Source organism: Myotis nattereri (assembly GCF_964212035.1).
Source record: "Myotis nattereri genome assembly, chromosome: X".
Classification (NCBI taxonomy): domain Eukaryota; kingdom Metazoa; phylum Chordata; class Mammalia; order Chiroptera; family Vespertilionidae; genus Myotis; species Myotis nattereri.
Window position 1 is genome coordinate 149645452 of NC_138078.1, and position 144179 is coordinate 149789630.

Here is a 144179-nt window from a genome sequence, read left to right on the forward strand (position 1 = left end):
GCTCTGCTGACTAATGAGTTTGCCGACCACGGATCTAGTGCATTAGTATGATCTAATATCAATACCTGGAGAATCTCAAAAGACCAAGACTCAGTTCTTAGCCTCAAGGAGCTCACCTTCTCATAAGTAGACACATTTCTAAATAAATAAATAAAGAGCAGCTTGGTTTGTGTTTCTGGCTGACACAAACAAATTGAGTAATTAGGGAGCGGGCCAACTAACTAGTAGCCTGCAACTAACTTTCTGAAGGACTCCAGGAAGGTCCCTTAGAATTCTAGGAAAGGTTCTTTGAGCTGGGCCCAGCAGAGGAAGAAGAAGGCTGGGGTGAGCAGTGTGCAGAGGCCAAATATTTGCCCCTCTTTCAGTCTATCTGAGCTGAGTGAAACTTGATGGCAAGAGCCAAGGGGGAGACCAAATGAATTTTGTACCATGAGAACATTGAATGTTGAGGATTCTGTACAGTGGCAAATGCAGTCTTGGTGGAGATTTGATTATAAATGAAACTGTCAATATCATGTGTATGTAATGTTGATGCCTTTAGAACATAGCCCAAGGCTTGGAAATGAGAACAAATTTAAAAAAACTCCAGTAATAGTAAAGAATAGTAATGGATTGTGATTTAAATAAAAGTTTAAGTCAGGAATTCTTGGGGGAACCAACTAGTTTTTCTATTACTTAAAGGTTCAGAAAACAGTCACCTTATTTTGATTTTTTTTTTTACTTATCATTGATAGAATGCAAATTATTTTACTTTTTTCAATTATAGGAATTCCTCACCAGTATTGCACACTGCAGACATCGTATGAAGAAAATGCCTTAGGGGTTTCTTTCAGAGAGATATTTGCAAGTGGATTTAGTGCAATTAATTTCTGGAACTTGTCCATAAAAAGGTTGTTACTTTGGTAAAAACTATCCTTTTTCTTGGCATGTTTTTAATGAGTAAAATTATTCATTTTTTTATCCAATGCCTGTTTTAAAAAAATTTTGGTTTTTATTAAGAAGGATTGCTAAATACTATTTTTAAAAACTAGTCTGAGTCCGTCTTTATGGGCTGTGAGTGGTTTCACCTTTAGAAGCTTGTTTTAGTATCTTATGCCAACCCCATCCCTTCCCAGGCCTGTTCAGACTAGAATTATTTGGCAAGGAATGTCTTTTTGTAAAAAAAAACTCTTGAGCAGGAACATCTCAGAAATGTTCACCTCAAATCTTCAAGTTGACTTGTGGAGCAATTTACTAAACAGAGTGATGTGAGAATCAAGTGACCATCAGCTGGTGTAAATGTTTTGGGTCAGTGTAGTCACAGGATCTCAGGTATGCAACAGTTGGATGGATTGCAACCATGTGCTAGTTATGGAGAGACCCTGGCTCAAATACTCTGACGTAACACAATAGGAATTAAAGTCCATGAGAACATACTTTAATTAGACACCTGTATCTGAAAGATTGGTTTGTCCTCTGGCATAATTTCATCCTGTGACACAGTGTGTGTATATGTGTGCATTTCTTTCCCAGCTATAGAGTTCATTGAACTTTTCTTCCTAACCACATGGGAGGCAGTTTGTTTTTTGTAAACGACTTTATTGGGGTAAAATTGATACACAAAGAACTGTGCGCACTATGCACAATTTGATTAATTTGAATATAGGCAAACACCCATGACACCGTCACCACAATCAAGGTAATAGACATATCCAACACCTTTCAGTGTCCGTGTGTGTGTGTGTGTGTGTGTGTGTGTGTGTATAAAAGAACACTTAACATGAGATTACCTCATGAGAGGCAGTTTTAGTTCATTTCTAAAGTAAACACTGACTTTGTTAGAAGAGCATAGTGCTGTATGTGTTCTGTCAAGTCATAAATATGTTTGAGAAGCTGACGATGTTTGTATTTAGTTATATAAGGCTCCTGGTACATGCACTCAACTATGAAATATCATGGGTAGGGGTTGCAGGGGACATCTAGACTTAAACTTTACAATTCTGACCTAGAAAAATTAACATTCTGACAATGCTATCAAATTGCTCATTCCTCTTTATTTACTTCCACATATAGTGATGGGGTCATAATTTCTTTTAAAAAACTATGTTTTCTAAAGTTTTATATACTTATAGGGGGCAAAATAGAATTAGATAATCTGTTCAAAAGACAGGGCAAGTCTACTCTTCCTTTCATTGAATGCCTCACGATGCAGCATTTCTTTTCTTTTTAGTGAAAGTTTGAGAATATTTTATATCTGTCACCTTATGTTTAAACATCAATGGGTTTCTTTACTTCTTGGTTTGGTTTATAGGGTACCCCTGTTCTAATTCTGGATGGTAAACTCTTCAACTTCTTCATAACATTTTAAGAAATGGTCTTTACTCTGGTTCCAAGTAGTTTTCCAACAGCAGGTGGCAGGCTTAACTTTTAATCAATGTTTTCCTCCCTTTAAACTGTCTTTCCCATTATGTGTACCTCAAATAAATGGTCTTAAACCAGAACGGATGGAGGTTCTTTATTATTTTTCTTTTGACTGTTTACACTGTGAATAGAAATTGAGTTATGAGTACCTTGGCTACAGTTTTATCACCCATCCCTGTGGCTTAGTTGTATTCTTGTTAGATAATGGAATTATATAATGTGACATTTTTACTTAGACCCTATTTCTTTGGCTTTTATTCATAATCTTTGAAAACGTATTATTGGTTAGTGTTCTATGCTATAGTATATTCCTTTTATATTCTATTGTTTGTATTTTAATAAACATTAAGATATGTATTATTAGCTAGTTGACACTGATCTGTAGAGTAAGTAGCCTTAAATAAAATTTTATTTATACTTTTTCCTTTTTGTATTACATAGAAAATTTAAAAGTGGGAGGAATAACCGTCTTAACTTTATAGTTCTTCAGATTTAGTAAGATTTATGGATAGATAGGGCAAGCTTTGAGCGTTAAAAATATCATTATTCTAATATAAATATGAACCCAAATTTACAAAAGATAATGATTTGGATTTTGGCATTAAAACTAACCAAACTAAATCTTTGCTTCATTTTAATTGTGAGTCTAATTTGTAAGAGTTATGAGCATTTAACACTAGTGGTTTATGAAACATAAATTTGTGTTCTATGAATGTTTGATTTCTACATTGAGGATAAGATTCAGTTAAACATGTATAAACAGGGTGTTACTGTTTTGTTATGCCTTTGGTGTATATGCCCTGGGTTTTAGGCAATGCCAGTATATACTTCATAGATAGAGTTGCTTTCAATTTCTTTAAAAAAGAAAAAGAATTAGCAATCAAACAAAAACCTACTTCACCTTGTGAATTCCACCATTCTCTTCCTCTAAGAGCTAACTGCCTGGTGAAACAGTATTACTAGAACTTGGCAAGTGGGTTCCTTCTTAAAATTAGACATCTGTGATTAAATAATTAAAGCATTCCCTTGAAATCTGTATATTGAGAGCTCTCATTCAGAAGTCCAGCTGCATGCCAAATTATACTAATTTAAAGTTCTAAGTATGGTCTTTCTTTCAATTGAGGATAACTTTCCTAACCTTTTCTGACAGCCAAAACATTTAAAATTCATAAAAAAGTGGGATTCTAAAACATGTATACTTGACGCAAAGTTGCATAGTCATTTACTATCTAGAATAATTTTAAAAGTCAAACAATAATGGGCCACAGTGATCATATACTAATATAAGAATGCCTTCTTTTTAATTTTTTTTATTGTTTAAGGTATTACAAATAGTAGTACATATGTCTCCTTCCCCCCCATTGACTTCCCCCAGCCTCCCCTACCCGCCCCAGACTTGCCCTCACAACCCGCCCCCCCCAGTATCTTGCGTCTATTTGTTGTGTTCATTTGCATGCATATAAGTCCTTCGGTTGATCTCTTACCCCGCCCCCAACCCTCCCCTACCTTCCCCCTGTAGTTTGGCAGTCTGTTAAGAATGCCTTCTTCATTACTCCCGGTTTTTTCCTAATTCAGGGCTTTGCTCTGACTCTTGCCTTATTCAGCCATGCTCTTTCTCACCCCTGGTTTATGCATAGTTTTTCACCTTCAAGAGATCTGCTCAAATGTCACAGTTGTAAGGAGGCTTTCCCTGACTACCTTATAGAAAATAAAATTCCTCTTCGCTGTTGCATTACTCAGTGAAATGACCATACATATCTATGGAAAGCAGGAGTGAGAGGGTAAGAGATCAACCAAAGGACTTGTATGCATACATATGAGCATAATCAATGGACACAGATGGGGGGGGGGGTGAGGGCATGTGCTGGGGGTTAGGGGTGGCCAGGGAGAGGTCAATGGGGGAAAAAGGAGGCGTATGTAATACATTAAATAATAAAGAATTTAAATTTTAAAAAAAGAATTTTTTTTCTGTCTTTCCCTAACCGCACCTTAAATCTTAAGACTCTTAGTTCCATGAGTGGAGGGATTTCATGCCAAGGACTGGCATAACATACAGAGAAGTCACTTGGTATATGCATTTTTGGGGCGGCTGAGTGAATAAATGAATAAATCAAGGAGTGGGCAACTATCTTTCAATTTTTTTAACTTACATTGTATTATGGGAGGAAAATTTAGAACTGACATTTGAGTAATTTGCTGCTTTGATTACTTTGTAAACACCTTTTTTCAGTTTTTTGTTGTTGTTATTTTAGACATTTGGTGAAAATAAGTGTATCATTCTCAACTTATAGCAGAAAACAATATTTTACTGCAATTTATTTTACATATGTGTATCATTGCTAGATTACCCAAGTTAAATGGACATAAAGCAAACAAAGATGCTCCCAGGCCACAATAAAATGGTAGATTGGTGGTTTGGTTGTGTTTTTTTGTTGTTGTTGTTCTTGTGGGGTTTTTTTTTTCTTGTTTGTTTTTCACATATAAGATATTTTACTGCAAAACATTCCAAGTAATTATTTTTGAATTTTCTCACAAATAATAATGAATGCTAAAAGGGCAGGGATATTAATCTTTTTTATTCGTTTTTGGATCTCTAGGACCTGAGAGAGTATCTGGCACTTCACTCAATATAATCATCAATACATGTTGCATAAGTAAATAAATCTAGAGGTTGTTTTAAACTGTATACATAAGATTATTGTTAGAATGTCAATAAATAAAATATGCAGTTGAATTTCTTGATACATTTTTCAGATAAGTTTCCAAGATTGATATGTTCTCTTTCCTTCCACAGAGCTCCTGCCCAGAAGTTCTGCTGATCATCTAACTGCTGGTATTTGTAGGTGCCCTCAATGGCTCAGTAGTCAGTGTAGATCCTGTCTTTTATAATCAGTAGCTACATCTGGCTACTGGGTCTCTGATGGCATCTTTGAGCTTCTATCATACTGTCCTGAGCCAAAGTTATTGGAAAACTTTACCTTTATTTATACACACAGAACTAAGTTATGGGGTGGTAAGTCTTCCATAATTAGCCAGAATGTGTGGACCATTAAGGTTTTATAAATGATGTCGTGTATTTGATTTCAACACCAGAAGTGGGAGAAATCTAGATATTTCATCCATGGATTGATTTTCTCTCTTCCCCCTGTGGAAGGATTCATATTCTCTCTCTCTCTCTCTCTCTCTCTCTCTCTCTCTCTCTCTCTCTCTCTCTCTCCCTCCCTCTCTCTCTCTCTCTCTCTCTCCCCATTTCTCCCTCCCTCTCTCCCTCTCAATCATTTGATCACAAAACTACCTACCTGCCGAAACCGGTTTGGCTCAGTGGATAGAGCGTCGGCCTGCGGACTGAGAGGTCCCAGGTTCGATTCCGGTGAAGGGCATGTACCTGGGTTGTGGGCACACCCCCAGAGGGAGATGTGCAGGAGGCAGCTGGTCGATGTTTCTCTCTCATTGATGTTTCTAACTCTCTATCTCTCTCCCTTCCTCTCTGTAAAAAATCAATAAAATATATTAAAAAAAAAACAAAAAACTACCTACCTATTTACCTGTCTGTCTTATCCACCCATCCACCTTTTTTATCTCTGGACCTTTAAATGGCATTCTCATAATAATGTGATGATTAAATAATGACAACTGGATGTTATGACAATATAAGGAAATTTCACTGGCAGTATGTAAGTCCTAGCAGTGCAATCTGACTTGCGGTTGTCTCTTCCCTGTGGTAGAGAGAATAAGTATCAGAAACAGCAGGCAACTGTGTGAGGACTTGCAGGCCCAACATCCAGGTCTGGGGCTTGAACCTGGCATACAATGTAGATTTCTGTGTTTGTTAAGCAACAGCTACATTGTCTGCTGGGTTTCAGGCTACCTGGAGACATGTTCTTCATGCCTGCCTTACCAGTGTTTCTTCACCTGTGCTGTTTTGGAATAACTGTTTTCCAGGAAGCATAAACCAGTGGGCTTTATCATTGGACAGTGCAGAGAAAGGACGCCATGAACGCTGATCACCATAGCAAAGAATGACCTTAATTTTATCCAAGATGGTCTTACGCACCAGCCTAGAAAACAGAATGAGCCAGAGACAAGATGTAATGCTATCCTTCCTTCTCTCTGCCTCAACTCTTATCATTGACCATTCTGTTTCTATTCATAAGTCATAGCACAGCCCTGTAACTTTTGTGAATGATTCTCAGTTTCACCAGAATCTATCTCTCTCACTCTGCCCCAACATTCCACCCTGTCATTTTTCCCTGAAGTGAACTTTGGAATTTAAGTAAACTGGATTTTTTTTAACTACTGTTCACCATCTCTTCTGAAACTGGAAGACAAGCAACTTTCCTATGGAATGACAGATAACTTGTAAAGATAAAACATCAGTTTGCAGAAGAGAATGAAAATATCTTTTGGAAAACCATTTTTACATTGTACTTTGTTTTTCCGCTGCTGGTAAATATATTTAATCCTCTAAGTATTAAAAAAAACTAACAATTTAAACTATTAAATTCGCCATCATAAAGGAACGTAACTTTAAGAAGTTATAAACCCTTGTTTTTATATGAACTAGGGATTTTTAGTAAGAAATTATATGTATTTTAATTAATATGAAATAACATTTAGGGTAGAAAATGAATATAAGAAATGCAAGGATAAATGTCTGTATGTACAAACAAGACAAACGAACAAAAATTCATAGACACAGACAACAGTATGGGGCTTACCAGAGGGAAAGGGAGGTGGAGGAATAGTGAAGGGTAGAGAGGGTTGACTCTATGGTGATGGAAGGAGATTTGACTTTGGGTGCTGGGCACACAATGCAATATGCAGATGATGTATCACAGAAATGTATATTTGAAACCTATTGTTATTAACGAATGTCATCCAAATACATTTAAGAAAAATTGAAATGCCTGGATGTAATAGTCAATTATAATGATGTAATACATTTTTGTCACCCCATGCTGAATTCAGTAAAAATAAAGTTAATGTCTTGGAGCTTTTAAAAGATTGTGCTTCTCTGTGTGTGTGTGTTGGGAAGAGGAAGCCATTCCACTTGATATATTTGACAGCCTTTGAAGAATGATACAGGTCTCTGTGCAACATGGTTATGTTTCATAAATCATAATTCTCAAAAGGACACTTCCTGCCTCCCATCTCCACTCGCACATTTGTAATGTTCTTTGAGTCCCTTTGTCATTAAACAACACGGTGTTGAAAATAGGGCCTGGTGTGAAGAACTCCCTAATTACACGGTCAGGTTTCTATTCCTAGTCACACAGTAAGCTTTATATTTCCCTTTCAAGTTCAACGAACCAGTAAAGTTCCCATTTTGAAACAATTTCAGGCTTTGAAAAAGTTACCATAAGGCACTGCTGATGGAAGTCTAAAATGGTGCAGATGTTTTGAAAAAGTTTGGCAGTTCCTCAAAACGTTAGAGTTCTCATATGACTGAGCACTCTCACTCCTAGGTATACACCCAAAAGAATTAAAAACAGGTACTTAAACAAATACATATACACTCATGTTCACAGCAGCACTATTCCTATTCATAATAGCCCATCAACCAATGAATGAATAAAGAAAGGTGGTATATCATACAATGGAATATTCAGCTATATAAAGGAATGAAGTACCAATACAGTGGGGCCTTGACTTATGAGTGTCCCGACTAACGAGTTTTTTGAGATACCAGCTGTCTCTCGGCCGATTTTTTGCATTGAGTTGATAGAGTAATTTGAGTTAACGAGCTCCTTAAACTCGTAAGTCAAGGCCCCACTGTACATGCTATAATTTGGATGAACCTTGAAAGCATTACACGAAGTTAAAGAAGCCAAACACAACACATATTGTATAATTCCATTTGTATGAAATGTCCAGAACAGGCAAGTCTAGAGACACAGTAGTTGAATGGGGATGCCATGAGCTATGGGAAGGAGGGAGTGGGAAGTGACTGCCAATGGGTGTAGGGCTTCTCTTGATGAAAAATTTCTGGAATTAATATTCTGGTGGTAGTTGCACAACTTTGTGAATATACTGAAGACCACTAAATTGTAGCCTTTAAAATGGTGTATATTATGGTGTGTGAATTATATGCCAAAATTAATATAGAGTTCTCACATATTCTGTCAATTCCCCAGGTGTTATTTTAAGAAACATCGCTATAAAAATTAGGAAATTAGCATTGATATGATATTAGACACCTTACTCAGATTTCACTACTTGTCTCACTGTTGTCCTATTTCTGGCTCAAAAATCCCATGTCTCTAGTCTCCTTTAACCCAGAACAGTTCCTCAGCCTCCCTTTGTTTTTCTTGACCTTGTCACTTTTGAAGAGTACAAGCCAGTTATTTTGTAGAATATCCCTCAATTTGGGTATTTCTAATGGTTTGTTTTACTTAAATTTAGGTTACACATGACTGGTAAAACAGTACCCAAGTGATACATATTAGTGCACCATATCAGAAAGCGCTCTATGTTGGTTTGTCCCGCTACAGGTGAAGTCAACTTTGATCATTTGGTTAAATTGGTGTCCTGTCTTGGCTACTTGTATTTTTTCTTTTTTTTCCCTTTATTGAATGAAATATTACAAATGTGTCCTTATCCACCCAATGTCCCCTCATCCCCCCAATCCTGCCCTCACCCTCACCCCCGGTTGTCCACATCCATCGCTTATGCTTATTTGCATGCATACAAGTCCTTTGGTTGATCTCTCCCCCTCACCCCCACCCTTCCCTGCTTTCCCTCTGAGTTTTGAGCATCTGATACCACCCTGTACTCCCATTTGTCCTCGTTTTTCACACAAAATTACCTATTTAATATATATCATTTAACTTTTATATGTTCTTGAGAAATACATCTTGTTTTGGCATTCGGGTATTTTTAATTTATGTAATTGGTATTGTAACTCAATTCTGTCTCCTTTTTAAAAATTATGTAGTATGTTTTTAAGGTCAGTCTATGTTGATGTCTAGTTTTCTGCTTCTAATTTTTATGGTATTCCATGGAGTGCAACTACCACATTTCATCTATGCCATTTCCAGTGATGGACCCCAAATGGAAACCAATTCCTTGCCATGATAAATACTATTGTACTAAGACATTCTAATACACATCTCTTTTGGGATCTGTATAGGAAATTACTTTTAATGTATAATGAGGAGTGGGGTTGTTGGGTCATAGGACACACACACAGCATACCTGTTAGAATGGCCTGATCAGACTATACTCCCAACATCAGTGAATGAGACCTATGCACATCTTTGCCAATTGATATAATGAAACATTTTGCCAGTCTAAAAGGTATAAAGTGATGTCTTACTGTTTTAATACATTTCTCTGTTTACTATTGATTATGAGCATCTTTTCATACATTTGAGCTTTGAGGGTTTTCTGTAATTTTCCTGTTCACATATTTTTCCATTTTTAACTTTTTAAATTATTCTTTTTTGTTGAAAGTATTACATATATTTAACTTTTATCTTTTTATATTTCACAATTTTATTTTAATTGTTGTAGAATATACATAACATAAATTTTACCATTTTAACCATTTCTAAGTGTACAGCTCAGTGGCATTAAGTACATTCACATTGTTGTGTAGCCATCACAACCATCCATCTCCAAACTCTCATCTTCCCTTCTAAAATTCCGAAGTATAGCACACATATGGGAAATTTATGAATTAATGAACAACTCAGAATAGATTTCTGTAACCACCACTCAAGTCAAGAATGTTGGATATCAACCCCTTATCAGATATAACATTTGCAAATACATTCTCTCATTCAGTAGGCTGCTTTTTTTCTTTATTGATTAAGGTATTACATATGTGTCCTTATCCCGCCTTTACCCCCCCCCAACCCCCCTCTACTCATGCCCTCACCCCCCTGGCATCTGTGTCCATTGGTTAGGTTTATATGCATGCATACAAGTCCTTTGGTTGATCTCTCTCCCTTACCCCCACCCTCCCCCGCCTTCCCTCTGAGGTTTGATGGTCTGATCGATGCTTCTCTGTCTCTGGGTCTGTTTTTGTTCATCAGTTTATGTTGTTCATTATATTCCACAAATGAGTGAGATCCTGTGATATTTATCTTTCTCTGACTGGCTTATTTCACTTAGCATAATGCTCTCCAGTTCCATTCATGCTTTTTTGTTTTGTTGAAGGTGTCCTTTGCTATGCAGGAGCTTTTAGTTTTCTTTTCTCAAAGGGACATGTCCAAAAAAATATTACTCAGACTGATGTCATATAGTTTACTTCCTATAGTTTCTTCTAGGAGTTTTTTGGACCGCAGGCCTTACATTTAAGTCTTTAACTCATTTTGAGTTTATCTTTGTATATGGTGTAAAAGAGTAGTCCAGTTTCATTTTGGGGGGCATGCATCAGTTGTTTTCCCGATGTAGGATATATCCTATAAGGGGTTTATACCAAAATATATAAGAATCTCATATAACTAAATAAAAAAATAAACAATTTGATAAAAAAAAATGGGCAGAGACATGAAAAGTTATTTCCCCAGAGAAGATATACAAATGTCCAACAGACATGAAAAGATGCTCAACATCACTAATCATCAGGGAAATGAAAACAAAAACCACAATGATAATACTACCTCATAGTAGTCAGAACGGCCATTATCAAAATGTCAACAAATGACATGTGTTGGCAAGGTTGTGGAGGAAAGTGAACCCTTGTGTGCTGTTGGTGGGACTGCAAAGTGGTGCAGCCCCTATAGAAAACAGTATGGAGTTTCCTCAAGAAAATTAAAAACAGATATATCATATGACCCAGCAATTCCTCTTCTCAGATTTATCCAAAGAAAACCAGAACACTAATTTGAAAAGATATATGCACCCCTATTCTCATTGCAGCATTATTTACAATAGCCAAGATATAAAAACAACCTAGGTATCCATCAATAGATTAATGTGATTTACACAATGAAATATTATGCAGCAATAAAAAGAATGAAATCTTGACATTTGCTTCAACATGAAATTATCTAGAGCAGTGGTTCTCAACCTTGGCTGCACACTAGAATCTCCTGGGAATCTTTTTAAAATCCTGATTTCTGGGCCTCATCCTCCGGAAATTCTGTTTCTTTGTGATGGGGTGGGGCCACAACATTAGTAACAAAGGAACAGAATTTCTGGAGGATGAGGTCCAGAAATCAGGATTTTAAAAAGATTCCCAGGTGATTCTAGTGTGCAGCCAAGTTTGAAAACCACTGATCTAGAGGGTATTACATTAAGTGAAATAAGTCAGAGAAAGACATATTGTATGGTTTCACTCACATTCAGAATCTAAAAATCAAACAAAACAGAAACAGACTCAGAAACAGACCAAAGGAATGGTTACCAGAAGGGAGGGGGTAGAAAAGGGGAATGAAACTCAATAATATTGTGCTAACTTTACATGGTGACAAATGATTACTAGAATTAGTGGGGTGATCATACTGTAAGGTAGAGAAATGTTGAATCACCATAGTGTACACATGAAACTAATATAACCAATATAAGATTGTATACCAACTACACTTAAATAAATAAAAGATAAAGACACAATATATAAAAGAAGAAAAAAGAAATGGAATGTTGCCAGTAGCTCAGAAACCCTATCCCTATGAGTCCATCTATGTCACTATATCTCTCCCCAAAAGTAATTATTATAGCTATATACATTTTGATATCCACTAGAATTGTTCTTTGATATTTCTTGGGTGTTTTTGGCACTTTGCATTTGTGTTATAAAATTGTGTTAATTTTGACAAAAAGGTTAAGATTTTCATTGGAATTTTGGGAGCATTGACATTTATACTTTATTGAGTCTTCTGACACATGAATATTGGGCTCGCTCCATTGGTTTAGATCTTTACTTTCATAGATCTTTAGTGTTTCATAGTTTTCCATGTAGAGCTCTTGCATATCATAAGTTAGATTCATTCCAGGTATCTGGTCTTTTGTGATGGTATTATAAATGGTATCTTCTTAAAATTTCACTTTATAATGGGTTGTTGCTGGTATTTAAAAGTTCACTGTTTGCTTTTTTGACATTGTACCCAACAACTTCACTAAACTTATTTGTCAATGCTTTTGGACTTTTCTATTTATATATATATCTGTGAAAGGTTTTTTACTCATGTTTATACTTCTTATTTTATTTTATTTTATTTTATTTTATTTTATTTTATTTACTAGTTGAACTGGCTAGGACATATAGTACAGTGTTGAACAGATGAGTAGATAGAGGGCATCCTTGTCCTAGTCTCATGTTTAAAGGGAAAGCTTTCAATATTTCGCCAATAAGTATGATGTTTACTCTAGTTTCTCTGTAGCGTGCACACCTTGTAAGGCAGTTTACCTCTCTTCCAAGGTTGTTAAGAGTTTTTATCATGAGTAAATACTGAATTTCATCAAGTACCTTTTCTACATTTACTAAGATGATCATGTGGTGAATGACAAGTTTTTTTTTTTTAAATCAACTTTGGTGAGGTAAAATTTATATATACTAAAATGAAACCGTTTTAAGTTTATAGTTTGAAGAGTTTTGACAAGTATAGACCCATTAACAATCATTACAATCAAGATATAAAGCATTCCATTACCCCAAAAATCTTTCTTGTGCTTCTTTTAAGTCACTTTCTGTCCCTGCCACTCACACAGAAGGCACACACTTATCTGCTGCCTATCACTGTAGATTGGGCTGCCTTTTCTAAAGTTTTATGTAAGTTAAATTATGCAATATGTAGCCATTTGAGTTAAGCTTTTTTTTTACTTGGCATAATGTTTTTTAAATTCATCCATGTTGTATGTATCGGTAGTCTGTTCCTTTTTATTGCTGCTCAGTATTCTATTATATGGATAAAACACAATTTGTCCATTCATCTATGGATAAACATTTGAGTTCTTATCAGTTTTTTAGTATTATGAATAAAGCTTTTATGAATATTCTATCTTTGCAAATATATATATATATATTTCTCTTGGAGAAATACCTGCAAGTCACAGTAGTTGTATTTTCAAATTTATAAGAAACTGCTAAACTTTCACAAGGCTATTATATCATCTGTGTTCTCACCTGCAATTTATAAGAGTTCCAGTAGCTCTGCATCCCTGGTAACTCTTGGTATTTGCAGTCCCATTTAATTTTAGCTACACTTATAGGTGTGAGTAGTATGTCATTATGGTTTACATTTTCCTGATAAGTAAAGATATTGACTTTCTTTTCACGTGTTTGTTATTCATATATCTTCTTTAGTTAAATGTTTCTTTATCTTTTTCTCATTCTTAATTGTCTTGTCATTATTGGGTTTTAAGAGTTTTTATATACTCTGGATATAGATCTTTTATAAGATATCTGTTTTGCTAATATTTTCTTGCAGTCTGTTGCACGCCTTTCATTTTCTTAAGAATATTGTTCAAAGAACAAAACACTTTAAATGTTTACATCCATTTATGCATTTACCTTTTCAGATTATCATGCTCTTTATGTCCTATTAAAGAAATATGTGCCTACTCCACACGAATAATTTTCATGTGATTTTTTACAGAATATTCATAATTTTAGCATACATGTTTAGGTTTATGATCTATTTCTAATTAATTTTTGTGTATGGTGTGAAAGATTCTTTTTCCCATGTAGATTTTCAATTTGGGGGGGCACCATTTGCTGAAAAGCCTTTCTCAGCCCTACTAAATTACCTTGCTGCATTAAAGCATCCAGAGTTGAGCTCTGCATTCATTAGAGCAGATTAACATAAATGAAATCTATGATAAGGTCAAGACCCATAGAAAGTCAGTAAGAATCCCACAGCAACCCTATCTCGGAGTTGCAAATTGTAGCTCTGACACTGAGTGCCCTCTCCTTGGCGATGCAGGTGGTTGGCAGTAGACAGTAGATGGGCTGGTTAATTCAGACCCATCACCCCCATAAAGAAACCCTGCTTTGAAAGTGCCTGGTTGATGATGCGTTACTTATCAAATTTACATAAACAGGACAGTGCATACAAATACTTCATTACCCCTTGCTTGGCATTTATTTTGTTAGGCCATTTTCATTTAGTTTGAGTTTGGTTTCACTGAAGTAATGTAAAAATTTTAGCATATCATAATTCCAGAAAAATCAACCCTTTTTTTCTCCCTGGTTATTAAAGTAGCAATATTCAATATAGAGAAAGTGCGTGCACACACACACACACACACAAACCCAACCACTAAGTCAGTGTGATATATATTTTCCCACTCTACTTAGCTGTGAATGTATATCTTTATAGTTTACATATTAGTTTGTGTCCAGATTTGCTTACAGTACATCACCGACCTTTTCTCATAACATTCAAAATTGTAAAACATGATTTTTGGCTACTTAGTATGATTGCCCTATAGTTTATTTAACTAATCTATTATTAGATATTACATAACAATCCTTAGTACTACAAATTACTCTGCACAGACTTATACATAAAATGACTCACCTTATCTTACTTTTCTAAAGGATTCCTACAAGTATGACGGTGTATTCAAGGGATATAAATATTTCTAATCTTTTAATGAAAATTGCTCTCTGGGAAAGTTGTACCAATTTCTTTTTTAAATATATTTTTATTGATTTCAGAGCGAAAGGGAGAGTGAGAGTGAGATAGAAACATCAATGATGAGAGAGAATCATTGATCGCTGCCTCCTCCATGCCCCTCACAGGGGATCAAGCCCACAACCTGGGCATGTGACCTTCTAGGTTCATAGGTAGGCACTCAACCACTGAGCCATGCCAGCCAAGCCCAATTTCTTTTTGACATTATCACTGTAGTATCATTTTTTTTTACATCTTTTTACCTTGTTTTTAATTGTATTCCCAAGCACATGGCAATGTGGTAGACACTCTGACTAACTCTGAGTGCTGGTTAATAAACCGACTGTGCTACTGAAATTTCCTTTTTCAAAGAACTTCTTAGACATCTAAGTTTAAAATGCAGTCTATTGCTGTACATTTTTCTACATCAGAATTTGGCCTCTTTTCCCCTTTCTGAAATAAGGGTGTTATTGATACATGAAAACAAATAAAAAGACAACACACTAAATGAGAGAACATTTTCGCCAAAGAGGTTAATATCCAAAATTTATAAAGAACTTATACAACTCAACACCAAAAAAAAAAACAAAAAACACACCAAACAATTTAATTTAAAAAATGGGCAAAGCACCTGAATAGACACTACTCCAAAGAAGACATACCAATGGCCATTAGACATATGAAAAGTTGCTCAACATCACTAATCATCAGAGAGATGCAAATTAAAACCACAATGAGTTATCACCTCACACCTGCCAGAATGGCTATCATCAAGAAATCAACAAATGACAAGTGCTGGAGAGGGTGTGAAGAAAAGGGAACCCTTGTGCTCTGCTGGTGGGAATGCAGACTGGTGCAGCCACTGTGGAGAACAGTATGGAGTTTCCTCAAAAAACTAAAAATGGAACTGCCTTATGACCCAGCAATTCCACTTCTGGGAATATGTCCGAAGAAACTGGAAACACTAATTTAAAAGAATATATACACCCTTATGTTAATAACAGCACTATTTACAAGAGCCAAGATTTGGAAGCAGCCCAAGTGCCCATCAGTAGATGTGTGAATAAAAAGCTGTGGTACATTTACACCACAGAATACTACGTGACCATAAAAGAGAAGAAAATCTTACCTCTGAGACAGCATGGATGGACCTGGAAAGCATTATGCTAAATGAAATAAGTCAGTCAGAGAAAGACAAGTCCCATATAATTTGACTTATATGTGAAATCTAATGAACAAAATAAACGAACAAACAAAATAGAAACAGACTCATAGAGAAGAGTCTGACAGCTGTCAGAGGGAAGGGGGGCTGTGGGGATGGGTTAAAAGGTGAAGGGATTAGCTTGGCCGGTGTGACTCAGTGGTTGAGCATTGACTTATAAACCAGGAGGTCATGGTTTGGTTGCTGGTCAGGACACGTGCCCGGGTTGTGGGATCGATCCCCAGTGGGAGGTGTGCAGGAGGCAGCTGATCCATGATTCTCATCCATCATTGGTCTCTCTCTCTCTCTCCCCTTCCTTTCTGAAATAAATTATATATATTATATTATATATATATATATTTGAAAAAGGTGAAGGGATTAAGCAAAAAAACAACAACAAACAAAAACAAAACAAAAAACCTCTCACAATATTCAGACACAGATAACAGTATGGTGATTACCAGACAGAAAGGGGGAGGGGAGTGAGAAGAGGTAAGGGGGGATAAATGGTGATGGGAGGAGACTTGACTTGGCACGGGGAAACACACTACAATGTACAGATGATGTATTATAGAACTGTACACCTGAAACCTGTATAATTTTATTAACCAGTGTCATCCCAATAAATAAAGTTTTTTTTTAAAGAAAAGAAAGGCCAGGGGCACAGTTTGATAAAAGTCGTATATTTAATGAAGACAATCTCAAGTTCTCTGGATTCTGTATTTTAAAACATCCCCAAGGACATACATTTTAACAGTGTAACCTCTTTCTTACATGTAAATTGTAGAAACTGAGGTTGGATTAGCTAGCAAGGACACAAGACTTTTTGGTAGATGCAGTATTTTTTTTTTTTGTCTCCTGGGAATCTTCTGTTTTACTTGATGGAATTTAACTTCCTGACTTGCATACATAAATCTGGTAAATAACAGTTTACATGCAATTTCAGATTTTAACACAAATTTACTTAGGTAACCCAGGACATATGTAATAACTGGAATTAGAGATTCTACAAAAAAATATGCTTGACTCTTGCAATAATCCATTGTGATTGTGACTAGTTATTGCCAAATTGCCAGGAATAAACTGTTAAAAGAGGGTATTAATTGGTAACTATCATCTGTTAATAGAAACTCTAAATTGTAATTAATCCACAGTAGTTAGGAAAGGTTTATTTTGATTAATTAAATAATAGTATATTCAATCCACATGGGGCATAGATTTTCAAAGTTTTAAAATTCAGTAAACTATATTTATCACTATGTTTAAATTATTTTCATTTTTAATTTAGAGTACATCAATATTTTGAAGTTCCTTAGTAATGTGTATGATCATTAACCTTAATTGTAGAGTGTTCTAGAATGATTACATTCAATGTTTTAATAATCCTATTATGTCCTTGAAATTAGCCTCTCATTTGGTGAAAGATGGGAGATTTTGCAGTTATTTTTTTCATAGTTCTGTATATATTTAGGTGCTCTGAAGAGGCTAATTTTGAATTTTAAAATTCCTAGTCTACATTCTTAATAACACTAAAAATGCATGTGAGGTTTGAACACTACGCAAATATTGTAAATAGCGAACTTTGAGAATTTGATTCTGCACACATTTATTGATGCCTGCCATGTGCAAGGCACTGTGCCAGATGCTAAGGAGGTACTGAATTTCCTTTAACAAACAATCCTAAATCTCAGTAACTAAACATTTAAGTCACAAGCAAATAGAATCAGTACTAGAGGCCTGTTGCACGAAGAGATTCGTGCAATAGGCCTCCCTTCCCCTGGCCGCTGGCACCCGTTTTCCTCCAGCCCCCGGGGCCCAGGCCTTTGTTCCGGCCGCAGCAGAGAAGGCAAGCCTCTTTAGTCTTCAGTCTTTAGTCGTCTTCAGTCTTCACTCTGTGCCTGCATATGCAAATCAACCGCCATCTTTGTTGGGTTAATTTGCATAATCATCCTGATTGGCTGGTGGGCATAGCAGAGTGACACCAATTTGCATGTTTCTCTTTTATTAGTGTAGAAGTGTAGACAAGATGGTGGGGTGATCCAAGCTTTATTCAGTGTGTGGCTTCATGTGACAGAATGGCTTGATTCTCAACAAAGCCAGCCTGTGTTGAAGATAGCAGAGTAAATTAGTCAGGGTTAGTTATGCACAGTGGTGGTTTGGAGTAAGTTTATACAGGCTCACAAGAGCCATTGGTTAGCATCTCTTCTCAGTTTTATGTTAAAGGATATCACTTCAGTAGCTTGAAATTGGACATGGTGGGAGTATTTATACAATGAAAATCAGCAAACTCTACAAATCAGGAGCCACTCCATATTTGTCATTTCACTCAGCTGGAGATCCAATTGCTTTACATTTACCAGCACACAACTGGTTGTATGAGTTGCTCTTACAAATAATCCCATTATCTCTGTGGCTTGAAGCAATCATTTTTTTTTTCTCTCATTCACATCATCGTGTCTATCAGCTGCCAGGGGACTCTGTTACAGGCAACAAGTCAGAGATCCAACTTCTTCCATTGTGGGGCTCCACTATCTTCACATGGTTTCATAGTTACCCTGGGACATCCACTTACAGACAGGGTGGGTGGAGAGAACACAAAGGGGGCCCACCACCTCTTAATGCCTCAACCCGAAAGTGACACTTCATTTCTGTGCAATTCTAGTAATGACAACTAATCACAAGGCCCCAACTAGATGCAAGAGAGACCGCAAATGCTTGACAACAGAGAGTAGCAGAGGAAGTGACACCTTAAAACCACTGAAAGGCTGAGCAATTTTTTTTCTGGATTTATAAAGATTTGAATATAGAAAGTACTAATTATGTTGTACAAGTCCCACTTATGCATTATGAATTTAACCATTCTGTTGATCAAAACAAGTCACAAGATCAGGCCATATTCAAGACAAGGGGAAAGAAACATCACTTCTTTTTTTAAAAAAATATGTATATATTTTTATTGATTTCAGAGAGGAAGGATGAGGGAAAAAGAGAGAGAAATATCCATGATGCGAGAGAATCATGGATCGGCTGCCTCCTGCAAGTCCCCCACTGGGGATCGAGCCCACAACCTGGACATGTGCCCTTGACTGGAATCGAACCTGGGACCTTTCAGTTCACAGGCCGACACTCTATTTACTGAGCCAAACCAGCCAGGGCAAAACATCACTTTTTGATGGGAAAAGCGTTAAAGTCACATTGCAAAGGGCTATTAACACAAGAAGGCAAGTAATATGTCACATCACTATACCAGCTGGATCCCAGCAATGCTGTTTTCCCTCTGTTCTTGAAGCTATTTTGTGACTTTGGCTATCTGTGATGGAAGCCCTAGAGTTCACTTTAAAATAGTTTGCCTGGTGCCCTGAAGACATGGGGAGAAACCAAAATTCATCCCCAGCTTAAATCTGCTGACCTTGTCTTAGGTCTTGACATTTACTGTTTTGTGTACCAGCCATTTGTGTACTGGTTACTTCCCCTTTAACAGGCTACTGACTTCTTTAAAGCAAGGCCTGGATCTTACTTGCCTGATACCTCCAACAGGGCCAAGCACAGCTTTGCACATACCAGACTTTAGTAAATGTTGATGCAAATCCTGATCAACCTTTTTCGTGTGATCTTCCCTGATAGAGAATTATTTCTGATTATCATTTTGATTATCATTCAAGAAAAGCAAGCAAATGCTGAGACCTCTAGAGAATTCCTAAAAACTATCTTTTTTTTTCCTAGCCACACTGTTTCTCACAGGCAAATACCATCCATCGTCTGGTATCTATGCCTGTGGTTGGGTTCCTAAGAGCAGCCCAGGGAAGGCCACATACTTAGTGGGTCCTGGAGAGAGAGCAACAGGAAGAATTGGAATCAAAACTTTCCACAACTGTTTTTTCAAAAAACACAAAGGAATGGAGCCTCAATATTGTGAAGGCCTATGCTCCCTGTGTGGGAAAACACCATCAGAAAACAACGAAAGAAAAAAATAGTTCACATAGCATGCTCAACCACAGCACACTCAACCACACACATGCTTCTTTTCCCCTATCCCAGCCTGAAGTGATTGTAGATTATGGTGAAGCCATTGGGGAAAGTGTAGTAATTTCAATTGTGTTCTACTTGATTCTAGTGCTGCCTCATGACACCATCAGACAAAAAAAAAATGTGTGTCAATTCTGATTCAGTCTTTGCCCTTTAGATGTGTTCGTAGAACCCCCTCCACTCGGGTGAACACCTACTCATTCCAAGACAAGGCCCTTAAAGATGAGTTTGAGTACTTCACCCATCAAATTAAACTGGGTATTCATGCAGTTTCAATCTCTCCCTTTTCTAACCCTACTTTTGATTTGAGGAATTAGCCAGGCTTCTCAATCTGCTTGTCTATAAAATAGGTCTATACATTCACATAAAAGAGAAAAACTGTGAAAAACACAGGTTTTCTTTCAAAGATGATCCAGCTTGTATCGGATATTAGGCCTTGCCCATTTCCATGAGCTGAGATTGAGGGCTAGCTCCCTCCACCCTAAGGTTTTCTCTGGGACAGAAACAAGCCCACCTTCTATTCTTGTCTCACTGCCCATATTTTACTTTGCTATGCAAATTTTCTTTGTGTGTGTGTGTGTGTGTGTGTGTGTGTTAGCAGTTGGATGTTTATTTTAAATGTAGTGAGTTGTTTGCATTAAAAACCTTTCAAGGGGGAGAAACCAAGACGGCAGCATAGGTAAACACCAGAAATTGCTGTCTCGCACAACCACTTCAAAAATACAACTAAAAGACAAAACGGACATCATCCAGAACCACAGGAAGGCTGGCTAAGTGGAAATTCTACAACTAGAAGGAAAGAGAAAAGCACACTGAGACTCAGAGGAGGTGCAGAAGTAAAGTGCAGAGGTACGGAGACACACGTGGAAAGGGCTGGCAACTGAGGACGCGGCTGTCTTTTTCAATCAGGAGGGAGACACAAGATCCCGATGGCCCTGACTCCAGTTCCGGGCTAGTCTCTGGGGACCCAGACTCATACAGGGAGAAACTGGACTGTCTGGCAGTGGGAAGAACTCAAGGGAGTACCCATACGACAGTCAGCTGATCTCTCAACAGAAACTATGCAGGCCAGAAGGGAGTGGCAAGAAATATTCAAAGTGACGAACAGCAAGAACCTACAACCAGCAAAGCTATCATTCAGAATTGAAGGTCAGATAAAGAGCTTCACAGATAAGAAAAGCTAAAGGAGTTCATCACCACCAAACCAGTATTATATGAAATGCTGAAAAGTATTCTTAAAGAAAAGGAAGAAGAAAAAGGTAAAGATAAAAATTATGAACAACAAATACACATCTATCAACAAGTGAATCTAAAAATCAAGTGAATAAAAAATCTGATGAACAGAATAAACTCATGAATATAATAGAATCAGGGGCATAGAAAGGGAGTGGACTGACAATTCTCCAGGGGAAAGGGGTGTGAGGGTGCGGGAAGAGACGGGACAAAAATCGTACACCTATGGATGAGGACAGTGGGGGGGGGGGGTAAGGGCAGAGGGTGGGGTGGGAACCAGGTGGAGGGGAGCTATGGGGGGAAAAGAGGAACAACTGTAATAATCTGAACAATAAAGATTTAAAAAAAAAACACCTTTCAAAACAACTAATGAATGACCACCTATTAAAATAATTATCACAAATCATTAACTCAAAGCAAAACAGAAGAGAATTATCTATAGAAACTCCATACTTCTACCACATAATTGCTGTGTTTTTTTCACAGCTTAATTGAGGTATAATTCACATAAAATATGCTGCACATACTTAAAGTAAAATATTAAATTTGGCAAATTTTTACATGAGTATACCTGTGAAACCATCTTCACAATCAAGATAATGAACAGATCGCCCTAGCCCAGTGGTCGGCAAACTCATTAGTCAACAGAGCCAAATATCAACAGTACAACGATTGAAATTTCATTTGAGAGCCACATTTTTTAAACTTAAACCAATTAGGTAGGTACATTATTATTAACTAAATTAGGGTACTCCTAAGGCTTAGGAAGAGCCACACTCAAGGGGCCAAAGAGCCGCATGTGGCTCGCGAGCCACAGTTTGCCGACCACGGCCCTAGCCGTTTTTGCTCAGTGGATAGAGCGTCAGCCTGCAGACCAAAGGGTCCTGGGTTTTATTCTGACAAGGGCACATATCTTGGTTGCAGGCTCCTCCCTGGCCTGGGGCCTGGTTAGGGCACATGCAGGAGGCAGCCAATCAATGTGTTTCTCTCACATCAATGCTTCTGTCTTTCCCTCTCTCTTCCACTCTCCCTAAAAATCAATTGAAAAATATCCTTGGGTGAGGATTAACAAAACAAAACAAAAAAGATAATGAACAGATCAATCACATCCAAAGTTTCCTCATGACCCTTTATATAATCTCTCCCTCTCACTCAGTGTAGCCCTCCATCCCCCATACCCAGACCCAGACTTGCAGGAAAAGACACTATTCATTATTCTCAGCACTGGACACTGTTCCTTCTAAACCTTTGCATGGTCCTTCCCTAGCTTCACATAGTTTCCTCACACACTCATGCTGATCAGCACTCTGCAGAATACAGTAGTCTTTTCTTATCTGTGGGGAATATGTTCCAATTCCTATAGTAGATGCCTAAAAGCACAGATAGTACTGAACCTTATATATACTATGGTTTTCCTATATATTCATACCTATGATAAAATTTAACTTATAAATTAGGCACAGATAAACAATAGTTTTTAAAAATTAGGCACAGTGAGAGATTCACAACAATAAATAGGACAATTATAACAGTACACGGTAAAAAGTTACATGAACATGGTCTCTCTCTCAAAATATATTGTACTAAGAGCTCTCTTTCTCTCAAAATCTTATTGTACTATATTGCCTTTTCACTTACTGGAAGTAATTTTCGGCTTCTCTTTGGCATATCCAAATTGCCAGCATCACTATTCTTGCGCTTTGGGGCCATTATGAAGTCAAATAAGGGTAACTGGAACACAAGCACTGTGATGCTGCAACAGTCGATTTGATACCCAGACAACTACTGACTAATGGGTGGGAAGCATGTACAGCGTGGATGTGTAGGACAAAGGTATGATTCATGTCCCCGGCAGAGGGACCAGGATGGCTCCAGATTGCATCACGCTACTCAGAACAGCATGCAATTTAAAATTTATGAATTGTTTATCTCTGGAACTTTCCACTTATATTTTCTGAATGTGGTTGAATGCTGGTAACTGAAACCACAGAATAGAAAACAGTGGATAAGAGGGCTACTGTACTCACGGGAGTCCCTCTGCAGCTCTCCTGAATATTTTCTCTGTACATCTCTCTTCTCTCTACACAGTGAACTTGAATTGCTTTGATCTCCCTTGACTCTTAGCTCAATTTCGTCAACTCACAGAGTTTTCTGCCTCCTCCTTAAATTATCCCTCCCTCACTACGACCTGAACTCTTTCTCCAGGCAGTAAGCAAGGGTAGTCATAGGGCTCACCTCCTTTGTTTCCTGTCTCTCAAAGATGACTGTCTTTATTTGCCTTCTGTCCAATGTCTTGGGAACCATTGGTTCATATTTTGTCCAATTCCTTAGTTGTTTAAAATAGGGGTATAAATCTTCTCCCATCTTGGCTAGAAGAGGAGGTTGCTCATAGCACTTTTGTTTGTTATAAAAATTTTAAAGGGCAATAAAATTTTCCATAATAAGCTGTAGGAAAATGTTTGTCATAAATTTAGTAAGCAGACTTGGAAAATCGGTTTAGTTTTTCAACTTCTTAAATACAAGGGCATGGGAATACTACGAAGATCAATATCCATTGTAACCAATGTTTTAAGTAAAAGGATGAACTGAATAAAGGATTACAAATGAATGAATGAGGAGACATGATTTTTGATTTCTTTTCTCCATTTTCTTACTGTACTTTCTCTCCAATGTCTACCTACTCTCCGAAATTTAAACTTTACCACTCAACCCATCCATCCATCCACTAATCCAGGGGTGGGCAAACTTTTTGACTCAAGGGCCACAATGGGTTCTTAAACTGGACCGGAGGGCTGGAACAAAAGCATGGATGGAGTGTTTGTGTGAACTAATATAAATTTAAAGTAAACATCATTACATAAAAGGGTATGGTCCTTTTTTTTTTTTTTTTTAGTTTTATTCATTTCAAACGGGCCAGATCTGGCCCGCGGGCCGTAGTTTGCCCACAGCTGCACTAATCAATTATCAAATGCTAATAAGTGGCAGGGATAAAATGAATTATAAGACAGGAAACTTCATGTAACGTGTTCACACATGGTGGGTGAGAGTTCTACTGTCATAGAGGTGTGAATAAAATGCTGAGGCAATGTGGAGAGTGGAGTCATTATCTTGGGGTGGGACTGGTGAACAGATCATAGAAAGCCTCTCCTGGGAAGATACATTTAAAATGGGTATTAAAGAATGAGCAGCATTTGGCTCGGCGGAGATGGGAGGAAGGAGGCAGTTGAGAGAGAGGGAATGAGGTAGGAAAAAGTGAGTATGGAAAAAAACCCAGTAAGTTCTATTTCTAGAGTGGTGAAAAGCTGATCATGGCTGGAGTAGAGGGGAATGGGGCGGGAGAGCGGCTGTGACTTGGCAGGAAATTAGGCTGCAGAGGTTTTGGGGGCCAGGCTCTAAAGAACTGTGAGCTCCAAGCCAAGGAATCTAGATGTTAATCTTCCAACAGCCTCAATTTCTGAGCAGAGACGTGACATAGTCAGAGGTGGGTCCTGGATTTTCTAAGAGAGGAAGGTAGCAAGATGGCTCTGAAGGAGGCTGCCGAAGCCACCCAAGAAAGAATATGAGTCCCTGAACACAGACAGGGAGGATGTGGACTAATGCAAGAGACAGTCCTTCAGGCGAATCTGCAGTGTACAGTAACCAACTGCACACTAAGAATGAATGCGAGGAAGACTTGAAGATAAGTACCTCTAGATTTTCTAATTTGAGAGAATTGACAGATGTTTTGTCATTAACTAAGATGGAGAGAGCAGGCAAAATAAGTTTGAATTATCTTTTAGTCCCTCTGGGTTTGGGGTTTTCATGAATCATTCAGGTGGAGAGTTATAGCAGCCAACTGGACCTCAAGGAGAGAGGTTTGAGAGTTAATGGTCTAATGTCATACTTAGAATGATCAAATTGGCTTGATCACAGTACATAAAATGAGAAGAAAATATAGCATTCTTTTTATCTGAAAAACTTGAATAAAGAATTTTGTACTTCAAATATCTATCAAGCAAAGATATTTATGCAGGCCAATTTCTAAGTATCCCAGTGCAGGAGATAAAATTCTGAGATATGCTCTTTCAGTGAGCTAAGGAATTTGAGGTATTCTCATCAGCCTTCAGAAATTCTAGAATTTTATGTGGCATAATAATGTTCATCAGTGAAAATGAAAATATCAGACATGAGGCATATATCATTGTAGATTTTTTTTAAAGCAGTGACCACAGGAACAGAAAAGGAAGAGGGTTGGCTACAGGAGATTATCAGGAGTCAGTGCTGAGCCCTTTTTTCAAAGAGTTGCTATTTTAAGGTCAGTTCTGATTTAAATATTCATGGTACTAAATAAACAGGAGAACTTGGGTAAGCCTGAGTCAGTCTCACACCCTTGATTGATTTCATCAACCAAGACATATTCTAACTCAACCATTTTATGAGCCCGTGAAAGTGAGATCTATTTGAGGAAGAAGTGATTTGGTTTGACCTTCAAGCAGTGGAAAAGAAAACACTTGCCACTTCAGGAGGACTTCCTCAGAGGAAGCTCTGCTTCAGACAGCAGAAACCTACTAGCATTTCCCAGGCTTCTGGAATGTCAGAAATATTGTCTCCAACCTTTGTTTTCATTAGGACTACATATTTGAGCATTATTGGTGGACAACTTTGTTAGTGCCAGTTAGCCCAAAGCTCTTACTAGGCTCTTTCTTTCCTTAACTCTTATGGTCCAGTGTCATATATCATGACGAGGCTCCTAGAAACTCCCTTCTCCAAGGCTACAAGATGTTGGCAGAGAGGAGAAACACATGTTTCCTGAATTCTAATGGTCCCCCAGATATGGGATGGTCCTATTTCTCTATTCCAGAGTCAGACAACCCTAACAGGCTTGAACATAATTTAAATTCAATAGCATGAAAGAAAAAAGTATTGTTTAAAATGAGAGACATTTGAAAGAGTGAAAGATGCCAAGTGAAATGGAGTGTTTGACAAAAATCTTCAGTCAATACGTTTTTCAAATTCTTTCAGTTGTTGATTCTCAAATACTTATGCTAATGACAACCACAGGAAAAGCACAGATGTTGGAAATGTACCAAACCCAAGACTAATTCTAGCCAACTAATTCTTTTCACCAAAATATTCTGCAAGAGCATCTTACAAGAGGCTCAGGTACCAGTGGCATCTCTCAGCTCTCTCTTGAGGGAGTGAAGCTCATTCTTTTTCAGGTTCCAACCCACAATGATAATCAGTTTCCTTCTGCTCAGCGAGTTTACAAGCTATGTGAGCTTGATGACAAACCAGCACAGGTGTACATCCGGCACTGATTTGGCCTGGATGGCTCAGGATAATTAACAGAGTCGTGAAGCCAGATCTTCCATTGGTGGGTCATTTTTGTGTCACCAGTCACATTGCCATGATGACCATCTTTGACAGACACGTTCTTGGCATTGAAGCCCACATGGTCCCCAGGAAGAGCGTCACTCAGAACTACATGGTGCATCTCAGCAGACTTTATTTACTTCCGTTGAAACTCTGACTGGAGCAAAGGTGACCACCATGCTGGGTTTGAGGACCAGTCTCCACTCAGCCCACGGGAACAGTACCAATACCACCAGTTCTGTAGAAATCCTGGAGAGGCAGACACAGGGCTTGTCGATTGGACGGGTTGGTAGCAGGATGCAATCCAGAGCTTCAGGCAGCGTGGTTCCAGTGACCTTGCCATCTTCACAGGTGACTTTCCATCCCTTGAACCAAGGCATGTTAGTGTTGTCACATTCCAACCAGAAATTGGCACAAATGCTACTATGTCAGGCTTTTAGCCAATTTTCTTAATGTAGGTGCTGACTTCTTTAACAATTTCCTCTTATCTCTTCAGGCTGTAGGGCGGTTCAGTGGAATCCATTTTGTTAACACCAACAATCAGTGGTTTCACACCCAGTGTATAGGCCAGAAGGGCATGCTCATGGGTCTGCCCATTCTTGGAGATACCTGCTTCAAATTCAGCAACACCAGCAGCAACAATCAGGGCAGCACAGTCTGCCTGAGATGCACCTGTAATCATGTTTTTGATGAAGTCTCTGTGTCCTGGGGGCATCAGTGATGGTCACAGAATACTTGCTGGTCTCCAATTTCCACAGGGAGATAGTAGTGGTGATACCACACTCATGTTCAGCTTTCAGTTTATCCAAGACCCATCACAGCAGCCTCCTGCTCACATTTTTAATGCTTCTTTTGTCAATCCCAACACATTTGTAGATCAGATGGCCAGTAGTGGTAGACTTACCAAAAACTATATGTCCAATGATGATGATGTTGATATGAGTATTTTCCTTTCCCATTTGTCTTAGATTTATCAGTGATTTTCATGACACTTTGTTCCAATGACAAACCCGTTGTGAAAAAGCAACACTTATTAATTTTATTCTTATGAAGCAAATCTGCTCTTTCCATGAATACAGGGAAGAGAGAGAGCAAGAGAGCAAGTAAAAACAGAAAGGGTAAGGGGAATCTCCAAATAGACCACTGTTTGCCCTCTTGGTATTTTACTGATGTTCAATATGCTTAAATTGAAACAAGATTCTGGAATGCTCTAAAACTCTGACTAAGAGGATGGCCTCCATGGGCAAATTAAACTTTCTTTCTCATTCATAACCTCAACCACAAAGTTAAACTAGAACCCTATTCTTTTTTAATTTCATGAGTAAAAAATGCACTGAAAACCATTACTCTAGCCAGAATGAGTGATATTTCCTCCAGATCTAGCTTCTGACAAATAGTACATCCTAAACTAGGTAGCTGACTAAGTCCTTAGTCACAAAAACAGAAGTTTTTCATCTGAAGTCAGTCTTTTCCCCTCCAAGTTGGCCAGGTTGCCCAATCTGCTCTGGGACACTGGAGCTCCCTGAGTAAATTAGAAACCTAACCTCAGGGGAGTGAGGTACTCAGAGGAAAACCCCAGCATCCTGTACACTCTGCTGTAGCAGCACACAAAGACATTTAGGTAAGAAAATGCAAATCATTTGACATAATCTAAGAATTAGTATCCTATGTGGTCTGATGCTAGGGAGCCTGGGAACACCCTAATGTCACCTCCCCCCCACAGGGCTATGCTTTTCTGAAGTAAGGTTCTAATCCTTCCTCAAAGGTCAAGTGATTTAGGCTCCTTCAATTTTGTGAGTCACATCTGTCCGTGAATGCATAACCTGAAAGGAGTTTTGGAGAGACAAAGAAAGAAGAACAATGTAGGTTAGGGGGTACATATAAGACCTCAAATCAGATCCTTGGAGAACTGGGTGCCTTTATGAAAGTTATTTTACTTCTCTGAGCACCTTCTACACATGACAGTTGATCTAACTCTATGACTCGATGATCTTACCTCCCTTTCCCCTTCCTTCCTCTTTTTTGCCCATTCTCTTTCTTCCTCTTTCTTCTTTTCTACAAGTATTTGTTGAGACCCTACTATGGCTTTGTTCTGGCATTGGGAATATAAACTGTAAACAAATTAGATTAAGTTGCTATCCTGTATATCCTACATTCTAGTGGGAAAAACATAAATAAATAGATATATAAACAGATAGTCCTCACTTTACATTGTTATGTATGCAGTTTAGTTACCATTGTTTATTTAGCAAAAGTCCCCCAATAGCACATCTGAGTTATTACATAAAGTACAAATTTCACTACTAGCCCTCCAGTCCACAAATCACTATGTAAATGACAAATGCATATTATGGCCAGTGATCAATCACATCCCTTCTTTTCAAGTCAGTCAGTGACTGGGCACTGCTAATCCGTTGTTCAGTTCACACAAGGACAGCAAAGTATGTAGCTGTGGTGCCTCCTTGTCTCCCAGCAATAGAGAGGTACTCCAGGCAAAATAATTTAACTTTTAAAGCACTATACTGTCGGAAAATGCTCCAGGTCACCTTAATTCTCTTGAATGGAAAAGTAAAAATTTACTTTTTACTACCAAACACAATTTCATTAGTCTATCCAATGGACCATGAAATAATTTCAACCTTTAAAGCCTATTAGATGGAATTTCAGACAGGCTATTGATGCCACAATGAGAGAGGGAGGGAGGGAGGGCGGCAGGGAGGGAGAGAGAGAGAATTTCATGTAATTTTTAAGCTGAGTTTTGGGAAAAAAATAAGATAAAAGGCATGCAATTAAGAATATTCAGGCATCCAGCAAGTAGTATGTACACAGAACTTTTATTGCACTGTGTAAGTAACTCGACAGGTTTCCAATCAAAGGTAAATGGAGATATAGAAGAAATAGCTGACAGTGGGAATGTTAACACACTGTTGCTGTTTGAGGGGCTCTAGATTTGAAGCCAGAGGAACTTAATAAAGGCAAATTTATAGGCATAATGCAGAAAGTTATTATGACATACAATGAAAAGGATGAAGACGGCCTAGAGGAAGCCACAGTAGTGAAAAACTTCACATTAAAGGAACTTTCCGAGGTTTTTCATGACATTGAAAACACAAAGGACAAAATGTTGGAAGCCGATCCAAACTTGGAAAGCAGTATGACCTTTCACAAAGTAATATAAATAATGTTCTCTTCTTAGCATAAATTTTACAGTGAGAAGAGGCACGAGTTGTACACTTGAAACCTGTATGGTTTTGTGAATCAATGTCACCCCAATAAATTCAATTAAAAATTTTTTAAATAAATAAAAAAATAGAGATGGGCATTGGTCAAACTCCTCTTCATAAGTTTTTCTTAATTGTGGCAAAATATAGAAAATAACATTTACCCCTTTAACCATTTTTAAATGTACAGTTAAGTGTCATTAAATATATTCACACTCTTGTGCAACAATACCACCATCCATCTCCAGAACTTTTTCATTATCCAACACTGAGACTATATTCATTAAACACAAACTCCCCATCCCTTCCACCCCTAGCCCCTGCTAACCACTTCTACTTTCTGTCTCTATGAATTTGACTATTCTAGTTCTTTTTGTGTTCGGTTTATTTCACTTAGCAGGTCTTTAAGATTCATTCATGTTGTGACATGCATCAGAATTTACTTCCTTTGTTAAGGCTGAATAATATTCTATTGTATGTACAGGGTGGGGCAAAAGTAGGTTTACAGCTGTTTTGTATGGAAAATAATACAGTAATTAATAAATAATAATACAAGAATAAACTATGTGTTTCATGTACTCACAACTGTAAACCTACATTTGCCCCACCTTATATATACTATATTTTGTTTATCCCATTTGGGTGGTTTCTACCTTTTGGCTATTATGAATAATGCTGCTATGAATATTCGTATGCAAATATTTGTTCAAGTCCCTGGTTTTGACTCTTTTGGGTATATATCTCAAACTGCAAGTAAAATTGTTGGATTATAGAATAATTCTATGTTTAATTTTTTGTGGAACTGTCATACTATCTTTTACAGTGTATGCACCATTTTATATATCACCAGCAATGCACAATATGTCCAATTTCTCCGTATCCTTGACAACACTTGCTATTTTCTGTTTCTTTTCATAATAGCCATCCTAATAGATTTGAAGTAGCATCCCATTGTGTTTTGATTTGCATTTCTGTAATGATGATTAGTGGTGTTAAACACCTTTTCACATACCTTTGGCAATCAATATATCTTCTTTTGAGAAATTTCCACTGAATCAGTACTTTTTATATAGAAACTAGTGGCCCAGTGCATGAAAATCATGCACATTAAAAGGGGATTAGAGGAAATATTTTAATATTACCATTTGCCCTTTCTCTATAATAGAAGTGTCAGAGATGAAAGAAAATTAGTAAAATGTATATGAAAATCTCCCTCCTGTCAGAGTCTGGGGCTGCAGGACCCAGAGTCAAGTCCCCGCCCACCCACATGCACCTCAAAATCACGCGAGACCCAGACCCAGCCAGCCTCACCCCCATTGGACAAGATCCAGACCTGGTCAGCCCCACACCTGTCAAGCCCCACCAGGCGGCGGGGTGGGGGGGTGGGGTGCAGCCTCAGGTCCCCTGGCCCAGTGCTGGGACAGAGGACATGGCCTGAGGTCCCCTCATCAAGCCCCACTGGGGAGGGGGCGCAGCCTTAGGCCTCCTACCCTGGCCCAGCACCATGCAGCCTCAGGTCCCCGCTGACTGCTCATTACAGCTCATTACGGGAACTCTGCCTCCACTGTGGGCTCAGCCATACTGTGACAGTGTGATGGAGTGAGGGTCAATTTGCATATTTCCTCTTTATTATATAGCATAATACATTTTTTAAATTATGATTAACACTTAAATAGAAAATAAATATGGTATCTACATATTTAAAAATAGATAACATAGACCTTTAACTGTATCTATAACTTATAGATAAGTTTATTATAAATTTATAAATCCCTACTACTCAAGGCAATCTACAGATTCAATGCAATCCCTATTAAAATACTAACAGCATATTTCACAGATCTAGAACAAATACTCCAAAAATGTATATGGAATCAAAAAAGACCCAAATAGCTACAGCAATCTTGAGGAAGGAAAATGAAGTTAGAGGAATCACAATACCAGATTTCAAGTTACACTACAAAGCCACTGTAATCAATAGCCTGGTGCTGGCACACAAACAGGCATATAGATCAATGGAACAGAACAGAGACCCCAGAAATCGGCCCAAGCCATTACGCTCAATTAATATTTGACAAAGGAGGCAAGATCACACAATGGAGTTAAGACAGTCTCTTCAATAAATGGTGTTGGGAAAATTGGACAGGTACATGAAAAAAATGAAACTAGACCACCAACTTATACCATACACAAGAAAAACTCAAAATGGATAAAAGACTTAAATGTAAGTCATAAAACCATAAAACTTCTAAAAGAAACCATAGGCAGCAAAATCTCAGACATGTCTCATAGCAATATGTTTATGGATACATCTCCTAGATCAGTGATGGCGAACCTATGACACGCGTGTCAGAGGTGACACGCGAACTCATTTTTTTTGGTTGATTTTTCTTTGTTAAATGGCATTTAAATACATAAAATAAATATCAAAAATATGTCTTTGCTTTACTATGGTTGCAAATATCAAAAAATTTCTATATGTGACACGGCACCAGAGTTAAGTTAGGGTTTTTCAAAATGCTGACACGCCGAGCTCAAAAGGTTCGCCATCACTGTCCTAGGACAAAGGAAACTAAGTAAAAAATAAACAAATGGGACTACATCAAAATAAAAAGCTTCTGCTCAGCAAAAGAAACCATCAACAAAACCAAAAGGGAGCCCACTGTATGAGAGAACATATTTGGCAATGATACGTCCGATAGGGGTTAATATCCAAAATATATAAGGAACTCATAGAACTTAACAAAAGTAAGACAAACAATCCAATTAAAAAATGGGCAAACAACCTAAATAGACACTTTTTCAAAGAGGACATACAAAAGGCCATGAGACATATGAAAAAATGCTCAAAGTCACTGATCATCAGAGAGATGCAAATTAAAATGACAAGGAGGTATCACCCTATACCGTCAGAATGGCTACCATCAACAAATCAACAAATGACAAGTGCTGGTGAGGATGTGGAGAAAAGGGAACCCTGGTACACTGCTGGTGGAAATGAAACCATTATGGAAAACAGTATGGAGTTTCCCCAAAAATTTAAAAATGGAATTGCCATTTGACCCAGTGATCCCACTTCTAGAAATATATTCTAAAAACCCGAAATAATGCTCTGGTTTCTCTTCAGACCGCATAAATCTTTCGCCTTTTACTAAAAACCCGAAATACCAATCAGAAAGAATATACGCACTCCTATGTTCATAGCAGCACAATTTACAACAGCCCAAGTGCCCATCAGTAGGTGGGTGGATAAAAAAGCTGTGGTACATTTATACCATGGAATACTATGCAGCAGTAAAAAATAAAAATCTCTTACCTTTTGAGACAGCATGGAGGGACCTGGAGAGTATCATGCTAAGAGAAATAAGTCAGTCACAGAAAGCCAAGTATCACATGATCTCACTCATATGTGTAACCTAAGTAACAAAATAAACATGAACAGAGTGGATCCAGAGACCTGGAAGCATGGAACAGAGTGTGGAATCTCAGAGGGAAGGTGGGGGGGGGGGCGTGGGGAGAAGTTCAACCAAAGACCTTCTATGCATATATGCATGGCTCATGGACACAGACAATGGGGTGGTTTGGAGGGGGTCAATGGAGGATAAAGGGGGACATGTGCAATACTTTCAACAATAATGAATTATTTAAAAATAAAGGAATGAAGTACTAACAGTGCCCTCAGCGGTCCCGGATCTGTCTCCTGCTTCAACAGTGTTTGGATAGAACAGACCCAGGGACGCCCCTTCTCCCAGCCTCCAACCACCCTCCACCGTCTTTTCCAGTCACCACCTTCGGCACCACCCCCAAGACCAGCCAACACACCTTAACTCCTTACGGCCAACAGCCCTGAGCTCCCCAGTTCGTCAAATTCTTCCCCAGGGGAGGCTGCGGCCCACCGCCGGCCCGTGCCCCTGCGGGGTCCCCGCCTACCTCTCTCTGGGCCTCTGCTTCGACCTTGACAACGCGGCCGGCCCTGGAGGGGCTCTTCTCCTGCGAGCTGGCCGAGAAGAAGTGCGAGGGCCTGAGCTCTCTGAAGGGCGCACACCCGGCGTGGGGGCCGCGCTCTCCCCCAGGGCGCGCTGAGGCCTCCCCAGAGGAGCGGGCCGAGCGCAGGCCGCCCTGGAGGCCCCGGCCCGGGAGAGGAGCCTGACGCTGGCCCTCCTGGAGCGGCGGCCCTGGTTCCGCCCTGGGCCCGGGACTTCCCACAGAGCCACTTCCGGTGAGGAGGTGAACGGCGTCAAGAGGATGGGCCACACCTGACTCACCTCCGCAGGGCAGGCCGCCGGCCCCCAGGCGGGCGGGGGAGGATCTCTCCCCAAGGCTCCCCCTCAAGCAGGACCAGGAGCCTGGGGACCCCAGAGCCTTGGAGGGGCCTCTCTGCACCCCTGGTGTCTGGCTTTTGCCTGAGCCTCTCCCCCAACTACTAGCCGGTCTTTTAACCACCCTGAAGCCCTCCCCCATGCATTGGACCAGATGAAGCAAGAAAGCTTTTTGCAGGGGGAAAAAAGACAGACCTAGCCGGTTTGGCTCAGTGGATAGAGCGTCGGCCTGCGGACTGAAGGGTCCCAGGTTCGACCCCGGTCAGGGGCATGTACCTTGGTTGCCGGCACATCCCCAGTAGGGAGTGTGCAGGAGGCAGCTGATCAATGTTTCTCTCTCATTGACGTTTCTAACTCTCTATCCCTCTCCCTTCCTCTCTGTAAAAAATCAATAAAATATATTTAAAAAAAAAAGACAGAAGGATGGTTGTTTTTGTAATGGCCCTTTCAGCTGTCTGTAGACCATTTTGTTGCTCATCATGGAATAAGAGCAGTGGTTTTCAAACAAATTGGATTATTTCAAAGCAGGAAATAGAGTGTATATTATGGGCCAACACATAGCTACACATAAAACCATATAAGTAACTGAATAACAGTTTCAAAGGCTGACATGAACTTTTTACTATTTTTAGCACATGCCATGCACATATTCTATTTTGTATTTTATAGAATTACTCTTTTTCAATTATGTATGTACATAATAAATTTATAATAAATTTATCTGTACATTATGAAAATAATACATTTTAATTCTCAGTACTCTTAATGTTTTAAAATACAGTATAGTAAATAAATATTTATGTTTTTTTTCATTTTCCTACACATTTATAACCAAGGATGGGAGAGTTTTTAATATTTCGACAAAAAATTTTAAAGGTCATTCATGGAGCAATCGTAATTTTCCCATTTATTATTAGTAATGTCTTGCATGGTTTCAACTTGCATGGCCATTTTTATGGTCCCCCACTACCATGGAAAGTGAGGACTTCCTTTACAGCAGCGGTTCTCAACCTGTGGGTCGCGACCCCTTTGGCGGTCGAACGACCCTTTCACAGGGGTCTCCTAAGACCATCCTGCAGATCAGATATTTACATGACGATTCATAACAGTAGCAACATGACAGTTATGAAGTAGCCACGAAAATAATTTTATGGTTGGGTCACAGCATGAGGAACTGTATTTAAAGGGCCAGAAGGTTGAGAACCACTGCGTTAGAGTGTCAGATTAGTGACAAAGAATATGGAAATAATGCAGAAGGAGGGAATAGGGAGTGATAGACTGTGATGGGAGAATGGACTGTTTATGTCAGTTATCAGGAAATGCCACTCTGGGAAAGTGCAATTTGAGTAGAGGCATAAACTGAGTAAGGAAGCCAGCCATTCCCCTGCCCATGGGAAGAGCTTTCCAGGCTTGGGGAATAGCAAGACCAAAGGCCATCAGATGGGAGCCTGCTTGGCCTGTTTGGAAGTAGCAAAAAATGTCAGTGTGGCTAGAGTACACTGAGAGAGGAGGAGAGCAGTAGCAAATAAATATGGAAAGGTAGATGGGGTCCAGATTATGTAGAGTCTTGTTGGCCATGGTATGCGCTTTGCATTTTATTGTAAAGTAATGGGAAGCCATTGGAGGGCTGATAGTAATGTCATGTTAGTGCACAAGGCAATTGATTGGTTAGGGATAAGTTCCTTTAGAGAGAGAAAAGGAGAAAGTGAAGATATTAAAGATGAACTTCAGGTACTTCATAATTTGTGTAATGGGGAGTACTGGCTTGGAAATGAAGAGAGGATATAAGAATTCTGCAGACCAGGACTTATTCATAGTTTTATTGAACATCTCCTATACCAACGAGGTCTCTCAACTCCTTCAGTCTCACTAAGAGACTCCTGCAATTTTCCCAAGAACCTTTCTGGACAAGACACTTCTCACCCAGACTGAGGGTTCCTAATTAGGGAAGCCAGCAGTGAACATGAGTGCTCGAATTTCAACAGAAGCAGAGGCCAGATTTCTCCACACACCAAACCAGGTTCACAAACCCACAAGCCCACGGGCCAGGCAGGGAGTATAAGTAAGTGAAGCTGGCTCAGAGAGCCTGGTCAATTGCAAGCTTGTGTCCTACCTAAAGAGGATAGCCACTAACAACTCCTGCTAGCTCTCACCATGAGCAAATATGGCCCTGAGAGACCAAGAGAAGCAGGAAATCCAGATTACAATCCTGTGTTTTTTTAGTAATGGCAAGTAATTTAAAATAGATACCACATCATGTAGGCTATATAAAAATGTGTCAGTGAGCCTTATATTGTTATTTCTGACCTTAAAGAACCCAGCCCCTCAAATATCCCTGTATCATTTCCTAAGAATATTCATGCAGAGAATCAAAACTGTTATCTTTCTCCCACCCATATGCCTTCCTGAAGGGAGTTACACTTAATTGAAAATCTCAATGTCTTGGAAACTTTCAGTGACCTTTTAATTCCAAGTATAATGTACCTTGACCACTTAAAAAAAAAAGCCTTCATAAAACTCATGGATTTGACAGAAAACTCTGCATTGGGCAGACATTATCTTTAGCATCTAAGTATATGTTGTTTTTTCAAAAAGCCAAACCCTTAAAAGATATGCTAATCTTCCTTAAGCACCTTAATACAAAGAATGAGAAACATCATTAATATTGATTTACAAGGCAGGAATTCACACACACAAAAATATCTTACAACTGCTGCATTCTTACTGTACAGAACCAAGAAGAGCAAAGCAAACACAGAGAACATTTTGATTAAAAGTTAAGTAAATTTTCTTTGTGTCAAACTTTCCCAAAAATCTATTGAAATATTTGTAATACTTAAAAATTGTACTAGTATACATGCAGAGTTTATTGCACTACTAGAAAAGCTCCATAAGTACCCATACTTTAGTTTCACTTTTCTGCTTCTCATTTGTTTCTAAGAAAAAAAAAAGAAGTTTAAATGGAATTTTGTAATTTGAGGTTATGTTATGAGAGAAGGGAAATTATATCAATCTTTCAGGGTTGGCCTTTTATAAATATATATATTTTTTTACTTATAAAGCAATTCAGTCAATGATTTATCTTGAAAAAAAGGTTTCATATATTTTAAAAATCTATTAACCAATGTCACCCCAATTCATGTAATTTTTTTAAATCCCCGTGTTTATTACTATTCTAAACTGGGGGAAAAAAAGCTGAAGAACTTTCTCAGAATATCTTAAACCACAGTACCTGTTAGTCAGTGTAAAGTAGAAGGAAATCTGAAGTATATATTTCTCCCAGAATTTTTACTTGATGAAGATAATTTGTCTCAAAATAATTATCTCTTCTAAAAATGTCAATATCCCGTCTGCTTGCTCAGCTTCTGTAGCAACAGTAGCTTCAGAGCTTCAATGAACTTTGTCATCACTCAAGCTAATGGGAAATGGAACATCTCCTCAGCCTCAGAAGCTGGGCAGCCCCGCTCCTCTTATAGGGATAGACCAAGAGGCCTATTTCTCACGTCTTCAGTAGTGCCAGGAAAGGATAACCTTTCTATGCTTATCTTAGGGACATGGGAGAACCAGAGAGGATCCTGTTTAATTTAATGAAAGACTGATCCCCACCATATTCCATTTTTGAGATGTTTGCTCTGAAGACAGATGGAGTTAACCCTAACCTTAACCCTAACCCATTTCAAAATCATTAAATTTTTAATATATTTTATTGATTTTTTTTTTTTTACAAAGAGGAAGGTAGAGGGATAGAGAGTTAGAAACATCGATGAGAGAGAAACATCGATCAGCTGCCTCCTGCACCCCCCCCTACTGGGGATGTGCCCGCAACCAAGGTACATGCCCTTGACCGGAATCAAACCTGGGACCCTTCAGTCCGCAGGCCGACACTCTATCTATCCACTGAGCCAAACCGGTTACGGCTCAAAATCATTAATTTAATCACATCTACAAAACAGCTTTTGCCAGGTAAGGTAACATATTCATAGGTTCCCAGGATTGGCATATGGACATCTTTGCGGGCAATTATTCTGCCTACCACACTTAGCCACAGTGCAAATTTCAATGGGTTTTAGGGGTGGCAGTTCAACAAGTAAACATTCTGATTTCTTTTACTAGGAAAGTATCAAATTTATGGCAACTCCTGGGAGCTCTCGAGTCACCTTTGTTTCCTGTTACTTTTTCCTATAAAGGGCCAAACTTGTTTTACAGATGAGAAAACAGAAGCCCAAAGAACTAAATAATTACATCCAACAACCCTCCAGTGTGATCAAGACAGGCGTAAGTCTGAAACATTGGCTCTTGATGTTCTGTCAGCATGTGTCTCATCTTTCTTCAGTGCCTCCTCCCCAGGAAATGTGTTCTAAAGAGATGTAGGGGTGATGGCACCGAACTGGGTTGCGTTGGCAGGGTCGGGGTTGAGAGTAGATAAAGAAGGGGAAATGACATTGGTAGGAAAATCAGCCACACAGCTGTTGTACTCCCAGTCACTGCTTGCCATTCTTACTCAGACTTTGAAAGAGGGTCCCTTTCATAGTGCCTTTGAGACTTTAAGTTGGATGATGATACTGGGTGTGCTTCATTTTCTGTGTGCACAAAAAGGTGTTTGAGGCCACATATTTCCTGGGTATAGCAAAGAAAATATTTAAGAACTAGAACCAGTTTTGGGGTCCAACCCTGGGGGCTCATATCCCAGCTCTAGCACATACCATTGGCTGGATGACCACTGGAAATAGTACCCACCTCATGAACTAGATGTGATATATATAAAAGCTAATCTACAGTAAATAAGGATGCAATAAATGCTAGCTGTTGTTGTTGTTGTTGTTGTTATTATTATTATTATTATTATTATTATTATTATATCAGCTGTCCTAAATGATCTGGCCCCTTCTCACCTCCCTGGCCTCAGCTCCTACCATTCGCTCCCTTTATCCATTGTGCACCAATCACACCAGCCTTGTTTCTGACCCTCAAACAGGCTGTGAGAGTCTTTGCATTTACTATTATTTTAACTTGAAGCTTTCCCCCCCAAATATTTACAAAGCCACTTTATCTACTCTCACCCCGACCCTGCCAATGCAACCCAATTTGGTGCCATCACCCTTACATCTCTTTAGGACACACTTCCTGGGAAGGAGGCACTGAAGAAAGGTGAGAAGTATTTCATTATTCAGGCCTTAGCTCAAATATTACATTTTTTAAAATTCTTCTCTGACCACCCCAACTAGAGTAGCCACACCACACTCCCCAGCTGCACCCAGTACTCTTTCTTTTATTCCCTTAGTGGTTGGTCATTATTAAGCTGAAATTACCTTTTTCCCTTTGTCACTTCCTGTCTTTCTCCTTCTCTATAGTCTTTAAGTTGCTTTGATTCAGCAGTGTTATCATATTCATTGATATATCTCCATCACCTAGAACAGTGCCTGGAACATGACAGGAACTCAATTTTTGCCACCAGGCTGACTAATTGATAATAGATTGTCATCAGAGCATAGATCTTAGTTTAATATATTAATTTGGAATTTTTCTTTTTTATAAACAACTCTTAAGACTCATTCCCCCTATCCTCATTAATTACATCAGTTTCTCTCTCTCTCTCTCTCTCTCTCTCTCTCTCTCTCTCTCTCTCTCTCTCTCTCTCCCTCTCTCTCTCTAATGCAGGGGTTCTCAACCTTTTGGCCCTTTAAATACAGTTCCTCATGTTGTGACCCAACCATAAAATTATTTTCGTTGCTACTTCATAACTGTAATGTTGCTACTGTTATGAATCGTAATGTAAATATCTGATATGCAGGATGGTCTTAGACGACCCCTGTAAAAGGGTCATTCCACCGCCAAAGGAGTCGGGACCCACAGGTTGAGAACCGCTGCTCTAATGTCTCTTCACCCCTCCCCAGCTCTTCCTCCTCTTCATCACAACCCTTTATCCTTCCAAATACTTTTTTAAAAATTATAATAGAGTACTCACAAAGGCCAAGAAACATACAAGACCAAAGAATGAATCATTACTGGTGAAACTTTAGAGGCCATTGTTGGTTGACAGAGAACTATTTTGGTCCCTTTAACTCTCTGTTCTAAACCACAATTGCGTAACTGCTTGTAGGGCTTGCCCAACTCTGCCTTCTCCTCTGTGCATGACACAGTGATTTAAGCATACAACAAGCACTCATAAACGCATATAACATGAATGGGGGCTTCTGCTACCTATCCATAGAATCCTGTGAAAGGAATGCAAGTCAACAGTGATCAGGGATGAACATAAGAATCCTGCTTTAGGTCCTCCACACCCCTCTCAGAACCAGACCAGCGCCAGCTGATCTGCCAGTGGAGAGGGAGTACAGAAGGGGTTGGGTGGGTAAGTATCCTGTTCCTAGGCCCTGTCTCCTAGGACTTGGGGCTTGGCAGAGCCATTGGAATCCGCATGTCACAGTCAAGAGCTGTTAGTTAACAAGCAATAAATCTTGGTGTCTCCTTTGAAAAAAGGAAGTGAAATACCATGGCTATAGACAAAAATCTTGGAACCATAGAATTTCAAAATTGGAAGGGTCTTTGGGAGTCATCTGATTCATACTCCCATTTTGATTAAATTACTAGCTCACAATAACTCAGTAGTGGAGCTGGGAATCGATATCAGGACTGACACCCCATTGTCTTGTTGTGAGGAAATAAAAAGAGATGGAGTGTGTAAGGCAATCTTTTTCCTACTCAATCATCATGTACGAAGTTTCTCAGAGAACAAATGTAAGGCCACATAAATAGATACACATAACTTTCTTTGTTTCATACACATTATATATTCATCAAAATTTCAATTAAATATAGTAGAAAAATATATTTAAGTTTCTTATTTCAAAATCTTTACCTGTCCCCCCCAAATAAATCCTTTGTGCCATATGGTGAATCTTTATACTGAGTTGACATTCTGGGTACTTTTTCACTCCAGTAAATTGTATTTTAATGACTGCTGAGTTATACATTATAATATACAGATTGGAACACATTTATACTTGAAGCTGCTATAGGACACTGTAGAGCAGATTTCAGGAGGATGAAATATTGTTGGCAAGTATACCCTTTCCTCTCCTCATTTCTCCTTTCTTCTATACTGCAAATCTGCTCTTCCCCCAAACATCTCCCAGAGGCGTAGGGAATGCAGTCTCCTGAGAAATGTGTCAGCACTTCTCTGCACTGATTTTTAGCTACCTTCAAAATCCAAGCTCTTTAAGACCACCTGAAATAAGAAAAGCACTAACTTTTGCAAAGTTACTATACAGTTCTTTCATTAGAAAACTACACAGTTTTTTAAAAAGCTATGGGACATAAATGGTTAAAAAAGTCAGCTCCCTCTTGTTTTTATTAAACCATGTATTTATTTTTCAGGGGTGTGGAGGTGAGGGTGATGGTATTGATTCGCTGCCTGCTAATTTTTAGAATTTTCAGTGTCATTCTTTGACTGTATGTGTGTGTGTGAGTGTGTGTGTTTCTTCCTTTGGAAAAACAAAAGCTGGGTTTCCTTGCCCACCATGGAAAAAAAGTAACATACGATGAAATCCTTTCCTGAGAGCACAGAGAACCAAAAGCAGGTGGCTTAGATCAGGGTGGTGAGGAAGTTTTGTCATTTCCAGAAGGAAGCATGAGTCATAGTGTGAAACATTTTGGGAGGCCTAAATCAGAGCTGTCGAGGAAGCCAGCTCTCAGACAGTTTAACTTAGAACCCCGATGTAAATTAATGAAACGCCTTCAATATCTTGTCTTTCTCCAAGATGGCTGCAGACGTAGATGTTCCAATTATTTTCCTTCAGAAACAGAGAGTAATGGAACAGTTGAAGAAGTCCCCTAATCTACTTCAGAAGCAACCAGGCCTGGAGATTATAATTAATATATATATTTTTAGAATGGAGAAAAGAGAGTGGGTAACAGATGGAGGGAGACTACTGCTCTAAAATCTATTAGTATATGGAGCATGGTTAAATTAAATTACATTGTTAGAAAAGTTAAATTATTATGGACAGCTAAGTATTTTAACAAACATTCTTTTCCGCTTTAAGGCCAAAATGTACTTGAGAAAAAAATCTTTCCACACTCAAATTTCTCATTGCTATGAGAGTCTGCCCTCTTTTGCAAAGGCTCAATACTCAGAAAAGCACCAGAATGGTAAGGAACACTCCATATGACCCTTCAGAAGATGGTAATGGGTGGAGTTCAGGAGATGAGAAGAGATGCTGCCATGTGGGGATGAAAGATGGGTAGCATTGGCTTAGGGTGGGAGCAAGCAGGGGGAGAAGTGCAGGGGTAGCAAGACGGGATGCCTTTCCAAAATTCACTTGGAGCCATTACTAAGAGGTTTAAGAAATGTTTTTTAGATTCATTTTAGAAACATTTCTTAAACCTCTTAGTAAGGGCTCCAAGTGAATTTAAAAACATTTAGAAATGTTTTTTATATTTTTTTTTCCTTTATTGATTAAGATATTACAAATGTGTCATCATGCCCCTATTGTACCCCCATCCCCCCACTCACGCCCTCACCCCCTGGTGTCCGTGTCCATTGGTTATGCTTATATGCATGCATACAAATCCTTTGGTTGATCTCTCCCCCTTAACCCCACCCTCCCCTGCCTTCCCTCTGAGGTTTGAGCATCTAATCAATGCTTCTCTGTCTCTAGATCTGTTTTTGTTCATCGGTTTATGTTGTTCATTATAATCCACAAATGTGTGAGATCCTGTGATATTTCTCTTTCTCTGACTGACTTATTTCACTTGGCATAATGCTCTCCAGGTCCATCCATGCTGTTGCAAATGGTAGGAGTTTCTTCCTTTTCACAGCAGCGTAGTATTCCATTGTGTGGATGTGCCAAAGTTTTCTAATCCACTCATCTGCTCATGGGCACTTAGGTTGATTCCAAATCGTAGCTATTGTAAATTGTGCTGCTATGAACATAGGGGTGCATATATCCTTTCTGACTGGTGTTTCTAGTTTCTTGGGATATATTCCTAGAAGTGTGATCACTGGGTGAAATAGAAGCTCCATTTTTAGTTTTTTGAGGAAACTCCATACTGTTCTCCACAGTGGCTACACCAGTCTGCATTCCCACCAGCAGTGCACGAGGGTTCCTTTTTCTGCGCATCCTATCCAGCACTTGTTTTTTGATTTGTTGATGATAGCCATTCTGACAGGTGTGAGATGGTACCTCACTGTCGTTTTGATTTGCATCTCTTGGATGATTAGTGACTTTGGGCATGTTTTCATATGTCTCTTGGCTTTCTGAATGTCCTCTTTTGAAAAGTGTCTATTTAGGTCCGTTGCCCATTTTTTTTTTATTGGGTTGTTTGTCTTCCTTTTGTTAAGTTGTATGAGTTCCCTGTAAATATTGGAGATTAAACCCTTATCGGTGATAACATTGGCAAATATGTTCTCCCATGCAGTGGGCTTTCTTGTTGTTTTGTTGATGGTTTCTTTAGCTGTGCAGAAGCTTTTTATTAAAAATGTTTTCATTTAGACACTGAGAGCATTGAAAAAATCTTGATATATTACAGTTTCAGGGGCTGATGATTCAGAGGTCTAATAATACTAATTATAACATGGTCTGATGAGCAAATAGATTTGGAGTGAATTCAGACATAACTTTGGGTGCTCCCAATTTCCACCATTATCTCCTTGAAGCTTGAAACTGAAAAGGACCTCACTTTAGCATGATAGTTTCCTGTGGTTGGTTTTACTCTCTGATAACCACTTAGGGGGAGCCTGCTGCTGTCGTTGGGCCTGGGAAAAATTGGCTGGGGAACAATTATAGCCTTTGGCAACCCTAGACACATGTGCATGGATGGGAAAAGAAGAAAGAGAAACGTGTTGCACAATCTAGAAATTGAGGAGATACACGCACACACACACACGATATGAGGCATGAGTCTCCGTAATCCAGTTGGGATTATCAGAGAATGACAAGAACTCTAGACTTGATAGTAGCAGAAAACCCGTCCTCCTGACCTTCTATATGTAGGTGGCAGAGACATTATTAATATCACAACTTTACAAAAGTTTCCCTCTGAATCAGGTTTAAACTAGGCTAGGACCTGTCTTTCAGGGTTTTCTGGGTGGCCTTTTGCCCCATCAAACTTTCTAGAATTTAGCTTTTTCAGTGAGCCCAAAATTTAGGAGCATACTTCACCTTCACCACTTTCCTCCAGTACCACCCTTTGACATAAGTAACCTGTGCCCTGATCTTTAGAAGGAACGACTTTGGCTTTTTTTAGCCCAGCCATTTCCCGTGTGGTAAGGATTCCATGAATCCAAGGAAATATAAACATCCAGAAGCTCTACTCCCTCTTCCAAACTATGCTCTGGGTAGCTAGGACCCGCAGATTCCCTGCCTGGATGACTCCAAGCTGGCTTCCAAAACCTGTATATTCCTCTTCCCTAGGTCTGCCTTTCCCAAGGCAGATGTGCCACAGCTGTGCTTCCCCTGACAATAGTGTAGTCCAGTGGTCGGCAAACTGGCTCCTTGAGTGTGGCTCTTGCACAAAATACCACATGCAGGCGTGCACGTACAGTGAGATTGAAACTTCGTGGCCCATGCCACAGGGCCAAAGAGCCGCATGTGGCTCGCGAGCCGTTGTTTGCCAACCACTGGTATAGTCCTTCTTGGTCTCTGTGGTCCAAGGGTATGCTTTAACCTCAGCCTGGGGTTCTGGGGTTTTTATAATGGTGTCCTGTCTATTGGTAATTGCTAGTTTGTCTCCTTGAGAGAGGGAATAAAGTTGGGAATAACCTATATTGTTACCTGGATGACATCACTCCCTTTTTCCTTCTTAATAAGAACGTTCTGTTAACAAGAAGTTTACTATCCCAAGAGTTTTGATAGGGTATGAATAGAATGAAAGTTTAGTGTCCACCCAATGTAGCATCCCAGAATCCATAGATCATTATACCTGAGGTGGTAAATTTGTTGCTTGGTTCACCGCTGTGGTAGTGCCTTAAACGTAATCCAAATTTAAATATATATTTAATTTAAATATATAAACTATATTTAAATCCATAGCTAAATAAATATATACATGTAGGTATATATGTACTATATATAGGTATGTACAGTTTCCATTATGCAGGCTGAACTTTATCTTTCTTTTGAAACAATTGGTAGGTCTATGGTATACATATACTTGTGACTATAGTACGCATGCATTGTGTAAAAGATGAAATGTAGTGGTTGCAAGTAGTAGAAATTTCTTTGGGATAGCTGATTACTGAGACCCTTTCATTACCCATGGACTTTATTAACATCATGATGCACGTGTCATCCGCTGATAGAAAGGCTAGACTGGGCTAAACTGCAAGCTTGCATGTTTATGGATGGTAAAGTACTTAATCCAGATTTTTCACAAGCCCACATAGGTATTCCTGCAAAACAGCACTGTAAACCATGCTGCCTTGCGCTGGGAAGGGATTATCTGTTGCTTTTGGTTGATGGCAGTTACTTCCGGGAGGGACCATCAATAAATGTTCTGCTTGTTACAGTCTTGGGCTTGGAATTGCAGGCCATACTCACTCTCAGCCTGAAAAGACATTTCTGAGTTGGAAAAAAAGAACCTTACCTAATTAAAATGTTAAATCCCAAGAGCTTGGCAAAAGGGAGGAGGAAATCATGAATGGCATATTCTCAAGACGGGCTTTTCTGCTTGCCAGGTCATCATACACAGGTAAGGTTCATCTATAACAGCGGTTCTCAACCTGTGGGTCGAGACCCCTTTGGGGGTCGAATGACCCTTTCACAGGGGTCGCCTAAGACCATCAGAAAACACATATATCATTACATATTGTTTTTGTGATGAATCACTATGCTTTAATTATGTTCAATTTGTAACCATGAAAATGCATCCTGCATATCAGATATTTACATTACGATTCATAACAGCAAAATTACAGTTATGAAGTAGCAACGAAAATAATTGGATGGTTGGGGGTCACCACAACATGAGGAACTGTATGAAAGGGTTGCGGCATTAGGAAGGTTGAGAACCACTGATCTATAATAATAAAAGTGCAATATGCTAATTAGACCAGACGTCCTTCTGGATGACCTTCCAGACAAAGGCTGAGCTGTGAGGGAAGCCCGGGTCCAGGGTGCCAGAGGGAAACCGGTGCCAGCAACCAGGGGAAGGAAGGCCTACTCTTTCACGAATTTCATGCATTGGGCCTCTAGTATAAATATATTTTCCAAGGAAGGTAAGCTACTGTTACCAATACCAAGGTGGAAAATAAGACTGGAGTTGTTGTGGCAAATAAAGAAATACAGGTAATAACAGCACCACTAACACTAGAGATCATGCCAAGCTGTGGGTTATAAAGATGACTACATAAGGCTGGAAAGGGTAATTCCAGTTCTGAGCAGTTTTCCAAAACTAGAAATAACATTGTTTGCAATCTTAAATTTCAGCATGGCAGTGAAGTCATTTTGTTCTCATGCTGATTCACCCAGAACATGCCAAAGAAAGTGCCAGTAAAAATGTTCGTGACATTTTTGATAAATAAAGCAGAAGACAGAAAGATTGGCTTTTGAGGTTCTTCTGAAATTCTTGAGGTTCTTTCTTGAAATTCTTCTTGAATTTGGAAGATGAATCTGCACTCCTTCAGGCTCTGAAGGTCAGGATAGACCAGCTATGACTTTTCCAGGAAATGAGTAATAGTAAGATTAGGGAGGAACATTTCATCCAGAACCTGTAGGTGGGGTTTTTTCCCCCCCCAAAAGACTTCTGGGAGTTCCAGAGGCGTGTGCATACTCGAAATGGGAATAGCCAACCTAACTCAAGCTTGCCCTGGAGTTTTTGCCAAATCTCTCAACTCTCACCCTGGTTTTCCCCACCCAGAGTGGCTCATCCTTTATATTCCTTCTCATTCTTTTCTTGTCTTATTTTCAGTTCATTGTCCAACCATTCCTCACCACTTCCTTCCAATCTTCATACCCATGCAAAAACCTGAGAAATCTTGAATAAGTGTCACTTAGAATCCTCTCTTCCTAGAAGACATGGAAGGAGACTGCTGTCAAATGCTGTTTCTAAGACACACACATGCTACAGCCATGGAGAGCTGAGTCATTGTTGGGGGAGGGATGCATTTACAATTCTTTAGAAATTTGTGTTCTGTTTAGAGAGAGATGTATAGTTTTAGTGTTAAAATGCAACTAATTGGCTTTGTTTTCTTGATTAAACAAAAATGTATTATACCCCTACTATATGCCAGGCATGGTATTGGAAGATATTGTGATACAAGACACAGTCACTGCCACCAATGATTTTTAAAGTTTAGTGAAGATGCCCTAACCGGTTTGGCTCGGTGGATAGAGTGTCAGCCTGCGGACTGAAAGGTCCCAGGTTCGTTTCCGGTCAAGGACATGTACTTTGGTTGCGGGCACATCCCCAATAGGAGGTGTGCCTTCCAGTTGTTTGGTGTTTCTCTTTCCCAGTAGATTGTGATACTCGGCATTTATTGCATTGTTAACAAGCAAAGCCCTGGGCTCAGGGATCTCCATACAAGTGTAGAGCAAACTGACAAATCATGCTTTCTTTGGTAAAGGGTGATGAGACCAAAATCAGTGAGATCATGAGGAGAGGAGCTACTGGGATTTTAGAACTTTGTCAGTTGCTGGTATTGCTCCATTTTAGAAAGGCTCAAGTTATCACCAAAAGCTACTTTCTAAAGCTTATTACACAGTAATATGACTGTTTAGGCCAGTGGTCGGCAAACTGCCTCACGAGCCACATGCAGCTCTTTAGCCCCCTTGAGTGTGGCTCTTCCACAAAATACCGACTTCTGAGCATGGGCCAGGAAGTTTCAATCACACTGTACATGTGGGCCCGCACGTGGTATTTTGTGGAAGAGCCACACTCAAGGGGCCAAAGAACCACATGTGGCTCGCGAGCCGCAGTTTGCCGACCACTGGTTTAGGCAGAAATTTGAAGCAGGCCAATCTTTCTTCAGCATTCTCTTTCCTCTTTATGGTACCCGCCCCCCAATTTTTTCTTCTTCCTTTCTACCTGTTTGCTTTCCAACTATCAGGAAAAAAATAAAAAAGATTTGATTTTTCTTTATGGTTATGTTTTATTGCTTACCTCTCATAGGAGCATATGCATCACAGTAGATATCAGTGTCTTCAGTCAAAAATCTGAAATCATAATGGAATGTATTTGGAAATTAGGGGAAAGAAAAGAGGGAACTCTCTGGGGCCCCCAGGCTCACCCTAGTAGGCAAACACCTATTCTGCCCATCCTACCCCTTCTTTCAAGGAATCATCTTAACAATCACTATAGGATATAACAGAAACCTACACCACACACCTTCAACTGCGGGTCAAATTCCATTAAGGTAAATTCCAAGGGCTGCCCACATTCTTTAGCTCTAGTGGAATGTAGCTGCATTTAGTGTTAGGCAAACTGAGAAAGCGGACGTCTAGTTTAGAAATAGTTGATGTAATGAGACAGATGATCTCAAAAGTCCCCAACTCTAAAATGCTGTGAATTCTATAAATTCCATAAATTAGATCCTTGTTAAATTCAACTATGATCTGGGGATAAGGTTAATAAAGTAAAAAAAGGCTTAGGTTTGGTTTTTTTGCAACTAATTTTTATAATAAAGTAAATGTTATAAACTGTTAGAAAATCTGCCATATAATGAGTACATATAATGTGACATAAATTTCCTTGCCACCCCTCGTTTCTTTCCCAGAGTCAATCACTGATAATATTTTCTTGTAGATCCTCCTAGCCATTTTCTATGCATATACAATATCTTAGTTTTTTGCTTGCAAATCTTTTCTCTTGATTTTTAAAAATTAAATGTATTGGGGTGACATTGGTTAATAACAGTATATAGGTTTCAAGTGCACAATTTTATGACACATCATGTATCTTGCATTTTTGCCCACCACCCAAAGTCAAATCTTCTTCTGTTATCACATATTTGATCTCCTTTGTTTTATTGCCACCCTCTTCCCTCTGTTAATCACCATATTGTTGTCTGTGTCTGAGTTTTTGTTTGCTCATTTGTTGATTTCAGTTTTATATCCCACATATGAGTGAAATCATGTTGTTCTTGACTTTTTGTAATATTTCACTTAGCATGATATTCTCAAGATCCATTTATGTTTTCACAAATGACAGGATTTCATCTTATGGCTATACACACACATACACACACACACACACACACACACACACAGGTGGCCCAGTGCACGAAATTCATGCACATTAAAAGGGGATTAATTAGAGGAAATATTTTAATATTGCTATTAGCCCTTTCTCTATAATAGAAGTGTCAGAGATGAAAAAAATTAGTAAAATGTATATGAAAACCTTCCTCCTGTCAGAGTCTGGGGCGTGCTACAGGACCCAGATTCAAGTCCCTGCCCACACATGTGTGCCTCAAAAATCACGCAAGACCAAGACCCGGCCAGCCACACCCCCACTGGGCAAGATCCAGACCCGGCCAGCCATACCCCCATCAAGCCCTGCCAGGCAGGGGATGCGGCCTGAGGTCCCTCGGCCTGGCACTGGGGTGGATATCATGGCCTGAGGTCTCCAGGCCTGGGCCAGGGTGGGGGCATGTTTTGAGGTCCCCCATCAAGCCCTGATGGGTGGGGGCGTGGCCTGAGGTCCCCTAGCCTGGTGCTGGGGTGGGGATTGCAGCCTGAGGTCCCCAGATCTGGACCGGAGTGGGGGGCATGGCCTGAGGTCCCTGGGGCCTGGGCCAGGGCGGGGGGCATGCTTTGAGGTCTCCCAGCAAGCCCTGCTGGGTGGGGGGTGTGGCCTGAGGTCCTCTGCCAAGTTGTGCCAGGTGGGGGGAGTGGCCTGAGGTCCCCTGGCCTGGGCTGGGGTGGGGGATGAAGCCTGAGGTCCCCCATCAAGCCCCGCTGGGTGGGGGAGCGCAGCCTCAGGTCCCCTGACCCGGCCTGGCACCACACAGCCTCAGGTCCCTGCTGATCACTCATTACAGCTCATTTTGGGAACCTCACCTCCACTGTGGGCACAGCCATCTTGTGACGGTGTGATGGTGTGAGGGTTTATTTGCATATTACCTCTTTATTATATAGGATGAGGAGAGGAGCTACTGGGATTTATCCAATCATCTACTGAAGGATAGTTTTGTTGTTTCTATGTCTTGGCCACCGGGAATAATGCTAGAAACAGACACAATGAACAATATATTTTATATTTTGATGTATTTAATTTATTATCCTTTCTAGTGTCTCTCCTATTAAAACTTGCTTTTAAAAAGTGATTTTCTTAAAATATGCATATAATCAGGATAATATTCTTAAATCATTTATATCAACTTCAGAATTTTTGGAACACTTGATTTTTACTGCTGATTGAGTTCTTTTCAAAACACACTTACATTAACCTCAGATATATTTACACTAAATTAAAAACGAGAAAATTAATGAGAATAATATATTTTAATGTGTCTTCAGAAAGGAGCACACATGTCACTGATGCATCTTTAGTGCTGATGTTTCATTAATTGATTCATATTGCTTTATAAAATAATTAGTTTAAAAAATTCCATTAGTGTGCTTGATGTACCTCCTTAAAGCTGTGACTATTTGAGATATTAGTAACTTCCTGGCATGATGCTTTTTGAAAAACCCACCCTAGCTCTGTGTCTTATGAATGGCAAATTAGATAATATTGGGAAAACATTGCAGCATAGTTAATAGCAATTATCAGATAAGATCTATATGACTTTTTCTTTTGTGGATTCCTAGGACGAATCCCAGGGAAGTGCCTGTTTGGCTTCCTGAAATGCCTTTTAACAAGCCTTTTTCAGCCTTGTGGAAAGCTGAGACTCCAATCTTCTCATTCTTGCTTAATGCTAAACTCCATAGCTCAGCTGAACCTCCTGCTGCCTAAATTGATACCATTAACCAGATAGTTTACTAGGTTTCCATTTCAACCTGAAATGACTCACCCTGAGGCCAGAATGGGGCATTTTGAGATTAAAAACCTACCCCCTACATAAAGTCCTTATTTCAGCAATGGGGTATGTCCCTGAAAATAGTGTAAAACAGCTTGTTGGGATGAACTGTGGTTTGTTGTTTCATCTTTTGAAATGTGTATAGATGGCAAGGAACAGGGTGGGTGCAAATGGGACTAGTGCACATGGGGCCGTCAGCTGGGAAGATGGGGGATTTCCTGAACTTACACATCCTCTAGGGACAGCGGTTCTCAACCTATGGGTCGCGACCCCTTTGGCGGTCGAACGACCCTTTCACAGGGGTCGCCTAAGACCAACCTGCATATCAGATATTTACATGACGATTCATAACAGTAGCAACATTACCATTATGAAGTAGCAACGAAAATAATTTTATGGTTGGGCCACAGCATGAGGAACTGTATTTAAAGGGCCAGAAGGTTGAGAACCACTGCTCTAGGAGGCCACCCACATGGATAGACACTTAGGAACTTTTCCTTCCAGTGTAACAGTGGTTCTCACCCTTGGCTGCACATTAGAATCACCTGGGAATCTTTTTAAAATCCTGACTTCTGGGCCTCATCCTCCGGAAATTCTGTTTCTTTGTCACTCATGTTGTGGCCCCACCCCATAACAAAGAAACAGAATTTCTGGAAGATGAGGACCAGAAATCAGGATTTTACAAAGATTCCCAGGTGATTCGAATGTGCAGCCAAGGCTGAGAACCACTGCAGTATAAAGAGGCAGATGATCAGCCTTTGCTTTAAGGTGGCGTAAGAGCAGCACTTGAACATTATTGTTTTATTCTCAGTAAGATATAACGGCAAAGCTTCACAAAAGATCAAGATTACACCTAGGTAAACACTGAGCAGCTGGAGCTGGAAACTATGTAAGTACCTCTCCAGGATATGGAAAAGGAGAGTAGAGGCAGGGAAGAACGTGAACTAAGGGAGGCCAAGGGAAGGTGCTTTAAATTTTTTGGCAGTGGGGAGTAATATGTAGAAGTTAAAGTGATTGAAAATTTAGCATGTTAAAATATATTGGGTCTAGGAAATTAGGGGAAAACTACAACAACAACAAAAATAAAAGTGAGAATTTTGTTTACAGCTTTAAGACAGAGAAATTCAACCTATGATGGCTTCTATAAGAATGGCACATTTCTGCCCTGGTCAGGTGGCTCAGTTGTTAGAACACAGTCCTGCACGCCAAAAGATTGCAAGTCGGAGCGTGTAGGACAGTGATGGCGAACCTATGACACACGTGTCAGAGGTAACACGTGAACTCATTTTTTTGGTTGATTTTTCTTTGTTAAATGGCATTTAAATATATAAAATAAATATCAAAAATATAAGTCTTTGTTTTACTATGGTTGCAAATATCAAAAAATTTCTATATGTGACACGGCACCAGAGTTAAATTAGGGTTTTTCAAAATGCTGGCACGCCGAGCTCAAAAGGTTTGCCATCACTGGTGTAGGAGGCAACCAATAGACATTTATCTCTCACATTGATGAATATTTTTCTCTCTCTCTCCCCGTTTCTCTCTAAAACTCAACAGAAGCATGTTCTCGGGTGAGGATTAAAAAAAAGAAAAGAGTGGCACATTACAGAAATGATAGTGTTTTTAGAATCAAAATGACAAGATGAAAGGATCGTGGAAAAAAAATTCACATACTGATGCTCAATAATTACATTAGCATAGGCTGACTCCGAAGAAAATCTGGCATCATGGCGAAGTACACTGTTATATTGTTGGCCTCCAATAAAACACATTTCCCAGTGTTCATGCCTTTGTGTAGTGCCCTTCAAAACTGACTTGGCAGAAGGGAGGGGTGGTGGGGCGGACTGGATGAAAGAAGGTGAAGAGATTAGCCAAAGAACATACTAGTATATGCATAGCACATGGTCTCAGATAACAGTATGGTAAAGACCTGTTGGGGAGGTGGAGGCTGGCTGGAGGTGAGCAAAGGGGGGAAGAAAAAATGAAGGATATCTATAATAGTGTCAACAACAAAAATCTACACTAATAAAAGAGAGACATGCAAATTGGTGTCACTCCACTACACCCACCAGCCAATCAGGATGCATATGCAAATTAACCCAACAAAGATGGTGGTTAATTTGCATATGCAAGCACAGAGCAAAGACTGAAGGCTCCGGCTGGAGTGAAGACTGAAGACTGAATACTGAAGAGGCTTGGCTTCTCCGCTGCGACCGGACCAAAAGCCTGGGTCCCGGGTCCCAGAGGAAAACCGGTGCCGGCAGCCAGGGGAAGGAAGGCCTATTGCACGAATCTTCATGCAACAGGCTTCTAGTAATAATAATAAAAATAAAAAAGCCTGACCTGGGTTTGCCATCTGATTGGCGTTAGCCAATAGAACATCAGCAAGCAAGATGACACAGAAGCTTGATAAGCCCTTCACCTTAGGACTTCTGTGTTTGGAACACGCTCTGTTTGAAGTGTTGTTACAAGGACCCTTGGGCTAGACCCATGGTCGGCAAACTGCGGCTTGCGAGCCACATGCGGCTCTTTGGCCCCTTGAGTGTGGCTCTTCTTAAGCCTTAGGAGTACCCTAATGAAGTTAATGACAATGTACCTACCTATATAGTTTAAGTTTAAAAAATTTGGCTCTCAAAAGAAATTTCAATCGTTGTACTGTTGATATTTGGCTCTGTTCACTAATGAGTTTGCCAACCACTGGGCTAGACTATGGAATGAGGATAGGGTGTGAGGAAAGACAGCCTAGAAGGTGAGAGGCCATTTTAAATGTTACTGCCCTAGCTAAACTCCCAACTGAATGCAGCTACTTGAGTGACCTCAGCTACACCACACAGAGCGAAACCAACACCCTCCCAAGTTGGAAAATAATAAACTGTTGTTGTTTTAAGACACTAAGTTTTGATGGTTTATTATACAGCAATAGATACCTGAAACAAATAGTTATATAAATGCCCTCATTTATCAAAGAGGGAGGTGGGACAGAAAGTGACCAAGGGATTTGCCCCAAGTCCTACAAATAGTTAGTCTCATTACTCATATCTTTTGATAGCCAATTCAGTGCTTCCTCCCCCAAATGGCCCCAAACTTTACTAATATCCAACATTTATTGAAAACTTTCTTTTCTTTCAGGTGTATAACAATGATTCTATATTTTTCTTTTTTATTGAATTTATTGGATTCATTTGTTAACAAAATTATACAGGTTTCATGTGCATAATTCCACAATACATAATCTGTACACTGTATTGTGTGTTCACCGAGCCAAATCAAGTCGCCTTCCATCACCATTTATTCCCCCTATACCTCCTCCACCTTACCCCTGCTCCCCTTTCCCCCAGGAAATCACCACACTGTTGTCTGTGTCCACAATTTTTTTCTCTCTCTTTTCTTTTTTGGTCAATCCCTCCATTCCCACCCAGCCTCCAACCCCTCCCCAGTAACTGTCAGTCTGCTATGAGTCTGTCTCTATTTTGCTTGTTTTTCATTTTGTTCATTAGATTCCACATATGAGTGAAATCATATGGTACTTGTCTTTGTCTGACTGGCTTATTTTACTTCGCATAATGCTCTCCAGGTCTACCCATGCTGTCCCAAAGGATAAGATTTCCTTCTTTTTTATGGCCATGTAGTATTTCATTTTATAAATGTACCACAACATTTTTATCCACTCATGTACTGTTGGATACTTGGGCTGCTTCCAAATCTTGGCTACACTTGAAATCTATATAATTTTATTAACCAATGTCACCCCAATAAATATTTAAAATAAAAATAATAAAATAAAAATAATAAAAACGAGCCACTTGCCTGGCTTACATTTGTAGAATTTCTCTCATTTCTGTTTTGTCTTTTAAGTATATTTTTATTGATTTAAGAGAGGAAGAGAGAGGGAGAGAGAGATAGAAACATCAATGATGGGAAACAATCATTGATTGACTGCCTCCTGCACGCCCCCTACTAGGGATCAAGCCAGCAACCCAGGCATGGGCCCTGACCAGGAATCAAACTGTGACCTCCTGGTTGATAGGTCGACACTCAACCATTGAGCCACACCAGCTGGGCTCATTTCTTAAATCTCACTGTGAGATTTAATAAGTTTATTATTTTTTCAAAAGAATAAACTTGGAATACTTGGAATCACGAAAAACATTTAGTGCTGCATAAAAAAGAGAAAGAAATGTACTTCACATTAAGCATTCAATCCATTTTAGCATTTAAGCAAGGGAGAAGCATGACCCAATTTACATTTCTTTAAAGATCATTCTTTCCATAGTGTGAAGTTGGAAAGAGGGGGTGGGGAGCGAAAGAGAAGACGCCAGGCTTTGCTATTTATCTTACTTGAAGACTGTGAAGGCTTGGACTCTTAACTCCTATTCTCTTGTATAAGACTACATTACCTCCCCAGCTCTCTGAGGTAACTTGGCAGGTAGCTGGAAGGAGATCTGCCCAGCATGGTCAGAAATGAATCTTGGCTGGTAGTAGAACAAACCAAACTCATATTCACTAGAACAGTTAGCAAAAGCAGAAAGATCTCTGAAGTATTAATCATCTAGGACAGGTATCTAGAATCAGAGTGATCCAGCAGGGTATTAGCTGAGTTTCCCACAGACAGGCTGAGAGAATTTGGTAGAAACCAATTTAGGTCAACAAGAATTCCTGAGTGTCTACTGTGTGTATGCCCAGAGTGCTGATGGGCAGGCAGGAGGTTAAGTAACTTGCCTGAACTCACACAACTGGTAAGTCATGAGGCTAGATTGGAACCCAGGCATCTGACTCCAAGTCCATACTTTTAACTAGAAAGTGCACTTTCTCCCATATAAACATAAACATTTGAAATATTTATCTAATAGAAACACCTATATACAAGGAACAGTTTTTTGAAAGTCTGTCCCTTGTATATAGTACCAAACCATTGTTTAAAACTAGCTACTTAATTTTATCTTATAGAAAAAAAAGTTAACACTGGTATCGTGCTTACTATGTGTCAGAGAGTTTGATTTTTAAATTGTTACAAAAACACTCTGAGGTAAATTCTATTCCATTCTATCCCATGACACAGAGGCCTAGAAAAGGTAAGCAATTCGCCCAAGGTCACACAGATAGTAAAAGTCAGAGCTGGGATATGAACTCAGTCAGTCTGGCCCCAGTGTCCATGTTTTTAACCACTCTAATATATGTTTCACAATAGAATATGTTATTAGACTTTGAGGAGTCTCAACAATTTACACCTTTCTTTCCCACCTGAGCTTGCAGGACTCAAAAGTAGAAATAAACATATCAGTTTTGTTTTTACTAAAGTTGTTTAGAGAATGAAGCTTAGGTGAGTGCCAAACTAGGCTTCTTGATACTGCATGAAGGCATTAGGGAGAATTATCAGCCTGTTACAGCCCTCTCCCACGAAAACTCACAGCTCCCTGCAGGCAGATACAAGTGGGAGGAAGGAACAGAATTGCATTTGCCTAGTTTTTTTTTTCTCTCAATCTCATCGACCAGGTAAATCTGAATGAGAGCTAGACAGAGACCAGGATTATGACCACAGGCAACTAGGAGAGTAATGAGAAATAAGTATCCTGCCTCCAGCCAAAGAGTAGACAATTTGTCTATATGTAAATTAAGATGTCCTTTAAAAAGTGAGGCATTGTATTGGAAATACTTCTTTACTTAGAATTGGTGTAATACAGTGAAAAAACCCCAGTTTAGACATTTTCAGACTTGGTGGCTCTGCTCAGTGTGTGACCTTGGGCATCACATTTCATTCCTCTGAGCCAGTAATTAATTACTTCATCTACAATTCTTCCAATAAAATATATTCCAAGAGAATGGCTTTAAAAGAAAACAAAAGTCTCCACTTATAGAAAAAGAATTCTTTTTCTTATTGTTTAAAGTTTTACATATGTCTCTCCACCGCCCCGCGCCCTCCCGCCCTCCGAGGGCAAGCTCCCACCGCCCCAGTGAGGAAAAGAATTCTTTCTTAAATAATTTCCTTCCTCTGGATTTTCCTAAGCTTACCAAGCTAAGCCATTGATTTTCATTACTGTAAATCTTAAATGGAATTCATGGGGTCTTTGGTGTTTTGTCTTCCCTACTCCACTCTCTTTCTTACATCCTGATATTCTTTCTTCTTCCAATGCATTTTACTTGAGAAAACTCTTCATCTTATCTCTTGGGCTTACCTCATATTTATATATTCCAATTTCCTTTACCCTACACATTGTTCAATAAAGCAACAAGGAGAGAAAGGAGAGGGAGAGGGAGAGGGAGACAGACGGTGGGGGGGAGAGGATGGTGAGGGAAGGAGGGAAGGAAGAAAGGAAAAAAGAAAAAATGTTTAAAGCTACTTTGTATTCTTTTTATAAAAGGTGTTTTTTTCTTCATTTTAAAATTACAGAAGAAAACACACTCGTTACTTGTATATACTTATTTGTCTAATTATTTGTTCAAAACCTCTCTCTTGTCATCTAAGCTACAAAGTGCATGGGGGCAGAAAATATAATGGTTTGTTCAATTTTGTATGCCTATACCTTGCCTGGTGCTGAGCATAAAAGTGGGTTATTTTTAAAGTTCAATAATTATTTGAAAGAACCCCAAATTCTATAGATTTCTCATTTAAAATTTATTATTTTCATCATTTATTTGAATACGATAATTTCCCCCCACATTTTCTTCTAGGTGAGCATGCCACCTCTCCCCTTTGGCCCCAGTGTAGCTAGTTGATTCAATTAATTCAGTAAAATAACTAACTAAATCAGCTAAAAATTACAAACCCATTGTTTGGCTGCATTGATTATTAAATTGGTGACCAAAGTAGTACCTTGGGTCACCAATTACTAGTACACCGTGGCACACAGGGCAGGGTTTGATGGAAATGCTTTATTTAGGTCCACTGACACGACCAGCTCTACTTACACATTGCCAGTGAGTCTGTCTATGCAGGAAATCCATGGTCATTTGAAATATAAGGAGCTCTTTGGATCACCATAACCTGGCAAAGATGAAAAGGTGCATCTTGTTGGTATCCAACTTTTTTGAGCCTTAGAGTTTATTCCTCCGGAAAGTTCAGTGTCTGTTATATTTGAGAAAATTACAAAAGGTAATAGCAAAACTCTGTCATCGTATCCTTTTCTTCTCCATTCATGTGTCAACTTCTCAAGAAGCTCTAGCATCAAAGAAGGCTTGACACACACGTTTTGGGATTAACAACAGGTAAGGGAACTTTTTTTCTCCTAATTTTTGCTGGGGGCAAACAGCAGTAATTTCCAGACCTCTGGAAGTTTCCTAAAACTGGCAGTTGCCATGGGCTGGAATTTTCAGTCCTGGCAGTATTTCCACATTTGTTCTATTCATAGGGCTGTTATTTTCTGTTCTTGATGTTAAAGAAGGAAGTTTGATCTCTAACAAGGAAGTTTTACCCCCACAACTCCAAGTAAATCCTTTTGCATCATTTCTTCCCTCACAGATCCTTCTTTTCGGAAGGGCAAACAATACCCTTCATAATGCTGCAAACACTTGGACCAAGCTGAGGAACTCTTAGTTAAAGCCATATGTCCATACCTGTGAGGGCACTTGACATCAAATCAATGCATCTCAAAGACTTCTATAGGCTTCAATAAGCTCTTTTGCCAGCTTTGTACCAAGAAGGGGAAAGAATGAGTGTGTGATGAGGTGTGATGGAGGAGAGAAGAGGCAGAACGGGGTGGTGTGTGTGTGTGTGTGTGTGTGTGTGTGTGTGTGTGTGTATGCATAAGCTTGTGTAGCTGGGTTGTAGTCTCAATAGGTATTGGTTCTTTTTTAATATTATTGTCACTATCCTTATTTTTATGACTATTTTACTAGCCACATATGGAGCAATGGCTTCTTTTTTAAAGGATACAATAAAGCTGAAAGCCTATTGGCCACGACTACGGTGACTGATAAGTTAACACTTTAATCCAACTCTTTCTTCTATGTTAATAACTAAGTATCTGCCAGTATAATGGGGAAAATATGGAAACAAATATGGCAAGTATTCTCCATGACAGCTGAGGACATCTGGGTGCTCCATCAAAATTTGACCTCAAACTCTTGGAGTTTGACCTGAAAACAGAAAAATGCAAAGTTTAGATTAGATGAATAATTGTATACTTGTTTTTAAAAAGTTCCAGGCTTAACAAAAAATTGTTGCAAACATAGACTAATCATTGGATTCTGTGTTATTTGTTCCTCATACAAGATAAAGATGCTTTAAGCAATAGCTTTTTAATGTTCTCTCATCACAGAAAGAAACCCAGAAAGTACTTTTTTATTAGTTTTCAACCTCAGTGAAATCACAGCTGCAGGGGGAAATAAAGCTAACTTTCTCTCCTCTTCTTAAAATGAAATAAAACATCCATATATATAAATGGCTGATATGCTAAGTGTCCTACCATCTGACCGGTCGCTATGATGCACACTGGCCACCAGGGGGCAGACACTCAACACAGGAGCTGCCATGATGGGCACTGGCCATTTACAGAGAATCAGCACCATGGAGCTGGTGCCCACAAAGCAACACTCGGCTTCCCCCAAGTGGAACACAGGCCCCACCACCACCACCCTGGAGCGACACCCCACCAAATCACAGCCAATGCTGCTGAGACTCCATGGCGCAAAATGCAGCCCACAGCCCAGCCCAGCCCAGCCCAGAAACGGTTGCTATGGGCACCGGGTAATGACATCACATAGCAATACCCGGCTTCCTCTCCCAAGTGACAACTAGTCTCCTTGGAGTTTCTTCAGCCCAGGAACACAACTTGCTTTATAGCCAGGAGCAAACATTTCACTCTTTAACCAAATGTCTGTGAAGCATTTTCCTGTGCCTCATCTCATCTCATTTGATCCTCACAGAAGTCCTGGAGTAGGTAGATAGGAGACTCAGTGGAATTCTATTTTCTTTTCATTAGCCGGGAAACAGAGATTTTGAAAGCTTAGAAACTTGACCCCACTGAAAAGAAGTAAGAAATAGTGGACCTTGAAAATGACTTCAGGTTTTCTCACTGCACAGAATATAGTCAAACACTGCTGCAGTTAAATATTTTACCCTTTGTTCTCCCTGTGTGATCTACAATAATAATCTGCTTCATGTTGATATTACTGCTGTGTTGTTGACAATTACCTGAAAGAGAAGTTGGGGTGCTTCACTGGGCTGGAAAAAGTTCAGCTAAATCAGAAAGCAGGTCTAATTAAGCAATTTTATTCTATCTATAATAATAAAATGTAATATGTTAATTAGACTGGATGTCCTTCCAGACGACCTTCCAGATGAAGCTGGGCCTGCAAGGGAAGCCTGGGTCCTGGGTGCCAGAGGGAAGCTGGTGCAGCAGCCGGGTGAAGGAAGGCCTACTCTTGCACGACTTTGGTGCATTGGGCCTCTAGTATATATATAAAAGGCTAAGTTGATTCCTGCATGTGTAATACATATAAAACTCTCGCTGATGCCAATCACAAGCATGTGTTTCAAACTGTCATTGTCAATTGTGAATTTGGTTGACACTTCTATTATAGAGAAAGTGTGAATAGTGATATTAAAATATTTCTTCTAATTTCCTTTCAACGTGCATGAATTCATGCACCGTGGCCACTAGTAGTTAAATAATGAATACAAAATTAATTTTAATTTTAATAGTTCTCTTCTTGTTTTTTTGTGTTTTTTTTTTAAATATATTTTATTGATTTTTTACAGAGAGGAAGGGAGAGAGATAGAGAGTTAGAAACATCGATCAGCTGCCTCCTGCACATCTCCTACTGGGGATGTGCCCGCAACCCAGGTACATGCCCTTGACCGGAATCGAACCTGGGACCTTTCAGTCCGCAGGCCGACGCTCTATCCGCTGAGCCAAACCGGTTTCGGCCTCTTCTTGTTTTTATAACTAATTCATACTGTTTCAGTCCTATTTTAATCACTAATTAAATTTAATTTAATAATATAACTTTTCTGTCACAATATAAATATAGAAAGCAAGAAAATAATTTACCTTTCCACGGTCAACTCTGATACCAGATTACAGTGGGTTTAAAATATGTCTATTAACACTTGGATAATAGTAATAACAGGGAATGTTATCTATTCTATAGTGTTAATAAAATGGAGGCCAAACTGGATTCCACTTATTCCAATTCTCCACATTGTACACACAGTGGCTATGGTAGTTCTTATGAAATTTAGAATAATGACATGTTATCCTCAAGTTAGCTGAACTTGATCCTGCACTCCATGAATACTCGTGGGTATAGAAAGAAGTGAGTCCTGTTGAATATAAAAGTCTAGCATGGAGATAAAAATAACTTTTTCAAACTCTCACTTATTTTGAGAGCCTAGATTGTGCCGGGGTGGACTGTACCAGATTACAAAAAAAAGTCTACATTTAACTGTATTCTTTTATTTATTTTTTACAAAGTTATTATCCCCAAATATATGGAGATTAAACAACATATTTCAAAATTATGCATGGGTCAAAGAAGAAATCTCAAGAGAAACTTCAAAATATTTTGAACTAAATGAAAAGGGAGACACAACTTATCAAAATTAGTGGGATGTGGCAAAAAGCAGTGCTTCTTTTCTAAAATATGCATTAGAAAGAAGAAAAATCTAAAATCAGTATTCTAAATTTCATCTTAGGAAACTAGAAAAAGAAGAGCAAATTAAATCCAAAGTAAACAGAAGAAAAGAAATAATAATAATTAGAGCAGAAGTCAATAAAAATGAAAACAAGAAATAGAGAAAATCCACAAAACCATTGGTTTTGTGAAAAGATTTAAAAAAATTGAAGTCTCCAGGCAGTCTAAGAAAAAAGAGGCACAAATTACTAATATCAGAATTGAAAGAAGAGACATCACTACAGATGCTAGGGACATTTAAAGAATAATAAAGAAATACTATAAACAGGTCTATGCCCACATATTTGATAACCTAGATGAAATGGACCAATTCTTTGGAAGAAACATTGCCAAAACTTACACAAGAAGAAATAGATAATCTGAGTAGGCCTATTAAAGAAAATGAATCAATAATTAATAACCTTCCCAGATGGATTCATCAGTGAATTTTACCAAACATTTAATGAAAAGATTATACACATATATAAAAAAAGAAAACATTATACATATTCTCTATAATTTTTAGAAAATAAAAGTACAGGGAATAATTCCTATGAAGCCAGAATTGACCTAATACAAAAGCCAGAAAAAGACATTACAAGAAAATTACAGTTCAATATCTCTCATGAATACAGAAGCAACAATACTCAACAAAATATTAATAAATCAAATACCACAGTGTATTAAAAGAATTATACAGCATGACCAAATGGGATTTATGCCAAGTATGCAAGGCTGGTTCAACATCGAAAAGCCAATTAATGTAATCCATCATATCAGAAGGCTAAAAAATTAAAATTAAAATTAATTTATCTTAACCAAATGTAGATAAAGCATATGACAAAATTCAACACCCATTCATAAGAAATAAAATAACTCTCTGCAAACTATAAAAAGAGAGAATAACTTCCTCAACCTGACCAAGAACATCTACAAAAAAAACCCTACAGCTAACATCATACTTAATGGTGAGAAACTAGAAGCTTTCCCAGTAAGATCATATACAAGGCAAGGATGTCCCCTTTCACCACTCTTTTTTAGATATTATCATGGAAGTTTTAATTAATACAGTAAGTGAGAAAGGGAAATAGAAGACATACAGATTGGAAAGGAAAACCAAAACTGTCTTTTTTTTTTTTCACAGATAATATGATCAGCTATGTAAAAAATCCGAAAGAATTTTAGAACTAATAAGTAATTATAGCAAGTTGTAGGATACAAGGTTAATATGCAAAAGTCAATAATTTTCCTATGTACCAGTAATAAATAAGTGAAATTTGAAATTAAAAACACAACGCTATTTACATTAGCACCCAAAATGAAATTTTAGGTATACATATAATAAAATATGTGCAAGATCTATACGAGAAAGGCTTCAAAACTCTGATAAATGATATCAAAGAAGAGCTAAATAATTGGGGAGATAACCCGTATTCATTAATAGTAAGACTCGATCTTATGAAGTGCCAATTTTTCCAGCTTGATCTATACATTCAATGCAATCCCAATAAAAATCCCAGCAAGTTGTTTTGTGAATATCAACAAACTTACTGTAAATTTATATGGAGAAGCAAAGGACACTGAATAGCCAACACAATATTGAAGAAAAACAAAGTTGGAAGACTGATGCTACCCAACTTCAAAATTTACCATAAAGCTACAGTGATAAAGACAGTGTGGTATTGCCCTGACCTGTTTGGCTCAGTGGAAAGAGTGTCGACCTGCGGACTAAAGGGTCCCAGGTTCGATTCCGGTCAAGGGCATGTACCTTGGTTGTGGGCACATCCCCAGTGGGGGGTGTGCAGGAGGCAGCAGATGGATATTTCTCTCTCATCAATGTTTCTAACTCTCTATCCCTCTCCCTTCCTCTCTGTAGGAAATCAATAGAATATATATATATTTTTAAAAAAATAGTGTGGTATTGGCAAAAGAATAGACAAGTATATTAATAAAATGGAATAGGTAGCCCAGAAATAGACCCACATAAATATAGGCAACTGATCTTTGACAAAGGAGCAAAGGTAATACAATGAAGCAAAGAGAGTCTTCTTAACAAATGGTGCTGAAGCTTCCACATGCAAAAAAAAAAAAATGTAGACACAGACATTACACTCTGTACAAAAACTAACTCAAAATAGATCACAGACCTAAATGTAAAGCACAAAACTTATACAACTTCTAGAAGGTAATATAGGAGAAAATCTAGATGACTTGGGTATGGCAATGACTTCTTAGGTACAACACCAAAGGCATGGTCCATGAAAAAAAAAAATTGAGCCCTAGCTGTTTTGGCTCAGCGGATAGAGCATTGGACTTTGGACTAAAGGGTCCTCAGTTTGATTCCGATCAAGGGCACATTCCTGGGTTGTGGGCTCAGTCCCCAGTGGGGGGCGTGCAGGAGGCAGCTGATCAATGATTCTCTCTCATCATTGATGTTTCTATCTCTCTCCCCCTCTCTTTTCCTCTCTGAAATCAATAAAATTATATTTTTTAAAAGTTAATAAGTTGGAGTTTATTAAAATTCAAAACTTCTGTTCTATAAAAAACAATGTCAAGAGAATGAGAAGACAGCCAGACTGGGAGAAAATATTTGCAAAAGACACATCTGACAAAGGAGTGTTATCTAAAACATACAAAGAAGTCTTTAAAGTCAACAATAAGAAAATAAACAACGGCGATAAAAGTGTGCCAAAAAAAAATACCTTAGTAGACATCTCATCATGGAAGATATGCAGATGGCAAATAAGCATGTGGAAAGATGCTCCATATCATATGTCATCAGGGAAACTCAAAATAATAAAACAATGAGATACCACCACACACCTATTAGAATGGCCACAATTCAGAACACTGATAACACTCAATGCTGGTGAGAATGTGGAGCAACAGAATCTCAGTGCTGATGGGAATGCAAAATGGTATGGCCACTTTGGAAGACAGTTTGGTGCTTTGTTGTTTATATAAAACTAAACATACTCTTTCCTTACTATCCGGCAACCACACTCGTTGTTATTTACCCAAAGGAACGGAGGACTTGCATCTGCACAAAAAACCTGCATATGGATGCGTATAGCAGCTCTCTTCATAGTTTCCAAAATGTGGAAGCTACCAAGGTGTCCTTCGATAGGTAAATGGAAAAATAATCCATGGTACATCCAGACAATGGAATATTATTTAGTGATAAAAAGAAATGAGCTGTCAAGCCATAAAAAAAGCAGAGAGGAAACTTAAAGACGTATTACTAGGTGGAAAAGCCAACCTGAAAAGGCTACCCACTGTATGATTCCAACAATATAACATTCTGAAAAAGGCAAAGCTATGGAGAAAGCAAAAAATCAGTGGTGGCTAGGGGTTGAGCTGGGAAAGGGATGGATAGGGGAAGCACAGAGGAGTTTCAGAGCAGTGAAAGTACTCTGTAGGATATGCTAATGGTGGATATGTCATTATACATTTGTCCAAACCTATAGACCAGTGGTTCTCAACCTTCCTCATGCCGCGACCCTTTAATACAGTTCATGTTGTGGTGACCCCCAACCATAAAATTTTTGTTGCTACTTCATAACTGTAATGTTCTACTGTTGTGAATCATAATGTAAATATCTGATATGCAGGATGTATTTTCATGGTTACAAATTGAACATAATGAAAGCATAGTGATTAATCACAAAAACAATATGTAATTATATATGTGTTTTCCGATGGTCTTAGGCGACCCCTGTGAAAGGGTCGTTCGACCCCCAAAGGGGTTGCGACCCACAGGTTGAGAACCGCTGCTATAGAATGTACAATGCCAAGAGTGAACCCTAATGAAAACAATGATCTTTGGGTGATCGTGATGTGTCAGTGTAGGTTCATCAGTTATAACAAATGTGCCACTCTGGGGAAGGAAACTTATAATGGGGAGACCATGTATGTGTGAAGACAGGGCAGACGGTATATGAGAAATCTCTGTACCTTCACTCAATTTTGCTACGAACCTAAAACTTTTCTAAAACCTTAATTTATGAAAAGATTTTAAAAACTTTAAGAAAGGTCATTACCACTCCGTGATGGTGCTATGTTAAGCTGCATCCACCTCCTGGTTCTCCCAGAGCTGTCCAACAATTATCCCCTAACCCAAAGCAAATCCTTTTGCACCCTTTCTCTTTCTCAATCTCTCTTTCTCTCCTCTCTCTGCTTGTGTAGGGGAAAAAGAGTGGATTGTTGACTATCGGGATCACCTTTCCTTTTTACCTGTTGTTTAAGCATCTAACACAGCCATAAACAAGGAGTAGACCCCCATAACAGTGGTTCTCAACCTTCTGGCCCTTTAAATACAGTTCCTCATGTTGTGACCCAACCATAAAATTATTTTCGTTGCTACTTCGTAACTGTAATGTTGCTACTGTTACGAATCGTCATGTAAATATCTGATATGCAGGATGGTCTTAGGTGACCCCTGTGAAAGGGCTGTTCGACCACCAAAGGGGTCGCGACCCACAGGTTGAGAACCGCTGCCCTATAATATTCTGCAATGCCCTTGCAGTCATGTCAAGGAAGGAGGTAGCAGAAAATTTGACTCAGTTTGAAAAACTAAGTTATTGCTGACCTAGCCAGTCAGGTGTTCCGCAAAATGTAATACTCATCTGTAGCAGAATCACCTGGGGCTCTGATTAAAAACACAGAAGTACCAGCTATGGAGTCAGGAATCTGCCTTTTAACCAGTTTTCCCAGGAAATTTCAATACACATGAACATTTGAAAATTGCTCTCTCCCTCTCCATATTGTGAGTACACAGCAAAAAGGCAGCTGTCTACAAGCCAGGCAGAAGGCCCTCATCAGAACCTGACCATGCTGGCACCATGACCATGACTTCCAACCTCCCAGAATTGTGAGAAAATAAATTTCTAGTATTGAAGCTACCCAATCTATGGTATTTTGCAATGGCAGCTTGAGCAGACTAAATAAAACACATCTTCAACAACAGGTTTGACTTTCCTTGACTTCTGTGTCTATCACTGAATTTTTCACTCCCTGAACCCCTTACTTAAGGAGATTGTACCACACCACATACCCTAGATCAAGCATGTCAAACTCAAAGGCTAACACAGGCCAATAAACAAGGCATGCGGCCGGTGGGCAGTGAGTTTGACATGCTTGCCCTGGATCATTTTCCGGTTGGCTGTAACTATTTCCTGTATTCTGAAGTTCTGTTCAACAAAACCAGATTTATTATATTTCATTTCATCCATTCTTCTTATTATTCATTCATTTGTAGACAATTTATTGGGGCCTTGCTATGGCTAGGCCCCATGTTTAGGGGTGGTAAACAGAGGTGAATTGAATTTGTGCTTCCAGCCTGTAATAGTTCTCAGCCTCATGGGGAGACAATAAATTAGTAAACAGACATGTAGTCATAAATCATGAAGCAGAAAGAAGGAAATCAAGAAACTCTCGCTGTGGCATTGACATTTCAGCTGATTTCTGAAGGATGAGGATGAATCATCTATGAAAATTGCCAGAGGGAAGCAAAACAGCTAGAAGGACAAATACATGAAAATGTATAAAGGGAAAAAGACCTGGAACTGAAAGTGTGGTGGAACACTGTCATGTGCCATCTAGAGCCCGCTTCATTGAAAGACTTTTTGTCCCAGCTGCTGGAAGTGCTAAGGGCAGACAACTTTCAGTGTCAGCACCTTGAGGTTCCATGCCACCAAGGTCACATCTTTCCCATGATGGGCCACACCCAGTGATCAACTCATGTGAGGAGTATAAGGCTTAGCCATCTCATTTCAAAAAAGGGGCACAACCCTGAAAAGCCATGTCTAGCCCCAGGGCTCTATGTAGGACCAGTCGAGTCTGTCATTGGGCCAGCATTACAGCTCAGTTTCTCCACAGGCCCATTCCCCTGTCTTTCTTTCCCTTCAGAGGGGTTAATCCCAAGGGCACTCCCTACTAAATATTCTGTACATTAAACTTCACCTCAGAGTCCTCTTCCTGGGGAATTCAAGCTACAATACCCACTGTGGTCAGACCAGAGTGATTTGACGTGAATCAAGAGCAAAAATTAAGGGGCAGGTGGTGCCAGACTTGGTACATGATGTTTTATTGTATTCTTAGTGTACAATGTTAGAGGATTTTTGGAAGATTTTAAATAAAGGCATGCTACGATATCTCACTTAAAGAAATATTTATTGTTGAGAGTATTACAGATGGCCATGTTGGGAATATTTCCACCACAGAAATCAGTAAATGCTACAAATGAGAACTCTCCATATCCCCACCCTTTTTCTGGAGGCCATGTTGTTAAGCATTTACTAGTAATAGCATGCCATGGCCTAAAACACTAACGAAACAGAATTGGGCATTTCTGTAAGACTCTGAAGAAATCCCTAACCAGATGCTTCTCTTGAGAATCCAAATTTGTCTGGGCAGGTGAAAACCCATGTCCTTCCCTGCAGGAGGGGGAAAATGCCCCATTTGTCTTCTTTTCTATAAATTCCCTTCAAAAATCACTCTCGTGACTATCTAGCCTTCTCACTTACATTCCGGAGATTTCTGATAGGGTGGATAATTAAAGAACCAGTTACTCTACATCTTAGCAACTCTTGAGGGGCTGTGTCTAGTGGCATACTTCTCCTCGGCTTTGAACAAAATTATTTCACATCCTTTTATGCATCCTGTTACTCAATCAAATTCTTCCTGAGCTGAATTCATATATAATCTGACTCATCTCTATATAAAAAACCCATACTGAAGGCTATGCAGTCCTATACTAGAGATCCTAAATCTAAACCTTGAAACAAGCCAGAGCAACCGAGGCTCACGCATCGATGCTTTGGCACAGTGCCACTGGCCAATACAGATTCATACGTTATTAAAAAACGGAAACCTAAGAGTTACCATTCTATTTCCTTTCAGGACATGATGAAGGTTGCTGCCTGCTTCACCCAGGGCTTCCTACATCGCAACCCACAGGAAATTATGCCCTTCGTGGTTAGTGCCACTTGCTACTGTTGAGTATTTGGAAGGTTTTAGCTCGCAAACACTGTAAGACTTGTAACAGATCAAGTTTTAAAATCTTTTTCTGGTCATGAAGAACACAGAAATTCTTTCCTTTATCTAGCAACTGTTCAGGGCATGACGATTTGCATTTCCTATGCCAACTGATCCATTCCGATTTATGCTTTTTTCCTTTCCCATCCCGCCCCCCCCCCTTAAACTCAATTTCCTCCTTTATTTTATTTTTTTATCTTGTTTTAGTGCCACAGCTGTATAAATGGCCACAATTGTTTTTCTTGTAGCAAAGAGGATGTAAATACACATATCCTAAAATAGCCTTCATTAGCGATTGCATTTACTAAGACTCTTCTCAGAGTGTGGTCCACAGGTCATCAGCATCACCTGGGAGCGCGCAGAAATGCAGAATCAGCCTTCGCTGGTTTGGCTCAGTGGATAGAGTGCCGGCCTGTGGACTGAAGGGTCCTGGGTTCAGTTCTGGTCAAGGGCACATGCCTGGGTTTGGGGCTCGATCCCCAGTGTGAGACCTGCAGGAGGCAGCCAATCCATGATTCTCTCTCATCATTGATGTTTCTATCTCTCTCCCTCTCCCTTCCTCTCTGAAATCAATAAACATATTTTTTTAAAAAAAAAAAAAGAAGAAGAAAAGAAAAGAAATGCAGAACTCAGGCCTCACCTCATGAATAAACTGTAGCACCTTCACGTTTATGGGTGAATTTTTCATATCCATGAATTTCACTTTGCCTCTTTATTGCCGGTGTTCTCTATTCTCCTAAAGCCTTAAGGCCACATTCCTATAATCCTGAACAGAACGCTGAGAATGCTCTACAATCTGTTGGGTAGGTGGCATGCGTTCAGAAATCAACGTCAACCTTAGCTCACATTCCCCATTACAGCAAACTCTTTCAGGTTTAATATTTTGAAAAGAAAAAAAGCAATCTCTAATAATTGAAATGCTTTTTATGCTTTTTAGTTTTAAGAGAAAAAGATGTACTACAATTTTTAAGAGGCTGTCATGTATTTTAGTAATGACCCTGAGAAACTGCAGATTCAACCCAATATCACACCTCTCTCCACTGGGTACATCATCTGAGAAAAGAACGAGCATAATTTAGTGTTACTACTTTACTTCTCTTAGTGGAAATGGTGGGGATTGGACATTGCTGCTGGAATATCTGGAATTTTTAATAGACATTACAGGAAACCTGGGGCTTTCTGGGCAGCTTATGAATTTGAAGGGGACAGAAATAATCCATTTTTCTGGGAAACACTCACTTACGTAGACCAGACTCTTCTTAATGATGTGTTAATGAGGTGGTTGTAAAGGCCTGATGCTGCTGGCCCCAGTGAAGGGGCTGTGGCCCCCTGGCACCCCGTCCTATTTATTCAGGAGAATGCTCCTTTCTGCTGCCTTACTTGTACTCCCGCCCTGCTCTCTCCCTTTGGATCTTCACCTCTCTGCACAAGGGCCTGACACATGGGCCAGAGCTCTCTCCACTCCAGGAATCAATCAACCCAGGCTGGGGTGTGGCTTTAGACCTGGTGTTAGCATGTATCACTCCACATCTAAAACACCACCCACTTGTGATAAAGCCCCGTGGTTTTTCATGACAAAACCTAGAGACATTTTGATTTTGCAAACCATGTGTTCTCAGTGACTAAAGGATTCATTTGATTATTTGGAACTGGACCTTCTTTTCATCTAATTACCCTGCACCAGGGTTAATATTTGAATGCGGACAGCAGCCCTGCTATCTGTTCTGCTCTCAAATGTTGCACACACTGAGAGGGTGGAATTTGGGACTAACTTTTTACTGTATTTATTTATTTAAAAAATCTTTGTTATTGAAAGTATTACATATGCCGCCCCTTTTCCCCCATTGAGCCCCTCCAGTCGTGCCCTGCCCCCTGCCAGGCCTTCACCACCCTGTTGTCTGTGCATATATGGTGTATGCATATATGTATACAAGGTCTTTGGTTGATTACCTCCCACCCACCCACCCTCCCCCACCTTCCCTCTGAGATTCTGCACTGTCTCATGCTTCTATGTCTCTGGACTTATTTTGTTCATCAGCTCATTTTGTGACTTAGATTCTACATGTGAGTGAGATCATGTGATACTTGTCTTTCTCTGACTGGCTTATTTCACTTAACATGATACTCTCCAGGTCCGTCCATGCTTTCTCAAAGGGCAAGAGATTCTTCTTTTTTACTTCTGCATACTATTCCATGGTATAAATGTACCACCACTTTTTTATCCACTCATCTACTGATGGACATTTGGGCTGTTTCCAGATCTTAGCTATTGTAAATTGGGCTGCTATGAACATAGGAATGCATACATTCTTTCTGATTGGTGTTTGGGGTTTCTTAAGATATATTCAAAAAATGGGATCACTGGGTCAAATGGCAATTCCACTTTTTAATTTTTGAGGAAACTCCATACTGTTTTCCATAATGGCTGCATTCCCACCAGCAGTGCACTAGGGTTTCCTTTTCTCCACATCCTCGCCAGCACTTGTCATTTGTTGATGGTAGCCATTCTGACAGGTGTGAGGTGATACCTCGTTGTCATTTTAACTTGCATCTCTCTGATGATCAGTGACTTTGAGCATTTTTTCATATGTCTCTTGGCCTTCTGTATGTCCATTTTGGAGAAGTGTCTATTTAGATCCTTTGCCCATTTTTTAATTGGATTGTTTGCCTTCCTTTTGTTAAGTTGTATGTGTTCCTTATATATTTTGGATATTAACCCTTTATCAGATGTATCATTGGCAAATATGTTCTCCCATACAGTGGGCTCCCTTTTCATTTTGTTGATGGTTTCTTTTGCTGTGCAGAAGCTTTTTATTTTGATATCTCATTTGTTTATTTTCTCCTTAGCTTCCTTTGCTGTAGGAGATGTATCCATAAACATATTGCTATGAAAGATGTCTGAGATTTTGCTGCCTATGGTTTCTTCTAGGATTTTTATGGTACCTGACTTACATTTAAGTTTTTATCCATTTTTAGTTTATTCTGGTGTATTGTGAAAGTTTGTGGTCTAGTTTCATTATTTTGCATGTATCTGTCCAATTTTCCCAACACTATTTATTGAAGAGACTGTCATTACTCCATTATATGTTCTTGCCTCCTTTGTCAAATATTAATTGAGTGTAATAAGTTGGGTCTATTTCTGGGGTCTCTGTTCTGTTCCATTGATCTATATGACTGTTCGTGTGCCAGTACAGGCTGTTTTGATTATGGTGGCTTTGTAGTATAACTTGATATCTGATATTGTGATCCCCCCAACTTTTTTCTTTCTTCTCAAGATTGCTACAACTACTCGGAGTCTTTTTTTTTGGTTCCATATAATTTTTGTTGTATTTATTCTAGATCTGTGAAATACGCCATTGGTATTTTAATAGAGATTGCATTGAATCTGTAGATTGCTTCGGGTAGTATGGACATTTTAATGATGTTGATTCTACCAATCCATGAACACGGTATATTCTTCCACTTGTTTATATCTTCTTCTATCTCTTTTTTCAACAACTTGTAGTTTTCCGAGTACAAGTGTTGTACCTCCTTGGTTAAGTTTATGCCTAAGAATCTTAATATTTTTGTTGCAATGGTAAATGGGATTGTTTGTTTAGTTTCTCTTAGAGAATTCATTATTGGTGTATAAAAAAGCCATTGATTTTGGGTGCTGATTTTGTATCCTGCTACATTGCCAAATTAATTTATTAAATCTAGTAGTTTTTTGGTGGATTTTCTAGTGTTTTCTATGTACAATATTATGTTATCTGTGAAAAATGAGGATTTTACTTCCCCCCTTCCAATTTGGATGCCTTTTGTTTCTTTTTCTTGTCTGATCGCTGTGGCTAGGACTTCCAGTACTATCCTATATAATAAAAGGCTAATATGCAAATAGACCAATCGGCAGAACAACTGAACAACCAGTGGCTATGATGTGCACTGACTACCAGTGTGTGTGGAACATGGTGGGCATTGGCATGGTGGGATGGTGGAGCAGGTGAGCGGGGGAGCCAGACCAAGGCAGGGCACCAGTCACTGTCATTGGGGTGAGCCTGTGGTGGTTACTGAAAATTCTTTGCTCCCACGCACTGTGGTCTTGCCTGGCACTCGCACCCACTGCCAGTGCCGGCCCCGCTCACACCCGCTGCCGGCACTGGAGCCACCGTTCACACCCACTGCCAGTGCCAGCCCTGCTCACACCCGCAGCTGGTGCTGGAGCCGCTGCTTGCACCCACTGCCAATTGGGATCATTCAGTGCCATCAGCGGGTACAAGCAGCAGCTGCCGGCCCTGATTGCCCCTGAGGACTTCTCCACCTCCCCCTGCTCCTGAGGGGTGATCAGAGCAGCAGCTGCCGCTCACACCCTCTGCTGGAGCCAGCCCCAATCGCTCCGTGCCATCAACTGGTGCAAGTGGGGCCGGTGCTGTCAGCGCCTGGGAGCAGTGGCGGCGGAAGTGGGGCTGCTGGCAGACAGGGGACAAGGGGCTGTGGTGGGAGGGGCTAGGTGGAGGCACAGAGGATGGGCCAAGACCTGCCCTTGTGCCTACCATAGCCTCATGGCCCACAGTTCCTTTCAAGGTGCATGGATTCGTGCACTGGGCCCCTAATGTTGAATAAGAGTGGTGAAAGCAGAAATCACTGTCTTATTCCTGCTCTTAGGGGAAATGGTTTTCATTTTTGCCCATTGAGTATGATGTTTGCTGTAGGTTTGTCATATATGGCCTTTATCATGTTGAGATATGCTCCCTCTATTCCCACTTTGCTGAGAGTTTTTATGAAAAATGGGTGTTGGGTTTTGTTTATATCAATTGCTTCAAATCCTGTTAATAATTTGTTGATTCATTTTCTGCTATATGTGAAACAGCAACACCCTTTTGGTAGAAATCACATATGGAGATTTGGTTGTCTGACTCTCAAAACAATTTTTTAAAAATCACTTCTCTTACACAATTTTATTAGGTCTTCATTTTCTCATTTGTAAAATGAATGGAGCAGGGAAGGTGTGTGTAGAGGATTGTGCTATCCATGCTTTAAGCGGGGTAGACAAAAGAATCATCAAACCCAGTGTTCTATATTCTAACAAATTTGCTCCATATCAAATGGAAGCAAGTTTTGTAGCTTCTATTTCCATCGTGATCCATATGGATAAAACTAGATATTTTAATGAATGATGTTATTGTGCTTTTCTCCCCTTTAAGCACAATGTGTTCCCTGTTCTCTTCCCATCTATGCCCAGCTCCTTTAGCCCAGGCTGTTCCAGTCTCTCAGCTCAGCTGAATGGTTATCTTATTTTCTGGCCTCCATCACCTTTGTCAGTGATCAAAGCAGGCATCCTTCCACCTGCCAGCCTGATCCTTGCTGCTGTTCTTCCTATTACATGCTCATTATTTCAGCTGTATTTTCAATGCTCTCTCATTACCCTTCTATGTGTCCACCCACATCTCCACCTACAGTTTCTATAATGTTCTTTCTATCTACTCTAGTTTAATAAAAGGGAAATTATGCTAATTTTATTCAAACTTTAAGAAAGTAAAATCTGTACCATAATTATTCTGCCTCTCTTTCCTTTTTATTTATTCTTTTTTAAAAAAAATGTGTCTAATCATCTGAGAAAATGGCACTTGCTCAATTTTAACAACTTTCTTATTTTTACTTTTAATTAAGTATATTTTTCCAACTGAATTTGGTTGGAGTGAAAAAAACCAGCCTTCTGAGTAGATCAGGTTCTAATGGCATTAGAGAATGGGTCCAAAGCAACTTTAGTATTAGCTAACAAAATGGTGCTTGGGAAGTAGCATGGACGGTCTGCTGCATGTGCTGTGTTGGAGGTAAAGGGCATAATTCCTGGAGACAGGAGTCCAAGGCATTCTACATACTCAAGACTTTAGAGTCAAACAGGCTATTTCCATATCAAATACAGCCTCTAACAAGCAAAATATCTTTGCTTGCAAATGCCTAGAGGTGGAATATTTGATCTTGCTATCTAGAAAAGGGACTTATTTGTAGGCATAGACTAGCTTTTTTAAAAAGATACTTAGATAAAGGTATAGAAAGGGAGGATTGAGTCTCAAAGGCCCAAAGTCTTTCAAGGAGGAGGAACTAACTAAGCACTGCTTGGGGCAAAGTTTGGGGAAGGAGAGAAAGCCACTAGCTGGAAGTTCAAAGAAAAGACTTAAAGAAGAAGTGGTTTATTTGGGGAGTATTGAAATGAAATACTGTGTTGTCCAACCGGATTCTTCCCAGTGACCTCAGAAAATCTTCCACAAAATCTAGAATATATCTAGTATGATTGGCTTTCTTGCAGTGGTTGATTAGAGAGCCAAGATTGCATCAAATTCAACTCAGGAAAAAAAACATACCCAATGCTAATGGATGACAGGTACATTTGGCATCTGGATTATACAGATTTATTTTTACTTCTTATTGTCAAGAAGGACTTTTAAAAGTCTTAGTGTGGGAATAATGTTATGTAGGTAGCTGCATAATTGGGTCAGATTGACATAGATTGTGTCTACATGGCAAGATGCCAGCAAAAACAGGTGATTGTGCTCCACTTTGAGAAAAAGTTAATCATATCAGCTACCTAACTTATCACAATTGAAAACACATACATACTTAACTGAAATTTTTAGATTTTCACGTTACATAAAATTTTTATGTCCTGCTCCATCAATCACCTTTGTTCTTCTAAAAACATTTAGATCTGAGACTATTTAATCCAAATCTTTCATTTTCTAGATTTAAAAAAGTAAACATCTAGAGGTTTGCCCCAAAGCGAGCAGTTAGTTATTGGTGAAGGAGGATTAGACTTTGAGTCCTTGGACTCAGATCTCCTCTTAATTTGTGTAAATATATGCAGTCAGTATTGGGTAGAAATTCACAAGTGGGATTTAAATGAACTGAACCACAAAGCCAGGAGAATACAAAAGAGAGAGATAAAGAAAATGGTAGGGAAGGAGGAAGAAAAAATGATTTTAAAGATTTTTCATGTTTCTACCCTCCATTCCAGTCAAAAAGAGTTAGTCATGAAGTGAGCATGAAATGCCAGTAGGTTAGAATTTTTTCTTTTCTCCGCCTGTCTCAGATACTGCTCACCTCTCATAATGGAAGCATTTTAGCCCACTGAGTGTGATCATACCTTTAAAGGTGTATCTATAATAATAAAAGCATAATATGCTAATTAGACCGGACAGCCAAACAACTTTCCAGACATCATTCCAGACGTCCTTCTGGATGAAGGAAGAGGGAGAGATAGAAACATCCATCATTCCAGATGTCCCCCCGCAGCAGCGGGGGCTGAGGCAGAGGCGGTTAGGGGCAATCAAGCAGGCAGGCAAGCAGTTAGGGGCAACCAGACAGGCAGGCAGAGCCAGTTAGGGGTGATCAGGCAAGCAGGTGAGCAGTTAGGGGTGATCAGGCAGGCAGACAAGTGGTTAGGGGCAATCCGGCAGGCACACAGATTTGTGCACCAGATTGCAAGAGGGCACAGGCCAGGCTGAGGGAGCCCTGCAGGATTGGGCCTAAACCAGCAGTTTGACATCCCCCTAGGGGTCCCAGATTGCAAGAGGGTGCAGGCCGGGCTGAAGGACCCCTCCTTCTCCCCGTGCATGAATTTCATGCACCGGGCCTCTAGTATTTTTTATAAATAACAGAACTAAAAACAAAGCAACTACTTTACTTGACTATAAAATGAAAATACAATGACATATTCTAATTGTTGGAGAAAAAGCTGACTGTTGTTAGAATTAGTGAATCAGTTCCATTGTAGCTTTTTTATAGGAAATGAATGAATGACTGAATTACTATTTTGTATTTACAAACTATAAAATACTCAGAGAAGTTCAGAAAATAATACAACATACATCTGATTCTATGAGTTAAGCTTTTTTATTTTTTATTTTTTTATTTTGTTTTAATGCTTAAAGTATTACAAAAACTATTACATATGTTTCCTTTTTTCCCCCCTTAGATTCTGCATATAAGTAAAATCTACAGTATTTGTCCTTTATTGTCTGACTTATTTCACTTAGCATAAAATGCTCAAGTTCCATCCATATTATTATAGTGAGATTTCCTTTTTATAGCTGAGTAATATTTGATTGTGCATGTGTACATACTTATATAATTTTTAGCCATGCGTTCATTGATGGACACTTAGGTTTTTTCCATATCTTAGCTATTGTGAATAATGCTGCATTGAGCATAGAAATATAGATATCTTTTTGACATATTAATTTTATTCACTTTGGATATGTACCCACATACACAGAAGGGGAATTGCTGGATCATATGGTAGTTCTATTAGTAATTTTTTGAGAAACATCCATACTGTTTTCCAGAGTGGCTGCACCAATTTACAATCCCACAAATAGTGAACATGGGTTCCTTTATCTCCACATTCTTACAAACACTTACATCTTTTCTTTTTGGTAATAGTCATCCTGACAGATGGGAGGTGATATCTCATTGTGGTTTTGATTTGTATTTCCCTGATGATTAGTGATGTTGAGTACCTTTCTATATATTTGTCAGCCATTTGACTGTCTGCTTTGGAAAAAAATGTCTTTTTAGGTCATGTGCCCCTTTAAAATCAGATTATTATCTATTATTATTATTGGTAGTAGTCGTAGTATCTTGCTATCGAGTTGTATGAGTTCCTCACATACTTTAGATATTAGCCCCTTACCAGATATACGGTTTGCATATATATATTTTCCCATTCCATAGGTTGCCTTTTTATTTTGTTGATTGTTTCTTTTGCTGTGCAGGAGCTTTTTGTTTTGATATAGTCCCACTTGTTTATTTTTGCTTTTGTTGCTTATGCTTTTGGCATCACATCCAAAAAATCATTACCAGGACCAATTTCAAGGGACCTTTTCCCTATGCTCTCTGTAGGTGTTTTACAGTTTTAGATCTTAGGCTTATGTCTTTAATCTATTTCAAGTGCATTTTGCATATGATTTCAGCTAAGGGTGCAATTTTATTCTTTTGGTTTTGGATATACAATTTTCCCAACACCATTTTTAATGTGTTTTTTAATATATTTTTATTGATTTCAGAGAGGGAGGGAGAGGGAGAGATAGAAACATCAATGATGAGAGAGAATCATTGGTCAGCGGCTGCCTCTTGCAAGCCCCCTGCTGGGGATCGAGCCCACAACCCAGGCATGTGCTCTGACCAGGAATCGAACCAGTGACCTCTTGGTGCATAGGTCGACACTCTGTTCACTGAGCCCAACTGCCTAGGGCTAAGCTTGGCCATTTTAGAATGATATTACTGGTACTCAGAAAGGTAAGTAGATATAGTGTGGCTATGAGTGACTGAAAAAGAAGAGAAATGGAAACACCTTATAATAATTTCACAACCATAAAATATGTTCTAAAAAGAAAATAACTGCATCCAAATCAGGAACTTGAAAACATATCCGAGTACCTGAAAGCAGAAGAAAAACGAGTAAGGATAAAATCAAAAATGAAGTGACACCATCAAGATGGTGGAGTAAGAGACTCCAGCTTCTGACCCTCCACAAAGATCAACAATTAACTCTCCGTGAACCAAAACAGCTTCCGCAGGGCAAGGAACATCAGTAACAGAGTGGAGCAAAGCGCTTGAGAAGAACCACACAAAAAGGGGAAGGAAGGCAGCTTCATTTTGCCAGCACCATGCCATCCCACCAGCAGCCACCCTTGCTCAGTGGCAAGAGGGACCTCCTAGCTAAAAATAGTTGCCGCTCCAGGGAAAGGAAGCGTAGTGTGAGGGACCAACTTCCCCAAACCTGCAGGGAACTGCACAAGTTGCCACTTGGGTTTCAACCAACCCCGAGGCTGGCCAAGCTGAAATGTATAGAGACACCTAAGAACGAGGAAGAAAACCAGGGCCGGCCTACCAGTGGCATCACGCGGTGGGCGCCGTGGTGGTTTCCAGTGACCTTCCCTAGAAAAAACCCAGCAGCTTTTGCCACTGAAGAAACCAAAACCAACACAAGCAGGCACAGGCCCTCTGCAGATTACACCGGCTTTGGCACCACATTTCCTGATGCCAGCCACCCAATTTCCTCCTCACACTTCTCTCTGCCTCTCTCTTCCTGTCTGAAATCAATAAAAATATACTGGTGTTTTAAAAAATAATAATTAATAAATAAAACACATCAATCCCAGCCAGTATTAATGCAGCCTTTTAGAAAGTACTATATTTTTGTAACTTTCCCCCTAAATGTGTAAAGAAAAAGTTACCAGAACACAAAAGTAAGCGAGAAAAAAAATATATTTGATAAAGGGCTCTGAAATTACAATCCACGAAATAAATTGTAATATAATGTCACACTAAGGCTATTAAGCACTTTCTATGTAGCTGACCTCATGTTAAGCAGTTTAAATGCATATTTTAATTGACCCTCACAGTATTCTTGAGAAACAAAAACTGTAATTATCTCGACTTTTAAGATGTAGAAATTGAACCTTAGAGGAATTAGGTGAAACTGTAAGAACCAGGTCTTAAAGCCAGGTCAGAAAGCCTCAGCTCTTAATCACTAGAGTCTCTAAAATGTCATTGTTTTAGTTGGATGGAGACATTATCTGTACCAGCTTTCGTGTAGAAAGGTCACGTGACACTAGCTCTCATCTGTCTATGAAAATTCCCATGGCCGCAGGCTGATGTTCTTGATTAAGCCATACAGCTCGGGACATTTGCCGTGGTGCTTCCCACACACCTCCAAGTTCTCTGGTCCCTCCCCCTGATGCATTTTCTAGGTCAAGTTAATGGCTGAACATTTTTCCAAGTTTACCAAATCATTTTTAAAAACTTGATCCATTTAGCCATTTACAATATTTATAGCAATTCAAATTGGCTGAGATGACTGTAGCAGCTCTTGGAGATCTTTGCGCAATTCAGGTTACTGGCACAGAGATAATGCTGAGTCTAGTTTTAGTGTTTCTGCAGATGTTTTGCCATCGCCTTTCATCATGGATAACTAAAGTTTAATGTATTCTAGATTTTTCAATACTTTTGATATATGACCTTTTAAACAGAATGTATTTCAGATTACAGGTGTTTTGCATATCTCAAATATCAGGGATTTTAGAACAGTAGAGGGATTTGCTCATGCAATAGATTTCATTTATTTATTTGTTGTTGTGACTAATCAAAACTTTGTTTTTTATTTATTTTTTTGAAGTTTCCCTGGAATTTTATTATATACATATATATATTACAATATATATTAGTATATTTATTGTTGATAGTATTACAGATGTCTCCCATTCCCCCCCCCTTTACCCCTCTCCACCCAGCCCCTACCCCCACCCCCCAGGTCTTCACCACCCTATTTCATAAAATATATTTTTAATTCCGTTCCTAGATTTTGTAATATTTAAATTCATAGATTTTTAGAACTTGACTTGATAAAATGAATATTTTGTATGTGTCCCAGGTAGTGTCAAGAACTGGAAAGTGTCTGATATTTCACTCCGCCTGCAATCTAACAATTTAGTCTGACAGTTTCATGGTTGCTTGTAGAAGACAGGAGACTCCTACATCAGAAGTGAAAGACAATTTATTAAAGAAATAGCTGTAGCTAGACTATCAGCATTTTCGTGCAGGCTCCCTGAGTCCCAGTTCCTATAGGGTGAGGGGTAGCGCGCCAGATGATACATACATACACAGTAGGTTTTATTACAAGAGAACTATGAGCTTCAGGAACCCAAACCTTTCTAAATGGAAATATTTCCTCCCTTTTGCTTAGGAGGAAGGCACTGTTCTCTAAACAAATATCCTTGACAAGACAGTCCAGAACAAAGGGCAGTCTCGTCTTGCTTATAAGATTTTATCTTGCTTACAAGATGTGCAGAAACATGAGACCCATGAAAATTTTTCTCCCAATAGGCAGTTGAAAGTGCTCAATTTCTGAAATGTGAATCACATAAGAAAAATGAGGTTCAACTGAGTGAGACTGACAGATCTACTGCAAAATTAAAAGTTCAGCCTAAGCTAAACTAGATTAACTAAAATCAAACCTTAAAATCTTCAGTGGCTGGTGAACTGTCTCATTCAACATAGATTGCTACAGATTTTATACTTGTAAACAGAAACTATTTTTTGGGGAGTCAATAACACTGCAATTGGCAATTTGTCATGTGGACCATTCTACAAGTTGAATTGATTTTTGGCAAGTAGATCTGAATTGGCCTGCTTCCTAGGTACGTATTCAAGGTTCTATTCCCTATCAGAGCTCAGTCACAACTAGCTATATGCTAAGGTGCTAACTAAAAGAACATAGTTTTTCCTTTCTTAAGAATGGCTGCATTTTAACAGAGAACTTGACAAATTGGCAAGTTTGAAAAATTGACAAAATGACTCCCAGACTATCTAATCTATATTGTTTCATTTTCTAGCTCTTGATGTATGCAGGAATAGATATTTTGGTACATGCTAGCTCCCCCAAATCTCACAAATTATATAACACACTAGAGGCCCAATGCACGAAAATTCATGCAAGAGTAGGCTTTCCTTCCCCCAGCTGCAGGCACTGGCTTCCCTCCAGCACCTGGGACCCGGGCTGCTTCACTCTGGCCCCAGCTTCGTCAGGAAGGACGTCCAGAATGACACCCGGAAGGACATTTGGTCTAATTAGCATATTACCCTTTCATTATTATAGATGAGTTTCCATTTCTCAACTTGATTGGACTCTAATTTATTGGCTTTTCCACCTCGATCCAAAGGTTCCCATTCTGTTATAACTTCACCCCTTGTCCATTTTAGCTCCCTCAGTTCATTATTTTTTTTCCTTTTGATTTCAAAAGAAATTAAAACATTTTCATAGGAACCCTAAAAGTATTGTGAGCCCCAGGCAGACACTGTGACTGACTACTATCTAATGGATAAGTCAACTCTGCGCCCCGGCATCACTTCATCTGATGACCTTGTTTTATACTTTCTTTAGAAAATACATAAATGAAAGATTCCTCATCTTGCCATAGAGCTTGGGAGTGAAGGCTGGGCAGGATACTTGGAATGCGAGTTGTCTCTATACAGCATGGTTTATTAGCCTTTGCACTATTGAAAATTTAGGGTGGGTGATTCTTTGTTGTGAGGCACTGTCCTGAACATTGTAGGATGTGGAGCAGCAACCCTGGCCTCAGACCCCTACATACCATCAACGATTTGTAAAATAAATCATCAGAGTCCTGAAGTTGGAGGTGTCAGTCTGAGTGAGACTAAATAAAGAGCCGTCGTAGGTGGGGAGTGCAACGATGCCTGTGTTTCTCTGGTGATGGCGTGAGGCCGTGTGAGACAGCACGTGCCACCCTTCATGATAGTGGGTTATCATGTGCAAGTATAAGAGTGTACTAGTATGTGAGACCACGTGTGACAGCAACCAGGGTGTATGATACGGCGTGTACCTGCACACGTCATGGGCAGAGACAGTGTAGTGGCTGACTGCTCTGTGAGGTGGTGACCATGGGGGTGAGGTTCTGAGAGATGGTGTGCACGACACGAGGCAACTGTGAGAAACGGGGCATCAGTGACTGTATGAGAGGACGTGGGGGAATGTGTGCAACGGGGTGTGCTGAGGCAACAGGTGAGGCTGTGCTCATGTGATTGTGCACCATGCAGGGTGGTTCTGAGACGGTGCGACAGCATGTGTACCAGGCACAGCATTTACTCAATAAACATTTCTGGGATGCTCACCAAGGGCTGTGTAGGACGGATGTGGAGACCTAGCAGTGTGACCTGAGGTACTGCGTGTCAGAAGGTCTTTGTGGGTGTGGCAAGGGCAGCACTTGTGTGCAAGCATGTGTATGTGAGCGTACCGCACATCCTGTGAACTGTCACAGTGCCTCCGAGTGGCTGACAGCGTGAGCAGCTCTGTACACTTGCTTGTGGAGGTATCAATCGATATACAGGTGCAAGTGAGGGGCCCACCTCCAGGGGACAGAAGACATGTTCAGGACAGGAATGGGAGGCCAAGAGTGGGGCTGGAAAGGCAGCCAGCAAGAAGGGCAGAGGACGGTCTGGGACCGTGGGGTTGTCCATGGGCCCTCCTGACACTCATCTCTTATCTCTCTCAGCCCAGCTCAGCCTGCAGCCCTGTGGGAAATGGTAGAGAAGGAGAAGGAGATTAGGAGGACAAAATAATCTCTAGGGGGGATATTTAGACCCCATAGGTGGTGAGCTCCCCACAGTGCCAACTCCCTCCCCAATGCACCCACTCACCTGGGATGTGTTCTTCCATGGAACAAACCCTCACACTGGAGCATGCACAGAGTCAGGTGACATCCTAACCCAGACAGGTTAAGCGTCTCTCCCAAGGCCACACAGCTGGTGGCACAGGGCTGAGCCAGGCTCCATGACTTAGCCCCCCACTGCCCAGAGGCTCCTAACCGCAAGCAGCCCTCGTTCCTGAGCGCTCACTGTGGTCAACAACAGCGGAAGGCTCAGGTGCTTTCCTTCATGAACAGCTGAAAAAATACTCTAGTCCGGCTGGTGTGGCTCAGTGGTTGAGCGTCAGCAGAACAGCATCCCTTCAGCTCGTCAGCACACTGGCCCACTGAAGAACCACAGTAGTCCCTGCTCATGACAGGGATTGTCCAGAACTTCCCTGGCCGCTCCACAGAACCCCAGCCTCCTCATCCCGTGGGAGCCCCTGTCCTCGTCTTGAACAGAAACCTCTTGCAGAACCTGTGCTGGACAGGCCCCTGGACCCGCCGTGTTCAGGAGCCCCGGATCCCCAACTCCTATCAAAACGGCAGCCCAGCCTGGTTCAGGAGCCTCTCTGATACTGGAGCTCTCAGGGAACCCTTTCTCTAATCCACAGGAAACCCATCCTGACCCTGAGCAGGATCACCGGTCCTCACCTTCTACAGGAGGCACCCTGTCCTGCCACCACAGCACAGGAACCTCCGCCTTCCCTGGTGGCAGGACAGAGCCTGCCCCACCCACCCTTATAGAAATGCCTGGCCTGACCCTCTTCATGGGACTCCATCTCTATAGGAATCCTGCCTGGACCTTGGACGGGACAGCTCTGTCCTCACACTGCACTGCAGCCCTGCCGTCCAGGTAGCATTTTACAACCACTTGGCTCATCTTAAAATCTAGTTCTGAAACCACCTCCCTGACTCTGTCTGCAGAAATTCTCTCTTACCACTGATGTTTCTATCCCTCTCCCTTCCTCTCTGAAATCTTTAAAAATATATTTTAAACAAAGAAACCCCCATCTGTAAACTCTTTGGGAACCCTGATTGAGGTCAGGAGCCTTGCTTACATCATTGACAATGACCCCTGACGTCACTCTGCACAACAATCCCTACCTCACACGCTACCCCACAGAGTCCACAGGAACCTGCGATCCAACTCCCAATGTGAACTTCAATCTTGAACTTACATGGAAAACCTTTCCTGAATCTGTGGGAGGCACCTGTCCTGACCCCCTAACTTTAAGTCCACACCTCATCCTATACAGGCACCGACAGCCTCACCTGGCACAGGACCCCCTGCCCAGACACTGTGCAGGGCTTGCTGACCTAACCCTGTGCTGGCTCCATGGCTCTGACCCTCTACAGGAAGCCTTGCCTATAACAGTGCTGGATTCTGCAGAAACCTTTCCCTGACTTCCAACAGAAATCCGCAACTGGACCTGTATCGGGAATCTCTGACCTGATCGTTCATAGGAACCCCTAAACTTGCCCTCTGGAAACACCCTCCTGACCCTGTGTCGGAAGCCCTGATGTGACTCTCTCTGACAGCCTTGGTGTGGAAGCCTTGCCCTCCCCTTGTACAGGAGCCACTGTCTTGACTATGGCTAGTGGCCACCACATGAAACAGCGTAGCTCTGGGGAGTCTACAGAATCCTGTAGCAGGCACTGCTATAGGCTTTTCAACCCTGCTCCCCTTTCTTCCTGACTCGCTCACTTCCCCAGCCTCGTTGCAATGCCAGGTGGACATGTGACAGTTCTGATCAATCGAGTGAGCAGAGTGGCATATGCAACTTCCAGGCCTGGCCCATAGGAACCTCTCATGGGCCCTCTTATGAGCCCTGGCTGGTGTTCTCAGTGGTTAGAGCATGGGCTTGTGCACTGAAGGGTCTCGGGTTTGATTCCCAGACAAGGGCATGCACCTGGGTTTACGTTCGATCCCCGCCCCAGTTGCAGCATATGCAGGCAGCTGCTGCCCTGGCTGTCCTGGCAGGGTTCCATGTTGCTGGGGTATCCATGGAGACCCTTAGCTAGGGTAGAACCCCACAAAGAAGCCATCTTAGAAATGGCCAGAAGCCTTCACGAGGCTCTGTGGATCACGTTCCCTGTGTATGTGCAGACCTGGGAACGTACATCCCCAGACTGCCTCATTGGGAATGAATACGGTAAGGAGGTGGGGGTGACCCTAGTTGAGTGGCCCATGGGGCTCCACAAAGTTATGCTAAAAGCCCATTGGGAAAAGGCTGCTGGTGGCTGCAGCTGCCAGAGTGACCACTGGGGCTCAGACCCAGGAGTCACCCAATGGCCAGCAGCTGCTCTGGCAACCTATGGGAAGGAAGGTGGGAAGGCTGGCCACCATGTGGGGCTGTTGGGAATCACTGCATCTTGAAAGCAGGATGGCTTCAGACCTTCTGTTCCCTTCTTTCTTCCTTCCCATACCCACCCACACCCCAAACAGTCTTCGAGGTTAATGCATGCCTCTGCTGTCTGGAGGGGACCCCAGGAGGCTCACCATACACCAGCTGGTCCTATGGCAGCACGGGGCTCTACCCTCCCGCAACTGTGAGCCCCACCTGGGAGTACACCGATCCCCAGGCCTTAGAAGATGCCTATGCAAGAGGCACCTTCCTAGAGAACATCAGGACACAGCGACTGCGTCCGGACCTGTTGGCGCTGGGGCCTGCGGTGCCTTCCTCCATCCCTGTCCCCAGCAGTGCCTTCGGGCCCCCCGACTTTCCTAGGAGCTTCTTTCCACCAACCAGAAGCCCCCCCAATCCAGCGGTCTATTCCTCCGCCAACCTCCAAGGAACCCTGCCCCCGTCCACCTGTGGTGAGGTTCCCCGAAAGGGACAGGGAGGTTGAGGAGGGGGATGGGGTCCAAGGCAAAGTTGGGCTGAGCCTGGTCCCTCTTGCCCCTGTCCACCTCACCAGAGCCCTGGGATTGTGCGCCGTGCAGGGTGGTTCTGAGAAGGTGTGACAGCATGTGTACCAGGCACAGCGAAAGTCCGGCATTGCGAAAGTCCGGCAGAGCGAAAGCCGCTCCACAGTGCCACCTGTGCAATGCCGGTGGTCAGACGATGACCAGGCACAACAAGCCCCAAAGGCGCCGGGTAAGAGCCCAGGCCGGCCTCCCCTCACCCAGGTACTCTGTTCTCACTCCGGGCAGGGATCTCTCTCTGCCCTCACACTCTATGAGAACCCACATGCCCCCTCCCTGCCCCATCCATTCAGGGACCCAGCTCTGTACAGGAGTGTCTACCCTCAGCACACCCTCGGGCTGCAAGCAGGCACGCCGTCCACTCCCTGCACAGCAGTTTTCATCCTTGGCTACACACTGGGATCACCGTGGGGCCCTCCCGAGATGGGTTGATTTACTTGGTCTGGGGCGCTGCCTGGCCATCAGGATTGTTTTCGACTCCCCAAGTGAGTCCAATGTCCGCCAACGCTGAGAAGCACTGATGAAGCACCCCACGCCATTTGGAAAGCCCCGGGACAGGAGGCCATGTCCTCGCCCCTCAGAGCACCCTCAGTCTATGCCTTGTCCAGGAAGCCCTGCCTGCACCCTGACCCTCACCTCCTGGGTCCTCCACCCCCCAATGCACTGACCCTCACATTCTTGCTGCCCCCAGAAGGTCAGCAAGCGGGCAGGTGCCCAGTGCACCAACTGCCGGACAACCATCACGGCAGTGTGGCGGCTGAATGCCAATAGAGACCCCGTGTGCAATGCCTGCGGCCTTTATTACAAGCGACACCAGGTGCGCCCTGCCTCTTGGAGCCTGCCCCCTGCACCCCCATCCCACTAACCTGGCCTTCCTTCTCCTTTTCCTTTCCTGTATTCTTCCAATCTCCCTTTCTCTCTTCTCCCTGTTAACCTACTCCCTCCTCCTTCCCTATCACCCTTCTCTTCTCTGCACCTTCATCTCCTCCCTGCCTGTCTTTTCCCTCCTGCTCCCTTCTCTCTCCTCCATTTCTCATTTCCTTCCCCCTCCCCTCCAGCCCTCAGCTAGTCCTATGGCTAGAGGCTCCCTCAGCCTTTCCATTGCTTAGGGCCTCACAAGCTCATGACTCCTTAGGGCATTATCTGGGCCACAGCTGGGGCCTGCTCCCCTAGTCCTTGACCCAGTTCCCGACTCTGAAGGAGTGGGGTGGAGAGGGTGTCCCTGGTGGAGACACAGAGGCAAAAGTCTGAGGTCGGGGAACACTCATGGCCTCTCTTTCATCAGGTGAACCGACCACGGACCGTGCAGAAGGGTGGTATAAAGTCTAGAAAACCCAGGCCATCACAGAAAGAAAAGAAGCCAGTGTCGAGCCTGGGAGGCACAGGACCAGCGGATGCACCGGCTGGTGGCTTCATGGTGGTGGCTGGGGGCAGCGATGGTGGGAATTGTGGGGAAGTGGCCTCAGGCTTGAGATTGGGCCCGCCTGATACTGCCCATCTCTACCAAGGCCCGGGCTCCGTGGCGCTGTCAGGGCCTGTCAGCCACCTCATGCCTTTCCCCGGGCCCCTGTTGGGTTCACCCACAGGCTCCTTCCCCACAGGCCCCATGCCTCCCACCACCACCTGCACTGTGGAGGCGCCACTCAGCCCATGAGGACACAGAGCATGACTCAGAGCAGGGGTAGGGTCCCTCTCGGTGTGGAGCCAGAAGTTTCTACAACCCAACCTCTGGGCCCCCCACAGCTCTTGGTCTGGGCCATCAATGATGTGTAAAATAAATCATCAGAGTCCTGAAGTTGGAGGTGTGAGTCTGAGTGGGACTGAATAAAGAGCCGTGGTAGGTGGGGTGTGCAACGGTGCCTGTGGTTCTCTGGTGATGGCGTGAGGCCCTGTGAGACAGCACGTGTCACCCTTCATGATAATGGGTTATGATGTGCAAGTATAAGAGTGTACTAGTATGTGAGACCACGTGTGACAGCAACCAGGGTGTATGATACGGCGTGTACCTGCACACGTCATGGGCAGAGACAGTGTGGTGGCTGAATGCTCTGTGAGGTGGTGACCATGGGGGTGAGGTTCTGAGAGATGGTGTGCATGACACAAGACAACTGTGAGAAACGGGACACCAGTGACTGTATGAGAGGACGTGGGGGTATGTGTGCAACGGGGTGTGCTGAGGCAACATGTGAGGCTGTGCTCATGTGATTGTGCACCATGCAGGGTGGTTCTGAGACGGTGTGACAGCATGTGTACCAGGCACAGCATTTGCTCCATAAACATTTCCGGGATGCTCACCAAGGGCTGTGTAGGACGGAATGTGGAGACCTAGCAGTGTGACCTGAGGTACTGCGTGTCAGGAGGTCTTTGTGGGTGTGGCAAGGGCAGCACTTGTGTGCAAGCATGTGCCTGTGAGCGTATCGCACATCCTGTGCCCTGTCACAGTGCCTCCGAGTGGCTGACAGCGTGAGCAGCTCTGTACACTTGCTTGTGGAGGTATCAATCTATATACAGGTGCAAGTGAGGGGCCCACCTCCAGGGGACAGAAGACATGTTCAGGACAGGAACGGGAGGCCAAGAGTGGGGCTGGAAAGGCAGCCAGCAAGAAGGGCAGAGGCCGGTCTGGGACCGTGAGGTTGTCCATGGGCCCTCCTGTCACTCATCTCTTATCTCTCTCAGCCCAGCTCGGCCTGCAGCCCTGTGGGAAATGGTAGAGAAGGAGGGGGAGATTAGGAGGACAAAATAATCTCTAGGGGGGATATTTAGACCCCATAGGTGGTGAGCTCCCCACAGTGCCAACTCCCTCCCCAATGCACCCACTCACCTGGGATGTGTTCTTCCATGGAACAAACCCTCACACTGGAGCATGCACAGAGTCAGGTGACATCCTAACCCAGACAGGTTAAGCGTCTCTCCCAAGGCCACACAGCTGGTGGCACAGGGCTGAGCCAGGCTCCATGACTTAGCCCCCCACTGCCCAGAGGCTCCTAACCGCAAGCAGCCCTCGTTCCTGAGCGCTCACTGTGGTCAACAACAGCGGAAGGCTCAGGTGCTTTCCTTCATGAACAGCTGAAAAAATACTCTAGTCCGGCTGGTGTGGCTCAGTGGTTGAGCGTCAGCAGAACAGCATCCCTTCAGCTCGTCAGCACACTGGCCCACTGAAGAACCACAGTAGTCCCTGCTCATGACAGGGATTGTCCAGAACTTCCCTGGCCGCTCCACAGAACCCCAGCCTCCTCATCCCGTGGGAGCCCCTGTCCTCGTCTTGAACAGAAACCTCTTGCAGAACCTGTGCTGGACAGGCCCCTGGACCCGCCGTGTTCAGGAGCCCCGGATCCCCAACTCCTATCAAAACGGCAGCCCAGCCTGGTTCAGGAGCCTCTCTGATACTGGAGCTCTCAGGGAACCCTTTCTCTAATCCACAGGAAACCCATCCTGACCCTGAGCAGGATCACCGGTCCTCACCTTCTACAGGAGGCACCCTGTCCTGCCACCACAGCACAGGAACCTCCGCCTTCCCTGGTGGCAGGACAGAGCCTGCCCCACCCAACCTTATAGAAATGCCTGGCCTGACCCTCTTCATGGGACTCCATCTCTATAGGAATCCTGCCTGGACCTTGGACGGGACAGCTCTGTCCTCACACTGCACTGCAGCCCTGCCGTCCAGGTAGCATTTTACAACCACTTGGCTCATCTTAAAATCTAGTTCTGAAACCACCTCCCTGACTCTGTCTGCAGAAATTCTCTCTTACCACTGATGTTTCTATCCCTCTCCCTTCCTCTCTGAAATCTTTAAAAATATATTTTAAACAAAGAAACCCCCATCTGTAAACTCTTTGGGAACCCTGATTGAGGTCAGGAGCCTTGCTTACATCATTGACAATGACCCCTGACGTCACTCTGCACAACAATCCCTACCTCACACGCTACCCCACAGAGTCCACAGGAACCTGCGATCCAACTCTCAATGTGAACTTCAATCTTGAACTTACATGGAAAACCTTTCCTGAATCTGTGGGAGGCACCTGTCCTGACCCCCTAACTTTAAGTCCAGACCTCATCCTATATAGGCACCGACAGCCTCACCTGGCACAGGACCCCCTGCCCAGACACTGTGCAGGGCTTGCTGACCTAACCCTGTGCTGGCTCCATGGCTCTGACCCTCTACAGGAAGCCTTGCCTATAACAGTGCTGGATTCTGCAGAAACCTTTCCCTGACTTCCAACAGAAATCCGCAACTGGACCTGTATCAGGAATCTCTGACCTGATCGTTCATAGGAACCCCTAAACTTGCCCTCTGGAAACACCCTCCTGACCCTGTGTCGGAAGCCCTGATGTGACTCTCTCTGACAGCCTTGGTGTGGAAGCCTTGCCCTCCCCTTGTACAGGAGCCACTGTCTTGACTATGGCTAGTGGCCACCACATGAAACAGCGTAGCTCTGGGGAGTCTACAGAATCCTGTAGCAGGCACTGCTATAGGCTTTTCAACCCTGCTCCCCTTTCTTCCTGACTCGCTCACTTCCCCAGCCTCGTTGCAATGCCAGGTGGACATGTGACAGTTCTGATCAATCGAGTGAGCAGAGTGGCATATGCAACTTCCAGGCCTGGCCCATAGGAACCTCTCATGGGCCCTCTTATGAGCCCTGGCTGGTGTTCTCAGTGGTTAGAGCATGGGCTTGTGCACTGAAGGGTCTCGGGTTTGATTCCCAGACGAGGGCATGCACCTGGGTTTACGTTCGATCCCCGCCCCAGTTGCAGCATATGCAGGCAGCTGCTGCCCTGGCTGTCCTGGCAGGGTTCCATGTTGCTGGGGTATCCATGGAGACCCTTAGCTAGGGTAGAATCCCACAAAGAAGCCATCTTAGAAATGGCCAGAAGCCTTCACGAGGCTCTGTGGATCACGTTCCCTGTGTATGTGCAGACCTGGGAACGTACATCCCCAGACTGCCTCATTGGGAATGAATACGGTAAGGAGGTGGGGGTGACCCTAGTTGAGTGGCCCATGGGGCTCCACAAAGTTATGCTAAAAGCCCATTGGGAAAAGGCTGCTGGTGGCTGCAGCTGCCAGAGTGACCACTGGGGCTCAGACCCAGGAGTCACCCAATGGCCAGCAGCTGCTCTGGCAACCTATGGGAAGGAAGGTGGGAAGGCTGGCCACCATGTGGGGCTGTTGGGAATCACTGCATCTTGAAAGCAGGATGGCTTCAGACCTTCTGTTCCCTTCTTTCTTCCTTCCCATACCCACCCACACCCCAAACAGTCTTCGAGGTTAATGCATGCCTCTGCTGTCTGGAGGGGACCCCAGGAGGCTCACCATACACCAGCTGGTCCTATGGCAGCACGGGGCTCTACCCTCCCGCAACTGTGAGCCCCACCTGGGAGTACACCGATCCCCAGGCCTTAGAAGATGCCTATGCAAGAGGCACCTTCCTAGAGAACATCAGGACACAGCGACTGCGTCCGGACCTGTTGGCGCTGGGGCCTGCGGTGCCTTCCTCCATCCCTGTCCCCAGCAGTGCCTACGGGCCCCCTGACTTTCCTAGGAGCTTCTTTCCACCAACCAGAAGCCCCCCCAATCCAGCGGTCTATTCCTCCGCCAACCTCCAAGGAACCCTGCCCCCGTCCACCTGTGGTGAGGTTCCCCGAAAGGGACAGGGAGGTTGAGGAGGGGGATGGGGTCCAAGGCAAAGTTGGGCTGAGCCTGGTCCCTCTTGCCCCTGTCCACCTCACCAGAGCCCTGGGATTGTGCGCCGTGCAGGGTGGTTCTGAGAAGGTGTGACAGCATGTGTACCAGGCACAGCGAAAGTCCGGCAGAGCGAAAGTCCGGCAGAGCGAAAGCCGCTCCACAGTGCCACCTGTGCAATGCCGGTGGTCAGACGATGACCAGGCACAACAAGCCCCAAAGGCGCCGGGTAAGAGCCCAGGCCGGCCTCCCCTCACCCAGGTACCCTGTTCTCACTCCGGGCAGGGATCTCTCTCTGCCCTCACACTCTATGAGAACCCACATGCCCCCTCCCTGCCCCATCCATTCAGGGACCCAGCTCTGTACTGGAGTGTCTACCCTCAGCCCACCCTCGGGCTGCAAGCAGGCACGCCGTCCACTCCCTGCACAGCAGTTTTCATCCTTGGCTACACACTGGGATCACCGTGGGGCCCTCCCGAGATGGGTTGATTTACTTGGTCTGGGGCGCTGCCTGGCCATCAGGATTGTTTTCGACTCCCCAAGTGAGTCCAATGTCCGCCAACGCTGAGAAGCACTGATGAAGCACCCCACGCCATTTGGAAAGCCCCGGGACAGGAGGCCATGTCCTCGCCCCTCAGAGCACCCTCAGTCTATGCCTTGTCCAGGAAGCCCTGCCTGCACCCTGACCCTCACCTCCTGGGTCCTCCACCCCCCAATGCACTGACCCTCACATTCTTGCTGCCCCCAGAAGGTCAGCAAGCGGGCAGGTGCCCAGTGCACCAACTGCCGGACAACCATCACGGCAGTGTGGCGGCTGAATGCCAATAGAGACCCCGTGTGCAATGCCTGCGGCCTTTATTACAAGCGACACCAGGTGCGCCCTGCCTCTTGGAGCCTGCCCCCTGCACCCCCATCCCACTAACCTGGCCTTCCTTCTCCTTTTCCTTTCCTGTATTCTTCCAATCTCCCTTTCTCTCTTCTCCCTGTTATTCTACTCCCTCCTCCTTCCCTATCACCCTTCTCTTCTCTGCACCTTCATCTCCTCCCTGCCTGTCTTTTCCCTCCTGCTCCCTTCTCTCTCCTCCATTTCTCATTTCCTTCCCCCTCCCCTCCAGCCCTCAGCTAGTCCCTATGGCTAGAGGCTCCCTCAGCCTTTCCATTGCTTAGGGCCTCACAAGCTCATGACTCCTTAGGGCATTATCTGGGCCACAGCTGGGGCCTGCTCCCCTAGTCCTTGACCCAGTTCCCGACTCTGAAGGAGTGGGGTGGAGAGGGTGTCCCTGGTGGAGACACAGAGGCAAAAGTCTGAGGTCGGGGAACACTCATGGCCTCTCTTTCATCAGGTGAACCGACCACGGACCGTGCAGAAGGGTGGTATAAAGTCTAGAAAACCCAGGCCATCACAGAAAGAAAAGAAGCCAGTGTCGAGCCTGGGAGGCACAGGACCAGCGGATGCACCGGCTGGTGGCTTCATGGTGGTGGCTGGGGGCAGCGATGGTGGGAATTGTGGGGAAGTGGCCTCAGGCTTGAGATTGGGCCCGCCTGATACTGCCCATCTCTACCAAGGCCCGGGCTCCGTGGCGCTGTCAGGGCCTGTCAGCCACCTCATGCCTTTCCCCGGGCCCCTGTTGGGTTCACCCACAGGCTCCTTCCCCACAGGCCCCATGCCTCCCACCACCACCTGCACTGTGGAGGCGCCACTCAGCCCATGAGGACACAGAGCATGACTCAGAGCAGGGGTAGGGTCCCTCTCGGTGTGGAGCCAGAAGTTTCTACAACCCAACCTCTGGGCCCCCCACAGCTCTTGGTCTGGGCCATCAATGATGTGTAAAATAAATCATCAGAGTCCTGAAGTTGGAGGTGTGAGTCTGAGTGGGACTGAATAAAGAGCCGTGGTAGGTGGGGTGTGCAACGGTGCCTGTGGTTCTCTGGTGATGGCGTGAGGCCCTGTGAGACAGCACGTGTCACCCTTCATGATAATGGGTTATGATGTGCAAGTATAAGAGTGTACTAGTATGTGAGACCACGTGTGACAGCAACCAGGGTGTATGATACGGCGTGTACCTGCACACGTCATGGGCAGAGACAGTGTGGTGGCTGAATGCTCTGTGAGGTGGTGACCATGGGGGTGAGGTTCTGAGAGATGGTGTGCATGACACAAGACAACTGTGAGAAACGGGACACCAGTGACTGTATGAGAGGACGTGGGGGTATGTGTGCAACGGGGTGTGCTGAGGCAACATGTGAGGCTGTGCTCATGTGATTGTGCACCATGCAGGGTGGTTCTGAGACGGTGTGACAGCATGTGTACCAGGCACAGCATTTGCTCCATAAACATTTCCGGGATGCTCACCAAGGGCTGTGTAGGACGGAATGTGGAGACCTAGCAGTGTGACCTGAGGTACTGCGTGTCAGGAGGTCTTTGTGGGTGTGGCAAGGGCAGCACTTGTGTGCAAGCATGTGCCTGTGAGCGTATCGCACATCCTGTGCCCTGTCACAGTGCCTCCGAGTGGCTGACAGCGTGAGCAGCTCTGTACACTTGCTTGTGGAGGTATCAATCTATATACAGGTGCAAGTGAGGGGCCCACCTCCAGGGGACAGAAGACATGTTCAGGACAGGAACGGGAGGCCAAGAGTGGGGCTGGAAAGGCAGCCAGCAAGAAGGGCAGAGGCCGGTCTGGGACCGTGAGGTTGTCCATGGGCCCTCCTGTCACTCATCTCTTATCTCTCTCAGCCCAGCTCGGCCTGCAGCCCTGTGGGAAATGGTAGAGAAGGAGGGGGAGATTAGGAGGACAAAATAATCTCTAGGGGGGATATTTAGACCCCATAGGTGGTGAGCTCCCCACAGTGCCAACTCCCTCCCCAATGCACCCACTCACCTGGGATGTGTTCTTCCATGGAACAAACCCTCACACTGGAGCATGCACAGAGTCAGGTGACATCCTAACCCAGACAGGTTAAGCGTCTCTCCCAAGGCCACACAGCTGGTGGCACAGGGCTGAGCCAGGCTCCATGACTTAGCCCCCCACTGCCCAGAGGCTCCTAACCGCAAGCAGCCCTCGTTCCTGAGCGCTCACTGTGGTCAACAACAGCGGAAGGCTCAGGTGCTTTCCTTCATGAACAGCTGAAAAAATACTCTAGTCCGGCTGGTGTGGCTCAGTGGTTGAGCGTCAGCAGAACAGCATCCCTTCAGCTCGTCAGCACACTGGCCCACTGAAGAACCACAGTAGTCCCTGCTCATGACAGGGATTGTCCAGAACTTCCCTGGCCGCTCCACAGAACCCCAGCCTCCTCATCCCGTGGGAGCCCCTGTCCTCGTCTTGAACAGAAACCTCTTGCAGAACCTGTGCTGGACAGGCCCCTGGACCCGCCGTGTTCAGGAGCCCCGGATCCCCAACTCCTATCAAAACGGCAGCCCAGCCTGGTTCAGGAGCCTCTCTGATACTGGAGCTCTCAGGGAACCCTTTCTCTAATCCACAGGAAACCCATCCTGACCCTGAGCAGGACCACCGGTCCTCACCTTCTACAGGAGGCACCCTGTCCTGCCACCACAGCACAGGAACCTCCGCCTTCCCTGGTGGCAGGACAGAGCCTGCCCCACCCACCCTTATAGAAATGCCTGGCCTGACCCTCTTCATGGGACTCCATCTCTATAGGAATCCTGCCTGGACCTTGGACGGGACAGCTCTGTCCTCACACTGCACTGCAGCCCTGCCGTCCAGGTAGCATTTTACAACCACTTGGCTCATCTTAAAATCTAGTTCTGAAACCACCTCCCTGACTCTGTCTGCAGAAATTCTCTCTTACCACTGATGTTTCTATCCCTCTCCCTTCCTCTCTGAAATCTTTAAAAATATATTTTAAACAAAGAAACCCCCATCTGTAAACTCTTTGGGAACCCTGATTGAGGTCAGGAGCCTTGCTTACATCATTGACAATGACCCCTGACGTCACTCTGCACAACAATCCCTACCTCACACGCTACCCCACAGAGTCCACAGGAACCTGCGATCCAACTCCCAATGTGAACTTCAATCTTGAACTTACATGGAAAACCTTTCCTGAATCTGTGGGAGGCACCTGTCCTGACCCCCTAACTTTAAGTCCAGACCTCATCCTATACAGGCACCGACAGCCTCACCTGGCACAGGACCCCCTGCCCAGACACTGTGCAGGGCTTGCTGACCTAACCCTGTGCTGGCTCCATGGCTCTGACCCTCTACAGGAAGCCTTGCCTATAACAGTGCTGGATTCTGCAGAAACCTTTCCCTGACTTCCAACAGAAATCCGCAACTGGACCTGTATCAGGAATCTCTGACCTGATCGTTCATAGGAACCCCTAAACTTGCCCTCTGGAAACACCCTCCTGACCCTGTGTCGGAAGCCCTGATGTGACTCTCTCTGACAGCCTTGGTGTGGAAGCCTTGCCCTCCCCTTGTACAGGAGCCACTGTCTTGACTATGGCTAGTGGCCACCACATGAAACAGCGTAGCTCTGGGGAGTCTACAGAATCCTGTAGCAGGCACTGCTATAGGCTTTTCAACCCTGCTCCCCTTTCTTCCTGACTCGCTCACTTCCCCAGCCTCGTTGCAATGCCAGGTGGACATGTGACAGTTCTGATCAATCGAGTGAGCAGAGTGGCATATGCAACTTCCAGGCCTGGCCCATAGGAACCTCTCATGGGCCCTCTTATGAGCCCTGGCTGGTGTTCTCAGTGGTTAGAGCATGGGCTTGTGCACTGAAGGGTCTCGGGTTTGATTCCCAGACGAGGGCATGCACCTGGGTTTACGTTCGATCCCCGCCCCAGTTGCAGCATATGCAGGCAGCTGCTGCCCTGGCTGTCCTGGCAGGGTTCCATGTTGCTGGGGTATCCATGGAGACCCTTAGCTAGGGTAGAATCCCACAAAGAAGCCATCTTAGAAATGGCCAGAAGCCTTCACGAGGCTCTGTGGATCACGTTCCCTGTGTATGTGCAGACCTGGGAACGTACATCCCCAGACTGCCTCATTGGGAATGAATACGGTAAGGAGGTGGGGGTGACCCTAGTTGAGTGGCCCATGGGGCTCCACAAAGTTATGCTAAAAGCCCATTGGGAAAAGGCTGCTGGTGGCTGCAGCTGCCAGAGTGACCACTGGGGCTCAGACCCAGGAGTCACCCAATGGCCAGCAGCTGCTCTGGCAACCTATGGGAAGGAAGGTGGGAAGGCTGGCCACCATGTGGGGCTGTTGGGAATCACTGCATCTTGAAAGCAGGATGGCTTCAGACCTTCTGTTCCCTTCTTTCTTCCTTCCCATACCCACCCACACCCCAAACAGTCTTCGAGGTTAATGCATGCCTCTGCTGTCTGGAGGGGACCCCAGGAGGCTCACCATACACCAGCTGGTCCTATGGCAGCACGGGGCTCTACCCTCCCGCAACTGTGAGCCCCACCTGGGAGTACACCGATCCCCAGGCCTTAGAAGATGCCTATGCAAGAGGCACCTTCCTAGAGAACATCAGGACACAGCGACTGCGTCCGGACCTGTTGGCGCTGGGGCCTGCGGTGCCTTCCTCCATCCCTGTCCCCAGCAGTGCCTACGGGCCCCCTGACTTTCCTAGGAGCTTCTTTCCACCAACCAGAAGCCCCCCCAATCCAGCGGTCTATTCCTCCGCCAACCTCCAAGGAACCCTGCCCCCGTCCACCTGTGGTGAGGTTCCCCGAAAGGGACAGGGAGGTTGAGGAGGGGGATGGGGTCCAAGGCAAAGTTGGGCTGAGCCTGGTCCCTCTTGCCCCTGTCCACCTCACCAGAGCCCTGGGATTGTGCGCCGTGCAGGGTGGTTCTGAGAAGGTGTGACAGCATGTGTACCAGGCACAGCGAAAGTCCGGCAGAGCGAAAGTCCGGCAGAGCGAAAGCCGCTCCACAGTGCCACCTGTGCAATGCCGGTGGTCAGACGATGACCAGGCACAACAAGCCCCAAAGGCGCCGGGTAAGAGCCCAGGCCGGCCTCCCCTCACCCAGGTACCCTGTTCTCACTCCGGGCAGGGATCTCTCTCTGCCCTCACACTCTATGAGAACCCACATGCCCCCTCCCTGCCCCATCCATTCAGGGACCCAGCTCTGTACTGGAGTGTCTACCCTCAGCCCACCCTCGGGCTGCAAGCAGGCACGCCGTCCACTCCCTGCACAGCAGTTTTCATCCTTGGCTACACACTGGGATCACCGTGGGGCCCTCCCGAGATGGGTTGATTTACTTGGTCTGGGGCGCTGCCTGGCCATCAGGATTGTTTTCGACTCCCCAAGTGAGTCCAATGTCCGCCAACGCTGAGAAGCACTGATGAAGCACCCCACGCCATTTGGAAAGCCCCGGGACAGGAGGCCATGTCCTCGCCCCTCAGAGCACCCTCAGTCTATGCCTTGTCCAGGAAGCCCTGCCTGCACCCTGACCCTCACCTCCTGGGTCCTCCACCCCCCAATGCACTGACCCTCACATTCTTGCTGCCCCCAGAAGGTCAGCAAGCGGGCAGGTGCCCAGTGCACCAACTGCCGGACAACCATCACGGCAGTGTGGCGGCTGAATGCCAATAGAGACCCCGTGTGCAATGCCTGCGGCCTTTATTACAAGCGACACCAGGTGCGCCCTGCCTCTTGGAGCCTGCCCCCTGCACCCCCATCCCACTAACCTGGCCTTCCTTCTCCTTTTCCTTTCCTGTATTCTTCCAATCTCCCTTTCTCTCTTCTCCCTGTTATTCTACTCCCTCCTCCTTCCCTATCACCCTTCTCTTCTCTGCACCTTCATCTCCTCCCTGCCTGTCTTTTCCCTCCTGCTCCCTTCTCTCTCCTCCATTTCTCATTTCCTTCCCCCTCCCCTCCAGCCCTCAGCTAGTCCCTATGGCTAGAGGCTCCCTCAGCCTTTCCATTGCTTAGGGCCTCACAAGCTCATGACTCCTTAGGGCATTATCTGGGCCACAGCTGGGGCCTGCTCCCCTAGTCCTTGACCCAGTTCCCGACTCTGAAGGAGTGGGGTGGAGAGGGTGTCCCTGGTGGAGACACAGAGGCAAAAGTCTGAGGTCGGGGAACACTCATGGCCTCTCTTTCATCAGGTGAACCGACCACGGACCGTGCAGAAGGGTGGTATAAAGTCTAGAAAACCCAGGCCATCACAGAAAGAAAAGAAGCCAGTGTCGAGCCTGGGAGGCACAGGACCAGCGGATGCACCGGCTGGTGGCTTCATGGTGGTGGCTGGGGGCAGCGATGGTGGGAATTGTGGGGAAGTGGCCTCAGGCTTGAGATTGGGCCCGCCTGATACTGCCCATCTCTACCAAGGCCCGGGCTCCGTGGCGCTGTCAGGGCCTGTCAGCCACCTCATGCCTTTCCCCGGGCCCCTGTTGGGTTCACCCACAGGCTCCTTCCCCACAGGCCCCATGCCTCCCACCACCACCTGCACTGTGGAGGCGCCACTCAGCCCATGAGGACACAGAGCATGACTCAGAGCAGGGGTAGGGTCCCTCTCGGTGTGGAGCCAGAAGTTTCTACAACCCAACCTCTGGGCCCCCCACAGCTCTTGGTCTGGGCCATCAATGATGTGTAAAATAAATCATCAGAGTCCTGAAGTTGGAGGTGTGAGTCTGAGTGGGACTGAATAAAGAGCCGTGGTAGGTGGGGTGTGCAACGGTGCCTGTGGTTCTCTGGTGATGGCGTGAGGCCCTGTGAGACAGCACGTGTCACCCTTCATGATAATGGGTTATGATGTGCAAGTATAAGAGTGTACTAGTATGTGAGACCACGTGTGACAGCAACCAGGGTGTATGATACGGCGTGTACCTGCACACGTCATGGGCAGAGACAGTGTGGTGGCTGAATGCTCTGTGAGGTGGTGACCATGGGGGTGAGGTTCTGAGAGATGGTGTGCATGACACAAGACAACTGTGAGAAACGGGACACCAGTGACTGTATGAGAGGACGTGGGGGTATGTGTGCAACGGGGTGTGCTGAGGCAACATGTGAGGCTGTGCTCATGTGATTGTGCACCATGCAGGGTGGTTCTGAGACGGTGTGACAGCATGTGTACCAGGCACAGCATTTGCTCCATAAACATTTCCGGGATGCTCACCAAGGGCTGTGTAGGACGGAATGTGGAGACCTAGCAGTGTGACCTGAGGTACTGCGTGTCAGGAGGTCTTTGTGGGTGTGGCAAGGGCAGCACTTGTGTGCAAGCATGTGCCTGTGAGCGTATCGCACATCCTGTGCCCTGTCACAGTGCCTCCGAGTGGCTGACAGCGTGAGCAGCTCTGTACACTTGCTTGTGGAGGTATCAATCTATATACAGGTGCAAGTGAGGGGCCCACCTCCAGGGGACAGAAGACATGTTCAGGACAGGAACGGGAGGCCAAGAGTGGGGCTGGAAAGGCAGCCAGCAAGAAGGGCAGAGGCCGGTCTGGGACCGTGAGGTTGTCCATGGGCCCTCCTGTCACTCATCTCTTATCTCTCTCAGCCCAGCTCGGCCTGCAGCCCTGTGGGAAATGGTAGAGAAGGAGGGGGAGATTAGGAGGACAAAATAATCTCTAGGGGGGATATTTAGACCCCATAGGTGGTGAGCTCCCCACAGTGCCAACTCCCTCCCCAATGCACCCACTCACCTGGGATGTGTTCTTCCATGGAACAAACCCTCACACTGGAGCATGCACAGAGTCAGGTGACATCCTAACCCAGACAGGTTAAGCGTCTCTCCCAAGGCCACACAGCTGGTGGCACAGGGCTGAGCCAGGCTCCATGACTTAGCCCCCCACTGCCCAGAGGCTCCTAACCGCAAGCAGCCCTCGTTCCTGAGCGCTCACTGTGGTCAACAACAGCGGAAGGCTCAGGTGCTTTCCTTCATGAACAGCTGAAAAAATACTCTAGTCCGGCTGGTGTGGCTCAGTGGTTGAGCGTCAGCAGAACAGCATCCCTTCAGCTCGTCAGCACACTGGCCCACTGAAGAACCACAGTAGTCCCTGCTCATGACAGGGATTGTCCAGAACTTCCCTGGCCACTCCACAGAACCCCAGCCTCCTCATCCCGTGGGAGCCCCTGTCCTCGTCTTGAACAGAAACCTCTTGCAGAACCTGTGCTGGACAGGCCCCTGGACCCGCCGTGTTCAGGAGCCCCGGATCCCCAACTCCTATCAAAACGGCAGCCCAGCCTGGTTCAGGAGCCTCTCTGATACTGGAGCTCTCAGGGAACCCTTTCTCTAATCCACAGGAAACCCATCCTGACCCTGAGCAGGATCACCGGTCCTCACCTTCTACAGGAGGCACCCTGTCCTGCCACCACAGCACAGGAAACTCCGCCTTCCCTGGTGGCAGGACAGAGCCTGCCCCACCCAACCTTATAGAAATGCCTGGCCTGACCCTCTTCATGGGACTCCATCTCTATAGGAATCCTGCCTGGACCTTGGACGGGACAGCTCTGTCCTCACACTGCACTGCAGCCCTGCCGTCCAGGTAGCATTTTACAACCACTTGGCTCATCTTAAAATCTAGTTCTGAAACGACCTCCCTGACTCTGTCTGCAGAAATTCTCTCTTACCACTGATGTTTCTATCCCTCTCCCTTCCTCTCTGAAATCTTTAAAAATATATTTTAAACAAAGAAACCCCCATCTGTAAACTCTTTGGGAACCCTGATTGAGGTCAGGAGCCTTGCTTACATCATTGACAATGACCCCTGACGTCACTCTGCACAACAATCCCTACCTCACACGCTACCCCACAGAGTCCACAGGAACCTGCGATCCAACTCTCAATGTGAACTTCAATCTTGAACTTACATGGAAAACCTTTCCTGAATCTGTGGGAGGCACCTGTCCTGACCCCCTAACTTTAAGTCCAGACCTCATCCTATATAGGCACCGACAGCCTCACCTGGCACAGGACCCCCTGCCCAGACACTGTGCAGGGCTTGCTGACCTAACCCTGTGCTGGCTCCATGGCTCTGACCCTCTACAGGAAGCCTTGCCTATAACAGTGCTGGATTCTGCAGAAACCTTTCCCTGACTTCCAACAGAAATCCGCAACTGGACCTGTATCAGGAATCTCTGACCTGATCGTTCATAGGAACCCCTAAACTTGCCCTCTGGAAACACCCTCCTGACCCTGTGTCGGAAGCCCTGATGTGACTCTCTCTGACAGCCTTGGTGTGGAAGCCTTGCCCTCCCCTTGTACAGGAGCCACTGTCTTGACTATGGCTAGTGGCCACCACATGAAACAGCGTAGCTCTGGGGAGTCTACAGAATCCTGTAGCAGGCACTGCTATAGGCTTTTCAACCCTGCTCCCCTTTCTTCCTGACTCGCTCACTTTCCCAGCCTCGTTGCAATGCCAGGTGGACATGTGACAGTTCTGATCAATCGAGTGAGCAGAGTGGCATATGCAACTTCCAGGCCTGGCCCATAGGAACCTCTCATGGGCCCTCTTATGAGCCCTGGCTGGTGTTCTCAGTGGTTAGAGCATGGGCTTGTGCACTGAAGGGTCTCGGGTTTGATTCCCAGACGAGGGCATGCACCTGGGTTTACGTTCGATCCCCGCCCCAGTTGCAGCATATGCAGGCAGCTGCTGCCCTGGCTGTCCTGGCAGGGTTCCATGTTGCTGGGGTATCCATGGAGACCCTTAGCTAGGGTAGAATCCCACAAAGAAGCCATCTTAGAAATGGCCAGAAGCCTTCACGAGGCTCTGTGGATCACGTTCCCTGTGTATGTGCAGACCTGGGAACGTACATCCCCAGACTGCCTCATTGGGAATGAATACGGTAAGGAGGTGGGGGTGACCCTAGTTGAGTGGCCCATGGGGCTCCACAAAGTTATGCTAAAAGCCCATTGGGAAAAGGCTGCTGGTGGCTGCAGCTGCCAGAGTGACCACTGGGGCTCAGACCCAGGAGTCACCCAATGGCCAGCAGCTGCTCTGGCAACCTATGGGAAGGAAGGTGGGAAGGCTGGCCACCATGTGGGGCTGTTGGGAATCACTGCATCTTGAAAGCAGGATGGCTTCAGACCTTCTGTTCCCTTCTTTCTTCCTTCCCATACCCACCCACACCCCAAACAGTCTTCGAGGTTAATGCATGCCTCTGCTGTCTGGAGGGGACCCCAGGAGGCTCACCATACACCAGCTGGTCCTATGGCAGCACGGGGCTCTACCCTCCCGCAACTGTGAGCCCCACCTGGGAGTACACCGATCCCCAGGCCTTAGAAGATGCCTATGCAAGAGGCACCTTCCTAGAGAACATCAGGACACAGCGACTGCGTCCGGACCTGTTGGCGCTGGGGCCTGCGGTGCCTTCCTCCATCCCTGTCCCCAGCAGTGCCTACGGGCCCCCTGACTTTCCTAGGAGCTTCTTTCCACCAACCAGAAGCCCCCCCAATCCAGCGGTCTATTCCTCCGCCAACCTCCAAGGAACCCTGCCCCCGTCCACCTGTGGTGAGGTTCCCCGAAAGGGACAGGGAGGTTGAGGAGGGGGATGGGGTCCAAGGCAAAGTTGGGCTGAGCCTGGTCCCTCTTGCCCCTGTCCACCTCACCAGAGCCCTGGGATTGTGCGCCGTGCAGGGTGGTTCTGAGAAGGTGTGACAGCATGTGTACCAGGCACAGCGAAAGTCCGGCATTGCGAAAGTCCGGCAGAGCGAAAGCCGCTCCACAGTGCCACCTGTGCAATGCCGGTGGTCAGACGATGACCAGGCACAACAAGCCCCAAAGGCGCCGGGTAAGAGCCCAGGCCGGCCTCCCCTCACCCAGGTACTCTGTTCTCACTCCGGGCAGGGATCTCTCTCTGCCCTCACACTCTATGAGAACCCACATGCCCCCTCCCTGCCCCATCCATTCAGGGACCCAGCTCTGTACAGGAGTGTCTACCCTCAGCACACCCTCGGGCTGCAAGCAGGCACGCCGTCCACTCCCTGCACAGCAGTTTTCATCCTTGGCTACACACTGGGATCACCGTGGGGCCCTCCCGAGATGGGTTGATTTACTTGGTCTGGGGCGCTGCCTGGCCATCAGGATTGTTTTCGACTCCCCAAGTGAGTCCAATGTCCGCCAACGCTGAGAAGCACTGATGAAGCACCCCACGCCATTTGGAAAGCCCCGGGACAGGAGGCCATGTCCTCGCCCCTCAGAGCACCCTCAGTCTATGCCTTGTCCAGGAAGCCCTGCCTGCACCCTGACCCTCACCTCCTGGGTCCTCCACCCCCCAATGCACTGACCCTCACATTCTTGCTGCCCCCAGAAGGTCAGCAAGCGGGCAGGTGCCCAGTGCACCAACTGCCGGACAACCATCACGGCAGTGTGGCGGCTGAATGCCAATAGAGACCCCGTGTGCAATGCCTGCGGCCTTTATTACAAGCGACACCAGGTGCGCCCTGCCTCTTGGAGCCTGCCCCCTGCACCCCCATCCCACTAACCTGGCCTTCCTTCTCCTTTTCCTTTCCTGTATTCTTCCAATCTCCCTTTCTCTCTTCTCCCTGTTATTCTACTCCCTCCTCCTTCCCTATCACCCTTCTCTTCTCTGCACCTTCATCTCCTCCCTGCCTGTCTTTTCCCTCCTGCTCCCTTCTCTCTCCTCCATTTCTCATTTCCTTCCCCCTCCCCTCCAGCCCTCAGCTAGTCCTATGGCTAGAGGCTCCCTCAGCCTTTCCATTGCTTAGGGCCTCACAAGCTCATGACTCCTTAGGGCATTATCTGGGCCACAGCTGGGGCCTGCTCCCCTAGTCCTTGACCCAGTTCCCGACTCTGAAGGAGTGGGGTGGAGAGGGTGTCCCTGGTGGAGACACAGAGGCAAAAGTCTGAGGTCGGGGAACACTCATGGCCTCTCTTTCATCAGGTGAACCGACCACGGACCGTGCAGAAGGGTGGTATAAAGTCTAGAAAACCCAGGCCATCACAGAAAGAAAAGAAGCCAGTGTCGAGCCTGGGAGGCACAGGACCAGCGGATGCACCGGCTGGTGGCTTCATGGTGGTGGCTGGGGGCAGCGATGGTGGGAATTGTGGGGAAGTGGCCTCAGGCTTGAGATTGGGCCCACCTGATACTGCCCATCTCTACCAAGGCCCGGGCTCCGTGGCGCTGTCAGGGCCTGTCAGCCACCTCATGCCTTTCCCCGGGCCCCTGTTGGGTTCACCCACAGGCTCCTTCCCCACAGGCCCCATGCCTCCCACCACCACCTGCACTGTGGAGGCGCCACTCAGCCCATGAGGACACAGAGCATGACTCAGAGCAGGGGTAGGGTCCCTCTCGGTGTGGAGCCAGAAGTTTCTACAACCCAACCTCTGGGCCCCCCACAGCTCTTGGTCTGGGCCATCAATGATGTGTAAAATAAATCATCAGAGTCCTGAAGTTGGAGGTGTGAGTCTGAGTGGGACTGAATAAAGAGCCGTGGTAGGTGGGGTGTGCAACGGTGCCTGTGGTTCTCTGGTGATGGCGTGAGGCCCTGTGAGACAGCACGTGTCACCCTTCATGATAATGGGTTATGATGTGCAAGTATAAGAGTGTACTAGTATGTGAGACCACGTGTGACAGCAACCAGGGTGTATGATACGGCGTGTACCTGCACACGTCATGGGCAGAGACAGTGTGGTGGCTGAATGCTCTGTGAGGTGGTGACCATGGGGGTGAGGTTCTGAGAGATGGTGTGCATGACACCAGACAACTGTGAGAAACGGGACACCAGTGACTGTATGAGAGGACGTGGGGGTATGTGTGCAACGGGGTGTGCTGAGGCAACATGTGAGGCTGTGCTCATGTGATTGTGCACCATGCAGGGTGGTTCTGAGACGGTGTGACAGCATGTGTACCAGGCACAGCATTTGCTCCATAAACATTTCCGGGATGCTCACCAAGGGCTGTGTAGGACGGAATGTGGAGACCTAGCAGTGTGACCTGAGGTACTGCGTGTCAGGAGGTCTTTGTGGGTGTGGCAAGGGCAGCACTTGTGTGCAAGCATGTGCCTGTGAGCGTATCGCACATCCTGTGCCCTGTCACAGTGCCTCCGAGTGGCTGACAGCGTGAGCAGCTCTGTACACTTGCTTGTGGAGGTATCAATCTATATACAGGTGCAAGTGAGGGGCCCACCTCCAGGGGACAGAAGACATGTTCAGGACAGGAACGGGAGGCCAAGAGTGGGGCTGGAAAGGCAGCCAGCAAGAAGGGCAGAGGCCGGTCTGGGACCGTGAGGTTGTCCATGGGCCCTCCTGTCACTCATCTCTTATCTCTCTCAGCCCAGCTCGGCCTGCAGCCCTGTGGGAAATGGTAGAGAAGGAGGGGGAGATTAGGAGGACAAAATAATCTCTAGGGGGGATATTTAGACCCCATAGGTGGTGAGCTCCCCACAGTGCCAACTCCCTCCCCAATGCACCCACTCACCTGGGATGTGTTCTTCCATGGAACAAACCCTCACACTGGAGCATGCACAGAGTCAGGTGACATCCTAACCCAGACAGGTTAAGCGTCTCTCCCAAGGCCACACAGCTGGTGGCACAGGGCTGAGCCAGGCTCCATGACTTAGCCCCCCACTGCCCAGAGGCTCCTAACCGCAAGCAGCCCTCGTTCCTGAGCGCTCACTGTGGTCAACAACAGCGGAAGGCTCAGGTGCTTTCCTTCATGAACAGCTGAAAAAATACTCTAGTCCGGCTGGTGTGGCTCAGTGGTTGAGCGTCAGCAGAACAGCATCCCTTCAGCTCGTCAGCACACTGGCCCACTGAAGAACCACAGTAGTCCCTGCTCATGACAGGGATTGTCCAGAACTTCCCTGGCCGCTCCACAGAACCCCAGCCTCCTCATCCCGTGGGAGCCCCTGTCCTCGTCTTGAACAGAAACCTCTTGCAGAACCTGTGCTGGACAGGCCCCTGGACCCGCCGTGTTCAGGAGCCCCGGATCCCCAACTCCTATCAAAACGGCAGCCCAGCCTGGTTCAGGAGCCTCTCTGATACTGGAGCTCTCAGGGAACCCTTTCTCTAATCCACAGGAAACCCATCCTGACCCTGAGCAGGATCACCGGTCCTCACCTTCTACAGGAGGCACCCTGTCCTGCCACCACAGCACAGGAACCTCCGCCTTCCCTGGTGGCAGGACAGAGCCTGCCCCACCCACCCTTATAGAAATGCCTGGCCTGACCCTCTTCATGGGACTCCATCTCTATAGGAATCCTGCCTGGACCTTGGACGGGACAGCTCTGTCCTCACACTGCACTGCAGCCCTGCCGTCCAGGTAGCATTTTACAACCACTTGGCTCATCTTAAAATCTAGTTCTGAAACCACCTCCCTGACTCTGTCTGCAGAAATTCTCTCTTACCACTGATGTTTCTATCCCTCTCCCTTCCTCTCTGAAATCTTTAAAAATATATTTTAAACAAAGAAACCCCCATCTGTAAACTCTTTGGGAACCCTGATTGAGGTCAGGAGCCTTGCTTACATCATTGACAATGACCCCTGACGTCACTCTGCACAACAATCCCTACCTCACACGCTACCCCACAGAGTCCACAGGAACCTGCGATCCAACTCTCAATGTGAACTTCAATCTTGAACTTACATGGAAAACCTTTCCTGAATCTGTGGGAGGCACCTGTCCTGACCCCCTAACTTTAAGTCCAGACCTCATCCTATATAGGCACCGACAGCCTCACCTGGCACAGGACCCCCTGCCCAGACACTGTGCAGGGCTTGCTGACCTAACCCTGTGCTGGCTCCATGGCTCTGACCCTCTACAGGAAGCCTTGCCTATAACAGTGCTGGATTCTGCAGAAACCTTTCCCTGACTTCCAACAGAAATCCGCAACTGGACCTGTATCAGGAATCTCTGACCTGATCGTTCATAGGAACCCCTAAACTTGCCCTCTGGAAACACCCTCCTGACCCTGTGTCGGAAGCCCTGATGTGACTCTCTCTGACAGCCTTGGTGTGGAAGCCTTGCCCTCCCCTTGTACAGGAGCCACTGTCTTGACTATGGCTAGTGGCCACCACATGAAACAGCGTAGCTCTGGGGAGTCTACAGAATCCTGTAGCAGGCACTGCTATAGGCTTTTCAACCCTGCTCCCCTTTCTTCCTGACTCGCTCACTTTCCCAGCCTCGTTGCAATGCCAGGTGGACATGTGACAGTTCTGATCAATCGAGTGAGCAGAGTGGCATATGCAACTTCCAGGCCTGGCCCATAGGAACCTCTCATGGGCCCTCTTATGAGCCCTGGCTGGTGTTCTCAGTGGTTAGAGCATGGGCTTGTGCACTGAAGGGTCTCGGGTTTGATTCCCAGACGAGGGCATGCACCTGGGTTTACGTTCGATCCCCGCCCCAGTTGCAGCATATGCAGGCAGCTGCTGCCCTGGCTGTCCTGGCAGGGTTCCATGTTGCTGGGGTATCCATGGAGACCCTTAGCTAGGGTAGAATCCCACAAAGAAGCCATCTTAGAAATGGCCAGAAGCCTTCACGAGGCTCTGTGGATCACGTTCCCTGTGTATGTGCAGACCTGGGAACGTACATCCCCAGACTGCCTCATTGGGAATGAATACGGTAAGGAGGTGGGGGTGACCCTAGTTGAGTGGCCCATGGGGCTCCACAAAGTTATGCTAAAAGCCCATTGGGAAAAGGCTGCTGGTGGCTGCAGCTGCCAGAGTGACCACTGGGGCTCAGACCCAGGAGTCACCCAATGGCCAGCAGCTGCTCTGGCAACCTATGGGAAGGAAGGTGGGAAGGCTGGCCACCATGTGGGGCTGTTGGGAATCACTGCATCTTGAAAGCAGGATGGCTTCAGACCTTCTGTTCCCTTCTTTCTTCCTTCCCATACCCACCCACACCCCAAACAGTCTTCGAGGTTAATGCATGCCTCTGCTGTCTGGAGGGGACCCCAGGAGGCTCACCATACACCAGCTGGTCCTATGGCAGCACGGGGCTCTACCCTCCCGCAACTGTGAGCCCCACCTGGGAGTACACCGATCCCCAGGCCTTAGAAGATGCCTATGCAAGAGGCACCTTCCTAGAGAACATCAGGACACAGCGACTGCGTCCGGACCTGTTGGCGCTGGGGCCTGCGGTGCCTTCCTCCATCCCTGTCCCCAGCAGTGCCTACGGGCCCCCCGACTTTCCTAGGAGCTTCTTTCCACCAACCAGAAGCCCCCCCAATCCAGCGGTCTATTCCTCCGCCAACCTCCAAGGAACCCTGCCCCCGTCCACCTGTGGTGAGGTTCCCCGAAAGGGACAGGGAGGTTGAGGAGGGGGATGGGGTCCAAGGCAAAGTTGGGCTGAGCCTGGTCCCTCTTGCCCCTGTCCACCTCACCAGAGCCCTGGGATTGTGCGCCGTGCAGGGTGGTTCTGAGAAGGTGTGACAGCATGTGTACCAGGCACAGCGAAAGTCCGGCATTGCGAAAGTCCGGCAGAGCGAAAGCCGCTCCACAGTGCCACCTGTGCAATGCCGGTGGTCAGACGATGACCAGGCACAACAAGCCCCAAAGGCGCCGGGTAAGAGCCCAGGCCGGCCTCCCCTCACCCAGGTACTCTGTTCTCACTCCGGGCAGGGATCTCTCTCTGCCCTCACACTCTATGAGAACCCACATGCCCCCTCCCTGCCCCATCCATTCAGGGACCCAGCTCTGTACAGGAGTGTCTACCCTCAGCACACCCTCGGGCTGCAAGCAGGCACGCCGTCCACTCCCTGCACAGCAGTTTTCATCCTTGGCTACACACTGGGATCACCGTGGGGCCCTCCCGAGATGGGTTGATTTACTTGGTCTGGGGCGCTGCCTGGGCATCAGGATTGTTTTCGACTCCCCAAGTGAGTCCAATGTCCGCCAACGCTGAGAAGCACTGATGAAGCACCCCACGCCATTTGGAAAGCCCCGGGACAGGAGGCCATGTCCTCGCCCCTCAGAGCACCCTCAGTCTATGCCTTGTCCAGGAAGCCCTGCCTGCACCCTGACCCTCACCTCCTGGGTCCTCCACCCCCCAATGCACTGACCCTCACATTCTTGCTGCCCCCAGAAGGTCAGCAAGCGGGCAGGTGCCCAGTGCACCAACTGCCGGACAACCATCACGGCAGTGTGGCGGCTGAATGCCAATAGAGACCCCGTGTGCAATGCCTGCGGCCTTTATTACAAGCGACACCAGGTGCGCCCTGCCTCTTGGAGCCTGCCCCCTGCACCCCCATCCCACTAACCTGGCCTTCCTTCTCCTTTTCCTTTCCTGTATTCTTCCAATCTCCCTTTCTCTCTTCTCCCTGTTATTCTACTCCCTCCTCCTTCCCTATCACCCTTCTCTTCTCTGCACCTTCATCTCCTCCCTGCCTGTCTTTTCCCTCCTGCTCCCTTCTCTCTCCTCCATTTCTCATTTCCTTCCCCCTCCCCTCCAGCCCTCAGCTAGTCCCTATGGCTAGAGGCTCCCTCAGCCTTTCCATTGCTTAGGGCCTCACAAGCTCATGACTCCTTAGGGCATTATCTGGGCCACAGCTGGGGCCTGCTCCCCTAGTCCTTGACCCAGTTCCCGACTCTGAAGGAGTGGGGTGGAGAGGGTGTCCCTGGTGGAGACACAGAGGCAAAAGTCTGAGGTCGGGGAACACTCATGGCCTCTCTTTCATCAGGTGAACCGACCACGGACCGTGCAGAAGGGTGGTATAAAGTCTAGAAAACCCAGGCCATCACAGAAAGAAAAGAAGCCAGTGTCGAGCCTGGGAGGCACAGGACCAGCGGATGCACCGGCTGGTGGCTTCATGGTGGTGGCTGGGGGCAGCGATGGTGGGAATTGTGGGGAAGTGGCCTCAGGCTTGAGATTGGGCCCGCCTGATACTGCCCATCTCTACCAAGGCCCGGGCTCCGTGGCGCTGTCAGGGCCTGTCAGCCACCTCATGCCTTTCCCCGGGCCCCTGTTGGGTTCACCCACAGGCTCCTTCCCCACAGGCCCCATGCCTCCCACCACCACCTGCACTGTGGAGGCGCCACTCAGCCCATGAGGACACAGAGCATGACTCAGAGCAGGGGTAGGGTCCCTCTCGGTGTGGAGCCAGAAGTTTCTACAACCCAACCTCTGGGCCCCCCACAGCTCTTGGTCTGGGCCATCAATGATGTGTAAAATAAATCATCAGAGTCCTGAAGTTGGAGGTGTGAGTCTGAGTGGGACTGAATAAAGAGCCGTGGTAGGTGGGGTGTGCAACGGTGCCTGTGGTTCTCTGGTGATGGCGTGAGGCCCTGTGAGACAGCACGTGTCACCCTTCATGATAATGGGTTATGATGTGCAAGTATAAGAGTGTACTAGTATGTGAGACCACGTGTGACAGCAACCAGGGTGTATGATACGGCGTGTACCTGCACACGTCATGGGCAGAGACAGTGTGGTGGCTGAATGCTCTGTGAGGTGGTGACCATGGGGGTGAGGTTCTGAGAGATGGTGTGCATGACACCAGACAACTGTGAGAAACGGGACACCAGTGACTGTATGAGAGGACGTGGGGGTATGTGTGCAACGGGGTGTGCTGAGGCAACATGTGAGGCTGTGCTCATGTGATTGTGCACCATGCAGGGTGGTTCTGAGACGGTGTGACAGCATGTGTACCAGGCACAGCATTTGCTCCATAAACATTTCCGGGATGCTCACCAAGGGCTGTGTAGGACGGAATGTGGAGACCTAGCAGTGTGACCTGAGGTACTGCGTGTCAGGAGGTCTTTGTGGGTGTGGCAAGGGCAGCACTTGTGTGCAAGCATGTGCCTGTGAGCGTATCGCACATCCTGTGCCCTGTCACAGTGCCTCCGAGTGGCTGACAGCGTGAGCAGCTCTGTACACTTGCTTGTGGAGGTATCAATCTATATACAGGTGCAAGTGAGGGGCCCACCTCCAGGGGACAGAAGACATGTTCAGGACAGGAACGGGAGGCCAAGAGTGGGGCTGGAAAGGCAGCCAGCAAGAAGGGCAGAGGCCGGTCTGGGACCGTGAGGTTGTCCATGGGCCCTCCTGTCACTCATCTCTTATCTCTCTCAGCCCAGCTCGGCCTGCAGCCCTGTGGGAAATGGTAGAGAAGGAGGGGGAGATTAGGAGGACAAAATAATCTCTAGGGGGGATATTTAGACCCCATAGGTGGTGAGCTCCCCACAGTGCCAACTCCCTCCCCAATGCACCCACTCACCTGGGATGTGTTCTTCCATGGAACAAACCCTCACACTGGAGCATGCACAGAGTCAGGTGACATCCTAACCCAGACAGGTTAAGCGTCTCTCCCAAGGCCACACAGCTGGTGGCACAGGGCTGAGCCAGGCTCCATGACTTAGCCCCCCACTGCCCAGAGGCTCCTAACCGCAAGCAGCCCTCGTTCCTGAGCGCTCACTGTGGTCAACAACAGCGGAAGGCTCAGGTGCTTTCCTTCATGAACAGCTGAAAAAATACTCTAGTCCGGCTGGTGTGGCTCAGTGGTTGAGCGTCAGCAGAACAGCATCCCTTCAGCTCGTCAGCACACTGGCCCACTGAAGAACCACAGTAGTCCCTGCTCATGACAGGGATTGTCCAGAACTTCCCTGGCCGCTCCACAGAACCCCAGCCTCCTCATCCCGTGGGAGCCCCTGTCCTCGTCTTGAACAGAAACCTCTTGCAGAACCTGTGCTGGACAGGCCCCTGGACCCGCCGTGTTCAGGAGCCCCGGATCCCCAACTCCTATCAAAACGGCAGCCCAGCCTGGTTCAGGAGCCTCTCTGATACTGGAGCTCTCAGGGAACCCTTTCTCTAATCCACAGGAAACCCATCCTGACCCTGAGCAGGATCACCGGTCCTCACCTTCTACAGGAGGCACCCTGTCCTGCCACCACAGCACAGGAACCTCCGCCTTCCCTGGTGGCAGGACAGAGCCTGCCCCACCCACCCTTATAGAAATGCCTGGCCTGACCCTCTTCATGGGACTCCATCTCTATAGGAATCCTGCCTGGACCTTGGACGGGACAGCTCTGTCCTCACACTGCACTGCAGCCCTGCCGTCCAGGTAGCATTTTACAACCACTTGGCTCATCTTAAAATCTAGTTCTGAAACCACCTCCCTGACTCTGTCTGCAGAAATTCTCTCTTACCACTGATGTTTCTATCCCTCTCCCTTCCTCTCTGAAATCTTTAAAAATATATTTTAAACAAAGAAACCCCCATCTGTAAACTCTTTGGGAACCCTGATTGAGGTCAGGAGCCTTGCTTACATCATTGACAATGACCCCTGACGTCACTCTGCACAACAATCCCTACCTCACACGCTACCCCACAGAGTCCACAGGAACCTGCGATCCAACTCTCAATGTGAACTTCAATCTTGAACTTACATGGAAAACCTTTCCTGAATCTGTGGGAGGCACCTGTCCTGACCCCCTAACTTTAAGTCCAGACCTCATCCTATATAGGCACCGACAGCCTCACCTGGCACAGGACCCCCTGCCCAGACACTGTGCAGGGCTTGCTGACCTAACCCTGTGCTGGCTCCATGGCTCTGACCCTCTACAGGAAGCCTTGCCTATAACAGTGCTGGATTCTGCAGAAACCTTTCCCTGACTTCCAACAGAAATCCGCAACTGGACCTGTATCAGGAATCTCTGACCTGATCGTTCATAGGAACCCCTAAACTTGCCCTCTGGAAACACCCTCCTGACCCTGTGTCGGAAGCCCTGATGTGACTCTCTCTGACAGCCTTGGTGTGGAAGCCTTGCCCTCCCCTTGTACAGGAGCCACTGTCTTGACTATGGCTAGTGGCCACCACATGAAACAGCGTAGCTCTGGGGAGTCTACAGAATCCTGTAGCAGGCACTGCTATAGGCTTTTCAACCCTGCTCCCCTTTCTTCCTGACTCGCTCACTTTCCCAGCCTCGTTGCAATGCCAGGTGGACATGTGACAGTTCTGATCAATCGAGTGAGCAGAGTGGCATATGCAACTTCCAGGCCTGGCCCATAGGAACCTCTCATGGGCCCTCTTATGAGCCCTGGCTGGTGTTCTCAGTGGTTAGAGCATGGGCTTGTGCACTGAAGGGTCTCGGGTTTGATTCCCAGACGAGGGCATGCACCTGGGTTTACGTTCGATCCCCGCCCCAGTTGCAGCATATGCAGGCAGCTGCTGCCCTGGCTGTCCTGGCAGGGTTCCATGTTGCTGGGGTATCCATGGAGACCCTTAGCTAGGGTAGAATCCCACAAAGAAGCCATCTTAGAAATGGCCAGAAGCCTTCACGAGGCTCTGTGGATCACGTTCCCTGTGTATGTGCAGACCTGGGAACGTACATCCCCAGACTGCCTCATTGGGAATGAATACGGTAAGGAGGTGGGGGTGACCCTAGTTGAGTGGCCCATGGGGCTCCACAAAGTTATGCTAAAAGCCCATTGGGAAAAGGCTGCTGGTGGCTGCAGCTGCCAGAGTGACCACTGGGGCTCAGACCCAGGAGTCACCCAATGGCCAGCAGCTGCTCTGGCAACCTATGGGAAGGAAGGTGGGAAGGCTGGCCACCATGTGGGGCTGTTGGGAATCACTGCATCTTGAAAGCAGGATGGCTTCAGACCTTCTGTTCCCTTCTTTCTTCCTTCCCATACCCACCCACACCCCAAACAGTCTTCGAGGTTAATGCATGCCTCTGCTGTCTGGAGGGGACCCCAGGAGGCTCACCATACACCAGCTGGTCCTATGGCAGCACGGGGCTCTACCCTCCCGCAACTGTGAGCCCCACCTGGGAGTACACCGATCCCCAGGCCTTAGAAGATGCCTATGCAAGAGGCACCTTCCTAGAGAACATCAGGACACAGCGACTGCGTCCGGACCTGTTGGCGCTGGGGCCTGCGGTGCCTTCCTCCATCCCTGTCCCCAGCAGTGCCTACGGGCCCCCCGACTTTCCTAGGAGCTTCTTTCCACCAACCAGAAGCCCCCCCAATCCAGCGGTCTATTCCTCCGCCAACCTCCAAGGAACCCTGCCCCCGTCCACCTGTGGTGAGGTTCCCCGAAAGGGACAGGGAGGTTGAGGAGGGGGATGGGGTCCAAGGCAAAGTTGGGCTGAGCCTGGTCCCTCTTGCCCCTGTCCACCTCACCAGAGCCCTGGGATTGTGCGCCGTGCAGGGTGGTTCTGAGAAGGTGTGACAGCATGTGTACCAGGCACAGCGAAAGTCCGGCATTGCGAAAGTCCGGCAGAGCGAAAGCCGCTCCACAGTGCCACCTGTGCAATGCCGGTGGTCAGACGATGACCAGGCACAACAAGCCCCAAAGGCGCCGGGTAAGAGCCCAGGCCGGCCTCCCCTCACCCAGGTACTCTGTTCTCACTCCGGGCAGGGATCTCTCTCTGCCCTCACACTCTATGAGAACCCACATGCCCCCTCCCTGCCCCATCCATTCAGGGACCCAGCTCTGTACAGGAGTGTCTACCCTCAGCACACCCTCGGGCTGCAAGCAGGCACGCCGTCCACTCCCTGCACAGCAGTTTTCATCCTTGGCTACACACTGGGATCACCGTGGGGCCCTCCCGAGATGGGTTGATTTACTTGGTCTGGGGCGCTGCCTGGGCATCAGGATTGTTTTCGACTCCCCAAGTGAGTCCAATGTCCGCCAACGCTGAGAAGCACTGATGAAGCACCCCACGCCATTTGGAAAGCCCCGGGACAGGAGGCCATGTCCTCGCCCCTCAGAGCACCCTCAGTCTATGCCTTGTCCAGGAAGCCCTGCCTGCACCCTGACCCTCACCTCCTGGGTCCTCCACCCCCCAATGCACTGACCCTCACATTCTTGCTGCCCCCAGAAGGTCAGCAAGCGGGCAGGTGCCCAGTGCACCAACTGCCGGACAACCATCACGGCAGTGTGGCGGCTGAATGCCAATAGAGACCCCGTGTGCAATGCCTGCGGCCTTTATTACAAGCGACACCAGGTGCGCCCTGCCTCTTGGAGCCTGCCCCCTGCACCCCCATCCCACTAACCTGGCCTTCCTTCTCCTTTTCCTTTCCTGTATTCTTCCAATCTCCCTTTCTCTCTTCTCCCTGTTATTCTACTCCCTCCTCCTTCCCTATCACCCTTCTCTTCTCTGCACCTTCATCTCCTCCCTGCCTGTCTTTTCCCTCCTGCTCCCTTCTCTCTCCTCCATTTCTCATTTCCTTCCCCCTCCCCTCCAGCCCTCAGCTAGTCCCTATGGCTAGAGGCTCCCTCAGCCTTTCCATTGCTTAGGGCCTCACAAGCTCATGACTCCTTAGGGCATTATCTGGGCCACAGCTGGGGCCTGCTCCCCTAGTCCTTGACCCAGTTCCCGACTCTGAAGGAGTGGGGTGGAGAGGGTGTCCCTGGTGGAGACACAGAGGCAAAAGTCTGAGGTCGGGGAACACTCATGGCCTCTCTTTCATCAGGTGAACCGACCACGGACCGTGCAGAAGGGTGGTATAAAGTCTAGAAAACCCAGGCCATCACAGAAAGAAAAGAAGCCAGTGTCGAGCCTGGGAGGCACAGGACCAGCGGATGCACCGGCTGGTGGCTTCATGGTGGTGGCTGGGGGCAGCGATGGTGGGAATTGTGGGGAAGTGGCCTCAGGCTTGAGATTGGGCCCGCCTGATACTGCCCATCTCTACCAAGGCCCGGGCTCCGTGGCGCTGTCAGGGCCTGTCAGCCACCTCATGCCTTTCCCCGGGCCCCTGTTGGGTTCACCCACAGGCTCCTTCCCCACAGGCCCCATGCCTCCCACCACCACCTGCACTGTGGAGGCGCCACTCAGCCCATGAGGACACAGAGCATGACTCAGAGCAGGGGTAGGGTCCCTCTCGGTGTGGAGCCAGAAGTTTCTACAACCCAACCTCTGGGCCCCCCACAGCTCTTGGTCTGGGCCATCAATGATGTGTAAAATAAATCATCAGAGTCCTGAAGTTGGAGGTGTGAGTCTGAGTGGGACTGAATAAAGAGCCGTGGTAGGTGGGGTGTGCAACGGTGCCTGTGGTTCTCTGGTGATGGCGTGAGGCCCTGTGAGACAGCACGTGTCACCCTTCATGATAATGGGTTATGATGTGCAAGTATAAGAGTGTACTAGTATGTGAGACCACGTGTGACAGCAACCAGGGTGTATGATACGGCGTGTACCTGCACACGTCATGGGCAGAGACAGTGTGGTGGCTGAATGCTCTGTGAGGTGGTGACCATGGGGGTGAGGTTCTGAGAGATGGTGTGCATGACACCAGACAACTGTGAGAAACGGGACACCAGTGACTGTATGAGAGGACGTGGGGGTATGTGTGCAACGGGGTGTGCTGAGGCAACATGTGAGGCTGTGCTCATGTGATTGTGCACCATGCAGGGTGGTTCTGAGACGGTGTGACAGCATGTGTACCAGGCACAGCATTTGCTCCATAAACATTTCCGGGATGCTCACCAAGGGCTGTGTAGGACGGAATGTGGAGACCTAGCAGTGTGACCTGAGGTACTGCGTGTCAGGAGGTCTTTGTGGGTGTGGCAAGGGCAGCACTTGTGTGCAAGCATGTGCCTGTGAGCGTATCGCACATCCTGTGCCCTGTCACAGTGCCTCCGAGTGGCTGACAGCGTGAGCAGCTCTGTACACTTGCTTGTGGAGGTATCAATCTATATACAGGTGCAAGTGAGGGGCCCACCTCCAGGGGACAGAAGACATGTTCAGGACAGGAACGGGAGGCCAAGAGTGGGGCTGGAAAGGCAGCCAGCAAGAAGGGCAGAGGCCGGTCTGGGACCGTGAGGTTGTCCATGGGCCCTCCTGTCACTCATCTCTTATCTCTCTCAGCCCAGCTCGGCCTGCAGCCCTGTGGGAAATGGTAGAGAAGGAGGGGGAGATTAGGAGGACAAAATAATCTCTAGGGGGGATATTTAGACCCCATAGGTGGTGAGCTCCCCACAGTGCCAACTCCCTCCCCAATGCACCCACTCACCTGGGATGTGTTCTTCCATGGAACAAACCCTCACACTGGAGCATGCACAGAGTCAGGTGACATCCTAACCCAGACAGGTTAAGCGTCTCTCCCAAGGCCACACAGCTGGTGGCACAGGGCTGAGCCAGGCTCCATGACTTAGCCCCCCACTGCCCAGAGGCTCCTAACCGCAAGCAGCCCTCGTTCCTGAGCGCTCACTGTGGTCAACAACAGCGGAAGGCTCAGGTGCTTTCCTTCATGAACAGCTGAAAAAATACTCTAGTCCGGCTGGTGTGGCTCAGTGGTTGAGCGTCAGCAGAACAGCATCCCTTCAGCTCGTCAGCACACTGGCCCACTGAAGAACCACAGTAGTCCCTGCTCATGACAGGGATTGTCCAGAACTTCCCTGGCCGCTCCACAGAACCCCAGCCTCCTCATCCCGTGGGAGCCCCTGTCCTCGTCTTGAACAGAAACCTCTTGCAGAACCTGTGCTGGACAGGCCCCTGGACCCGCCGTGTTCAGGAGCCCCGGATCCCCAACTCCTATCAAAACGGCAGCCCAGCCTGGTTCAGGAGCCTCTCTGATACTGGAGCTCTCAGGGAACCCTTTCTCTAATCCACAGGAAACCCATCCTGACCCTGAGCAGGACCACCGGTCCTCACCTTCTACAGGAGGCACCCTGTCCTGCCACCACAGCACAGGAACCTCCGCCTTCCCTGGTGGCAGGACAGAGCCTGCCCCACCCACCCTTATAGAAATGCCTGGCCTGACCCTCTTCATGGGACTCCATCTCTATAGGAATCCTGCCTGGACCTTGGACGGGACAGCTCTGTCCTCACACTGCACTGCAGCCCTGCCGTCCAGGTAGCATTTTACAACCACTTGGCTCATCTTAAAATCTAGTTCTGAAACCACCTCCCTGACTCTGTCTGCAGAAATTCTCTCTTACCACTGATGTTTCTATCCCTCTCCCTTCCTCTCTGAAATCTTTAAAAATATATTTTAAACAAAGAAACCCCCATCTGTAAACTCTTTGGGAACCCTGATTGAGGTCAGGAGCCTTGCTTACATCATTGACAATGACCCCTGACGTCACTCTGCACAACAATCCCTACCTCACACGCTACCCCACAGAGTCCACAGGAACCTGCGATCCAACTCCCAATGTGAACTTCAATCTTGAACTTACATGGAAAACCTTTCCTGAATCTGTGGGAGGCACCTGTCCTGACCCCCTAACTTTAAGTCCACACCTCATCCTATACAGGCACCGACAGCCTCACCTGGCACAGGACCCCCTGCCCAGACACTGTGCAGGGCTTGCTGACCTAACCCTGTGCTGGCTCCATGGCTCTGACCCTCTACAGGAAGCCTTGCCTATAACAGTGCTGGATTCTGCAGAAACCTTTCCCTGACTTCCAACAGAAATCCGCAACTGGACCTGTATCGGGAATCTCTGACCTGATCGTTCATAGGAACCCCTAAACTTGCCCTCTGGAAACACCCTCCTGACCCTGTGTCGGAAGCCCTGATGTGACTCTCTCTGACAGCCTTGGTGTGGAAGCCTTGCCCTCCCCTTGTACAGGAGCCACTGTCTTGACTATGGCTAGTGGCCACCACATGAAACAGCGTAGCTCTGGGGAGTCTACAGAATCCTGTAGCAGGCACTGCTATAGGCTTTTCAACCCTGCTCCCCTTTCTTCCTGACTCGCTCACTTTCCCAGCCTCGTTGCAATGCCAGGTGGACATGTGACAGTTCTGATCAATCGAGTGAGCAGAGTGGCATATGCAACTTCCAGGCCTGGCCCATAGGAACCTCTCATGGGCCCTCTTATGAGCCCTGGCTGGTGTTCTCAGTGGTTAGAGCATGGGCTTGTGCACTGAAGGGTCTCGGGTTTGATTCCCAGACGAGGGCATGCACCTGGGTTACGTTCGATCCCCGCCCCAGTTGCAGCATATGCAGGCAGCTGCTGCCCTGGCTGTCCTGGCAGGGTTCCATGTTGCTGGGGTATCCATGGAGACCCTTAGCTAGGGTAGAATCCCACAAAGAAGCCATCTTAGAAATGGCCAGAAGCCTTCACGAGGCTCTGTGGATCACGTTCCCTGTGTATGTGCAGACCTGGGAACGTACATCCCCAGACTGCCTCATTGGGAATGAATACGGTAAGGAGGTGGGGGTGACCCTAGTTGAGTGGCCCATGGGGCTCCACAAAGTTATGCTAAAAGCCCATTGGGAAAAGGCTGCTGGTGGCTGCAGCTGCCAGAGTGACCACTGGGGCTCAGACCCAGGAGTCACCCAATGGCCAGCAGCTGCTCTGGCAACCTATGGGAAGGAAGGTGGGAAGGCTGGCCACCATGTGGGGCTGTTGGGAATCACTGCATCTTGAAAGCAGGATGGCTTCAGACCTTCTGTTCCCTTCTTTCTTCCTTCCCATACCCACCCACACCCCAAACAGTCTTCGAGGTTAATGCATGCCTCTGCTGTCTGGAGGGGACCCCAGGAGGCTCACCATACACCAGCTGGTCCTATGGCAGCACGGGGCTCTACCCTCCCGCAACTGTGAGCCCCACCTGGGAGTACACCGATCCCCAGGCCTTAGAAGATGCCTATGCAAGAGGCACCTTCCTAGAGAACATCAGGACACAGCGACTGCGTCCGGACCTGTTGGCGCTGGGGCCTGCGGTGCCTTCCTCCATCCCTGTCCCCAGCAGTGCCTACGGGCCCCCCGACTTTCCTAGGAGCTTCTTTCCACCAACCAGAAGCCCCCCCAATCCAGCGGTCTATTCCTCCGCCAACCTCCAAGGAACCCTGCCCCCGTCCACCTGTGGTGAGGTTCCCCGAAAGGGACAGGGAGGTTGAGGAGGGGGATGGGGTCCAAGGCAAAGTTGGGCTGAGCCTGGTCCCTCTTGCCCCTGTCCACCTCACCAGAGCCCTGGGATTGTGCGCCGTGCAGGGTGGTTCTGAGAAGGTGTGACAGCATGTGTACCAGGCACAGCGAAAGTCCGGCATTGCGAAAGTCCGGCAGAGCGAAAGCCGCTCCACAGTGCCACCTGTGCAATGCCGGTGGTCAGACGATGACCAGGCACAACAAGCCCCAAAGGCGCCGGGTAAGAGCCCAGGCCGGCCTCCCCTCACCCAGGTACTCTGTTCTCACTCCGGGCAGGGATCTCTCTCTGCCCTCACACTCTATGAGAACCCACATGCCCCCTCCCTGCCCCATCCATTCAGGGACCCAGCTCTGTACAGGAGTGTCTACCCTCAGCACACCCTCGGGCTGCAAGCAGGCACGCCGTCCACTCCCTGCACAGCAGTTTTCATCCTTGGCTACACACTGGGATCACCGTGGGGCCCTCCTGAGATGGGTTGATTTACTTGGTCTGGGGCGCTGCCTGGGCATCAGGATTGTTTTCGACTCCCCAAGTGAGTCCAATGTCCGCCAACGCTGAGAAGCACTGATGAAGCACCCCACGCCATTTGGAAAGCCCCGGGACAGGAGGCCATGTCCTCACCCCTCAGAGCACCCTCAGTCTATGCCTTGTCCAGGAAGCCCTGCCTGCACCCTGACCCTCACCTCCTGGGTCCTCCACCCCCCAATGCACTGACCCTCACATTCTTGCTGCCCCCAGAAGGTCAGCAAGCGGGCAGGTGCCCAGTGCACCAACTGCCGGACAACCATCACGGCAGTGTGGCGGCTGAATGCCAATAGAGACCCCGTGTGCAATGCCTGCGGCCTTTATTACAAGCGACACCAGGTGCGCCCTGCCTCTTGGAGCCTGCCCCCTGCACCCCCATCCCACTAACCTGGCCTTCCTTCTCCTTTTCCTTTCCTGTATTCTTCCAATCTCCCTTTCTCTCTTCTCCCTGTTAACCTACTCCCTCCTCCTTCCCTATCACCCTTCTCTTCTCTGCACCTTCATCTCCTCCCTGCCTGTCTTTTCCCTCCTGCTCCCTTCTCTCTCCTCCATTTCTCATTTCCTTCCCCCTCCCCTCCAGCCCTCAGCTAGTCCCTATGGCTAGAGGCTCCCTCAGCCTTTCCATTGCTTAGGGCCTCACAAGCTCATGACTCCTTAGGGCATTATCTGGGCCACAGCTGGGGCCTGCTCCCCTAGTCCTTGACCCAGTTCCCGACTCTGAAGGAGTGGGGTGGAGAGGGTGTCCCTGGTGGAGACACAGAGGCAAAAGTCTGAGGTCGGGGAACACTCATGGCCTCTCTTTCATCAGGTGAACCGACCACGGACCGTGCAGAAGGGTGGTATAAAGTCTAGAAAACCCAGGCCATCACAGAAAGAAAAGAAGCCAGTGTCGAGCCTGGGAGGCACAGGACCAGCGGATGCACCGGCTGGTGGCTTCATGGTGGTGGCTGGGGGCAGCGATGGTGGGAATTGTGGGGAAGTGGCCTCAGGCTTGAGATTGGGCCCGCCTGATACTGCCCATCTCTACCAAGGCCCGGGCTCCGTGGCGCTGTCAGGGCCTGTCAGCCACCTCATGCCTTTCCCCGGGCCCCTGTTGGGTTCACCCACAGGCTCCTTCCCCACAGGCCCCATGCCTCCCACCACCACCTGCACTGTGGAGGCGCCACTCAGCCCATGAGGACACAGAGCATGACTCAGAGCAGGGGTAGGGTCCCTCTCGGTGTGGAGCCAGAAGTTTCTACAACCCAACCTCTGGGCCCCCCACAGCTCTTGGTCTGGGCCATCAATGATGTGTAAAATAAATCATCAGAGTCCTGAAGTTGGAGGTGTGAGTCTGAGTGGGACTGAATAAAGAGCCGTGGTAGGTGGGGTGTGCAACGGTGCCTGTGGTTCTCTGGTGATGGCGTGAGGCCCTGTGAGACAGCACGTGTCACCCTTCATGATAATGGGTTATGATGTGCAAGTATAAGAGTGTACTAGTATGTGAGACCACGTGTGACAGCAACCAGGGTGTATGATACGGCGTGTACCTGCACACGTCATGGGCAGAGACAGTGTGGTGGCTGAATGCTCTGTGAGGTGGTGACCATGGGGGTGAGGTTCTGAGAGATGGTGTGCATGACACCAGACAACTGTGAGAAACGGGACACCAGTGACTGTATGAGAGGACGTGGGGGTATGTGTGCAACGGGGTGTGCTGAGGCAACATGTGAGGCTGTGCTCATGTGATTGTGCACCATGCAGGGTGGTTCTGAGACGGTGTGACAGCATGTGTACCAGGCACAGCATTTGCTCCATAAACATTTCCGGGATGCTCACCAAGGGCTGTGTAGGACGGAATGTGGAGACCTAGCAGTGTGACCTGAGGTACTGCGTGTCAGGAGGTCTTTGTGGGTGTGGCAAGGGCAGCACTTGTGTGCAAGCATGTGCCTGTGAGCGTATCGCACATCCTGTGCCCTGTCACAGTGCCTCCGAGTGGCTGACAGCGTGAGCAGCTCTGTACACTTGCTTGTGGAGGTATCAATCTATATACAGGTGCAAGTGAGGGGCCCACCTCCAGGGGACAGAAGACATGTTCAGGACAGGAACGGGAGGCCAAGAGTGGGGCTGGAAAGGCAGCCAGCAAGAAGGGCAGAGGCCGGTCTGGGACCGTGAGGTTGTCCATGGGCCCTCCTGTCACTCATCTCTTATCTCTCTCAGCCCAGCTCGGCCTGCAGCCCTGTGGGAAATGGTAGAGAAGGAGGGGGAGATTAGGAGGACAAAATAATCTCTAGGGGGGATATTTAGACCCCATAGGTGGTGAGCTCCCCACAGTGCCAACTCCCTCCCCAATGCACCCACTCACCTGGGATGTGTTCTTCCATGGAACAAACCCTCACACTGGAGCATGCACAGAGTCAGGTGACATCCTAACCCAGACAGGTTAAGCGTCTCTCCCAAGGCCACACAGCTGGTGGCACAGGGCTGAGCCAGGCTCCATGACTTAGCCCCCCACTGCCCAGAGGCTCCTAACCGCAAGCAGCCCTCGTTCCTGAGCGCTCACTGTGGTCAACAACAGCGGAAGGCTCAGGTGCTTTCCTTCATGAACAGCTGAAAAAATACTCTAGTCCGGCTGGTGTGGCTCAGTGGTTGAGCGTCAGCAGAACAGCATCCCTTCAGCTCGTCAGCACACTGGCCCACTGAAGAACCACAGTAGTCCCTGCTCATGACAGGGATTGTCCAGAACTTCCCTGGCCGCTCCACAGAACCCCAGCCTCCTCATCCCGTGGGAGCCCCTGTCCTCGTCTTGAACAGAAACCTCTTGCAGAACCTGTGCTGGACAGGCCCCTGGACCCGCCGTGTTCAGGAGCCCCGGATCCCCAACTCCTATCAAAACGGCAGCCCAGCCTGGTTCAGGAGCCTCTCTGATACTGGAGCTCTCAGGGAACCCTTTCTCTAATCCACAGGAAACCCATCCTGACCCTGAGCAGGACCACCGGTCCTCACCTTCTACAGGAGGCACCCTGTCCTGCCACCACAGCACAGGAACCTCCGCCTTCCCTGGTGGCAGGACAGAGCCTGCCCCACCCACCCTTATAGAAATGCCTGGCCTGACCCTCTTCATGGGACTCCATCTCTATAGGAATCCTGCCTGGACCTTGGACGGGACAGCTCTGTCCTCACACTGCACTGCAGCCCTGCCGTCCAGGTAGCATTTTACAACCACTTGGCTCATCTTAAAATCTAGTTCTGAAACCACCTCCCTGACTCTGTCTGCAGAAATTCTCTCTTACCACTGATGTTTCTATCCCTCTCCCTTCCTCTCTGAAATCTTTAAAAATATATTTTAAACAAAGAAACCCCCATCTGTAAACTCTTTGGGAACCCTGATTGAGGTCAGGAGCCTTGCTTACATCATTGACAATGACCCCTGACGTCACTCTGCACAACAATCCCTACCTCACACGCTACCCCACAGAGTCCACAGGAACCTGCGATCCAACTCCCAATGTGAACTTCAATCTTGAACTTACATGGAAAACCTTTCCTGAATCTGTGGGAGGCACCTGTCCTGACCCCCTAACTTTAAGTCCACACCTCATCCTATACAGGCACCGACAGCCTCACCTGGCACAGGACCCCCTGCCCAGACACTGTGCAGGGCTTGCTGACCTAACCCTGTGCTGGCTCCATGGCTCTGACCCTCTACAGGAAGCCTTGCCTATAACAGTGCTGGATTCTGCAGAAACCTTTCCCTGACTTCCAACAGAAATCCGCAACTGGACCTGTATCGGGAATCTCTGACCTGATCGTTCATAGGAACCCCTAAACTTGCCCTCTGGAAACACCCTCCTGACCCTGTGTCGGAAGCCCTGATGTGACTCTCTCTGACAGCCTTGGTGTGGAAGCCTTGCCCTCCCCTTGTACAGGAGCCACTGTCTTGACTATGGCTAGTGGCCACCACATGAAACAGCGTAGCTCTGGGGAGTCTACAGAATCCTGTAGCAGGCACTGCTATAGGCTTTTCAACCCTGCTCCCCTTTCTTCCTGACTCGCTCACTTCCCCAGCCTCGTTGCAATGCCAGGTGGACATGTGACAGTTCTGATCAATCGAGTGAGCAGAGTGGCATATGCAACTTCCAGGCCTGGCCCATAGGAACCTCTCATGGGCCCTCTTATGAGCCCTGGCTGGTGTTCTCAGTGGTTAGAGCATGGGCTTGTGCACTGAAGGGTCTCGGGTTTGATTCCCAGACAAGGGCATGCACCTGGGTTTACGTTCGATCCCCGCCCCAGTTGCAGCATATGCAGGCAGCTGCTGCCCTGGCTGTCCTGGCAGGGTTCCATGTTGCTGGGGTATCCATGGAGACCCTTAGCTAGGGTAGAATCCCACAAAGAAGCCATCTTAGAAATGGCCAGAAGCCTTCACGAGGCTCTGTGGATCACGTTCCCTGTGTATGTGCAGACCTGGGAACGTACATCCCCAGACTGCCTCATTGGGAATGAATACGGTAAGGAGGTGGGGGTGACCCTAGTTGAGTGGCCCATGGGGCTCCACAAAGTTATGCTAAAAGCCCATTGGGAAAAGGCTGCTGGTGGCTGCAGCTGCCAGAGTGACCACTGGGGCTCAGACCCAGGAGTCACCCAATGGCCAGCAGCTGCTCTGGCAACCTATGGGAAGGAAGGTGGGAAGGCTGGCCACCATGTGGGGCTGTTGGGAATCACTGCATCTTGAAAGCAGGATGGCTTCAGACCTTCTGTTCCCTTCTTTCTTCCTTCCCATACCCACCCACACCCCAAACAGTCTTCGAGGTTAATGCATGCCTCTGCTGTCTGGAGGGGACCCCAGGAGGCTCACCATACACCAGCTGGTCCTATGGCAGCACGGGGCTCTACCCTCCCGCAACTGTGAGCCCCACCTGGGAGTACACCGATCCCCAGGCCTTAGAAGATGCCTATGCAAGAGGCACCTTCCTAGAGAACATCAGGACACAGCGACTGCGTCCGGACCTGTTGGCGCTGGGGCCTGCGGTGCCTTCCTCCATCCCTGTCCCCAGCAGTGCCTACGGGCCCCCCGACTTTCCTAGGAGCTTCTTTCCACCAACCAGAAGCCCCCCCAATCCAGCGGTCTATTCCTCCGCCAACCTCCAAGGAACCCTGCCCCCGTCCACCTGTGGTGAGGTTCCCCGAAAGGGACAGGGAGGTTGAGGAGGGGGATGGGGTCCAAGGCAAAGTTGGGCTGAGCCTGGTCCCTCTTGCCCCTGTCCACCTCACCAGAGCCCTGGGATTGTGCGCCGTGCAGGGTGGTTCTGAGAAGGTGTGACAGCATGTGTACCAGGCACAGCGAAAGTCCGGCATTGCGAAAGTCCGGCAGAGCGAAAGCCGCTCCACAGTGCCACCTGTGCAATGCCGGTGGTCAGACGATGACCAGGCACAACAAGCCCCAAAGGCGCCGGGTAAGAGCCCAGGCCGGCCTCCCCTCACCCAGGTACTCTGTTCTCACTCCGGGCAGGGATCTCTCTCTGCCCTCACACTCTATGAGAACCCACATGCCCCCTCCCTGCCCCATCCATTCAGGGACCCAGCTCTGTACAGGAGTGTCTACCCTCAGCACACCCTCGGGCTGCAAGCAGGCACGCCGTCCACTCCCTGCACAGCAGTTTTCATCCTTGGCTACACACTGGGATCACCGTGGGGCCCTCCCGAGATGGGTTGATTTACTTGGTCTGGGGCGCTGCCTGGGCATCAGGATTGTTTTCAACTCCCCAAGTGAGTCCAATGTCCGCCAACGCTGAGAAGCACTGATGAAGCACCCCACGCCATTTGGAAAGCCCCGGGACAGGAGGCCATGTCCTCGCCCCTCAGAGCACCCTCAGTCTATGCCTTGTCCAGGAAGCCCTGCCTGCACCCTGACCCTCACCTCCTGGGTCCTCCACCCCCCAATGCACTGACCCTCACATTCTTGCTGCCCCCAGAAGGTCAGCAAGCGGGCAGGTGCCCAGTGCACCAACTGCCGGACAACCATCACGGCAGTGTGGCGGCTGAATGCCAATAGAGACCCCGTGTGCAATGCCTGCGGCCTTTATTACAAGCGACACCAGGTGCGCCCTGCCTCTTGGAGCCTGCCCCCTGCACCCCCATCCCACTAACCTGGCCTTCCTTCTCCTTTTCCTTTCCTGTATTCTTCCAATCTCCCTTTCTCTCTTCTCCCTGTTAACCTACTCCCTCCTCCTTCCCTATCACCCTTCTCTTCTCTGCACCTTCATCTCCTCCCTGCCTGTCTTTTCCCTCCTGCTCCCTTCTCTCTCCTCCATTTCTCATTTCCTTCCCCCTCCCCTCCAGCCCTCAGCTAGTCCTATGGCTAGAGGCTCTCTCAGCCTTTCCATTGCTTAGGGCCTCACAAGCTCATGACTCCTTAGGGCATTATCTGGGCCACAGCTGGGGCCTGCTCCCCTAGTCCTTGACCCAGTTCCCGACTCTGAAGGAGTGGGGTGGAGAGGGTGTCCCTGGTGGAGACACAGAGGCAAAAGTCTGAGGTCGGGGAACACTCATGGCCTCTCTTTCATCAGGTGAACCGACCACGGACCGTGCAGAAGGGTGGTATAAAGTCTAGAAAACCCAGGCCATCACAGAAAGAAAAAAAGCCAGTGTCGAGCCTGGGAGGCACAGGACCAGCGGATGCACCGGCTGGTGGCTTCATGGTGGTGGCTGGGGGCAGCGATGGTGGGAATTGTGGGGAAGTGGCCTCAGGCTTGAGATTGGGCCCACCTGATACTGCCCATCTCTACCAAGGCCCGGGCTCCGTGGCGCTGTCAGGGCCTGTCAGCCACCTCATGCCTTTCCCCGGGCCCCTGTTGGGTTCACCCACAGGCTCCTTCCCCACAGGCCCCATGCCTCCCACCACCACCTGCACTGTGGAGGCGCCACTCAGCCCATGAGGACACAGAGCATGACTCAGAGCAGGGGTAGGGTCCCTCTCGGTGTGGAGCCAGAAGTTTCTACAACCCAACCTCTGGGCCCCCCACAGCTCATGGTCGGGGCCATCAATGATGTGTAAAATAAATCATCAGAGTCCTGAAGTTGGAGGTGTGAGTCTGAGTGGGACTGAATAAAGAGCCGTGGTAGGTGGGGTGTGCAACGGTGCCTGTGGTTCTCTGGTGATGGCGTGAGGCCCTGTGAGACAGCACGTGTCACCCTTCATGATAATGGGTTATGATGTGCAAGTATAAGAGTGTACTAGTATGTGAGACCACGTGTGACAGCAACCAGGGTGTATGATACGGCGTGTACCTGCACACGTCATGGGCAGAGACAGTGTGGTGGCTGAATGCTCTGTGAGGTGGTGACCATGGGGGTGAGGTTCTGAGAGATGGTGTGCATGACACCAGACAACTGTGAGAAACGGGACACCAGTGACTGTATGAGAGGACGTGGGGGTATGTGTGCAACGGGGTGTGCTGAGGCAACATGTGAGGCTGTGCTCATGTGATTGTGCACCATGCAGGGTGGTTCTGAGACGGTGTGACAGCATGTGTACCAGGCACAGCATTTGCTCCATAAACATTTCCGGGATGCTCACCAAGGGCTGTGTAGGACGGAATGTGGAGACCTGAGGTACTGCGTGTCAGGAGGTCTTTGTGGGTGTGGCAAGGGCAGCACTTGTGTGCAAGCATGTGCCTGTGAGCGTATCGCACATCCTGTGCCCTGTCACAGTGCCTCCGAGTGGCTGACAGCGTGAGCAGCTCTGTACACTTGCTTGTGGAGGTATCAATCTATATACAGGTGCAAGTGAGGGGCCCACCTCCAGGGGACAGAAGACATGTTCAGGACAGGAACGGGAGGCCAAGAGTGGGGCTGGAAAGGCAGCCAGCAAGAAGGGCAGAGGCCGGTCTGGGACCGTGAGGTTGTCCATGGGCCCTCCTGTCACTCATCTCTTATCTCTCTCAGCCCAGCTCGGCCTGCAGCCCTGTGGGAAATGGTAGAGAAGGAGGGGGAGATTAGGAGGACAAAATAATCTCTAGGGGGGATATTTAGACCCCATAGGTGGTGAGCTCCCCACAGTGCCAACTCCCTCCCCAATGCACCCACTCACCTGGGATGTGTTCTTCCATGGAACAAACCCTCACACTGGAGCATGCACAGAGTCAGGTGACATCCTAACCCAGACAGGTTAAGCGTCTCTCCCAAGGCCACACAGCTGGTGGCACAGGGCTGAGCCAGGCTCCATGACTTAGCCCCCCACTGCCCAGAGGCTCCTAACCGCAAGCAGCCCTCGTTCCTGAGCGCTCACTGTGGTCAACAACAGCGGAAGGCTCAGGTGCTTTCCTTCATGAACAGCTGAAAAAATACTCTAGTCCGGCTGGTGTGGCTCAGTGGTTGAGCGTCAGCAGAACAGCATCCCTTCAGCTCGTCAGCACACTGGCCCACTGAAGAACCACAGTAGTCCCTGCTCATGACAGGGATTGTCCAGAACTTCCCTGGCCGCTCCACAGAACCCCAGCCTCCTCATCCCGTGGGAGCCCCTGTCCTCGTCTTGAACAGAAACCTCTTGCAGAACCTGTGCTGGACAGGCCCCTGGACCCGCCGTGTTCAGGAGCCCCGGATCCCCAACTCCTATCAAAACGGCAGCCCAGCCTGGTTCAGGAGCCTCTCTGATACTGGAGCTCTCAGGGAACCCTTTCTCTAATCCACAGGAAACCCATCCTGACCCTGAGCAGGACCACCGGTCCTCACCTTCTACAGGAGGCACCCTGTCCTGCCACCACAGCACAGGAACCTCCGCCTTCCCTGGTGGCAGGACAGAGCCTGCCCCACCCACCCTTATAGAAATGCCTGGCCTGACCCTCTTCATGGGACTCCATCTCTATAGGAATCCTGCCTGGACCTTGGACGGGACAGCTCTGTCCTCACACTGCACTGCAGCCCTGCCGTCCAGGTAGCATTTTACAACCACTTGGCTCATCTTAAAATCTAGTTCTGAAACCACCTCCCTGACTCTGTCTGCAGAAATTCTCTCTTACCACTGATGTTTCTATCCCTCTCCCTTCCTCTCTGAAATCTTTAAAAATATATTTTAAACAAAGAAACCCCCATCTGTAAACTCTTTGGGAACCCTGATTGAGGTCAGGAGCCTTGCTTACATCATTGACAATGACCCCTGACGTCACTCTGCACAACAATCCCTACCTCACACGCTACCCCACAGAGTCCACAGGAACCTGCGATCCAACTCCCAATGTGAACTTCAATCTTGAACTTACATGGAAAACCTTTCCTGAATCTGTGGGAGGCACCTGTCCTGACCCCCTAACTTTAAGTCCAGACCTCATCCTATACAGGCACCGACAGCCTCACCTGGCACAGGACCCCCTGCCCAGACACTGTGCAGGGCTTGCTGACCTAACCCTGTGCTGGCTCCATGGCTCTGACCCTCTACAGGAAGCCTTGCCTATAACAGTGCTGGATTCTGCAGAAACCTTTCCCTGACTTCCAACAGAAATCCGCAACTGGACCTGTATCGGGAATCTCTGACCTGATCGTTCATAGGAACCCCTAAACTTGCCCTCTGGAAACACCCTCCTGACCCTGTGTCGGAAGCCCTGATGTGACTCTCTCTGACAGCCTTGGTGTGGAAGCCTTGCCCTCCCCTTGTACAGGAGCCACTGTCTTGACTATGGCTAGTGGCCACCACATGAAACAGCGTAGCTCTGGGGAGTCTACAGAATCCTGTAGCAGGCACTGCTATAGGCTTTTCAACCCTGCTCCCCTTTCTTCCTGACTCGCTCACTTCCCCAGCCTCGTTGCAATGCCAGGTGGACATGTGACAGTTCTGATCAATCGAGTGAGCAGAGTGGCATATGCAACTTCCAGGCCTGGCCCATAGGAACCTCTCATGGGCCCTCTTATGAGCCCTGGCTGGTGTTCTCAGTGGTTAGAGCATGGGCTTGTGCACTGAAGGGTCTCGGGTTTGATTCCCAGACAAGGGCATGCACCTGGGTTTACGTTCGATCCCCGCCCCAGTTGCAGCATATGCAGGCAGCTGCTGCCCTGGCTGTCCTGGCAGGGTTCCATGTTGCTGGGGTATCCATGGAGACCCTTAGCTAGGGTAGAATCCCACAAAGAAGCCATCTTAGAAATGGCCAGAAGCCTTCACGAGGCTCTGTGGATCACGTTCCCTGTGTATGTGCAGACCTGGGAACGTACATCCCCAGACTGCCTCATTGGGAATGAATACGGTAAGGAGGTGGGGGTGACCCTAGTTGAGTGGCCCATGGGGCTCCACAAAGTTATGCTAAAAGCCCATTGGGAAAAGGCTGCTGGTGGCTGCAGCTGCCAGAGTGACCACTGGGGCTCAGACCCAGGAGTCACCCAATGGCCAGCAGCTGCTCTGGCAACCTATGGGAAGGAAGGTGGGAAGGCTGGCCACCATGTGGGGCTGTTGGGAATCACTGCATCTTGAAAGCAGGATGGCTTCAGACCTTCTGTTCCCTTCTTTCTTCCTTCCCATACCCACCCACACCCCAAACAGTCTTCGAGGTTAATGCATGCCTCTGCTGTCTGGAGGGGACCCCAGGAGGCTCACCATACACCAGCTGGTCCTATGGCAGCACGGGGCTCTACCCTCCCGCAACTGTGAGCCCCACCTGGGAGTACACCGATCCCCAGGCCTTAGAAGATGCCTATGCAAGAGGCACCTTCCTAGAGAACATCAGGACACAGCGACTGCGTCCGGACCTGTTGGCGCTGGGGCCTGCGGTGCCTTCCTCCATCCCTGTCCCCAGCAGTGCCTACGGGCCCCCCGACTTTCCTAGGAGCTTCTTTCCACCAACCAGAAGCCCCCCCAATCCAGCGGTCTATTCCTCCGCCAACCTCCAAGGAACCCTGCCCCCGTCCACCTGTGGTGAGGTTCCCCGAAAGGGACAGGGAGGTTGAGGAGGGGGATGGGGTCCAAGGCAAAGTTGGGCTGAGCCTGGTCCCTCTTGCCCCTGTCCACCTCACCAGAGCCCTGGGATTGTGCGCCGTGCAGGGTGGTTCTGAGAAGGTGTGACAGCATGTGTACCAGGCACAGCGAAAGTCCGGCATTGCGAAAGTCCGGCAGAGCGAAAGCCGCTCCACAGTGCCACCTGTGCAATGCCGGTGGTCAGACGATGACCAGGCACAACAAGCCCCAAAGGCGCCGGGTAAGAGCCCAGGCCGGCCTCCCCTCACCCAGGTACTCTGTTCTCACTCCGGGCAGGGATCTCTCTCTGCCCTCACACTCTATGAGAACCCACATGCCCCCTCCCTGCCCCATCCATTCAGGGACCCAGCTCTGTACAGGAGTGTCTACCCTCAGCACACCCTCGGGCTGCAAGCAGGCACGCCGTCCACTCCCTGCACAGCAGTTTTCATCCTTGGCTACACACTGGGATCACCGTGGGGCCCTCCCGAGATGGGTTGATTTACTTGGTCTGGGGCGCTGCCTGGGCATCAGGATTGTTTTCGACTCCCCAAGTGAGTCCAATGTCCGCCAACGCTGAGAAGCACTGATGAAGCACCCCACGCCATTTGGAAAGCCCCGGGACAGGAGGCCATGTCCTCGCCCCTCAGAGCACCCTCAGTCTATGCCTTGTCCAGGAAGCCCTGCCTGCACCCTGACCCTCACCTCCTGGGTCCTCCACCCCCCAATGCACTGACCCTCACATTCTTGCTGCCCCCAGAAGGTCAGCAAGCGGGCAGGTGCCCAGTGCACCAACTGCCGGACAACCATCACGGCAGTGTGGCGGCTGAATGCCAATAGAGACCCCGTGTGCAATGCCTGCGGCCTTTATTACAAGCGACACCAGGTGCGCCCTGCCTCTTGGAGCCTGCCCCCTGCACCCCCATCCCACTAACCTGGCCTTCCTTCTCCTTTTCCTTTCCTGTATTCTTCCAATCTCCCTTTCTCTCTTCTCCCTGTTAACCTACTCCCTCCTCCTTCCCTATCACCCTTCTCTTCTCTGCACCTTCATCTCCTCCCTGCCTGTCTTTTCCCTCCTGCTCCCTTCTCTCTCCTCCATTTCTCATTTCCTTCCCCCTCCCCTCCAGCCCTCAGCTAGTCCTATGGCTAGAGGCTCTCTCAGCCTTTCCATTGCTTAGGGCCTCACAAGCTCATGACTCCTTAGGGCATTATCTGGGCCACAGCTGGGGCCTGCTCCCCTAGTCCTTGACCCAGTTCCCGACTCTGAAGGAGTGGGGTGGAGAGGGTGTCCCTGGTGGAGACACAGAGGCAAAAGTCTGAGGTCGGGGAACACTCATGGCCTCTCTTTCATCAGGTGAACCGACCACGGACCGTGCAGAAGGGTGGTATAAAGTCTAGAAAACCCAGGCCATCACAGAAAGAAAAGAAGCCAGTGTCGAGCCTGGGAGGCACAGGACCAGCGGATGCACCGGCTGGTGGCTTCATGGTGGTGGCTGGGGGCAGCGATGGTGGGAATTGTGGGGAAGTGGCCTCAGGCTTGAGATTGGGCCCACCTGATACTGCCCATCTCTACCAAGGCCCGGGCTCCGTGGCGCTGTCAGGGCCTGTCAGCCACCTCATGCCTTTCCCCGGGCCCCTGTTGGGTTCACCCACAGGCTCCTTCCCCACAGGCCCCATGCCTCCCACCACCACCTGCACTGTGGAGGCGCCACTCAGCCCATGAGGACACAGAGCATGACTCAGAGCAGGGGTAGGGTCCCTCTCGGTGTGGAGCCAGAAGTTTCTACAACCCAACCTCTGGGCCCCCCACAGCTCATGGTCGGGGCCATCAATGATGTGTAAAATAAATCATCAGAGTCCTGAAGTTGGAGGTGTGAGTCTGAGTGGGACTGAATAAAGAGCCGTGGTAGGTGGGGTGTGCAACGGTGCCTGTGGTTCTCTGGTGATGGCGTGAGGCCCTGTGAGACAGCACGTGTCACCCTTCATGATAATGGGTTATGATGTGCAAGTATAAGAGTGTACTAGTATGTGAGACCACGTGTGACAGCAACCAGGGTGTATGATACGGCGTGTACCTGCACACGTCATGGGCAGAGACAGTGTGGTGGCTGAATGCTCTGTGAGGTGGTGACCATGGGGGTGAGGTTCTGAGAGATGGTGTGCATGACACCAGACAACTGTGAGAAACGGGACACCAGTGACTGTATGAGAGGACGTGGGGGTATGTGTGCAACGGGGTGTGCTGAGGCAACATGTGAGGCTGTGCTCATGTGATTGTGCACCATGCAGGGTGGTTCTGAGACGGTGTGACAGCATGTGTACCAGGCACAGCATTTGCTCCATAAACATTTCCGGGATGCTCACCAAGGGCTGTGTAGGACGGAATGTGGAGACCTGAGGTACTGCGTGTCAGGAGGTCTTTGTGGGTGTGGCAAGGGCAGCACTTGTGTGCAAGCATGTGCCTGTGAGCGTATCGCACATCCTGTGCCCTGTCACAGTGCCTCCGAGTGGCTGACAGCGTGAGCAGCTCTGTACACTTGCTTGTGGAGGTATCAATCTATATACAGGTGCAAGTGAGGGGCCCACCTCCAGGGGACAGAAGACATGTTCAGGACAGGAACGGGAGGCCAAGAGTGGGGCTGGAAAGGCAGCCAGCAAGAAGGGCAGAGGCCGGTCTGGGACCGTGAGGTTGTCCATGGGCCCTCCTGTCACTCATCTCTTATCTCTCTCAGCCCAGCTCGGCCTGCAGCCCTGTGGGAAATGGTAGAGAAGGAGGGGGAGATTAGGAGGACAAAATAATCTCTAGGGGGGATATTTAGACCCCATAGGTGGTGAGCTCCCCACAGTGCCAACTCCCTCCCCAATGCACCCACTCACCTGGGATGTGTTCTTCCATGGAACAAACCCTCACACTGGAGCATGCACAGAGTCAGGTGACATCCTAACCCAGACAGGTTAAGCGTCTCTCCCAAGGCCACACAGCTGGTGGCACAGGGCTGAGCCAGGCTCCATGACTTAGCCCCCCACTGCCCAGAGGCTCCTAACCGCAAGCAGCCCTCGTTCCTGAGCGCTCACTGTGGTCAACAACAGCGGAAGGCTCAGGTGCTTTCCTTCATGAACAGCTGAAAAAATACTCTAGTCCAGCTGGTGTGGCTCAGTGGTTGAGCGTCAGCAGAACAGCATCCCTTCAGCTCGTCAGCACACTGGCCCACTGAAGAACCACAGTAGTCCCTGCTCATGACAGGGATTGTCCAGAACTTCCCTGGCCGCTCCACACAACCCCAGCCTCCTCATCCCGTGGGAGCCCCTGTCCTCGTCTTGAACAGAAACCTCTTGCAGAACCTGTGCTGGACAGGCCCCTGGACCCGCCGTGTTCAGGAGCCCCGGATCCCCAACTCCTATCAAAACGGCAGCCCAGCCTGGTTCAGGAGCCTCTCTGATACTGGAGCTCTCAGGGAACCCTTTCTCTAATCCACAGGAAACCCATCCTGACCCTGAGCAGGACCACCGGTCCTCACCTTCTACAGGAGGCACCCTGTCCTGCCACCACAGCACAGGAACCTCCGCCTTCCCTGGTGGCAGGACAGAGCCTGCCCCACCCACCCTTATAGAAATGCCTGGCCTGACCCTCTTCATGGGACTCCATCTCTATAGGAATCCTGCCTGGACCTTGGACGGGACAGCTCTGTCCTCACACTGCACTGCAGCCCTGCCGTCCAGGTAGCATTTTACAACCACTTGGCTCATCTTAAAATCTAGTTCTGAAACCACCTCCCTGACTCTGTCTGCAGAAATTCTCTCTTACCACTGATGTTTCTATCCCTCTCCCTTCCTCTCTGAAATCTTTAAAAATATATTTTAAACAAAGAAACCCCCATCTGTAAACTCTTTGGGAACCCTGATTGAGGTCAGGAGCCTTGCTTACATCATTGACAATGACCCCTGACGTCACTCTGCACAACAATCCCTACCTCACACGCTACCCCACAGAGTCCACAGGAACCTGCGATCCAACTCCCAATGTGAACTTCAATCTTGAACTTACATGGAAAACCTTTCCTGAATCTGTGGGAGGCACCTGTCCTGACCCCCTAACTTTAAGTCCAGACCTCATCCTATACAGGCACCGACAGCCTCACCTGGCACAGGACCCCCTGCCCAGACACTGTGCAGGGCTTGCTGACCTAACCCTGTGCTGGCTCCATGGCTCTGACCCTCTACAGGAAGCCTTGCCTATAACAGTGCTGGATTCTGCAGAAACCTTTCCCTGACTTCCAACAGAAATCCGCAACTGGACCTGTATCGGGAATCTCTGACCTGATCGTTCATAGGAACCCCTAAACTTGCCCTCTGGAAACACCCTCCTGACCCTGTGTCGGAAGCCCTGATGTGACTCTCTCTGACAGCCTTGGTGTGGAAGCCTTGCCCTCCCCTTGTACAGGAGCCACTGTCTTGACTATGGCTAGTGGCCACCACATGAAACAGCGTAGCTCTGGGGAGTCTACAGAATCCTGTAGCAGGCACTGCTATAGGCTTTTCAACCCTGCTCCCCTTTCTTCCTGACTCGCTCACTTCCCCAGCCTCGTTGCAATGCCAGGTGGACATGTGACAGTTCTGATCAATCGAGTGAGCAGAGTGGCATATGCAACTTCCAGGCCTGGCCCATAGGAACCTCTCATGGGCCCTCTTATGAGCCCTGGCTGGTGTTCTCAGTGGTTAGAGCATGGGCTTGTGCACTGAAGGGTCTCGGGTTTGATTCCCAGACAAGGGCATGCACCTGGGTTTACGTTCGATCCCCGCCCCAGTTGCAGCATATGCAGGCAGCTGCTGCCCTGGCTGTCCTGGCAGGGTTCCATGTTGCTGGGGTATCCATGGAGACCCTTAGCTAGGGTAGAATCCCACAAAGAAGCCATCTTAGAAATGGCCAGAAGCCTTCACGAGGCTCTGTGGATCACGTTCCCTGTGTATGTGCAGACCTGGGAACGTACATCCCCAGACTGCCTCATTGGGAATGAATACGGTAAGGAGGTGGGGGTGACCCTAGTTGAGTGGCCCATGGGGCTCCACAAAGTTATGCTAAAAGCCCATTGGGAAAAGGCTGCTGGTGGCTGCAGCTGCCAGAGTGACCACTGGGGCTCAGACCCAGGAGTCACCCAATGGCCAGCAGCTGCTCTGGCAACCTATGGGAAGGAAGGTGGGAAGGCTGGCCACCATGTGGGGCTGTTGGGAATCACTGCATCTTGAAAGCAGGATGGCTTCAGACCTTCTGTTCCCTTCTTTCTTCCTTCCCATACCCACCCACACCCCAAACAGTCTTCGAGGTTAATGCATGCCTCTGCTGTCTGGAGGGGACCCCAGGAGGCTCACCATACACCAGCTGGTCCTATGGCAGCACGGGGCTCTACCCTCCCGCAACTGTGAGCCCCACCTGGGAGTACACCGATCCCCAGGCCTTAGAAGATGCCTATGCAAGAGGCACCTTCCTAGAGAACATCAGGACACAGCGACTGCGTCCGGACCTGTTGGCGCTGGGGCCTGCGGTGCCTTCCTCCATCCCTGTCCCCAGCAGTGCCTACGGGCCCCCCGACTTTCCTAGGAGCTTCTTTCCACCAACCAGAAGCCCCCCCAATCCAGCGGTCTATTCCTCCGCCAACCTCCAAGGAACCCTGCCCCCGTCCACCTGTGGTGAGGTTCCCCGAAAGGGACAGGGAGGTTGAGGAGGGGGATGGGGTCCAAGGCAAAGTTGGGCTGAGCCTGGTCCCTCTTGCCCCTGTCCACCTCACCAGAGCCCTGGGATTGTGCGCCGTGCAGGGTGGTTCTGAGAAGGTGTGACAGCATGTGTACCAGGCACAGCGAAAGTCCGGCATTGCGAAAGTCCGGCAGAGCGAAAGCCGCTCCACAGTGCCACCTGTGCAATGCCGGTGGTCAGACGATGACCAGGCACAACAAGCCCCAAAGGCGCCGGGTAAGAGCCCAGGCCGGCCTCCCCTCACCCAGGTACTCTGTTCTCACTCCGGGCAGGGATCTCTGCCCTCACACTCTATGAGAACCCACATGCCCCCTCCCTGCCCCATCCATTCAGGGACCCAGCTCTGTACAGGAGTGTCTACCCTCAGCACACCCTCGGGCTGCAAGCAGGCACGCCGTCCACTCCCTGCACAGCAGTTTTCATCCTTGGCTACACACTGGGATCACCGTGGGGCCCTCCCGAGATGGGTTGATTTACTTGGTCTGGGGCGCTGCCTGGGCATCAGGATTGTTTTCGACTCCCCAAGTGAGTCCAATGTCCGCCAACGCTGAGAACCACTGATGAAGCACCCCACGCCATTTGGAAAGCCCCGGGACAGGAGGCCATGTCCTCGCCCCTCAGAGCACCCTCAGTCTATGCCTTGTCCAGGAAGCCCTGCCTGCACCCTGACCCTCACCTCCTGGGTCCTCCACCCCCCAATGCACTGACCCTCACATTCTTGCTGCCCCCAGAAGGTCAGCAAGCGGGCAGGTGCCCAGTGCACCAACTGCCGGACAACCATCACGGCAGTGTGGCGGCTGAATGCCAATAGAGACCCCGTGTGCAATGCCTGCGGCCTTTATTACAAGCGACACCAGGTGCGCCCTGCCTCTTGGAGCCTGCCCCCTGCACCCCCATCCCACTAACCTGGCCTTCCTTCTCCTTTTCCTTTCCTGTATTCTTCCAATCTCCCTTTCTCTCTTCTCCCTGTTAACCTACTCCCTCCTCCTTCCCTATCACCCTTCTCTTCTCTGCACCTTCATCTCCTCCCTGCCTGTCTTTTCCCTCCTGCTCCCTTCTCTCTCCTCCATTTCTCATTTCCTTCCCCCTCCCCTCCAGCCCTCAGCTAGTCCTATGGCTAGAGGCTCTCTCAGCCTTTCCATTGCTTAGGGCCTCACAAGCTCATGACTCCTTAGGGCATTATCTGGGCCACAGCTGGGGCCTGCTCCCCTAGTCCTTGACCCAGTTCCCGACTCTGAAGGAGTGGGGTGGAGAGGGTGTCCCTGGTGGAGACACAGAGGCAAAAGTCTGAGGTCGGGGAACACTCATGGCCTCTCTTTCATCAGGTGAACCGACCACGGACCGTGCAGAAGGGTGGTATAAAGTCTAGAAAACCCAGGCCATCACAGAAAGAAAAGAAGCCAGTGTCGAGCCTGGGAGGCACAGGACCAGCGGATGCACCGGCTGGTGGCTTCATGGTGGTGGCTGGGGGCAGCGATGGTGGGAATTGTGGGGAAGTGGCCTCAGGCTTGAGATTGGGCCCACCTGATACTGCCCATCTCTACCAAGGCCCGGGCTCCGTGGCGCTGTCAGGGCCTGTCAGCCACCTCATGCCTTTCCCCGGGCCCCTGTTGGGTTCACCCACAGGCTCCTTCCCCACAGGCCCCATGCCTCCCACCACCACCTGCACTGTGGAGGCGCCACTCAGCCCATGAGGACACAGAGCATGACTCAGAGCAGGGGTAGGGTCCCTCTCGGTGTGGAGCCAGAAGTTTCTACAACCCAACCTCTGGGCCCCCCACAGCTCATGGTCGGGGCCATCAATGATGTGTAAAATAAATCATCAGAGTCCTGAAGTTGGAGGTGTGAGTCTGAGTGGGACTGAATAAAGAGCCGTGGTAGGTGGGGTGTGCAACGGTGCCTGTGGTTCTCTGGTGATGGCGTGAGGCCCTGTGAGACAGCACGTGTCACCCTTCATGATAATGGGTTATGATGTGCAAGTATAAGAGTGTACTAGTATGTGAGACCACGTGTGACAGCAACCAGGGTGTATGATACGGCGTGTACCTGCACACGTCATGGGCAGAGACAGTGTGGTGGCTGAATGCTCTGTGAGGTGGTGACCATGGGGGTGAGGTTCTGAGAGATGGTGTGCATGACACCAGACAACTGTGAGAAACGGGACACCAGTGACTGTATGAGAGGACGTGGGGGTATGTGTGCAACGGGGTGTGCTGAGGCAACATGTGAGGCTGTGCTCATGTGATTGTGCACCATGCAGGGTGGTTCTGAGACAGTGTGACAGCATGTGTACCAGGCACAGCATTTGCTCCATAAACATTTCCGGGATGCTCACCAAGGGCTGTGTAGGACGGAATGTGGAGACCTGAGGTACTGCGTGTCAGGAGGTCTTTGTGGGTGTGGCAAGGGCAGCACTTGTGTGCAAGCATGTGCCTGTGAGCGTATCGCACATCCTGTGCCCTGTCACAGTGCCTCCGAGTGGCTGACAGCGTGAGCAGCTCTGTACACTTGCTTGTGGAGGTATCAATCTATATACAGGTGCAAGTGAGGGGCCCACCTCCAGGGGACAGAAGACATGTTCAGGACAGGAACGGGAGGCCAAGAGTGGGGCTGGAAAGGCAGCCAGCAAGAAGGGCAGAGGCCGGTCTGGGACCGTGAGGTTGTCCATGGGCCCTCCTGTCACTCATCTCTTATCTCTCTCAGCCCAGCTCGGCCTGCAGCCCTGTGGGAAATGGTAGAGAAGGAGGGGGAGATTAGGAGGACAAAATAATCTCTAGGGGGGATATTTAGACCCCATAGGTGGTGAGCTCCCCACAGTGCCAACTCCCTCCCCAATGCACCCACTCACCTGGGATGTGTTCTTCCATGGAACAAACCCTCACACTGGAGCATGCACAGAGTCAGGTGACATCCTAACCCAGACAGGTTAAGCGTCTCTCCCAAGGCCACACAGCTGGTGGCACAGGGCTGAGCCAGGCTCCATGACTTAGCCCCCCACTGCCCAGAGGCTCCTAACCGCAAGCAGCCCTCGTTCCTGAGCGCTCACTGTGGTCAACAACAGCGGAAGGCTCAGGTGCTTTCCTTCATGAACAGCTGAAAAAATACTCTAGTCCAGCTGGTGTGGCTCAGTGGTTGAGCGTCAGCAGAACAGCATCCCTTCAGCTCGTCAGCACACTGGCCCACTGAAGAACCACAGTAGTCCCTGCTCATGACAGGGATTGTCCAGAACTTCCCTGGCCGCTCCACAGAACCCCAGCCTCCTCATCCCGTGGGAGCCCCTGTCCTCGTCTTGAACAGAAACCTCTTGCAGAACCTGTGCTGGACAGGCCCCTGGACCCGCCGTGTTCAGGAGCCCCGGATCCCCAACTCCTATCAAAACGGCAGCCCAGCCTGGTTCAGGAGCCTCTCTGATACTGGAGCTCTCAGGGAACCCTTTCTCTAATCCACAGGAAACCCATCCTGACCCTGAGCAGGACCACCGGTCCTCACCTTCTACAGGAGGCACCCTGTCCTGCCACCACAGCACAGGAACCTCCGCCTTCCCTGGTGGCAGGACAGAGCCTGCCCCACCCACCCTTATAGAAATGCCTGGCCTGACCCTCTTCATGGGACTCCATCTCTATAGGAATCCTGCCTGGACCTTGGACGGGACAGCTCTGTCCTCACACTGCACTGCAGCCCTGCCGTCCAGGTAGCATTTTACAACCACTTGGCTCATCTTAAAATCTAGTTCTGAAACCACCTCCCTGACTCTGTCTGCAGAAATTCTCTCTTACCACTGATGTTTCTATCCCTCTCCCTTCCTCTCTGAAATCTTTAAAAATATATTTTAAACAAAGAAACCCCCATCTGTAAACTCTTTGGGAACCCTGATTGAGGTCAGGAGCCTTGCTTACATCATTGACAATGACCCCTGACGTCACTCTGCACAACAATCCCTACCTCACACGCTACCCCACAGAGTCCACAGGAACCTGCGATCCAACTCCCAATGTGAACTTCAATCTTGAACTTACATGGAAAACCTTTCCTGAATCTGTGGGAGGCACCTGTCCTGACCCCCTAACTTTAAGTCCAGACCTCATCCTATACAGGCACCGACAGCCTCACCTGGCACAGGACCCCCTGCCCAGACACTGTGCAGGGCTTGCTGACCTAACCCTGTGCTGGCTCCATGGCTCTGACCCTCTACAGGAAGCCTTGCCTATAACAGTGCTGGATTCTGCAGAAACCTTTCCCTGACTTCCAACAGAAATCCGCAACTGGACCTGTATCGGGAATCTCTGACCTGATCGTTCATAGGAACCCCTAAACTTGCCCTCTGGAAACACCCTCCTGACCCTGTGTCGGAAGCCCTGATGTGACTCTCTCTGACAGCCTTGGTGTGGAAGCCTTGCCCTCCCCTTGTACAGGAGCCACTGTCTTGACTATGGCTAGTGGCCACCACATGAAACAGCGTAGCTCTGGGGAGTCTACAGAATCCTGTAGCAGGCACTGCTATAGGCTTTTCAACCCTGCTCCCCTTTCTTCCTGACTCGCTCACTTCCCCAGCCTCGTTGCAATGCCAGGTGGACATGTGACAGTTCTGATCAATCGAGTGAGCAGAGTGGCATATGCAACTTCCAGGCCTGGCCCATAGGAACCTCTCATGGGCCCTCTTATGAGCCCTGGCTGGTGTTCTCAGTGGTTAGAGCATGGGCTTGTGCACTGAAGGGTCTCGGGTTTGATTCCCAGACAAGGGCATGCACCTGGGTTTACGTTCGATCCCCGCCCCAGTTGCAGCATATGCAGGCAGCTGCTGCCCTGGCTGTCCTGGCAGGGTTCCATGTTGCTGGGGTATCCATGGAGACCCTTAGCTAGGGTAGAATCCCACAAAGAAGCCATCTTAGAAATGGCCAGAAGCCTTCACGAGGCTCTGTGGATCACGTTCCCTGTGTATGTGCAGACCTGGGAACGTACATCCCCAGACTGCCTCATTGGGAATGAATACGGTAAGGAGGTGGGGGTGACCCTAGTTGAGTGGCCCATGGGGCTCCACAAAGTTATGCTAAAAGCCCATTGGGAAAAGGCTGCTGGTGGCTGCAGCTGCCAGAGTGACCACTGGGGCTCAGACCCAGGAGTCACCCAATGGCCAGCAGCTGCTCTGGCAACCTATGGGAAGGAAGGTGGGAAGGCTGGCCACCATGTGGGGCTGTTGGGAATCACTGCATCTTGAAAGCAGGATGGCTTCAGACCTTCTGTTCCCTTCTTTCTTCCTTCCCATACCCACCCACACCCCAAACAGTCTTCGAGGTTAATGCATGCCTCTGCTGTCTGGAGGGGACCCCAGGAGGCTCACCATACACCAGCTGGTCCTATGGCAGCACGGGGCTCTACCCTCCCGCAACTGTGAGCCCCACCTGGGAGTACACCGATCCCCAGGCCTTAGAAGATGCCTATGCAAGAGGCACCTTCCTAGAGAACATCAGGACACAGCGACTGCGTCCGGACCTGTTGGCGCTGGGGCCTGCGGTGCCTTCCTCCATCCCTGTCCCCAGCAGTGCCTACGGGCCCCCCGACTTTCCTAGGAGCTTCTTTCCACCAACCAGAAGCCCCCCCAATCCAGCGGTCTATTCCTCCGCCAACCTCCAAGGAACCCTGCCCCCGTCCACCTGTGGTGAGGTTCCCCGAAAGGGACAGGGAGGTTGAGGAGGGGGATGGGGTCCAAGGCAAAGTTGGGCTGAGCCTGGTCCCTCTTGCCCCTGTCCACCTCACCAGAGCCCTGGGATTGTGCGCCGTGCAGGGTGGTTCTGAGAAGGTGTGACAGCATGTGTACCAGGCACAGCGAAAGTCCGGCATTGCGAAAGTCCGGCAGAGCGAAAGCCGCTCCACAGTGCCACCTGTGCAATGCCGGTGGTCAGACGATGACCAGGCACAACAAGCCCCAAAGGCGCCGGGTAAGAGCCCAGGCCGGCCTCCCCTCACCCAGGTACTCTGTTCTCACTCCGGGCAGGGATCTCTCTCTGCCCTCACACTCTATGAGAACCCACATGCCCCCTCCCTGCCCCATCCATTCAGGGACCCAGCTCTGTACAGGAGTGTCTACCCTCAGCACACCCTCGGGCTGCAAGCAGGCACGCCGTCCACTCCCTGCACAGCAGTTTTCATCCTTGGCTACACACTGGGATCACCGTGGGGCCCTCCCGAGATGGGTTGATTTACTTGGTCTGGGGCGCTGCCTGGGCATCAGGATTGTTTTCGACTCCCCAAGTGAGTCCAATGTCCGCCAACGCTGAGAACCACTGATGAAGCACCCCACGCCATTTGGAAAGCCCCGGGACAGGAGGCCATGTCCTCGCCCCTCAGAGCACCCTCAGTCTATGCCTTGTCCAGGAAGCCCTGCCTGCACCCTGACCCTCACCTCCTGGGTCCTCCACCCCCCAATGCACTGACCCTCACATTCTTGCTGCCCCCAGAAGGTCAGCAAGCGGGCAGGTGCCCAGTGCACCAACTGCCGGACAACCATCACGGCAGTGTGGCGGCTGAATGCCAATAGAGACCCCGTGTGCAATGCCTGCGGCCTTTATTACAAGCGACACCAGG

General features: G+C 46.9%; 1 protein-coding gene across 1 annotated transcript; it reads left to right on the top strand.

Moving 5' to 3' along the window:
* Positions 1 to 29767: 29767 nt before the first annotated feature.
* Positions 29768 to 110635, top strand: LOC308511988 (erythroid transcription factor-like; the record flags this gene model as incomplete). The annotated part of the gene is made up of 3 exons (XM_081081794.1): positions 29768 to 29944; positions 109672 to 109797; positions 110267 to 110635. 3 exons carry the CDS (start codon positions 29768 to 29770, stop codon positions 110633 to 110635), a joined length of 672 nt encoding a protein of 223 aa, XP_080937920.1.
* Between the last annotated feature and the right edge of the window lie 33544 nt (positions 110636 to 144179).